The following is a 139,427-nucleotide window of genomic DNA, read 5'->3' as shown; positions in this document are numbered from 1 at the left end:
AACGATCCCTTTCCTAAGCCTTTTCGAAAGGGAACATCGAGAATGAGGAAAACTTATCAAAAACTCCAAACGAATGGTTCGATTCGGTCCCGAAAATCGGCTTCCCCCGTTAATGAAGGAAACGCAGACATCGGCAGGCGCAAAACAAACGGTAATGAAATCAGCACAAAAAGTAAACGAAAGAGTTTCAAATTGAATGAACAAACTAAACGAAGGATAATAGGAACGTATTGGCCGGTGGGAAACGAATTTATTTAACTTTTTTTTGTTGTCGCTGAAAACCTTTCCGAAGCGAAACCGAAGGACGAAGTAGCAATTGGGTATTTTTTTTTCTTCTTATTATTTGGCCCGTCCTGGTTCGTGGGCTCTGGTGATAGAATAAGATTGTAAAAACTACGCTTCCGACAGTGGCACCGTGGAATGAGAGAAATTAAATGGAAACAGAAAATGTCGCAGAGAATTCGTGTTTCGATTTTGTGCGGATTTTTTGTTGTTGTTGCCCTTCTCTCAGGAGGAAGAAACTCGCCAACCAACCAACTCGCGATGGACACGACGGTTTAACCCCGAAAACTGTAAGTTTGTGCACTCGTCTTCTTTCGGCGGCACCACCCAACAGGTAGGACACGTGGGTGGTACAAGCTTTACACGGGCTGGCAAACAACGCGCGAAAGCTCGAAGGAAACTTTGAGCTGAAAGTTAAACTCCATCGCTTTTCGGTCGACGCAAAGTGGCAGTTTGCGTTGAATAATGAAACAGATTCATACCGCCGAGTTCTGAGGCCAAGGCGGCAAGCCTTCTAAAGCACGACACCTTCACCATCGCGGCATTCGGATGGCTTCTTCCTTGAGCGAAGAAGAGCCTTCTCGTGATGGCGTGCGCTTGGCCTCGGGCTGGCAAGAAACACCTAGCTCTACCGCGACAAAAGACACGCAAATGGGCGCTTGGCGTGGAAAATGGGGCTAGGAAAAATGTGAAATTGTCCCCCCGATGCAACAAAGCCGGCGACGAGCCGAGACGATGCGGCGGATGCGCGAAAACGGAAAAGAAAAGTATTAAAAGTTTAATTAAATGAGGTCACTGCAGGGAGCCTGGCTGGCTGGCAGGACGCGAAACTGGCCGTAGTGGTGAACATCGGGCAAAGATTTGCCGTGCCCGAAAGTAACTCAAACTCACCGTGGTGTGAGCGAGCAAAATCCAGGAATGGACCAGGAACCCGTCCAGAGGGAGACCGGTGCAAGGTCCGGGTGGGTTGTACAGCTTTGTAATGGTGTAATTATGCTGTTGGAAATTGGATTTTAGAGCTCCCGATTCCCACCGGTGCAGTTCATTTTCATAGCCGACTCCTGGAACCGCTCGAAGCTGCTGCTGTCAGTGCTAGGGGTTTTGGTTTGAATTTATATTTTTTGCGCAAGAAAAACGGCTAGTTTCCCGTGAAAAGCGCGCCACACTTCATCGTGACCCATTGCGATTTGTTTTCTGTTTTTTTTTGCTACATGTTAGTTTCAAGTGGCCGTGCGAGAGCAAGTTGGTCTTTCACACAAGTCGGTGTATCGTGCGGTGGGTCGTACGATCGACGATCCTTTGCCGCCGTTCGTTCATAAACCGTTGACAACGTTGCCGCGCTAGAAAAGGGTTTGGCTTCATTGCGAAAAGGAGGTTTTTCTTCGCCTGCGTATCATTTTGTTTCTCTTCGAATCGTAAAACGTGACCGAAACGTTGGTGACGTGAACGTGGACGTGGACGTTTGTGCTTGCCTTTTCTTTTTTTTGGCCGTCTAACCTCAAACTCACCCGGTGCTGGGAGGGTGCAGCAGAAGTTTGAAGCAGCCCATTGAGAGTGTTGAGTGAGAGTGTTTCACATTATGCACTCGGTCGTGATGCACTTTGCGTGTGCTCGAGTTGATAACCTAAACGAATGAGCTCACCGTGTACACTTTTTGTGGAAAAGCGATCCACCTACAAACACTTTAAACTAAGATTGGGGCTGTATTTTCTTCGCGTGTAGTGTAATCATGTTTGTTCCCCATGCTGCACTCACAATGCATGAAAAATTAAAGCCAAATCCTGCAACGATTTAAGTCTCCGGAAGATGAAGCTCCTTCATAACTTTCATTGGCCGGTCGTGCTGAATTGTAAGCATGTAAATGCGTTGACTTCGCCATTACTTCGCCGACCCGTGATTTGATTGTGAATGCTCCCGAATCGCCAACCGGAAACGCAATCCGAACTCAATCACCATTAAGAGCGAACGGAACGGAATTAAGATAACAAATTTCTTCAATAAATATGTTGCCCATCCTTGGGCCTTTCTTCTATCCGCGAGTGCGAACGCAAGCATGAAGGCCTACCCGAATAAAGACGTTCTTTTTTGTCTCTTTCCCACGGAGTAGCAGCTCTACATTAGAAACGAAGTGTAGTCGTGGAAAGGAAGAACCCGTGAATAAAAAACTGTTACAAGGGTATAAAACTGTCTGGTTCGTTTGCGGAAAGCAAACATATTCATCTTGCTCGAGTTCCGTGCGGTTCCGAGTCCACTCACGCCGCACCAGGACAGGGTGGATTCATCCCTCCATCACGCGGAACTATCCCTAGTGGAAAACGGAACGCTTCGGGAGCGATTCCGATTTTGCAACGGACGATTTCTCGAATCGCGAAGCTGACGGATAAAAATGCAAACGATCGCAGTAGGCCAGTAGGGTACTTTTGCGGATCTTCTCGGAGAGGGTAAAGATATGACCGCCTGGGAAAGAACCAACGCTCTGCAAAAGGAATAAATTTTCACCACCCCATCGTCGACGGTGAATTGCATGAAACTGCTATACGCTTATTTTTAGCATATTTTCTTCCCGATAAAGCCATCGTACTCCCGTTTTGGCAATCGACAATCAAGGGATGGTCTTGTAAGAAAAGAAGGAGCAGAGTGGTGCGTGAATTTTCCCACCGAGCAGGTGGTTCAAGTGCTGCAGGTGTTTGAAGAAGATGACGACGTTTTGTCGACTCCACCAAGCGTGCCCAAGGAGCGAATCTGCAGGGTTGATGAAAGCATATCACGCTTACGGGCAGATGAGCAATGAGCAACCATTGGCGTCGGGATTCCGACGGATTGTGCCGAGATAAGGAGTCGTTTTTTTTTCGCGCCACGATAACGCGATCTCCCTTCGTATGCCGAATAAACCCACCTCATCGGTCCGTTACAGGATCGAACATCCATCTTTTGTCACCCTTACCCACAACGTCGATGGAAGCGTGCATTTGCCGCAACCAGACACGGTCGCCATCGTCGCCATCCGGCCCGTCGTTTGCCCGTCCGAAATCAGATTAAAACTTTCAATCATCATAAAATTGACACAAATGAAAGAGAAGGAAAGTAATACGAGCAGCACCGGCGAGGCGAGTGGCAAAATGTGCCGAAAAACGCAAGTTTGAAGCGGGAAGCGGAGCGAACACATTCCTGCAACAAATTGAGTTGTTCAGTTGATTGCACAAACGTGTGGCCCTAAGTTAGGGTTCGTGTGTGAATGCGAGGTCCTGGCGGGCGTCGCACCATGCGGGCACGCCCTTTCTCGCATGCTGGCAACGGGTTCCAGAGCTCCGAATCGGATCCGAGCTGCCTTTTCTACATGTGACGTGGCAGGATCGCGTGGGATGGGCAGGAAGCACCCCGGAAGCCGAGTCCGGAATCGCAGACAGCGCCTGCTGCGCATCGCCGGGCGAATGATGTGGAGAAAATGTGTTGTAGATTTATGCAAAACAGCTCCCTCCAAGAAGAGTGCTATCGAGAAATGAGCTGACGGCACAATTTATGCCCTGCTGCCGCGTCCATTGCCACTGACGAGAACGTGCCTCGAGTGGTTGAAATGTGTATTATTTGGCATCATGTGAATGTGTGTCCGTGTCCGTGTGTGTGTGTGTGTGGTGAGGAGAGACGAGGGAGCGCACCGTGAGGGTAGCATGTTGAATGTCTCGGCATGCGGAACTTGCGGTATTCAGATTAGCAGATTACCCGCCTCCACGTTGCACGGTGTCGCTTGTTAGCGCATCAGGTTAGGAACATCGGTTCCTCTTGGGGTTCGCTTTTGCACGCGGTCTCAAGCCACAGTGGATGCGAATCCACACTAATAAGTACAGGAAGGGGGACGATCCTTCAGCGCGCTTTTAACTACACATCCATCGAGCTTCGGATCATATCGACCCATCATACCGGGAAGCAAATGAGCTTTGGTCCATCGCAGCAGGCGAAGGAACTGTCAAACATTTGACAAGTGTCCAGCTTCACTAATCAAACGGAAAGTGGAGCAGAATGGCAGAATGGAAGAAAAAAAAACCATCACAGGACACAAACAAACCTTTCAACCGTCCGCGTCACGCTCAGCTGACGAAGTTCCCGTTTACCGGCATGTCCTGAATCATTACGTGCCTCTTGTGCCGTTTGCCTTTGGCAACCAGGGACTTGGGACAGTTCCCATTGCCGGCTTGTTTTGGTAACCCACTTATCGATGAGGCAAACTTTCCGTCACTGCTGCTGCACTTTGACGAAGTCGTTAAAGACGTTCATTCGAAAAGTTTCCCTCCCTTGGTAGAAGTTTGACCGAGCCAGGAGGGAGGGTCGTCCGAAAAAAGGAAGAAAGAAAAGGCGGCCCACCGTAGGAAGTCGTATCCATAAAACGAAGCTTAACGGGCACTGATTCTCTCGCCGGTCGTGCAGCTTCACATTCAACGGCGCTCCGAGCACAAAGTTATGAAAATTGGTCACAAACTTTGCGTTCCGTTTGATTTCTGTGCAACCGTCGTCCTTCGCTCTGTTTGTTTGCTGCAATTGCACTGGCCTTCGTGCGTTGCCTTCGTGGAACCAGCAGTGCCACCGGTCCAACACCGGCATAATCGTCATAATCAAATAAATCATCATGCAGCTCACCCTCGGCAGGTCGAACGATCGCGGCATCGCACGATTTGATTTGATTGGCTTGCAGTGCCGCTCCGAAAGGGAAATCATTACACACTGTCGTCCTGGCGGATCGATTGTGCGTCCGTGCCATCGCACCGGGTGGCTTCGTCCTGTCCGGAGCTATGGGCGTGAATAGTTCGGCGGCAACCGTGCAACAGTGAAGCAGGACGAGACGACGGCACATTTATTATGCGAACTATTATGAGGTGCGTTTGAGCTGTCCGTCATGTGGAGGAAGATTTATGATGTTCTTTTGTCAGCGCATTATCTCCTTTCCAGTGCACTTGAATTGTTGATCTCTCTTCCGACGGTAAGCTCAATCTGCTTCATCATCATCCGCATCACCATCATCATCATCATCATCATCATCATCATCGTCGTCATCGGCAGTGGCGGCGGCTGGATGATGTCGGAACGCTGACGGAAGCGGACACGCGCGAGTGGGCAGGTAGAACGTGCCTAAGGCTGCGGATTTTCGAGTTCGACACTTGATTCGATGGATTAAATGTAAATGAGAATTTCCCAATCGAAATTTCCTACGGAGGTTGTCTATTGAAGTGCTGCCGCTCGAGAGCTGTGCATGTGCTTCCTGCCAATCTCTTGAGCGCTTGTTCCACGTTGACAACAGATGGTTGTGGCTCGAGCTACTATGCATGCGCTCATGCAGAAACGTTTCCGCCGCATACATCGTGCGCTTACAACGCTTGGTAATGTTTGTGGAGACTCGCTTCCATCGAAAGCCGGGCCTGGCTGGTTTATCCTTGAGTGAGCACATTTTTTGACGGAGAGGTAAGCTTTTATACTCGAAACGGGTCATTCAAGTGCATGCAGTCTTACGCTGTGTAAGCCTTCTGGTCCTGGCATCATCCTATCGTCTGAAGTTCTTTGAAGATTTTCACCCATGCTTTCGACGTTATTGACGCGTATTGATCCCGACAATCGATGAACTGGTGCAGAAGTTAAAACGTCTCCTATTTTGGCCAACCACCCCGCCATTGGCGGTTGACGTGCTTAATTTCCCTTTTAGTCTATCGAAAGTTTTCGACAACATCCAGTAAGTAATAGAATTTGCTCCGAGCCAGCCGATAGACAAGGAACCTCATCAAAGACTTCCAGGCGCGGTGGTGTCGCAAAAGAAGGCGAAGAATTTAATGGTGGCTTTGCTGATGGGAACCTAAATTGCAAACAGTGGAGAACAAATTATCGCCTAATTGAGTTATGCGCGACATTTTGCGTGTACTTTTGATCTCGGGCCAGGCGTGCTCCGTCGCCGACGGTCGAGTAGATTGCGGCAATGGAACGGACGTGCAGACGTTAATGTTGCGCAACAGCTGCGCGTCGAACGGGAAAAATAGCGTCCGGGAATGGGGTTTCCACGAAACGTCATTAGTTGTTCCGAGAGCTTTTAGAAGCAGCTAAGGCAGTAACTTCATTAGGCATTCCGCTACAAAACCCTCCGCTCGGTTTCGAGCCCCAGGAAGAGGATCGATTATTGCTGTAGTGTTTTTGCCCTCCACTCAACCCAATCCATTTTCATCCGAACATCTGTCGCATCCAAAACCGGGACGGTGCATGTTCCTTTCGTGATATTCGCTTTACTTCGGGTTGAGTGAGTTGAAGTCGACTGGCTGTAACAATTTGCAAAATTAGTCGCTTCCTGCTCCCTGGGGACCTACAGTGCCGGCAGTCGGAGCAGTTATCTGACTGAAAGTTGACATCCGAGTGCTTTAATCTCCAATTATACCGCTCGCGCTCTTGCTGCAGGCTCTGGAATGAATGTACGCAGCAGAAAGCATAATCTCAGAAGCTGCAACTGTGATTAAGCGTAAACTTTGACGATCAAACCTCTGGCAAGCGCGCGAAGCGTGACATGATTGAACTTCTGTTCGGGCGTATGGTTCTTCTGACTCTTCTAATGGGAATGTGAATTCCCATTGACGATTGCAGAGAGTCCTTGAAGCCACATTACAGCTCAAGCATCACAGGTGACAGTCGTGGAGCTGCATCGAGACACTGCTCACCCGGAAGAAGTCAACAACATCTCGATGAATCCGCCACTAGACCTACGGCAAGCTGGCGATGACAGTTTGCCTGCTGTCAGCGCTTACGGATGACGTACGATACTTTCGAACTTTCCCAACTATCGTAGTTGGCGTGGTTTCGTTAAAGCGATCATTTGCCCAATTTAAACTTTTCTCCCATCTCCCACGCGCTCTTTCACCATCTAGCGCTCCCGCCACGATGTCAGCTGTGAAGATTCAGGTGCCAGGGTTAGACGGTAAAACGATGTCATCGTCGCGGCAACAGCACCAGATGTCAGCAGGTCGGAAACGGAGGTCAAAACGTCAAGCCCATTGGGCGAGCGCTAGTTCGCTGCCGCGCAATGACAGCGTACGCTCCAGTGTCCTGCTGGTTGCATACCACACGGCGCATACGGAAAAACCGTCCGCTGGAAAACCAACCCCATGCCGAGCCCCGCGAGAAGGTAAACTTTTAATCAGCTTTATGCGCCAGGCTCGCGACCTGTACCGACAAATGGCGAGGCGTGAAGACGACACAAAGTCAGCGAACACGCTGCCGTGTGCCGTGTCCAGCGTACAGCTCCGAACCCGCTGCAGAGCGACATGCAACTCAAACACGACTTCTTTTGTTATGTATATGAGTGGTTTAAAATTATAATAAACACCTAAGCCGCAGTCCCGGTGCCGGCAGTGGCGGTGATGGCGACGACAGGACTGGTGCTTGTGGCCACAAGGGTTCGAGGCTCCGTCTGTTCAGCCAGGATCGGTGTCGCGTGCAGGACGAGTAACAGGACGTTCGACAGCTTGGCGCGGGTGAAATTCAAACAAGCTTGCAAAACCGCGACACCGCAGCGGCAACGGTAACTAGAGGGGCCGGATGCACGAAACAGCTCTAATTTGACACAGAGAATTGTTGTTAGTTCGCGTTTTCTTGTTGCGAATTTCGCGAAGCCGCGGTTGCGCTGATTTTCTTGCTCCAGAGCCGCGCTTGATCGACGATGACGACGATGCTGTCGACGGTCGTGGTTCGCTTTCATCAGCCTTTGCTTATGCAAATTAGTCGTACATTAGCCACACTTCGCTGGCACACACCAGTCGGAAATTTTGGGAAGTTTCCTGCGTCGTGGCACACCCGCCAGTGAAAGTTACCCGACTGGGGCGGTGATTTGGAGCATTAAACCGAGCCGACAGACCGCGAGTTCCGCTGCAGGAAGTGTGCGTTCGCGAAAAGGTGGGCACCGTTTTTCCGCTTGCACGGTGGGACGGCAAAAAGGCTCTTCTATTTTTCCGTTTCGTCGCGGAGCGGATTTGATGATCAAACAATGTTTCAATACCACCGTGCGGCTCGGGCGTTCGACAACCGAACAGTTTATTTATACCGCACACTGTCGACCGATGGAGACGCCCAGTCCGGCTCACGGAGCTCACGGAAATAACTTACTCCGAGGGCGTAATATTGATTTAAGTCACCGCCATCAACCGAAGCCTCAGGGTCGAATGGATTCGGGCGAGATGACTCCCGCGATTAGATATCGCAGAAGAAAGCATGGGGAGTTTTTGGAAACGCGAGTGCACCACCATACCCTCCCAGTTCTGGGGAAACACCGATGAAGAGCAGCTGAAGGGCGGTGGCAATCGATTTACCATCATTACTCAACTGTACCATCACCGCACGGCTAAGAACGATAGCTCTTCGCTCCATCCCAGGCACTTGAGCCCGTTTCTAAGGCGTTCATTTAGTGCGCCGGGATCTTCTCCTTCGTCGAGCTCGAGAGCTCGCCGATGTCTTTTTTGCTTTGTCTCACATAACAACGGGCAACTTTGGCGTTAGCGTAGCCCAATAGTCCCGCTTTCCACGGCTTTTGTCACCAGCTTATTTTTCAACAGCCAGGAAACACTCCGCGGCTAACGAATTGCTTGTCTAAGCGAATCCACACAGGCGTGCGAGAGTGAGACGGCATGCGATCGAGAAGGTAAACAGAAGCAAGATAAGTCTGTATGGAAATAAGCGTTGGCAGCGTGAATCGTTTCCAGCGGCGAAGGGAAAAAATGGTAATAAATTGTTTTTCGTTCGAATTGATTCGCTGAGAAGGTGGAACCGTTCCACGACCACCATCGTCATCACCACGAATGTTGCCATGGTAACACGAGCGCGAGTCTCGTGTGGTCGGACGGGACCATTGGAAAAACCGCGGGCCCGAAGCTGTTCACAAAAATTGCCAATGTTTCCGAGTATTATCCACGACCTATGGAGATTAATGAAACCGCGGCTCATACAAACGCCTTCCACGGACGCATTGTGTATGTGCGCTCGTGTTGGTGTGAATCGAATGCGAAATATATTGGAAATCGTTTACATAGAACGGCGTACTGAAACGCTTTGCCGGAGATGGTGTCGATTGAAAGAGAATAAATATGTATGCATTACAATTTTCCCATTAACTGGTCCAAAAACGCAAACATGAGAATATATGCACATCCGTTGCAGATCGTTGGGACGAATTTTCCTTTACACAAACATGCATTTCTGAGTGAGTGGCGTCTCGATGCCGTCTAGGAACGAAGCCGCACGGAACGGATACCGAGTTATGCAAATATATTCCACAGCGCCCGGTGACGACGGAGTCCTTTGCTCGCTCTGCAGAATGCTCCAGCTGCAGTCTGGCAGATTCCAGGCGGATACCGGATCTCACCTCAGTGTTGCCCCGAATTCCAAGCGCTCCAACGATTTTCCACAAAATGTTGACCGTTTTTGCCTGCAGTCCATACTTTTTTTTCCTCCTGATGTACCCGTACCGATCATAACCAGCAATCGACCACAGGATTCTCGTATTTTTCGCCGATAGCAAGGTGACGGTGACCGACCGGCGTGGTATGCAAATCGTATGTAAAGGCAGCGTAAAATTAATTACTTTCCGTCCAATGAAGACCCAATGAACACGGTGCCCCGGGACAAGTCGAAGGAAAGGCGAGAAACGACCGACATTTGCTGCAGGCGACGCCCTTCGAACGGTGGAGGTTCTCGAACGAACGAAAGCGATGCTTTAAGGCGACTTCTGATTAAGGGTCGTCGCGGCAGATTACGCTGTTGGCTTTATAAATCACGTCGAAGCGTAATGATGATACATTGCCTTTCACCTGCCAATCTAGCTCCGTTCTCGCCGGTTTGCCTTTGGATTGGGTTGGGTAAGCAGCCAGTAAGTAATACGTCCTGTGCGGTTCGAAATACCTCATCCTTAAGTTCGCGGTAGAGCGCGCTAAAGATTTACCCCTTCAAAAGGTGACGCACACCGCTGAGCTCCATTACGGAAGAATGCTTCGAAGCCTACTCACATTCCGGATGATGAATGCGCTCCGATTCGACGTACGAGCATCGTTTTCCTCGTAGACTCATAACCTTGTTCCTTGAAAGCGACCAGCGTTCTGAGAGAAAATGTTTTCTTTCCATCAACACGACACTGTTGAGCGCGGAAATTTATGTAAAACCGAGCTGAAGAAATATTATAAATAATTGCAACGCCGGCTAGCGGTGGAAAATGGAGGAGAATGGATGAAAAATAAAAGTTCTCGATCGCTCTTTTACATCCTGCGAACGCGACGAAGCACCTAGTAGCACCATATGCAATTTTCATTCTGGGTTTTCCAGCAACTTGGCCAAATTTCTCACCATCAGGCGTTGAGTGAAGCGCAGTTATTCTTGATCCGACCGAAAACGACGAGAAGAAATCCGTTTCCGTCATCTAGCCGTTCTGCCGGTGGTCTCACATACATACATATACGTCCACGGAAGCAGTGGACCAGACCAGCTCGACATCCGTTCTGCATTTCGGTATAAAATGTTAATTTCTTCACCGAGCGGAGCCCGTACCGCGCTGCTTTTCTCGCCCACGCCGTCCGGATCGCTGTTTATCTGTTCGCCTTCTTTACCGATCACCTCGCGCAGACGGTCGGTTTTGTGACGCTTTTTGCGAGAAACACATGTTACGGTTTGGATAGAAAATATTGTTTTATTATAATCAAACCCATTCGCTTCCTTGCCCTCGTTCCTTGGGGCTTTTTTTACTTCTGTTCGTTACCTTTCTTTCCAGGAGTTTTTGCTCCTTTGTGCTGCGCTGGCAGAACCAGGTGTGAGTGAGTGAGGGTTTATATGTCTGGCCGATGTGGTTCCTTCTGGAACTTTTGCTGGGCTCACGGATGTTTGTTGGGTTGGAAACAAAAGAAAAGAGGAGCAAAAAGCGACAACCTCGATACATTGTTTTTAGCTTGCTGGGAGCCGCACTGCTCGCAAACAAATGCCCCAACAAGATGTGTGCATGCATGTTGGCAGGACGAGCGTAAATCCGTGGAGCCTTCGTTCCTAGAAACGAGGTGCTGGTGGTGATGGAACTTTTCGCTGTCTTTATTGAAAAGTAGGTTGAACTTTTATTTCACCCGACCACGTGGAACGGGCACGGGAGTGGCGTTTTGAAGGGAGCGTTTGCACTTTTGCACCATTGGGGTCATATTTACAAGAACATCCTCGATCACACGGATGCAGTGCTCACCGCTCAAACCAGCGCTAATCTTGCACCGAACATGGAAAACTTTCTTCGCAGCGGTGTCGAGTGGAAACGGAACACGTCGTGAAGGTTTCTAACAACCTCCTAGCACCGACAACTAACGTCGTGCCAAAACTGTGGTTTTGTGCCAAGCTCCACCACACTTGTGACGCATATTGATTGAGCAAAACCCGTTCGCGAGGGTTGGGTTTGTCAAACGAGGTTGGGTTTATTAAATGAAATGCGTCACTTTGGAAGGCAAACTCGCTACACCGCAGCATGGAACCAGATTGCACATCTCACAACTGTGCGTGTAACCTCGATTTCCGTGGAAAACGGGATGCATTTCGCAACCAGCGAAACGAGCCGTGGAATGGAACAGTCCTTTTGTTACTACTCCGCGGTGGGCGTCTTTTCTTGGGCATAGATCCATTCAGATGGATGCACGAGAATTGATTAAAAAGTTCATTCGGGCTCGCTGTCGTTGAGAAATTAGCAGCATCATCTATTGTGCTGTGCGTTGTGGGCGCTTTTGTTCCCGTTTTGTTTTTCCACCACCAAACCGGTGCCTACAATACTACAAGGCGAGCCTGGAGCATCCGAGCAGATCCTTGAAGTGTGCACAAGGCACACAATACCACAATACAATATTGATGAATGCGGGGATAGAATAGAAAATCTGCCCTTCGAGAGGACTCTCCATCAATACCCACGAGTCTTGGAACGCACACACACACACCGAAAAACCCACACACAACGCAACCAAGGACACTCGACAACACGCCAAAACGCAATCAGACAATGTGCACTGGCTTCGTGGAAGCTTCAGATACACGCCTTCCTTTCTTTGAGCAAGCTGGTGGCTCGTAATGAAGACTCTCTCTCTTGGCCGCCTCGAGTGCCTCGCGAGCCTTTTTTTAAAGGACACCCGCTACTTCACTACCAGCGGACGATGGCTCGCGAGATGAACATCATTTAGATCGTTGGCTCGACTTTTTCAATACCGCTATGCCACGCCTCGCCGAAAGGACACGGAGCATAATAACCGTAATCAAAAGAAACATAACCGTTTATTTACGACCGTCCGGGAGGATGACGCGTGGCGGAATGGGGATGCCGGTCCTTTTACTAGCTCGACCACTTTAGGCACGCCTGAGTATGAAACTGCCAATCGAGAGCCCTGCGAGAGCCGGTGAGCTTTCGTCGGTGAGTTCTTTTGGCTTCACTTCGCCCCCCGGCTGGACATGGAATTAAACTAAACGGCTGCCCTCCCCCCCCCCCTCTTCCCCCTTTGCTCCTTCCCCCCCCCCCCCCCACACTCGCTGACGTTCGTCCTGACGTCTAATGAACCTTCCGAAATCATCAGATTTATGTACGTTGGCCGCCGGAACCGGCGTCTTTGTCAATCTGCAGCCTGTGCCACCGGCCTGGCTCGTTTTGTTTATTTTGCCAAACGCCCGAACGAAGGCATGCCAAAATGTTCGGACGCGAGCGAAGAAGCGAGCGGTTTCATGACCGTTTCTTCGGCCTGCGTCTTCAAAGGCAGCCGTGCGCCATCTTTATCCGGTTCGTCCCGTCGGCTGGCATGATGTCGGGTAAGAAACAATAGTGGGGTTGCTTTTGATGCGCGTAAATATTCATATCTGCATTGAGGCTTGGCTCCGTTTCGCTAGCGATGGAAAGCAAAACGCAATGACACGGACATTCGCCCGTTCCAGCTAATCATCCATCCATCCGTCCTTCTTTCGCGCATTCTCCACGCACCCGTCGCCGATCGGAGGACTCCCGAAGGGCATTAATTTGCTTTTGTGCCATTTCATGTTATGATTTTTGTGCGATTGTTCGATTGTCGGCCGAAATCACTGTGCAAATGTTGTCCCATCGCAAACAGCCGCCAATCAAGGGATGAGCTACGAGTTTGCCAAGCTTTGCTCTCCTGCAAAAGCTTATCCCCCCCCAGGTCCTAAGGGAGTCCTTATTCGTGCGCTCAAAAATGCGCCACCCCAAGACAAACCACCGACTGGCAGGAGAACAAGCGGCTGACTTTTTGGGGCATCCCTTCCAACGCTACGGACGGTCGGTTCGCGGACGGTAATTAATGATCCTCACCCAACAGATTGGTGGCAGGACGACGCGACGGGAAGAAAAATCACCTCAACCGCTCGCGGCAACGTGTCAAAAGTGTGCCAAATAATGAACAAAGAAATCCTGGCAGCGAACGAGGCGTTCACCTCCTACCTTCGTTTTACTCCGCCTCGTGTAATGCTCTAATTTTTATGAATGATTCATTATCCCGAACGAAATCCAGTATTATTCATGGCAGATTTCATCATCCGCCGACACTGTGCACCGAGCCCTTTTTATGCTCTGGATGCTCGTTGTGTGTGTGTGTGTGTGTGTGTGTGTGTGTGTGTGTGGTTTTTTTCTACCCCTTGGCAACGCCATCCGTCTTTGTAATAATTCTTTTTCCCAACGCCACAGCCACAGGGCCGCCGTCCCGTGATAAACGTCTCCAAAATGTCACCGTTCACCGGCTGCTCGCGTTGCTGGGGTGGCGCGTGTTTTTTTTTCCGGGATCCTTTCGCCGGTTGTTACCGGTTCGGAAACATGACACCTTTCCCTTTCGTGGTGCCAGTTCCCCTCAAACGCCCTCCGTAAAGCCCAGACTGCAATAAATAAAACGATGACAACGACACCGGGCACAATGGAAGGCATCACGAATAGGCATCGAGTAAATTGGGGCGGCATTTCTTCGATTGCGGAATACCACCCCTTTTCGAAAGCCTCCGGAGTGTGAAGCAGCGATGAACGAACAGGTCGAGGACTGAAAGCTTTTGGCAACTCCGATCACTCCGTTCCTGCGGACTGCGGTACTTATCGACGGCTCAAATCCATCCGAAGCGCGTCAAATCCGTCCGTTGCCAGGCGCTCGAGCTTTCCTGTTATCACTTCCACTTATTACTTACATCATAAATGCACGGTTTGTGCCGGTGCGCCCAAGCCTGCTGGAGCTTTATCGACTTTGTCAACGCGTCCTCACACCCACGATGTATCGGATCTCGGATCTTGCGGCTCGCTTCCTCTCCCGAAAAAGGTTCCAAAAATGGGTGCGCGCGAATTTCACCAAAGCATATTATGCTGATTGAATTACGCTACGTATCTGCCTCCTGTATCCTGCATCGAACCCCGCAGTGGGGCTGCGGTGGGTTGTGATACGCAAAACGTACGCAATACGCACAATTTCTCGCCTGGGAAATGGCCGAGAGCTGGCGCCCCTTTCCAAGCATCCACCAGTGTCGAGACACCATAACGATAAAGCAGTTACAAATGCTAACACCCATAAAGCGCACAAAGGAGCACACGAAGGAAGCAATTCCTTGGCTTGTGGCCGTGAGGATATGAAGTATCCTTTTCATGTCGCCCGATCGTCCGAGGTGGGCGGCTTGTGAGGTGCCCTTCGCGCTTCTCATCGGCAACAGAACCCCCCAGGATGGACACGTGGGAGATAAATTTATGAGCGAAATATTAATATTCAATGCGGCGAGGAGATAGATTCGATGGAATCAAAGGCCGAGGTGGATGGCAGGGTGCGCAACATTCGCAACGGTTATATTGGTTCCACACGAGGACCATCGTCTCACGTACGTACGCCACGGTTTCGATCGCAAAGCCTCGAAATCGGGGGCAAATCTTTGGATTTGAATTTGGCCCGCTATGCTTTATTACGAGAAGCGCTTCTCGCGCCAGAAGCGAGTTCAGGTGCCGCGGGTGGCACCGTGTGTGGAGTGGGAGAAAATCGAGCTCCAAATTCGGAGATTGATGCGAAAAATGCGTGAGTGGCCGTTGGCGGAGGTTCGTCGAATCTGTGGAGTTTCTGTGTGTGTGTGTTTTTTTCTTCTTCTGTTCCATTCCATCGCACTTCCAATGCTAAGGGATACAGAATGCCATCCGCGTGGAATGAAAACCTTGAAATACGCATCACGGCGTGCGCTTCAGGATTCGCCTTTTTATATTGCAAAAACCGTCCACCGGAGGAGGTTCAAGTGACGCAGTCGCGAAAGGATGCAATAAGTGAGATATCAAAGGAAGCAGCAACAGCAGCCGGATGCAAACACGCACACAGAGCAGCGAAATAATGATTTACTGTCATCACGACATTTGGCAATTTGAAGGTGGTAAAGATCCGCCGATATCCCGTCCGGTTCTCTTCCGGACGAACGGAACCGACCCGACACAGGGTGAACGGGGAAAAAGGCCAAACCTTCTTACAGTGTTACTAACCAATCCCAGTCCCCCACCTTAAGCAAAGGGTGGCTTGGCACCCTACCGAGTACGGCAACGGCAATAACTCATTCCCGCGGCGAAGATGCCGCGCGACAGTGATTTATCGCCCCGACACGGAGGTAACCGCTAATAAAGTTTCCATCCGCGTGGTTCGGCGGGTGAAATCCAGTTCAATACCGCTTCGGAGGGCTCTACCGGTTGGGTTTTCTCTAGGGAATTCGCGAAGAGGTCGGTCGTCGGATGTCGGTGGCGAAATAAAGGGCGTACGACCGGTTTTCGGGCATCCATTCCAATTATGTGCTCCGAATACGAGCGTTGAGGATGCCGGGGTTCGGGAGATTAGTTAAGAAATCGCGACGGATGTGGATGTAACACTTCCCTCCTGCGTTTCGCTGCCGAGTCTCGGAAATCGTCAATTTTATCCCACACCATCCGCTCGGTGCCAGCGATCCATTGCATCCGTGGCAGGCACGGACGGTGAAGACAGCGATCATGTCAGCGCCGGAAGGCGAGACCGGCCGATTTGCTGGCACCGGCCCTAAATTGCACTGACTTGCAATCAGAACGGAATAAATCAAACAGCAGCTAAATGAAGAAAGCTAACAATCCTAATTAAAATTTCTCCTCGTGCCAAACGCAGCGCCCTAACTGGATTTGAGCCCGCGTGGAAGGGCGCCATTGGATGGGAGGATTTGATGGTGGCTATGGTGAGCTAAAATCCATCTCCGACAAATTCGTTTGCCGTTCTCGGTGGGTTTTTCCTAGCGGTGGGTGCGAGGCAACGGACCATTACACGGTTGGACAGATTTCGTGAAAAAGGTGTTCAATCCGTTCTGGCGTTGGTGCGCTGTAGAAGAGAACGGTTCGTGGGTGCGATGGTGATGAAGTTCTGGTGTAACTTTACTCGAAATCTAATAGATTTTGCCAGGAAAATTCTTTAAAATTCTTCCATTCCTTCTCGCCTACGCGACGTGGAAGTGTACTGAACAGATTTTCATGCCGCTTAAACTTTGGATTGAGTGACTGAAGTTTTATCATTTAAAACCCGCAATATGCCATTACGGCTTGGTTCGTATTGCACAGAGCTAGACGGTTGGATCTCATTTAACTTCGAAAATGCGTATTTGAATCGCTTTTAATTTTTTTACTCGTGTGCTCGTGTAAGCGATGTAATGTAACACTCGTAAAAAACTGATTCCACTAGCACACCCTCAATGGGTAGTTTCATCAAATTTCAACAGTTTTAATGGTAACAACATGCTGCGTCCGTTCGAGGGTAAAATCACGCTTCAAACCAGTACAAACAACGTAAATGGAACGCTATCTCCTTGCCGAAGCTGCACTTCCGAGTGGCCATGGTGAAGCTTTTTTAAACAAACATCGTTTGGCATATGTGCTGACCATTGTAAATAAATCGCCATTATGCATTGCCTGCTCTTGACCGCTGTTTGGAAGCGCTGGTCTGAACTGCCTCATAGCCGCAAGTCCTACCGGATGCCACGAAGCACCATGCGCCTCCATCACCGATAAGCACGAGGTACCATGCGCCTCCATTAGCGACGAGCACGCGGCACCAGGCGCCTCCATCGAGCCACAGCTCGAGGCAAACTTGTTGAAATGTTTTGGTCACCATCGCTGGCGGTTTCGCTGGTGCCCTCGCTGGTGGAGACTAATTTTCCATTTCCGTTTGTGCTTGTGATTTCATCGGCTCACGACAGCGGGGAAATTATTTCATCCAACTTTGCCATCGATAATAGCTTTAGCTATTAATCATTTTAATTCGCGGGTATGCCTCCTTACCGAACCATCCCAAACGCCCATGCCGGTCGAGTGCAAGCTAACTCGAGTTTCAAGCCCTCAGACACGAGAGAAGTCCGAAAAGCACCACGCGGGTGGCCAAATGTGACTAGCCTCATCCGCCACCGCCATTTGCCTGCAAATGGAGGAGAACTCACCACGAAAGCCTCCTTGGGTGGCCCTAAAGCGACGCTTTCGGGAATTTGCACTCACCATCAACGGGTCGTTCAGCGTTGGGGCCGTGAAAAAAAAAGAACTAATTTGAATAGATTTTATCGCCTTCCAATAATAATAATTTATCACCCGTGCATAGAGCGCTGTCGACGGCCGGCACGGGCTTTGGCACGGGCTGCTACGATGCCGTTCGGAGCTAGTTCTTCGATTTCAAGCCGCTTGCCAAGACCGGTAGCTTCAAATCCTTTAATCTACCGTCGATATCTTTTTCCCTTCGTTTCGAGCACAACGTCGGCGTGGCGGATGGAGGGAAATTTATGTTGAAAAATCGATGGCCATTGATCGGGCGGATTATGCCCCCCCTCCCTCCCCCCCCCCCAGGCACTACCAATGGGACGGTATTACTTTTTACTCGACGCGAAAAATTCAATATTGTTTTGTGACGTCGGTTGTGGGGCATGGGAAAATGATTACCACTATATTTTCGATCGGTGAACGCCTTTTTTCTTCCGAGTGTTTTCGGATCTGGGTTTTTACATTCTTTTTTAGGACGATTTTCGTCGGGAGCATTGGATAAAGTGAGTGAAAATCTTCAGACAGAACGAAGCGAAATAAACGATTGTTCACTTTGGTTTGCAAAAATTGGAAACAGCAAAATAAAATTAATTCCTTTATTTTTTACATTGTTTTTAATTCAATCTGTGTTCAATCCAATATCCTATATGTCCAATGCTTAGCTCAATAATGAACAATTTTGCGATCATTTCAACTGCTGGTAAGTTTTCGTTCACTTAAACAACCCAGTCAGACAAACCACGGCTACGAGCTTAGTTTCGATTGTGATGCATGTGAATCACCATGTGAATCACCATTAGAAACAATAAACCCTTTTCGCTATGTTTTCGAGGTGATCAGCGAGCGTTCAAGGTTTATTTTCCGATAGGTTAATCCCAAAATAGTACACTCAAACGTGTCATTACATGCCAGTAACAGGCCGAAGCCTCGTTTCGTTGTTTATCAACGCTGTATATCGTTGGCCGGAAACCGAGAAAAGTTATTTTTTCCGATGAAACACAAGCACAGCTTCCGGCTAGGTAAACATTACTCGGAATAGAACACACACACAAACAGCGGTCGAGTCCGCGATGCAGCGGGGGAAGAACAACATTACGCCCTCAGAAAGCTAGAAAAAAAAATACAAAAATCCGTTGCGCACTTTAACTCTCGACCAAGAAGCCAAACCTACGCCCTCTGGTTCTCATTCGAACGCCCTTCGTGTGAGCAAACCGTGTGTTTGCCTCGAGCCGAGAAGTGTTGCAGTTGGGAAAATGAGGACTATTTCCGTTCCGATTTTTGCCGTGCCTTTTTTTTTTTCAACTTTCCTTATGTATTTGCTCAATCTTTATTTTTGTGCCGTAGTTTAGGTGAACGTGTGCCCCGCACCAGAGCCACGAAAGTTTGCGCGGGTTGTGAGAAAGTGGTATTACGGGGCTTCAGTCTCGCAAGGGCGACGATGGCTGCAAAAAATACCCCTAATGGATATAATGTGAGTGAAATAATAATTTTATTTAGCTCTTCACTTCACCGTCTGCTTCGCGACGTAGAAGTTTGTTTAGGAAGCTTACTCTTGCCGTGTTTGTGTGTGTGTTTTGCTGTTCGAGGATGGAGAGTAATAGGAAATGCAACCGGGAGAAAGTTTCATCCGTCTTTTTGGCTCTCGTCTTTTGGTGCTCTACACACCGAAAGCGGATGAGCCGTATCGGGTGGGGAAAGCATTTGTTTCAAGAAGCCCTGCCTCATCCTGCCTGGCGCGTTCGGTCGGGTGCATTCGAAGGAAATCTAACCTAAACAAATACACCGAAATGATACTAAAACGAAGGGTGAGGCTGCGAGCAAATGGCAACAAATATCGTCCCGATTCAGATCCGGAGTGTGCGAAGGGTCTGCTCTATCTCGTCCTATTTCTTGGGTTAAAAAGACGATAAGAGAAGATGGACGGGACCTTATGTGATTACCCTGGGTCACAACTCAGCGCAACGAGAGCTTTCACGGACGGAAGCCTTAAGGAAAGCGGACGCATTCAAGAAGGCGCTTCACTTTTTCGCCTTCTTGAGCGAGCATCATCGAGAAAACCGAGACGAAAGACGTTGGAAAATATTGGTTGTAACGATAGACCATCATTGAATCCGGCAACGGCCATGTCTATTTCCGCTGTCTTCAGTGCGATGTGTCCGCACATCTGCTCGGAACATCCGCACGGAAGCAGAACAAATTCTGCCCAAGACGATGACGATACATTAGATGGTAATAGAGAATCCGTTCCTGCATGTGCGTGTGCGTCTTCGTGGCCAGCGCGAACCACAAAGGACGAAGTCGATTGAGCAGGGTACCCTGGCAGAGAAGGGTCAACGAAATTGTTAGCCGGATTTTATGAGAGCGATAATCGAATTAAGAGACGATGATCCAACATTCTCCTGAAGGGGATGGTTGCTCTTTTTTATCTTCCTGCAGCTCGATGTTCTTTTTGCTCGTACCATTGCTCTTTTTCTACGGAAGGCACCCGAGGGTGTAGAGCCCCGAAATAAATTATGATCTATAAAGTTACCCTGCGCTGGCGGTTATCACTTTTTCGGTCACTCACACAAAGATCCAGCTCACGAGTAAACGTATGTGTGTATGTGCTCAATAGCCCCTTCGTTTGGGGTCGTCGTGAAATCTAACAAAATTTTCATTCAACCTATTTCGAGCCACACATGGGTGTCATTGGCTCGAGAAAGCCAAGGACGACGATGACCTGTCTTCTTTTAATAGCTCACGATTTGTACGGGTACGGAACGTTTAGTGGTCTGCACAAAAAAAAGAACAAGGCTCTGTGATATCCGTGTTTGGTTCCGTTCCGTCTATTTTCGATCCATGCTCTGGGTCAACAGGGCAGCAGGCTACACCCAGAATGCATCCCGTTTCGAGGAAACTAGTTGGCATGAAGGCGACTTAGTGCAGGAAACCCTTGCGAGGGTTGGACCGGTAAATCCCCGAAGGAAGATCGATCGATGTGGCTCCCGAAACGCGCCGTCGATTGTGGCGATAATCAAAAAGTTGCTGAAAAGAGGATACAACTTTCACCTTTCTACCCCGGGTGTCGGGTGTTTCATTGAGCCACTCTCGGGCCACCCGACGGGCCGACAATGGCGCCGAAGTTTGGTGGAAAATTGTGTGAAAATTACATCTAATCTAACCGATCCACGCTGCAGCAAATCCCGGGTGCCTCTTTCTCGTCGGTGTGGTTGTGCGCCGGCTGGCTAAGCCAATTCCGCATGGCTCCGACGTTGTGCGAAACCAGCGGGAAAACTTCAAAATGCAGTACGTGACCGGAGTGCCGAACGGAAATTCGATCTGTTCCCGAGTCCCGGATCTCGGCTGCGGACTTTACCAACAAACGGCCAGACCTATTTCCATGCCCAGCTTTGTCCGAGGTATAAAGCTTGAGCTGAATGCTCGTTTACCGAAACTTCGCCGGGCAAAAGTTTTGCCAAAGCTCGACTAACTTCGCGCCGCTCAGCATGTCAGAGGGCAGTGATCTTGCTCACTATCTACCGGGAAGTGCTCGCATTCAGGTGCCCAAACCTCTGTCGGATCAGTTTTATATTGCGATAGCTGTATTCGTTGCGCTGAAACCACAGCGAGACCACATTTAAAGAAAATAGTAACAAAGTGCATTGAAGATTAATCACTAAAGTGGAACATATTGATTTTGAAGCAATATTTTCCTATTTACACTGCGTGTAAATAATTACGGCATACGTGGAATGGCATGAATTGATTGAAATATGAATCCGCATACATATTTCTTTTTACACCTGCAACAACATTCTACAACAACTGAAAGACTGGAAAATAACTGCAACCAAACAACGCCAAATGCAAATCATAAAACAGATATGTTGTGTTATCAAACGCCATGCGATTCGTGACAACTAAAATCCATCCAACGGGCGATCAGCTCGTTCAACCGTTTAGCTCTCCATTTACGTCACAAAAGCACACGCGATTCAAAATCTATATTGTAGTTTTGTATCGTCTCTGGAGGCTTCGTTTGAAGTTTGTGTGCATGTACGTGTTGGGTTTGTAGTGTGATACCAACACACAAATAAATCAAAAAAATCAAGCATCTCACAAAAACGCGATGAAAATGTCACTCTGAAAGAGCGATGTAGCTCGTATGTACGCAAATTTAAGCTATAGAATTTTAGAGAACAAAAAAAAACAAAGTCACCAAATCATCTCTTTTGTTCAGTAATTGTGATGGAAGGATCAAACGTGTAATTGTGGTAAAAGCATGGCGATGTTTTTTGTTGACCAGCGAGCTTACCCCTTCGAGCCAGGATATTGGATAGCGCGCGTTTTCGAGTAGGCGTTGGTTCGCGGGAGAAAAAAAGGAAAATGAGACGCAGTTAGATCGAGGTTTGCTGCCTCGAGCCCACTTCGGCCATAAATCGTTTCCAGATTTTAATTAAAAATCGGACCATCACTGTCCCACACTCTCTCACTCTTTCTCTCTCTTTCACACCCATCTACATACATACAAACATATTTCCCAGCCTAGCTTTCATCTTTGTTTTCTCTTTCACCCTTTCGATCTCTCTTTCGGTTGTGCTGTTCGGTGCGACCTGCGTGCTTTTGGTTGCTGCGATTTGAATTCGCGACGCATTTAGGCTCCGTAAAAACTGCACGCAAACCCTTGTGTTCTATTTCCACTTCGCGCAGGATGTTCCGGTGGTAGCTGTTTATTTACTTTTCGAATGACAATTGCACGGTCACCGCCGTGTGGTTCTCGAGGGCGAACGAGAAGAAAAGAATGATATTTTTGGGCCAAAACAAATCGCGGACAGGTTGTGTTTTGCTTAATGCTTGGTCGTTTATCTGTTTTCATTGTGGCCTAACTTTACCCCGGCATGCAATGGCAGAAAATATGCAAAATGCTTTGCCAACAAGAGCAATTTGCATACGTTTTTGGTTCGGAACATGGTACCCAATGGACGCATGGTGTGTCACATTTTCCCCCTCGTAACGCATATCAACACACACACACACACCAAAGGGACACCGTACAAAACAATACCGCCACAAACTTCAAACCCACAATACTCCACCGCAGTAGCGTAAAATGAGAGGATGAAATTAATTAGTTACCACATGCTGAATAATAATGGCATTAACATGGTTCTTAACTGCTTTTTGTGTCCACACGATTGAGCTGTGTTGATGTGGCTCTCAGGCATGTGTTTGTCCAGCGGCGAGCGCAACTGCAATCGCCCTCTTAGTGAGAGATGCCCTTAGCCGCTCGTTGACGTCGTCCGAGTGCTGTCGGTCACCGAAACCGCTCCTTCATGGACGCTTCCGTTCGCCACACCACAGGGACATCACGGCAGGGTGAATATTTTTGGTAAACACAAAAACTCACCCCCTCTCTCGAGTCAGCCTGTGCTCGACGGAGCTGGTGTGAACAAGCTTTTCTTTTGCTGTAACGCAGCGAAAAAAAAAACACCGAAGCCCATGAGTGAATGTTCTCGCAGGCGTGCGCGCGTTCATTCCGGTTCCGGTCTCCAATGAACAGGGCTAGGACATTGGACAATTTTCCTCCACGAGGAAAAGCCAAACGACCGAGTGATGCAGGACATGCAATAAATCATTGGAATGTAACGAAAAATGTGACAACGTGAAAGAATGCCTCGGTCGGTCCGTTTCGGCCTTTCGGTCCTGGTGTCCTTTGGAGGGAAAATCCGTCGCTGATACGCCGGTTTTTCCGACCGAAGCGTGTCGGCACGCGCGATCAAAGGTATCAAGATGTTGGCTCGAGATGTCAACGGCTCCCTTGACGTAATCCAGAGAGTGTCCGTCGCCTTGGAACGGGTGAAATGATCGTGTCAATCAGCTCGTTCACATGCGATATCCTCGCTGGTGTGCAATTATCCTCGCTGGTGCCGTTCGCTTTCCCTTCGCTCTCGAGCAAACTGCCCCCGGGATCAGACGGTGTTTGAATCCCGACGGTCCGACCAATCAGCCCCGTTAATGCGTCCATCGCTCGAGATCGATAACCGCCGGTCACCATTGCAGGGATTTAACGAATCCGTCCTAACACCCGGCTCTCGATTTTGTGCTCCCTCCACACGGGATTGATTTGTTTTAAATTATTCACCCATCGCTCGGTACACGCGGACTTCAATCGAAACGTGCGCACCTTCGGCCCCGTACGCTAATGCTGCTAGTCCCGCGTCCTAATGCACCATCCTGCAGGACGACGAGGACCTCGGCCTCGAGGAGTTCCGGCGGTGCGGCACGTCCGCGTTTGGCAAGATTTCTCCAGAGAGTCATTTATTGCAACTCAGCCCCGGTCCCGGTGGAGTTACGCGCGGAGTCAACAGCGTGACTCCGAGCTCGTGAAACCGGATGCAGCCAGCGATGCTGACGGAGTTCCGGAGTGGCTTTCGTGGGGTTCCCTCGGGCGCTCGGGTGCGCATGCGCCTACAGTAGATGTTCGCTTTCGAGGGGAGTCGTGCCAACCATCGGTGAGTTCACTCGCTACAGACTGCTGGACGCCGAAATTGGAGGGCGCGTTTTTCGAAGGCTGTTCTACGGTCGTCAGTACCAAACGATCGCTGCCCGGTGTCGAACGTCGACCGTGTGTGCGCTCGGATCCGGGAGTGTTGAATAAATCAAGCGAGACAGTTTGACAGTTGACGTTTCGTTGTTGTTAGTTGACTGGGAGCTTTCCCGATCGTCGCCTGCTTTGAATGTTAAGGTGAACGTTTTGTTGAACGTGCTTGAACCCGACTACCACGTGTGTGCCATTTAGGGTGGATTTCAGTGAACAGGGCGAGTGCATTCGAATCGGGTTTGAGGAATCGTCATTCTGATCTCGACCTATTGTAGAAGGAAGATCAGCTGTTGAGGTCCGTTAAATGTGGTACATAAGTTACACTCTGCTCGCATAACGGACGTGAGTTGCCGTGGTTGAGACGTCCAAAGCCCTAGTGCAGAAAAGCCCTCTTCTGTGGAGAATAGAAGTTTGAGTAGTGCCAAAGTTACGCTATCGACTTATCGGTAAGCCACTTCGCAGGCAACCGTGACATGCAACGATACCAGAAAAGCCACTGATGGCTCCAGTTGCATATCGTGTGGATTAAAAAGCGGAACGTTCTCGTTCGTGGAAGGTGCGAGAAAAAGCAGCAAAAGGTACAAAGCGATTCGAGTCGATTGATATCCTTCGCCCATTCGTGGCTCCCAGCGGATATTCACATCGCTATTTCACCGCCGCGATCACTCGAGGGCCGCGAAAATTGGCTCAAGTCGTTAGGGGAAATGAGGTTCACTTTCACTCTCGTCCAATAACCGCACCAAATCGTGGTCTCCGGGCCACGCCACCACAAGATAATCCCTACCCATTCGCCGTTATCGTATTCTTTTCCCAGCCACACCGGTGAGAGGCAAAATGCGAGCCCGCGCCAGAAGTGTATTAAATATGATTATATGCATTATTAACGTTTTTACGATTCCGAAGAGGTAATTTTGCGCAAAGTTTCGTCGCGCACCGGGTTGCTGTGCGTTCTCTTCATCAGCGCTAAGTGTTTTGGTGTCATGTTTTCCACCCCTCTCACCCAGTCCACCCACGATGCGTCTGTTTTCCACCATCGGCTCCGGCAGTTGGTTCACTTTCACGTGGCCCCTAGCTGCAAAGTCAAGCAAATAAATGGTATTCCCCTATCGGGAGTTGCCTTTTTATCGCACGTGTTTAGAAGCGGTTGATATTTCGTTGCCCGCCTGGCCTCTCGGTTAACTCCCTTGTCCCTTCGGAGTTGGAGGGACGAGTTCGCGGGCAGTAATGTTTCGCGCAGACAAAGGAGTGGCTGGTGCGTCGCTGGGAGACCCATCAGAAAATTGCCCGATTGCCTCGTTATCGTGCCGTTACATAAATGGAGCAAATTCCCTCGAGCTCATGCGATTCCGATGGGTGAAATGAGCTTTCCAAGCGTGTACTTCGGTCCCTCACTAGCCCTTGGCAGGCGATCATTGTAGTCGGCTCAAACTTTAAATTGTTTTTCGGTTCAAAACTATTTAGCAAAACTCCCAAAACGCCATTACGGGCAGTGTCTCAAAAATAGCGGTGGTATACGCTTCGTTATTACGATCCCAGAGTGACAAGAGTTGATGAGGCGTGAGCATTCCGGACGGATTCGGTTGCCCTTCGGCGTACCCTACCGACGTCCGTCAAATCAGTTGTCCAGAAATTTTCTCATTAAACTCCGGAAAGATTCCCAGATATGGGGAAATTGACTACTGGCAGCTGTCCGTTACCGCAAATGACGGGTTAGTTTTGTAATTATAAGTTACTCCCGCTGGTCTCGGCTCACATTCACCAGCCGTCTCGTTCCATAGCGTTGTTTGTGGGCCCCCCATGGCTCTCTCTTTCTTTCGCTGGAGGCTAATGAAAGGCAATGGAATTGCGAGATTTCCACGCGTTCGATAGGATCTTTCGCCGGAAGTGAGCCGAACCCGATTCGTGGAATAGGGAAAATTGCCTAAAAACGAACCGAAGCGTTGAGCTTTCCATCCGCACTTTATCCCTAACTCTCTTACGTTGGCCAACGGATTACCCAGCCCACTTCCGGGAGACTCGTCAACCCAACTTGTCTCCAACGTTACATCCCAGCCTGCTAGATGTCACGCGATTGATTGTCATTTAGCTGTAACGATGGCTCGCCTAAGCACAGGCACACACACAACTCGAGGTTCCTCTCCAAATTTACCCTTTTTGAAGAAACAGTGTGAAAGAGACGGAAAAGGGGATAAATTGAAGTAAGCCAAGCGAACGCACCGAGCTGAACGATAATGAAATTCTTTTCCATTCTGACTTTACATTTTTTGTACCCCATCTGAGCGCATCCTGCCCGGCAGGACATCCGGTGGTGCTGTGGAAGAAAACGTAAACTTTCCCAATGGCTTGTCCGCATGGCGTATGATGCGAAACTTTTTTTCTCCATTCTCGATCGGCAATGCTGCAGGGCCTGAGTCTGCTTGTATTGGTCCACTGGCCCAGCGGGCGGTCGGACATTGATTGAAGGCCAGTCGATCCCCGGTGGCCGATGGAAATCGCGCCGCAATTTAATTTAAATCACCACCAAGCGAAACCCATAAAACTTTCCCATCGCGTGCATCTCCTCTTTCTTCGGCGCGTTTTCCTGTTCGTTGATTCCTGTTCTGCCCAACACTTGCCGAAACCGTTGGTGTAAATTGGGCTCGAAAACGAATTGGACGTAAATTGGCGCGTTGTAATGCCGCACTTGCGTAATCGAAACTCTCGCGAATCGACGCTTCCACGAAAGAAAAGCGTCCTTTTGTTGGCCAATTGCGCAAAGCTGCATTTGAAGCGCAAAATAAAAGACGAACGAAATAACTTCTGATTTAGGTTTTCCCCTGATCAAAGCGGCTGCTCTGGCAAAATAGGAAGCGCAAAAAAAAACTATGGAGTAAAACCACCACGTTCGAGCTCATAAAATATGCCCGTGGGGGGATGTAAGAGCAAAAAAGCCCATTTTTCACCGCTGGCGCTCGTTGGCTGGCAACGGTGAATGCAAAATTGAAAGCCAAAATTGTCTTAGATTATTTCTTCTGCCTCCGGGTTCCTGCGACTCTACGGGTGGGCGCGTATTTTCGTTCCAGTGTCCAGCTGGAAGTAGAAATCACCCACCACGGATGGAGAGTTTTTTTTTATTGTTGTTTTGTTGGTCACGTATCCTTGAAACGCTTTTTTTGTCGCTGCGTGAGCACGATTGGAAGAAGAAATAAATGCTCCAAACCATACGGGTGCTCATTTCGGTGTGTTTCTTTTGAATGTTAAAGGTCTGCGTTCATGCGAGAGGCTTCTGCTGTATCGCTTCGTTGCTGCTGCTGCCGCAAGTCATTTGCTGTTAAATAAAACAGCAACGGCAGCAGCTTCCTAAAGGACTCCGGAAGAACTTTCTTCCAGTAAGGCACGTATTCGATACGTGCGCCCAACGAAAGCGACGTGGGCTCTCATTACGAATGTATCTTAGCTTTCCCCGACATTGCTATATGAATTAAATTGCTCTTTCATCTTCATGAGGCGCTTCGTTCATGTCCCCCGTGCCGAATGTAAGATTTACGATCGATCGATTTTTTTACGGAGTGTAAGATGAATAACATCGCACACGGAGACAGCGATTAGCTGATAGAATTAATGTACGTTTCATGTGCGTCGGTATAAAACGGGGTCAAAGCGATGGAAAATGCCCCCTGCCGGAGGGTGTATTTCCAGCCATTTATGCCTTTTGACGGATTCTGAAGTTTCTTTGCCTTGGCGAGGTTAAATTTTAACGACACATCAACCCAACACACCGTCGCATTGACTTTCACGTGGGTCTGAAGGCTCGTTTTGATCTCAGTCTGTGCTAAACATCCTCCCACCAAACTTTTACGATCTTCCAAACATAGACCAGTGCCAAAGATTCCACCGACACGGTCGGGTGTGAAACGTGATGGGTCCGGGGGACATAAATCTTCAACTGTTTGCTAATGGGTGATAAATGTAAGGAAAAGAGTATGAGAAGTGCCAGGCCGTTTGATCTCAAGCAGCCTAAAAAGGGAAGTTACAAACTGTGCTGGTTTTTTTCTTCTACGGGATAATTTCGTAGGTGCGAAACGTGACCCTAAAAGGGCAAACTCTCAAGAGCATTTAAGATCTTGACCATCTTGGTGAACCTGGCATTATCCTGTCTTCTGCTTCTAAGACACTTAAAGCACACAATGGGTATTTTCTTCTCTCAGAGCCTTCTAGGGAGGAATGTAGCTGGAATGTTAATATATCTCGCTACACTGGCCGAGCCGACATGATTAATTTGTTATTGCCTTTCTGCGAAAGCAAGAGCTCTTGATTTGAATTGCACGAAAATTTGCCTTCTAAAATGCTTTCGGGTGTTAAAGCTCAGATTGCGTTTGCACTTGCTATCGAGTTTCTAATCTATCGCGCCATTCGACTGTTGCATGTTTTATTCGCTCCGGCGTTCGCAGTCCGGGCTGCGTTCAGGGCTACGGAAAGGGAAAGTTTTTCAATTTTCCAAATGGACTGCTCGGTGGTTCGATCGACATGAACTCGGCAAGTTAGTCAAGCATATAAACAACTTGCCGCAGCAGAAAAGGTAATACAAATAGAAGGAAATTTTGTGGTTCGTTCGTGTTCTCGCAAAGCTCGACACATTTGAAGGCCATTGTGTGCAATTGGTGGAACGGTAATGTTCGCCACCTATACACTCTCAGCCACTTGAACTCGATTGTCACTATCAAAGTCGGAGGTTAGATAAAAAGGCATCCAGACATTAGAATAAGACCCGAACATTGACACGTACCGTCCGGCCAAACCCACAAACACCCAAACCATCGAGTGTAAACAACTCGAAACCGTTTTCAAGGCGCAAAAGTGCAAGATATCGACGACTACGACTACTACGATCGCGGTTCGTGCCCTGCCAATGTCAAACAAGTGAGCAAAGTGCAAACAGACCCAAAACCCTTTCCCATTCCGCTGAAAGAGCAGATGGATATCATTTTCCAATATCGCATTACGTAACGTAGCATATTTCCGAACGGGACCACCGCTGACGGCAGGGCATAAATAATCTACTTAAATCGATGTAAAACCATCCGCTAAGAGCATCCTTATCTCTCAACCATCTTCCGTTCTTTACTTCCAGCCCGTCGTGAATCCGAGGTTGCTGGAGCCCCTTGGCAACCAGCGTTCGTTTTCCCAAGAAAACCGCACCCACACAGAGCGCCCGTTCCGGAAAGCTCATCGCCTGGCAGCCCCTTACATCCGATAGTGCTACATAACTAACAATTTGTGCCAGCGTGTGAGGTCGTGCCGGGGCCGTAAAAAGTTATCGCAAAGAAAAAGGGTGATTTTATTAGAATACTGACAACATCTGACGGACTGGTGCGTGCGGCCTAAGTAAATAAAACGGCCTATTTACACTTCCCACTTCCTTCGGGGGTGCCGGGAACGAGCCAAGTGTCGGGAAGTCACGCCGAAGGAATGCGAAAGCACTCGGTACGTGCGCCGGAAGCTGGCCGGCGCTGGGATCCCTAATTTTTCGTGCCTGCGTGACGGCGTGTGAAGTGGAGTGCCAAAACCAACGGGCTCGAACGGGCCCGATCGAATCGAGTGTGGTTCAACGGTCGAATGATTATTACGATTATTACCGGCAGCCCTGCCAAGGCTGGCGCCCTCCGGGTGATCGGGGAATGCGCAAACTTGACAACCCGTGTCGCACGTCGCAGGATGTGCGAATATGATGGCCAATAAAGGCGAAGGACACAGCCGCGCTCGCCTCTCGACGCCGGAAGGGTTAACGACGGGACTCGAGTGGTTGTGCGTATCGAATCGCAGATATCGGCCAGATTGAGCCCTCGGGGCCAACCGGCAAACGTCGCCATTCGAAGGAACATTCAAATTGTGAACCGAGCGACCGGAATGACGGTCGTCGACTCGTCATAAAACGATTTCACCCTACGGTCCGTTGTTTCGGGCTGCCAGAAATAAAACTCAGCATCAACAACACAAAAAAAGCCAAAACAAGAGGCGAAATCGAACATATTCCGACTGGGTGGTGGACTTTTTACAAATTTATGAAACGGCCGATTCCAAACGGTATTTGGAAAAGCATTTGCAAATCGTAGACGTTCTCCAGCTGGTTGCATCATATTTTAGTTTCTTTTTATTTGGCGCTTCTTGCGAAAGAAATCGAAGCTTCCGGTGAACCTCGGAGAAAGCATCGTTTGGTTATCGAAGACCGAAGAAGGCGAGACGTTGTCACCGCCGCAACCTCACCATCCTCGCTGTACGTGATCGGTATAAAAGGAGCAGAAATTATGGACGCCGGTCCGAACCGACCGCGTGGAGGACGTGGGCGAGAGACCGCAGCACCCTGCCGCCATCGGAGTGTTCCGGCCGGTGGATTATTGCTGTGGCTGGGACTGCTGACGATGTTTGTCAAGGGTAAGTGCTCGAGCGAGAAAGATAAAAGAACGGGAAGATGGAGCGTGGAGCTCCACAGCAGGTGAAGTGTTTGGTTTCGGAAATGGTCACGTAGCACGTGTTTGCAAATCCGTTGGAATTTCCAACTAGTTTACCGTCGCAGGGCACGGCTAGGATTCGCTGGGCGTTTCGGGTCGATCGGGTGGCTCTTCTTAGAACACCCAAACCTTTGTCCAATCGGAGGTGATGGCACACCGTGCCTGGCTTTAATTTCCTAGGGTGGAAAATGGACAGGAGCAAAAAAGGGAAAAAGTGAAAACGAAGTCCCGAGAAGCGTTATTATTCCACACACTCGTGCTATCTCCGATCGAGCTGATGATCAATCAAGATATTATGAGATTGTGATGACTTTCAACATCTTGCCGGTGGGAAAACTCTCACTAAGGGATTTCCCGGAAGCGAACCTCCTTTAGAGAATCCGGGTGTTCTTTCCCGTTCCGGTTCGAATGAGTTTTGTCGTACGTTATCATTTATATCGTCGGGGCTGGAGCTCAACACACGGTGTATAGGGACCACTCACATTGGCCGGTAAGACGATTAGGTTGCTAATACGTTAAACGCTTTATTGGATCTTATCATAAATTGTGAATGCATCGTGTGGCAGGAAAACGAGCGTTCTCTTTTTATGTGACAGTGCGCCGAAAGTAGTTTTGTAACGCACCAACTGACAGAGTGTTTTTTGCATTTCCACGACCTATCGTTCCAACATCAACTCGACCTTGTTTATGGACGTCCTGCAGCGTTATTGAAAACAGTATCTCTTCTCGAGTGCCGCTTCCCGGGCAAGATTTATTAACCACTAACTATCGCAAGCACCGAAACGGTGGATTTAATGCCATTTTCGTCGGTCGGCTCGGCCGCGGTTTTCGAGCTGTGCGTGTTTTAAACCCGGCTTGGTCCTTTCACTCGACCGATAGATCGATGGCAGGCATTCGCCCGGCAAAAGGATGCTCGGTTTTCAATCGTTTGCGGTCGAGGTCGGCCCTGGGCGGAACGTTCATAATTTACGGTTGACCTCAAGTGTTGATTAAGTACGCTTCCGATAGGTTGATTAATTATTGCCTACCTCGAGATCCAGGGGTCAATCAAGCACCGGGGACACTACGGAACAAAGGGTGAAAGCTGCAAGAGAGAGAGAGAGAGAGAGAGAGAGAAAGAGAGAGAGAGACAACAAGCGGGATTTAATCCTCTTCCACCCATTACGTCACGGGAAGGTCCTCCAGAGGTCCTTCCCAGCCACAGAGATGATGACTTCTATTGGAACCATCAATCATGTGTCGGAATGCGAGGCAACCGTGTCAAACACAATCGCTTAGATGCCGGGGACAGGCGCGGCCAATGTGCTAAAATTGAATGGAATCCACTCTACTCCCTTCGGTGTCCTTTCGCTCTCACCCCGTACGTCCTTCCGAGTGGACTCTCTCGAGCTGCATATGGCGCAGCTTAGTTAGTTTTGGACAGACGGACATTGTTGTTTGAAAATCGGCAGGGCATCGCAGGGAAAACAAAAACGTTGCCTCCCACACGGTCGCATTTTTCTCCGCGAGTAGAGAGAAAAAAGCTTCCACACGCCCACCCACCGAGATCGGAACAATGTGCAAGTGCAATGATAGAAAATGACAATCCATCAATCATGTTTTTTCGGTTCCCAATCATTTTTGTTCGTTTGATTTTTTTTTTCGCGTGTGTGTGTGTGTGTGTGTGTGTGTGTGTTTAAGAGCGCTCCACAGGAACGGCTCCGGGTTTTTTTTTCAACTTTCTTTGACGAGAGGACGAGAAACACGTGGAACCCGCAGCCACACCGGTGTCATGTTGAACGTTTTTTTCGGCGCGCCTTCTCGTTTAGTTCTTTGATTCTGACAGGCAGGCCATTCAAACGCACGAACTCTACATACCGGCGAGACCCTTTTCGTGTTTGTGTGCTTTCTTCGCCTTCGACCCGCGGACCACAAGGGACTGGCTGCGGAGGAATCCTTTTTCTCGGAGATCGAAACGAGCCGGGCACGTTTCCGCAACATGCCGGCTGATGCCGTTTGGTGGAATGCCCAAACACACACACACACACACACACACACACACACACTGAAAAAAGAAAAGCTCACTGGGAAAATCGAGAAAACACGTGACCGTGACCGGGGCGGTTTGAACGGTCCGGCCACAAGCAGATTGAAAAGATGTCCTTCTGGGGGCATCCGAAATCGAAAGAAAACATCCTTTGCCCGGGTGGAGACCAATACTTGGAGGAGCGTGGGAGGAGGGGGGGAGGGGAGGAGAGAGCGGTAACGTTTTGCTTCCCGGCCCTCGATTGGGATCAATAGCCATTCCGAGAGATTTCCGAACAAAAGCCAATAATACTCGGACACAGCCTGGGATGAGGGATGAGGAGCACGGTCAGCCACAGCCACGTGGTGGGATGAGATGGTTGGAAAATCCTCTCCGGGTTCCGCTTCGCACGCAACGCTTTCTCATTCACAGACGCTTTCCCGCTAAAGCTCGACCCCCGGGGCCGATGGTGCAAGGGAAGGCACATAAAAGTGGCCAGCATTTGAAGCTGCGTTCGCTCAACCGAAACCAGCCACCCGAAAACCAATAGAGCAAAACTTTATCGCATCGCTGGTGAGTCCTTTCTTCGCACTCGATGGGGCTCGGGCGGCTCACGGATGTGGAAAGTTTGCCATTTGTTTGTTGGATGGCAATGTGACGTGAATGGTATAGTAGCGTGGTGGAGGTGCATTATTGATACAACCCAATAGGGCTCCATTTTAAAACGACCCGCTCGAAGGTGGACCCAAGCATTAGCTGTTTATCCGTAGCGGTGAGGGCGCATTTTCACGGAGAAGAATCAATTTGAGCCCTGTCCCAGGAATGTGCGAGGAATGAAAGTTTCCCCAAGACAAAAGGAGCGCCTTTGCTGCGTTTCAAGTGGAATAAAACTTCAAATCACATAAGCGATTATGTTGCATAAGTTATCAAAGCGAATCGAGCTCATGCCAGTCAACCGATGGAGGCGCCCAGTACTTCACTCAACTATTGCAGCCCAATAACCATTACGGTCCATTGAGGCCATTCAAGCCACCGCAAAACCGAGCTGGCACCGAGACCGTGAAAGAATGCACTCCACAACAAAGATGGCTGAAGATGGAGCCACTCCACGCCAGGACGAACTGACACGCAAGTTGTCCCGCAAAATCTACCTCGGAACGTTCCGGAGAGCGTTCATTCACTAATGTTTTCTCATTTGCATAAGTGGAGATTGCTTTTAAAAACACACAGCTACCACCAACTGTCACTGACGCTCACTGCAGGAATTAACCCCTTTCCCGAGGCACAACTCGTTCACTCGCTGTCGACGGCAGGCAGGAGTCACTTTAAGTTTCCATTGCCGTTTTTCCCGCCCGTCGGTCGGTCTGGGAGCGAGTAAGTGGATTAGTGGAGCACTTGGGCACGGGATGAGAGATGTTGTTCGCCACTTCAGAGCAGGCTCGTCGACGGGAATGCTCCGTAACGAGCTTCCCAGCAGTAACTGGGGCCGTTTTTCTCCTCCGTCGGCCTGCGACAATTGTGGGCGCTAATTTAGAGGGTGTTTTATTTGAATTATGTTGCAACTTTTACTCGCACCTTTCATCGGGGATCCTTTTTGTTGGCCTCTCTTGGGAGTTGCTTCTTCTGGACTCGAGTGGTGGTTGCCGCATCTGCCCGAGACGGCCCGATGATAATTATGTAAATTCAAATAAAAACTCATTCACGCGTTACTGTCGGCTCGGAGAAAGACGAGCCGTGGAGGCGTGAGCCAGTCTCGTAGGATCTGTTGCGCGTTGTTACGCGTCCACCCTGGAGTTAGAGTGATATTTTTATCGAATCGTACAATCGCTTCAGGTGCGGCGCTTTAACTGTCGACCGCACGATTTCTTCTAATCTGTGCCTCTTAACTTCACCCAAACCATGCTTTGAGCTCGCTCTGGACCGTTTCGGGCAACCAATCGCTGAAAATCCCACCACAAAGTTCATCGGTTTCGATAATTCAATCTATTTGTTGGTGTACCGGAGAGTGATTTTTCGAGCGCCTCGAGCATTCCACGATTCGCAACGAAGATTAATTCAGTCCATTCACTTAAAATCGTTCCGAATGATAGGTTTTTGCTCCCGGTCTCGGGCCATTTCCCCACGGGAGTGGTCCGTGCCGCAACTCGTGGCGCTGTCCTTCGTAATTTTAAAAGCAAAAGTATCTAAAACTCATTAGATCCGCCGATCCCCGGTTGGTATTTCGGACAAAAGTGGAACAATAAATTTCCCACCGATCGAAGCCATCGTAGTCAGTTTTTCTGCGGCCTTGGGTGAAGCGTTTAATGAGCTTGGAGAATTGTGGCCATCCTTCTGAGGCGCTTTTCCATTTCCCTCGTTGCCAGCGTGGCTCGTGTGGCTTATGATGTGCTCGTATTTACTGGATGATGGAAACTGTAAATAAGGAATCGAAGCGAAAAGGGAAGGTACAGAATGAAAAGTGCCGAATCATAAAGGCGTTCACACTTTCGAGCTTTTTTTCGGTTGGTGAATTGGTGAATCAATCTGCTCCTATCTTGTTTTGTTTAGAGTTTCATCGTTGCCAAAGTACCATCGAGAATATACCACACCGAGTCCTCTGGCGTTGGATCGAGTTCAAATGCACAGTTCGTACGCATCAGCAGCATATTCGGTTACAAGCTCAAACCGGGTGCGAATAATGAATGCCCGACCTGCATTTGTGCCGTCGGTAGTGCATCGGCAAACTATCTCCGCAAACTCCGGTAGTGGCCATGTGCACGCTGGAAAGAACTAAGCGCAGTCCGTATGGCGTTTCGTCAAACGGTTCGGTATCGGTGGCCCAGCTTGAGTTTGGTTGAACGCTTCGATTACTTTTCAGCAGCAGCAGTTGCATCGAGACTGTGGCTCTATTGGCCTGCGGGAAAGACTGCGAAATTGAACCGGGTTCTGGGAGCCGGTTCGCTCTCGGTACCCACTCAGGCAGAACGGAAACAAGTATCCGGGCAAGCTCACTGCAACAGGAAGCAACCATGGCTGAGACTGTGGGCAAGCAGCTGGCATCAGTTGTGTGAGTGTGTGTGTGTGTACGGTGGCGAATTATGGCACAACATTTTCACCCCATCCTGAACAGGGAACACAGGGAATGGAAAACGGACAGTTCATTTTCCAACGGGAAGTATAACTTCCAGCCAAACCGGGCCCCGATGTCGGATTTGAGATTTGCAAATCCAATCCAGACTCGCACGCATACACACACGAGGCTTGGCAGGATCATTCGGACCTGAGCTGGTAACGCAACCGTTTCGACACAATTGTTTCTCTGAGGCTTAGCCGCCAGCTGAGCTTCAATCTCGAATCCGTGCGCGTTCGAGTGTGCGTGCCCTGCTTTCGTCCGATTGATATCGGCTTCCATTTCCGCTGCTGGAAACCCAAACGCCGCAGGTTCACGCGCAGAACCTTCGAGCTGTGGCAAGAGCGTTGGTATAAGCCCTACCGACACTCCTTTTCAATCACACTCCTGACGGGTGCACCTACGTCTGTTTACTACACCCTTTTCGAGCGTTCGACGCGTAGAAGCACGCCGGTTCTGGTTCGGTTTTCGAGCTGAAATCGAATTATCGGTCCGGGGCTCATTTGAAACCCGAGCCCCGGAAGGAGTAATGGATTTTTTGTAGCACCGCTCAACGCCCGAACCGAGTCATCAATTCGAAACTGCCAGCTAGCAGCCAGTAAAAGCAAATTTCCGCTCATGTTTCGCCTGCGGTTGCCTATCGTCGTCACCATCGCCATTCTCGGTGGCTTTTTCGAAACACCAACGCCCCCGGAGGCTGCGAGACCGGCACTTGATTGACCGGAAAGCAGAAAAATGAGTTAAAGAAATCCGGGTGCGGTTGGTTGGTTGAGTTTGACCACAGTCCGGACGACGTGCACGTGTGTGTGTGTGTGTGTGTGTGTTTGTGGGAGGGAAAGACCTCCTTCAGGCTCAAAAGGCGGTTTTCCACGAGCCGTAGGTCTGGCTTTTTGATGAAGGCATCAACAATACTCGGCGGAAAAGAGAGGAAATTGGTCATTATTGAATGGATCGGTTAATGGAAGGCCATCTCTTCCTGTCAGCGGCAAATTTGGGCGAACAACCCGACCGGCCCCGGAACCCGGACACCCCGAAGGCATCCGAAATGGGATTAGAGTGTAAATCGTTGATTGAAAAATACCATCCTGCCCGGGGATCGATTGCTGTGTATGGGCCTGTCTCCCGACGACAGCGACGAAGCGTGTGTTTATCCTTGTTCCGGGGCCACTCGGGCACTTGGGGTGGAAGAAAAACCAATAAATTTCCCACCCCAACCCAGCCCGCAGTCGAGCACTGATTTATCTGCCGACGCGCGTCCACGTGCTCGCCCGGCTGCGGGTGCTGAGTCGGCGATTTTCGCGCGAGTTTTCCCCGGATGGGGCAAATTTGTGTCTCAAGGCGCTGTGAGACTGGGCGCTTCATTTTCGTCTGCTGCCACGGCCAATCGATCGTTATTAGACTGATGGAGGGCAATTTACGCGATGCAATGGGATTTGGTGGCTTACAATTTATGGCACCAGCTCAGCTGTTTTCCCGCCAGCAGTAGCTCTGATCGGGTGAGCTAGTTTTCGCAGAAGTTTTTCCGCTGTTTTGTGCCTCACGCGCGTTCGCGTTCGAGTTATTATGCTTGATTCGAAGCAATATTCATCAGTGCGAGTGTGGCGCGTGTTCTTTTTGGCGTCTCTGGACGAGCGCTTCCGGTGGCGATAAGCGTTAATGTCTGATTTATTGCCGGAATCGATCGGTGCCGGATTGAAATTTAAGCTTGATTAATGTCCCGAGCGTCCAAGCTTGCTTAATCTCGTGTATTAAGCCCCCGAGTTACCGACGCTAGTTCGAAAAAATCCCCCAACGAGTGAAAAAAATTTGCAAACCCCTTCATGGAACAAGAGCTGTCGGATTCTTTTTTTTTTGATCGTGCAGACCCGCAATCGCTTTTCCACCTGAAGCTAGTCGCAAGAAACTAAAAAGTGCAATGCCACCGAGAAGTTCTCGATTTCCGCTCACGTTGCCATAGCGGGGTAATAATCATCGGCAAACGACGAATCGATTAGCAATTCCGGCACATAGCTCTTGTTTCCACACCTCCTCAAAAAAGTAGTATTCCAACCAGAATCCTGTATGCGCCCCGGTCAGAATCGGACTCGTGTTTGTTCAACCTTTCCCCACCATTCGCTCACCTCTTTGCCTTTACCGTTCTGTGCCGCCTCGCGTAATGAATCACGATCAAACATTTAGCAGATCGATTAACGGAAGCTAATAACAATGGACCAGCCCGGGTGTGTGAGCTGGGGAGGTTGAGAAGGGTAAAAAAATGGAATCCCATCTGAATGTACCAAAGTGCAATAATTTGTAATTTACGACCCCCTTATCAGGTAACAGTATGAATGTGAGTTTGTGTGTGGGAAAGCTAGAAAGAGGAAAGTTCGAGATCGAGAGAAAAGCCCGATTTTTACGGGAAATTCCTTCCTGTACCGCACATGATTCATCGGGGATTCAATTGAAATTCTACACGAGCAGGAAAGTGGGGAGGAAGAGAGGGAAGAGGAGGTGGTAAATGATGCTGCACCCCCAGCTGCAGGTGCATTCAACAATGCACCGGCTACACTCCTGGGGTGCGATTTTCAATTTATCCTGCACCGGAAGAAAAGCATCTCACACTTACCTTTAGTTAAGTGTCTCCCCTTGGCGTGGTTTGGTGGAAGTCGCGGAACTGGAGTAGAAAGGGGAATTGATTTTTCGTTTCTCATTTCCGAACCCCCTCCAACTCGCTCCTTCCCCGATGGGGTCGGAGAACGTGCAAACAATGGCAATTTACGTGATACTCAGGAATTTATTGCCTACACATATAAATATTCGATATTCGATTTCGTGCGATGATTTATTCTCCGAACATTATTCGAAGGCAAATTTCTGGCTCCCTCTTTTGCTCGATGCCGGCCCCTCGTATGGTAATTGCTGAATATTGTGCCGCTCATTGCACCGGGCCCGATTCACAACGGCACAGGGCAAGGGCAATCGATGGTGGAAATTTCGCACAACAATCAACAATCCAATCAGCTGCACATAAACGCGCCCGGCAAACAAGAACGTCCCCACGTGGCGTTAATTTCGGCGCGACAAATTTGCGAAATGATACGCGGGCGAAAATAAAATCGCTCCCATTTCGATTCGGTCCGGAATTAAAGGTGAAAAGCCTTTGAGAGCCTTCGAAAAGCTGCTGGCACCTGATACAGCCGCTGTTTCGCACCTTTTTAGCAGCTTTTTTTTACAGCCCACTCACGCGACCCGTTCATTGGGCTGTGAGAATTAACAGCCGAAAAATAAAACCCTTCCATTAAAGGTTGAAAATCGTTGCGAAGCGGCATCCGAGTGGGACGAAATTTTGAAGCGAATTTCCCGGCCCTAGTGGTGAGCGATTTGACGCGAATGGGAAAGCGAAGGCGAAGGCCGTTAGGCTGCATCCGTTTTGGACCTTCCCGGAAAAGAGCAGCCCAACAAGGACGACAGGGTGGAAAAGCGAAAGAGAAAGGCTCCCACACACACATCAACGAGCTCATCCTCGTCTCTTTTGAAACAAAAACCGGACCGGACCTGGTGCGCGCCCGTGGCACACAAAACCAGACCCGTTACAAACCGAACAGCACCGGCAACGGCGCGAACACGAGCCAGCTGCTGCCCTTGCTGTCGGGTACATATACAACAATTAAACTGTAATTTTCCGCCATTTGCATTTTGCGACCCGGTTTCCGGAGTTGGTACGAGCCCCGAGTGTGTTTATCCGTGCGAGTGCCTCGCGTGGCCACGCGTCGATCCCGTGGACTCGCGAACCTGTAGGTCGTAGGGAATGTACCTAGAATGGTGGGAAAAAAGGAACCCTTAACCTCCCATTCGGTGGGTCGGCGACTCGTGCGGGTACTATCCGAAAAATCAACACCCTAGCGTGGGACGCGAAAAAACGCACGCACACAACGCTCCGATCCCTGGTCACCGGCTACCGGCACTCCATCACTGCGAGCCCTTTTTCCATTTTCCAGCGAAGTGGAGCCACCCAAACTTGGACCTGTTCGCGAAACAATCGACCCCAACGGTTGGCTTTGTAAACTGTCACCAACAACCGATGAGAATTTTGTCGGCACCCTTACTTTTACCGTGGGGTGAGGGAGCTTTTTATTTTCCTTCTCCCATGCTCATTCAGCATTCCCAGCATTCCCTTCATCCCTAGCTCAACCGCATGGGCGAGCCTGAGATTGACTGAGCTATTGGTTGGACCCGAATCGTGCCCGGATGGTGCTTGTTTTTTTCTGGTTTTGTGCACGGCCCTAGCTTTCGCCTCGGTTTACAAACTTACCAATCTGCTATCGCGAATGTTTTCCAACCGTGAAAGGGCTCATCGGACCACCATGTTCCATGCACCGGACGTTCGATGGTTTTGAAACACGAAAACTAAAAATCGCTCAAATTGAAATGTAAAATTCCAATCACATTCTCACGGGCCGGTGAGTGAACACGTGCAACTATCGTTCGGAGCCACGCTGGTGCCCTTTGCCTTTTGCTGGTTCGGTTTTGAAAAATTAGACGGTGCAAAACTTCCCGTTGAGCCAAAAAAAAAGTTGGAAAGTTTTTGCAGGAAGCGAATGCGCCCCAGGGGCATAGTTTTTGATTGTTCGAATTTTTAACGAATTCCAAAAGCAACGGCCGTGAGATGAAAGCAGCCATTTGTTGTTTTCGGTACGGGACAGTGATGGGAAAAAACTGCTCACGCTCATTAGCTCTATTTCTCGGTATTTCTCGGAGTTTTTCATTGGCACTTTTTTCGTCCACAGGGAGTCCCGAAACTCGTGGTAACGAGCAGGAACTGAAGCCGAGCTTCGCCAGCCCCATCGAGAACGTGACAGTTCCTATAGGTAGAGAGGCGACGCTCAGTTGCATTGTACAAAATTTAGGTGCCTACAAGGTGAGTAATCCACGAGACTGTCCTAGGTGGTTCGAGCTTTAATGTACTATCGCTTTTTCACACGCCGAGCAGGTTGGCTGGATGAGAGCCTCCGATCAAACAGTCCTGGCACTCCAGGGACGGGTTGTGACGCACAATTCGCGATACAGCGTAACGCAGGAAGAACGCGATGTCTGGCGGCTCAAGATTCGAAACGTCCGCGAATCCGACCGCGGCTGCTACATGTGTCAAATAAACGTCACACCGCTGCAGAAACAAGTAGGCTGTGTCGACGTGCAGCGTAAGTAGTTTTTAAAGCTCTTTTGTGGGCCTATTTTGCATCTCACTCTTTCCTTCGCAGTGCCGCCCGACATCTCGGACGAGCAATCGTCTTCAGATCTGACGGTTCGCGAAGGTGGAAATGCAACGTTCTACTGCCGTGCCACTGGGCATCCGGCACCGAAGGTCACCTGGCGCCGCAACGATGGCTATCCGCTCTATCTTCTGCGCAACAACAGCGACGTCCGCAAGGGTAAGCTAGTCGACAGGAACCGGAAACGCATTCCGGTGTGTTCCCGCGGTGATCCGTTTCCGATCCCTGTAAACACCTCAGTCTTAGACAATCGGTCTCCGTACTAACCATAGGAACCATGTAGTTCATGGGAAATTTGCTTAGAATCGGAAAACTTCACCACGCTTTGTCATCAGTACACTTTTCCAACTCGTTATCGGGACGGCGAGTTTGGTGGACCATATTAAGCAGGAGTTCGGGAAATGCTTTCCACATGAATTTTACGATCCATCAAAGCATGCGTGAGGCGACACTAGGCTTTTGCTGACAAGAAACGGGGTCCGTTCTGATTTATGACCATCCCCACAGAGATACGTACAGCTCTAACCCCAAATTGAGGCCAATAATATTTTCCATAAATTTTCACCGGCCTCCTATCGGGAGCCATTGCAACTGGCGCCTCAGCCTCAGCCGCTTCGTGCCTGTTTTATCAGCTATCTTTATCGTTTATTTTTATTATTTATTCGGTCTCCTCTTCCTGCTCCTGCGAAGAGCAATCAAGCTGTAACTGAAATTTGTTTTCGTCCCATATAAAACGAATCGGACCCTTTTATGGCCACGCCACGCGCAACCTACGGCAACAAGTTGATTTGGGTTGTACGAGAAATTTATTTATTACCAAAGCCGCCTCTACTTTCTTCGCCATCGTTTTGAACCAATAAATTGACGCCGTATCTATTGCGTTTTCGGCATTTTCTTCCCCGGCGGACGAGCAGTCGATCAACATGTTGGCATCTTCCTGAACCTGACCCACGTCAGCCGAAAGCAGATGGGCGCGTACTTATGCATCGCTTCCAATGAAGTCCCTCCAGCCGTCAGCAAACGCGTCTATCTCAGCGTACACTGTGAGTGCTTTCTTTGTTTTTCCACGCGAGCTTTCGAGACCACCACCATTACCATCATCTCTCTCTCCCATTCATGTCTTCGTCACTGGAAAGTTCCACCAAATGTGACGACGGCCAAAACGTTGCTCGGAGCCTACGAGGAGTCCGACGTGGAGTTGGAGTGTGATGTGGAGTCGTTTCCGCGCTCCGTCAACTACTGGACGAAGGTCGCCAAGGGAGGTCGCTCAGGAGGAGCCTTCTCGAGTGGTGAAAGTTCTGGCCACCATCACCACCAGGAGGTGATGTTGAACGGTGAACGATACGAGATCCGCGAGCAGCACTTCGGAAGTCTCTACTCCGCCAAGATGACGCTTCGAATCCGCAGCTTCACTGAGGCTGATGCCGGCAGCTACATGTGCATATCATCGAACGCCTTCGGAAAGGCCAACCGGACGATCCGGCTGTACGGTAAGTGTCCTTCGGCCCCAGGATGTGCGGGCGCCGTGGATTGTGTGATCGATTGCTCTCCTTCATCTTCTGGTGCTGTAATTTGCAGAGATTAAAAGACCCACCACGACCACCACCACTACGACGACGACGACAACCACGACAACGACGACGACCACCACCACAACCACTCCAGCGCCACCACCTCCGACGGCACCACGTCGAAGGACGACACTGATGGGCCCCAGTAAGTACGCCATGTGTCCTTACGATTTTTTGTTGTTCTCTTCGAGCTTTTAACGTGAAACCGGTGAGCCTTTTCGCCAACGGCTCGGGAAAGGTTTGTGCCCTCCGAAAGTCCCCTAATTGGCGTCCGGGAACGACCGATCGATACGTTGCAGCTCGCACGAAATGACACAAACACCTTCGCCGTGTAATGATGCCATTTTTTCTCATCACACCCACGACGCCATTTCGCAGGGACACCGTACGACTCGACGCCCTATCCCCCGACAGGATTCATCATCGAGTACTTCACCTACTCGCCGGCCTTCGTCGAGTACGGCGCGAACGGTGAGAGCCACATCAACTATCCGCAGCTGACGGCCTACTCCAAATCGTCCTCGTCGTCGTCATCCTCGTCCTCGTCCTCATCAGCGAACTCACACGGATCCTCGGCGTCCTCGTCGGCATCTCCACCGTCCACGGTCGCGCTACTCGGAGGTCGATGGACCGCCGGGACACTCGGTGGATCGCTCAGCCCGCTCTCCGGCCTGGAGGATAGATTTATGAGCATTTTGATCGTGACAGCCCTGTCCTGTGTGTCCTTTTTTCGCTACTTCCAAATCTATCTGCCGTGGATTACACTTTTTCTGCTGCTCGTACTGATCGGTCGCAAGCCGAAGGAGAAAATCTCGACCGAGCTCGTCTTTCACCACGCACCGTGCGCCCTGTGAGGGCTTGGGCCACCCACCAGGACCGCTGCCATCTGTCACCGGTGGGACGGCTGGGACAAACGGGACGAACGGGACGAATGGGACGACCAGGACATCACTAGAGCACAACCCAGCACCGACGGACGGACGGTCGTTGCGAAAGAGGTAACGAAGGTAATGTTGTTTTCTAATTTGCTAGGATTAATCAGGAAACAACGACCCGTTCCGTCGGGCGATGGGACCGGTTTCGGTTCTACGCCGTGAAGCATAGATCAAATGGCACCCGTGTGAAGGGTGCGTGTAGCGAAGCAAACACACACAAAAAAGGAAACAAATACACAAAATTAGCGAGGCAGGCAGCCAGCCCAGGGGTGAACGAAGGCCGGCCGTGTTACGATGTACATATTAAGCAAATACTTCCAGTAATAAATCGCAATACCCCAACAAGAACAGCATCACCCTAGTCGACAGATGTCAAGTCGGGCGAGCGTCACGGATTTAGGAGCAGATACATACACCCACATTGACACAGACAGAGAAAGGCAGACACAGAAAGGCAGATAGACGCCGCTCGCTCAAGCGCATCAGAGTACTAATCAATAAAAAAAGGAAAAACTGGAAAATGAAACTGAACATGGCGTAAACGGGCTGTTGTTGATGTGTTCTACATGTCAAGGTGGAAAGAAATCAGGTGATCGAGATCGAGTGCACTTTCGCTGCCACTGCTCGGGGTTGAAACACATCCGAACAAGTTTCCTGCCTCACGTGGAGTTGCTCGCTGCAGGATAGCGGCCATATTTCTTGCACTGATGAACGACAAACTTGTGAGCGATAAATTAATCCTTGGCTGGCCGATGCAGCTGGCTCGTGGCGGTGGTCTGTGTGAAAGTTTTGCACCACCGAGTCGAGTGAGTTGCAACTAAATCAACAGAAATCGATACAAATGGGTGAGAGGCAAAGGCGTGTGAAAACTTTCCTACCACCAGCTGCCCTCCAGGACTGGGCCCAGTCAAAGATAACGGCGGGATCGCGGGGAAATCTACACCGAAAGTTTTTTAATTTCAAAAGTATTAGAGCGAGATAAATGCTGCTGTTTTGCAGCTGTTTGCGGGCGAATCGAGCAAACATTCATCTGTATCAATTGCGGCACCCATCGACTGCCGGTGCATATGCACTCGATCGTACAGCAACCTGCTCGACTCCTGGTATGGGAGTTGCGTTTGCGAACGAGTAACTTTTCGTACCATTTCTCACGGATGCTGCTAATGGCGAACGGTTCGATGGGTTCGAGTTAAGTGGCCTAAGAGCTCTTGCTCGTCGCTGGAAGAAAAGTTCTGTTCAGGTGGGTCCAAGCTTTCACCGGGGTCAGTGCGATTCATTTTCCCACCTGGTGCATCTGGTGGAACTGCATCATAATGATCGGACATTCTGCCGCTTGTTGCGAAATTCTGCTAATTAAAACCACATCCTGCCGCAATCGGAAAACGGACGAGTGACCCACAAACACCAGAACAAGCTGGTCGTCCTGACCACACGAACTCCACACGAACAGGTCGTCGTGTTTTCCCAGCGACAGCAACAGCAGCCGAATCCGCGTCACGGCGGAATGTCATCATCCAATTAAATATTCACTATCTGCTGATCAAATTTAGCATATTGAATGCGTTCGACCGGCCGAACGTGGTATTGCATTAAGACATAACCCCGCTGGGCTCACTAGGCTTCCAGGGATGTGGTGCGAGGATTACTCATCCCTAGCCGTCGTCCGGAAGTCGGCCTAAGTCTTATTAATTCATTCTCTCGCCTTCGACAAATCGATCAGATTCGCTCGATCGCACCCGCTGGCCTTCGCTGTTCCACCGTTGAGGCCGTTGGGATTAACAATTGCGATGCTCATTCCGGCCGGTTGATTGATTACCCAATCAATGATTGTCACCATCGGGTCGGCATGCTCGGCTCTGACCAGAGGTGGGTGAAGTTTTCTTTCCCACCGATAAGCTCCGTCAACCGATAGGCCGTTCCGCTGTGCCACTCCTGCACGGCGATTAATCAATCAGCACCGTGCCTAAGCCCAAACAAGGACGAAGCTTTGCTCCACGTTCCGATTCGCTTCCATTGATGGGCTGCTTTGACCGTCCTTTCTATGGGCCGGGTGAGTTCAGAACGCCCGCTAAATCATCCCATTTACTAGTTCGATATTGTTCCTTTCCTGCCCAGCTTCTTTGTGGATAGCTTCGGCATTTCCAAAGTCAACCAACACACACACACATACACACACGTGGGCTAGCTAGTTCGCTAGATGGCGGAAGTAATCCGTCGACCAATACACACGTTCGATACGCTGGACGTGGGTAGAAGCTGACGCGATGCATAAAGGAAAAACCCACTCAACCGAAGGATGCTTTTTCGTTCGTCCTTCCGAAAGGTGTAGTATGCTGGGACGTGTTTTTTTTTGCTCCATCGCTTGCTGCTGCTGCTTCTCCGGATCTTTCAGCGCGAAAGTTTCGATCGCTTTTATTTCCTCGCCCGCGTCACACGAACGCGACCGTCACGGCTAATAGCATGCAAATTGAGAGCGCTTCTCGCTAATGAATATCAAGAGTCGTCGAATCATAGTTACCGACCGAGCCAGGATCGTAGTCGTCGGGGCGTCGTTGTCGCCATGACGACCATCTTCTTCTACTATTGCTTCTGCTGCTGGTAGTGGTGGTGGTCCCGTTTGAGCGCGATGAGACGTTTGACACGAAATTATGCCATAAACATACACTTTTTCCTCGTGCCGCTCGTTTGCCGTTAAGGGATTGGGTGTTGAAACATCTTTTCATGAATAAATTGCTCAGCATTACTGAATTAGTTTGTCTAACGGTTACGGGTCCTTCGAAGGGCTTTTTTTTCTTCCCCACCCTTCGCTATCGGTGCTGCCCTGGGCGCCATCAAGAATGTTGCCATAAAATCGCCGTCGTTTCGTTTTATTTCCCGCCTTTCGGTGGTGCTGACGGCGATGCTGGACGCTGGCCGCTCTACCTAAGTACTTCCGGTGGATGTACTGCCGCCCTAGACCGACGCCACCGAAAGGAATGGAGCCCTAGCGGCGGGCTAGGACGAAAGGACGAGTTAGTCGTTATTTATAAGCTATGCATTTTTGCTTCGCTTGACATTTACATTTATGCGATGGAGTGGCGGGGCCGGGTTGAGTGCCTTTCTGCGACCTCAGGCTACTAGGACGAGTGACAGATGGAGGAAATTCCGAGTTGCGGCAAAACCGTCGGCCATCGATGGTGCTGGAATGCAAAACCCTCATCGAAGAAAGTGTCTCTCGCGTCACTGCGTCCGTTCGCTTTATGGATGGTGGCGCTTAATCCGGCCTTTCCGGTCATCCCACCATACCAAGGACGAACCCACTCCCCGTGGGCCGTGGGAATGAAGTGTAAATTAAGTGCGGAAATTCCTAAGACGTGGTCGGGTCTTAGCATCCCGAACCGAGCCTCGACGAGGAATGTAATTAATGCTTATCGAACGAGTCCCCGCTGGCAAAGCTACTGCACGAGGCGCTCGCAGGCACGAAAGCAGCACGTGCTCGCGAAGTAGTTTGTTTTTCACCGTGCAATACGTCAACGAAGCCCGTTCCTGGTGTCCTTTGAAGTTGCCGTGAACCCGTGCATCAAATTGCAATTTGCCTTGCAGCCCGAGTGTTACATCTTGTAATTTGTATGCTAAACAGTGAACATGCGCGGCTCAAGGACTTCGATCTCATTAGCGAAAAGGAGCAACGATGCCAAGGAGCACCTTCTGGTAACACTAAATGAGACTCCTGGAAGGTGTATTTACCAATCTAATAAACCATAAAGTAATGATCTTCAAACACTCCCACTCACTAATTCGTTAGATTTAGCTCCGTTCACCACATTTGACGATATATTAGAAAGGCACGTGATTGCCACCAGTTACGGAATGCAAATCGCATAAGCTCCATCTGTAGCATACATCTAGACCTTCGAAGGCTAGTGGGTCTCAAACAGGTGGTGCAGTTTCAAAAACCACGAGCCCTTTTCGCACGTAAGTGCTCCTCGAATACCCTTACGTGATGCGGTCTGTATCTAAAATAGATCAGAGCACAATTCCAGCCCATTTATACGAAGAAATCTCAACCGAGAACTAAAATAAAATCTGCAGTTCTCGTGTGTTCGAGAAACTTCTCGCAGGTTCTTCGGATATAATCCGTTTTCCGGTCTAAACTAATTATTCCCGTCCGAACGAAGAAATGCTTTAACCCACTAACATCCCACATCCGGCGTAAAAGTAATCTATTTCGACGAATGTATCCTTCGCCCCTACACCGATCCGATCCTTCCCCTTTATCTCCCCTAAAACCACATCCTGCCCCTATTGCGGAAGTCCGTTCCATCAGCCTCGGTTGGGTTTGTCTATCGCAAGATCCGACAAACCCGCAACCTTGAGCAACCGTTGTTGCACAGGAGCTCCCATGAATGCGTTCTTTTTTGTTTGCTGGTTTCTAGGACTAGCTTCACCGCAGGCTCGGTTTCTGGGTGGCACCGTCAACGCCGGGGTCAATCTCGTCCCGGAAGTTCCACGCAAAACTTGCCACAGCACCGGACGAACCCGAACGACGGATGTCGACATCCTTTGAGCGATCGAACCCACTTCAGCCGCACCTTCCGGTGGGTTCTACCTTCCAAGGGTAGGGCAAGTTCTCGCCTGTCAGATGGGTAGAGAATAAATTCTCATTATATATTATCGCATTAGATACGTGTCGAGCCGTACCGCAGCTTGCAGCAGTGTCGTCCCCTGCCGGTTCCGAAGCGACCAAAGCGAACGCCACTGGACGTGCCAGTAATAAGGCCACCGCGCGTGGTAGAGGTGGCCCTATGTTACGACACGTTCCACGACTACCCGGTTGTGAAGGAGTAGGCCCTAAAAACCCTCCCCCAAAACCAGGCGTGTGTCACTCGCAGACGAGTGTGACCTCGCCGGAGGCATTCGTTGCCAAAAATCCTGTGAATGGCGAAAGGGAAAACCGAACCCCAAACTAACTGACATTCAAATTGCTCCGTCGGTTTTCCCCGCGGCACAAAATGGATGGACACCCTCACCAAACGAGTGTGCGCGCGTTTGTGTGGGTGTGTGTGTGTATTGGGGGTGGAGGAATTACACGCGGGAACATCGGTTCTCGCACACACCAACGGTGTACGGCGATCCGACGCGAAAGGACGACGTAGGCCCGGTGGTCGACCGAAAAAGGGCAAATGGTTGGCGTAATGGTCGCGTTACCGAGGACAGGATGCCTGCGATCTGCGAGGCCGGTCGGGAAAGCGATTCGAGGTGGAGTTTGCCGCGGACGCGGTCGTAAATGGAAAATAATTAAGTAAGAGGGCGCCCGACCGCTCGCTTTAGCACCCACGGCGTAAAAACCCCACGATGCAATTAGTTGCAAATAATTACTTTATCTTATTTACCCGAGTGTTTATTTGTCCGGCCCTTTTTTTCCCCGGCCCGGAGCCGTATCTTTTTCCCCGGATCCTTCCCGGCAACATATTGGTGGGCAAGCTTGTGTTACGGTGAAAAAATAAGCCCCGAGTCTGGTCGCCAGAAGCCCCAGCGAAGTCTCCCCAAACAAAACATCCCACCATATATTGGCCGGATTCCGTCGTAAAAAAACGCCATCCAGTGTAGGGCGAGTGTTTTTTTTTGTTCCAGCGAAACCGACCCCTCCACAGCCGGTGCTGCTTGGCAACGGTTTTCCGCGAAAAAGCAACGCCTACTACGGCGAACGGGGGCTCGCACGGCCCAAAATTAGTTCCATTAAGCCCTGCTGCGGCCGCCCAACACCGGCTGGCGCTTCTTGTGCGAAGATAATGTTCACTCTCTCGGGAAGTTTCTCAAAAACCTTTGGCTCCCCTTGCTTGGGGCCACAAAATATGAGCTGCCCGTGAAGGAACCGTGGTAGCATGGGGGTCGCAATCTTCTGCGGTCTGTGGTGATGTGATTTAAAGACCCATTTCGATGGCAAAATGGTTATGTTCTTATCGCGCTCTCCATCCCGGCGTTCACGCCGTTGTCCGCGTGGTTTTTCGTGATAATTCTCCCAATACATCCTCCTGCCTTAAAGACGCTGACGATCATAATCGGTAGCGAGGTTGCGCGGGCTACGACACAAACTCGAAACAACAATTCCCTCGAAGCTCAAAGCCCTACGGCGTCTAGCCGGCGTTCCGTTCCACTAACGAGCGTCAGTGCTCCGAAATATGTGCAACAACCCACGCCCATTACAGCGCGTCGCTTCGGGGCGAATCTCGTGCTACGTAAATCTAAAGAAACAGCGCTCTCAGGGCTACTTATTGTGCCGTGTCGCCATGCATTCGAGTGATCTACAAACTCACCCAATTGCACCGATTGCAGCACTACCCGAGGTGTTATCGTCCGGGTCCTCGCAGGGTGGCGAATTGTAATCTCATAAATTGTTAATAAATTGCGAAACGGCGCACGGAGCGGCGTGGGCCAGAAAAGAAAACTCTCACCCCACATGGCGACTGGACCCTGGGGGAAGAGGGCTATTTTACAATTCGAGTCGACGAAACAATAGAGCACGAAGCTGAAGCACACCGTTCGAGCTCTTGGCATACCGGCGACATATTCCGTGCTGTCTCCAGAAGCGAAAGGGCCGCACTTGATTGTCGCTCAAGCTGCAACAACCAGTCCTGGGTGGCCCTGGGTGGCCCTGGGTGGATGGTTTCATTCCGTTTGTTCTTCGGCGCCGGTTCATTGTGCACCATGCCGGTCCCGGAGCGAGTTCAGTCCAGTGGCCTCCCGAGAACACATAAATAAGCACAATCAACAGTGCACTCGTTCCTTTCTCGCTCGCCTTCAGTCGAGCTGGCAGGGATTAATAATTCAACGAGACTTTACACCTTTTGCTGGCCGTTGGGCGGACGCTCGGTGCTTTTATCTTCCCGTGTCCAGAATGTCCTGCTCGCTCCACAAAATAAGCTCCCGGTGTGATCATGCGATTGGACAGTTTCTTTTCCCGATACCCCGAAAAATAACGTACGTTCCGGAAAATGTGTGTCCACGGCGTCTAGGGGCACTTCGAGCCACCCGATTTATGAAGTGTCGTCGGGATGGAAACCGGAAGCGTCGAAACTGGGAAAGAGAGCCATTTTTGCTCCTTTTTTCCTAACTGCCATGTGCTACGGCATTCTCGCACAGGCAGGTACGCCCGTTATCCTGGACGTTTGAAGCGACGAATATTTCATTAAACGATAACAATCACTCTCGGCGACGCGGCCATTGTTTGCCCGAAGGCCGACACCTTGTTGATGCATGCCCGAGTGTCCTGGAGGGGTATGCAACTGGATGGCATTCTAGTAAATTGGAAAAGCTTTCCCTGTTTCTCGCGTGTGGTGGTTGCCACGGAAATTCACTCCCACACGTGCATTCCCACGAATGGGACGACAAACGGTACTTTCACCAGAATCGCAACCACCACCAGGATCCCGGGCTAAGTCCTCGGCGTAATTTATTGGCCAACGTTGCAACCCTTCGGGCTTGGAGCTGCATGCGAGCCCACCAACCCAAACGAGTGTAATTGTTTCCGAACAAGGAAAATATTTTCCCAGCACTCGAAAAACGGAATCGTAAGCATCATTGTCGGGATGCAGAAGCGCAAAACTAATCCCTTTTGACGCCCCATCATCGACGCACCAGCAGGTCGGCTTCCGGTAGATGGGCAGAGAGAGAGAGAGAGAGAGAGAGACGCCTTCGAACCGGATGTCTTTTTTATCCGCCCGTCTTTGGCCACGTTACGCCCCCTAGCCTTCGTGTTTGCCTGATGGGATTTTACACCTTCACTTCCGGTGGCGTTCGTCCTGCGGGACCGCTTCCTGCTTTCGTTCGGTGGGTAGCGAACTTTGCATCGCTTCGGAAAGAATAATTTAACTTTGTCGAAGGGGTTTTTTTCCTCTCTCTTTTGCTTCTTCCAAGCAACCTCCTCCAGGGAGTTTTAAATGCGCACGTGTTCGCCATCGTTACGATATTGCAGGCCGCTTCCTCGACGATTCGCGTGAGTTTAAGAAACAAGGTCGCTCGATTTAACTGCTCGCCACGCCACGCAGGAGTAGGAGCCAACAATTGTGAAGGAACCAAGCGCTCAAGGCACATCGTCGTCCGGATGTGGTTTTGGTGCGCGCCTAAACCGCGTGGTGCGTTAAGTTTGCTGTTTACACATCGCAGTTCTTCACCGATAAGTTGGATGAAAAGTTCCTGGAACGCTGTGAAGCGCATTCCGGAATCAATCTCGTTAATTGAGTTTAGCGCGCTAGTAACTCGAGTTCCGGAACAGTACGCATGGTACGTATGGAGCGTTTTCTGAGTTTTACTGCAGCACTTTTCTGTCAACATCCGTACCGTAATTTTAAACGAGCTAAACTTGCAATCACCTTAGTGACGAGTACACTACTGACGTGGGACAAACAGCACAGTAGGCGGCGATGCGGAAATATGTAAAAATTGCCATTACTTTGCCTCGTCAGTGAAACGAAACACGTCATCGCGGTTCCACTGGATGAAATGAAACGAAGCGGATGAAAATTGCACCAATAACAGGGCGGATTGCAATGAAACTAACGCACGTCCTTCGCACGATGATGTGAGCTCCTTCGAGTCACTTGCTTTCGACAAATTTCCTAAGCCACTCCAATCGTGATCTCGCCATTGGAGCGCGTCGCCTGATGTTGCGATATACCCCAGAACACGTTACACGTTGGTCCCTTGAACTCGCGGAAAATCTTGTAAGAAAAACAAGCTGCACGAAGTGTAGCGGAACGGTGTCTCTCTGCTGTGTTGTGTCAACACTTTTCGTCAAGAAGAACCAACGCGATTGAGTCCCGCAAACGATACAATTTCAGATGTGCCTTTTTTCGTTCGCAAATTCACAAAGTGAATTGGACCAGATTTAACCGAATGTACTTAAATATACTTTATTTCTCTTCAAACTCGCTACTTCACGACGCTGCCAAACGGCTCTTTATCACACACACCCACAAACTCTCATCCGGAGTACGTCTGCACGAGTTTGTTCCATTCCGAGGGGAAATTTCGCTGCAGATGGGCCAGCGTCTTCTTGATCTGGTTCATCTCCACTGGCGTGCACTGAGGACAAGCTCCTCGAAGGACGAATGGTGCCAGGCCTGGAAGGGAACAGAAAACAGCAACATATATATGAGCAGTTAATGACCGTGGGGAAGCTACTGGCTGCTAAGCAGCATTGCGAAGAAAATCAGAACACCCATTAGCTTTTGAAAAACAATCCTCCAAATCCCACCCACACAGCCCCCGGGCTCGTTTTAGCACATTAGGGTGGGAGGAGAGGAAGAGGCTCTCCCACGCCACTGTCGGTTGCAGGCAGATTTCGTAACACTTTCCGAGTGACGTCAGGACCTCCCGCGGGTTCCAAATGAGCGAGCTCAGAGAAAACAAGCTGTGGAATCAATTAGGGGTTTAATTGAAGATTTAATTACACATTAATAGCTAACTGTTCGGTTTGGGGGAAAAATCATTTGCCGCTTCGTCCGAAACCAAGCCAAAAAATCGGCCCAACAATATTCCATCGAACGAATCATCGGTAGCTGTAAATAGCCCACGATCTACCCACTGGCCATTTAGGGAAACATCTGACGCCCTGTTGCGAATCATCATCGCGCGCTTCTCAGATTTCGAACTCCCTTCTCAGTATGGTACATTTTCGCAGTTCCGCTCAACTAGCCGACTCCTTTCCACGAACGATCGGTGGAAAATGCGTGAAAGCCCTCGAATTCGCTCACCCCACGCTCGGCCTATCCAACCATAAATTATGGTTTGTGAGGTCCTAATGCGAACAATTTAATTAACAGCAGCATTGAACGGGGCAGACTCGACGGCCTGACCAACTGCAACAAATTGCTACGGGAGCCATATTGGTGCGAAACGCTTGACCACGTGCCCAAGAATTGGACAACTTTGGCCGCCCTTGGTGGCAGGCAAAACCAACGCAAAACGCGAAATGCGATGAATTATGTATGACCGCTGCCATCGTCACCGGTTGCAACACGGGCCTAATTGTGCATTGGTTCCAAATATTTATTCCACACGCGCGTCCACCAATAGACCTGTGGCCCTGCACGCACGCACGCACGCACGTACGAACCCGCGGCCCTGGCTCTAGTGGACGTGAATGAGTCGCGCTAGACCACGTGCCAAACCACGCTGCACGGTCATACGCAAACCGTGGCCCGTTGCCTTTCGAGCTGCATCCCAAGGGAGCGATGGGTTGAAAAAAAATATCAACCCTTCACGAACGATGGACGGTGTCATTGGCCAGCTTGAGGGCAATAATGGCGCCACGAACCAAGGGTTAGCACCCAACACGACCTGTCCCCATTCCACGTTCCTTCGAGGTGTCAAACGTGCACACACCCCATTTCAGTGTTATCAGTGGCGATTTAATTAAGTGTTAAAAGAGCGTGCCGGGGGAAGCATGATGGCATGATGGCAAAAATTCCATAAATGTGACATAAAATATGCGCCACAGGGACGTGTTTGGAGCGTTCGCTGGAACAATGCAGCATGAATACGGGTCGGTTCGCTTTGGCACCATAAATCATTGACTTTGGAATAGAATTAATGCGTTTTTGCATCTCATTATCGACGTACACTCCCTGGTGATGGAGTGGGATGGGGGAGGCTAGCGTTAAAGCGAGCCTTTTAAATTAAATATTGCCATAACGCGCACGCCATTGTAGATTGGATCATTTATCGCAGCGGGCGAAATGTTGTGTTACATTATCTGATGATTGATAATCCATCCGGCATGCGGAGGAAAACAAACGTGGCTGAGTGAGTAACGAACGAAAAAAAAAAGCCACGTGGCACTCTCCCGTCGGGCTTTTGGGATCATTTTGCGAAAGCTGTTTACATTCAATTTACTTGAATTGAAGTTGCATGTTTGATGCGCGAGACAACCAGTACCGAAACCAGGCGCGAAAACGCATTAAAAGCCACCCCAACGCCTCCCTCAAAGCACCCAAGAGGGGAGGAATGTGACCCTCCCAGTCGACCTTCTCCCACTCCACACTCCCCGGTGATATAAATCGCATTTTATTAACGCACATTGCATCGGTCGTATCGTTTGGCGTTAAATGGTTTGACTGCCGGGGCGATTTACGAGCCATAAAAATGAGCCCCTCGGTGACGGAAGTTTTGTGCCGTCTCGAATCAACCACGGCACGAGAACACAACATCACTGCTCTCACTCTTTCCTTTTGAAAACCGACCTTCGGGGATGGAGACGAATAATTAAGTTAAAAATTGACTGATATCGAGCCGGAAAACGAGCCTCCAGCGATCGGTGGCGACAAAAAAATATACATCTATGTATGTGGCGTCAATGTTGTGGCCGCCACAATTCCAACAGATATTTGGCCAAGAAAGTTTTTCCCCTCGAGTGTGTGGGAGAAAAATCAATCCCAGCACCTCGGTCAATCTACTGGAGGAGGAGGATTTTGAGGCAGCAATAAAGTCATTAGAAGAAACCAACCCTAGAAACTGGCCCTTTGGAGCTGTCGACAACCACCAAACCAACCACTGAGTAGACCACGTACAAAAACGTGCAATTAGTGTTGCTATAAGTCGTTCGGAACGTGTTTGGCTTTTTAGTTGAAATCCCCTGTTTTTCACTTTCGGCCTGCTGCAACTAAGTCCGGGCTGCTGACTCCCGACTTCGGTTGTTCTCGCCCCGAAACAACACTCCAAGGAACCACACGGAAGTTGGCAAAGACAAATATATATTTTATAGTGCGGAGAATGATCATTTGAAACCACCATAAATCGGCCGGAAGCGAGCACGACTAGAAGTCTTTTCGAGCGAGGGAACTCGTCTTCGCACGCAAGACAATTGCCCCCCAAAAAAAAACCACAAAACCACAAACCACATCGAGGCGCCCGTTCGCTTCCTCTGTCGATAGTGCATTAGTTGCTCTCGGTTGCTCCTGTAGCTGCATGTTTTCGCCTTTTTCCACCCACTCAAGCACACACATACTTTGGGCCACTTTATCCGAGGGCACAAGAAGAAGGGCTTCTAGCCGTCCTTCCAAGTCGACGGGGGACGGGGCGTAATTATCATTTTAATTTGAATTAAGATCGCTTTTGTTTTGTGTGTTTTGTTGGCCTCGGTCGAAAACAAACAAAGCACCTCCTCGAAGAAGCAATCGTTTGCAAGAACGCGACGCAGCATAATGGCCGAAGAATCGGTCCGAAACTTTCCGTTCGTCCGTTCGTCCATTCGTCCGTTCATCCGTATGTCCTTTCGTCCTGGTTCGAATGCAACACCATCACCACCGACTCGGAGATACATTTTCCGTTGCCCGGGCAACGGATTACTGGGCTGCCCAGTCGAAAGTGGCTGGCTTCTTCTACAATCGCCATTTTGTTTTTTTTTGTGTTTCCTTTTACGCCCTCGAAAGCGTTGTTTAATTAACGAACAAACCGAGTGCTTGAGATGGGCGATTTCGAGCGGCGCCGAATTCAAATGGCTTCGCATTATTCACTCGCCCAGTTTCGATCCGGAAATGGAATCCCGCGGGCACTAAACTTTAAACTCGACCTGAAATAGTTCCACTCGCCCTTCGAAAGGGCCGCTTTAAAAGTTTTCGCTCCCAGTTGCGTCCATGTCCGTGTCCGAGTCCGTTTTTTGCGCTGTCTGCGGTCTACCGCACTTGGCCGTACTTACTCTTGAGGCGTTTTCCCACCGGATCGCAGGCCACCTCTCCGAGGGCACACTTGAGCTGGCGCATCAGGTACCGCTTGTCGCTGAGGGCCTTCTCGAGCGCTTCGTCCGAGACCTGCGTCCGAGCGGTAGTCGACTCGGCCTGACCGGGGCTAGTCAGCTGGACCAGTGCCATGACCACGACCACGCAAACGCTAAGTCCAACGAGCCGGCATATGCTGCTGCTGCTGCTGCTGCTACGGCTGTGGCGACTGCTGACCTGGTTTTTGCGAACCGGACAAGTGCGACCGCGAGTGAGAGAAAGAGAAAACAAAGGCAAACATAAATAATCGACCGACAGCGAAAGAGGTTATGCAGCATAATGGCGGACGAAAGGCTGGAAAGTAAAAGGTAATAATAAAAACACTCCCCTGCTCGTCGCGGGAAAGGGAAAGCGCGCGATCGAGCAACCGGGTAATGGCGGTAATGATGGATAAGTGAGCGATAATCACAAACACACACACACATAAACATTGGTGGGCCCGGTCTGGCCACCTTCCAATGGGTTCCATAAAACAAAAAAATCAAATCCATGCCGTTCATCCCCTCGCAGGAGCCATGGCGCGTTTGTTTTCTCGCTTCTTATGTCTTTATCATTTCGCGCAATCGCCGCGACGCCGGCGAGTGTGCCTTTTCGATTATGTAACGGATATTGCTCACCTTGCTGGGCATCTTGTATGGAGACGTTGCGAAAGAGGGCACGGAATCTGTCCGCCCAATCCGGCCGTTGTCAAGTTTGCCGCTGCTGCTGCTGCTGCGTTGTCGTTTCCCAGACGACCGAGGCCTACTGGGATGTGGTCGGTGTACGGTGGTAGCAGAAGTTGGGCTTCCTTCGCGATGAGGTCGACGAGGCCTGCTGAGCAGGGTAGTGTAATCCACCGGTGAGCTTCGCGGTCGCTATGGAGACGACGATGCGGTTGCTATTGTGTAACTGTCAATGTCGGCTAGACTTTCTCCTTTGATGGACACTTTTCGAATTCTGCCAACTCTTCGTAGGCCCAGCTCGCCCAGGAGATAATCAGGTGGCCTATCTCGCACCGCGACGTGGGTCGTGTGGGCTGTCAGCTTTAGCAAACCCTTCCGCAGTGGTAGTCACAGCACGCGAACAGCTCCAGAACGTTCACCGGTTTGACTTTTGACCAAGGAGCTTTGCGGATGCGAATGCGGTCCAAGGAGACGCTGTGACCCACGCGAATGACGTGATGGATATTAATGAAGCCCGGGAGCACGGTTGCTTGGGATCTCAGGAAACCTGCCAGCGATTACGAGACCGCAACACTCTCCAGCAATTAAGAGCCACGCGGTAGAGATACGCGATTAAAATTTCAATCCACCCGTTCCACCTAGAAGCGGTATGCAAACACCCCCTAACACCGGCACGCTGTAATTGGAATCGTTCGAGTACACCGTCCGTTCGCAAAAGCACGTCAACTGCCACAACCGCACGACCGTAACGACGTCGACCGATCTAAAACTTCAAATGACGACGTGCTGCCCGTCGAAGTCCGTCGAAACCGCCCGGTCCTGGGTTGTGCGTGTAAACCCACGCTCTAAAGAAGGGGTGGGAGACACCGACCACCCGGTACCCGCGAGAAATGCCTGCTACCCTGCTGCTGCTCTCTGCTTCTCTTTGGCGTCTTGATACCCAAAAGCGGCTGGTTAGGCTCGATTGGTCGAAGGGCGCCACAGCCGCGCGAACGAGGAAAGGGTAATGATTTTCTCACTTTTGCTTTCCGCCCAGACCGAGAAGGTGCCGAGAGGTGCCAAGAGGTGGCGAGACGATTGACGGTGTGCCAGGGGCAAGTTTATGACAAGCAGCAGCATCGATGCAGCAGCATTTCAGAGGGTTGCAACACGCCCGGCGCTCGAGGGCTTTTTTCTCGCTCACAAATCGCAATTGCCCACGCCAAAGCTCTGGGCGTAAGTGAACCATAGTATGTTGCGACTTGTGGGTAATTCCCAGCTGAAATTGGGACACGAATGTTTGAGATGTCGTACGGAACGATTTCATCAACCACCACACGCTGCACTGGGCGTTATTCAACCGGTTTCTGGAACTTCGGCTTAGCGATCGCGTCACTCGCAGCAACACCGAGACGCCCGAGGTGTGTTTAAGTCACTCGCGATAACGTCGATATCATCGCCTAATTTCTCTCGAATTACACATAATCCACAAATTAGGCCCACATCCACTGGACGCCGTGGAAGTTATTCTAACTTTTTTATACGCATCCGAAATAACTTTCGCCACCAAACCCCCGGGATAAGGACCTCCGGGAAAGAGGTGACGGTGGCGTGTTGGACGCGAACACCAACCCGGTGGCGGTGGCGTCTCGAGGGCAAACAAACAACACATAAGAAACCGTTTAAGAGGATTAACCGAAAAGAAATCCCCCCGAGACCACTTAATAGGGGATTACAACAGACTGGCACCCGAGAAATTATGGCTACCTTCAGGACCTGCACGGGGACCGCTACACCATCAGGTGCGAGTGAGAAAGCAAATCCATCGGCAGCGAGTTTCGGTGGGAGTTAGAACAGACACGTAAAAGAACCTTCCATCCCACCCTTGCGTGCGAGGTAGCGAAAAACCAACGGGTGGCTCAGACCGGTAGGGTCGCTTCGCAAGGATAAACAAAATTATGGCGCCAAAAGTGAACAATCCAGCAGGACAACAGCCGACCCAGACACCACCCGTCAGGACGAAACTGACCCGGGTTGGAACGGGCCGGCGTCGACAGGAGGCAGCTAATGGGATTTTTATAACATAATTTATTTTACCATCCGATGCATACCTTCTCCGGCCAACCTCGGGGGAGCGATGGGCGATGGCCGGTGGGTGAGTAGGGAAAAGATGGCCCCCGGCGTCGGCAGCGAACCCTGCATGTGCCATCCCAGGATCAGCTTTTAGCAGGCAAGGCAAATTTAATTGTCATGTTTATGAAAACCTACCCCCATGTTGGCTCGCGAACGAAGCATGAAGAATGAGATTCCGGTTGTTTTTCACACCTCCCAGTGGGGTGTGGGTGGTGGGCGCATTCCATCGCATCCAATGAATTGGATTTGATAGCCGCACTCCAGATCCGTGCCAGATCAGACGGTGCGTTACACAACAACTCCAGTAGCAAAAAGCTGCTGTGGTAGGAAAAATCACACACGCTTCCCTAATCCACAGACACGAACGCAAAGGTTGCCATCCCGTTTGACGCAAAACATCGATTAAAAATGGTGAACACAAACCGGCAACTGTGGCCAAAGTTTATGCCACAGTACCAACTGTCACAAGGATGCCATAATTTATTAGCAGAAAAGCGTACACATTGCGAGCGCAAATGCAGCACACTCTCGCCAAATCCGCGCAATTCGTTTACAAGCCCATTAATGGCCGTATACATGGCCGGGGGATTTCCGAGAGATTCGATATCCCGTCCGCCCAGTTAATCATAGGGTTTTTCCAGCGAACGCAATCGCGCAGCATGCAAGCTTCAAAGCCGATTGTTAAATTGCTCGAATACAGGTTTTTTTACGGCTGCTACGGGTTTTGTTTCCACGTTTGCGCGTGTCCTTTCCCATAATATGTGATTGGTGAGGATGAAATTTTAATCAGTGCTCAGTGAATCAGCCCCCCCACACACACACACACACGCCACTGGAGGGCAGAAAGGGCGCGCCCGTGCATTAACGAGAGATAAATGTACATTTTTACCCCGCGCTTTTGTGGGTATGAATTTTAATAAATATTAAACGTATCTTAATCGCGGATTAATCGACTGTGAGCCCACCCTTCGCGGTGGTTCCGTACTCGACCTACCACCATATTTATGACCGACCGGCTGGCTGGCTTGCCGAATCTCCGTGGGAACTGCTGCACTTGCTGTCCCACACAGGGCCACAGGTCGAGCGCCCAGATGTGGGCCTCGGGTTTTGGCTGCACTTTTGTGACTCCCCGGGCTCGTGGAAATACACGACGAAAATATCCCCAAACTCCCAACCAACGGCCAGTGCCGGCAGATGGCGTACGGTCGAATGAATCTCTTTCATCCTGCACGAGCTGGCTCGTTGGACTGGAGGATGATTATGCAATCGCAATGGCGCCTCGATTGGGACGCCCGAAAACTTTAAGATAACGTGCACGAGCGCGCGAACCAACGTTTGTGATAATAAATGTCCCCCATTCATAAACCCGTCAACCCGTGGTGGATCGTTTTTATGGCGCCCGCTCATCCCACCCACTCACTGCAGCTGCAATTCACCCCCCCCCCCCCTCGCCAGCCCCACGCTACAGACACATCCCGGAATTCTAAATCCATAAATTAATTTCTCAATGGCCCATTAGGTTTCAATTTGGCGGATTTATGCATCCATATTTAATTACGTGTTAGTATAATTGAGCAGAACCTTTTAACACAATCGAACGCCATCCTCCCCCTCTTCTAAACGGTTCTGCACCCATTTCCCCCCCCCCCCCCTGATACACTCTTTCTCTCGCTCTTTCAAACGATTTCATTGCCCGTTGAGTGGTCGAAGCGTTCCGTTTCTTTCCGAGCGACGGATTACCACGGCGCAATCTAGCGCCCTTTCCCTTCGAGTGCCGGGTGCACTACGGACGATTAACTGTCACCGGGTGTGGGTGGCAAGAGGGGGCCACCCTAACGCCCACGACAGCTCAACAGTTTGTTCGAAACCCGATCGAGCCCAGAAGCCTTGCGGGACCGGCGCCGCAAAATTTTTTTCTACAAATTGAATATTTCACTGCGAGCTGAAAACGGGATGCGAAAGTAGAAACAAAACGCCGTTAACGTGCACCTGAAGCTGACGTCATTTGGCGGCTGGTGGTGGGCTAAACGAGCATATTAATTACCCAATTCCAGGCGGCGCCCCGACCTCGGGGAGTGCGGTCGTTTCTCCCGGTGGGAGTATGTGTTTTGCCTTCTGCCAAGGTTTCTGAGTATATCGTTTCGGTTTAATGCGATTACGAGCGAGAGAGGGTTTAAAAATTTAAACCACCTGCAGGTGTCCGCTGGTGAAGGACGTTCAAGCACACGTGCTGATTAGCTGTCGCAGGCTACTGCGATTAAACGAAGAGCCTGTTTAAGTTGGGAGTGTCCTTCGTTCTCGCCAGGTAGCGACAGTTGTTCGTTGCTTTATGCGAAAACGAGTACTCGATGTTTTTCAAATTGACACTACGGGGTCAGTTTGTGTGCTTTCATGAAAGAATTGTGCAAACTCCCTAACAACATCAGCCGAAATGAGCTATAAAAGTGCTGTAATTTAACGTTCCACCACTGTTTGACTGGTTGAGAGAGGTTTTCGGTATGGATTGACCTCATCGACCCCGGTGCTTGCCGTTCGCTCATTTGGCGACCATTTTATATATGCGCTCGCCATTACGAGCCTCCACCGTCGTTCGGTTCTGCGGAATAATGCGCATCACCAGCGTCATCGCCTGCAACCACACTAGACCGACGGCCCAGTGGCTCCATGACACGGTTCCACCGGCAGCCAGCCATGACTGCATGTTAATCACATCCACACGGCACCGGCCAAATACGCGGCTAGAAAGAGTTGTGCCACGTGTGCGATAAACAATACGCACGTTACAAATAAATGAGCGCCACGTCGACAGCGGTTTCCGCGACATCGACGTCCTCGCGGCGTTCGGTGGTCATTAATTTCACATGAGACCCGCTGGCGTTGGTCCCCCAAAGTCCCGGTTCCGTTTCGCATTTCGGTGACAATGTTGCACATTACTGCGATTGCCTCGCCAGCACCGAAATAGACATGCGTTCAGCTGGCAACCAGCGCAGTAGTTCCCGCTCAATGACCTACACCGTGAGCCCCATTTTCGGTGCTATCTTTCCGACGAGAATGCCATTGGTTGGATGGTACTACTGGCTCATCCTGTTTGCCACGGGCTTGGGTCATGGGTGTAGTAATGAGTACGGAGGCGACTGAATAAATGAAATTTTCCACCCCATTATCAAAATGCACCCGTTCTGCCGTCGTGAGTCGACAGACAGGCTTGTCGTTCGATCGTCACTCGACCCGACGCATGCAGAACCAAAAATTTTGATCATTCACCACAGCAGTTCCCCGAGGTGGGAGTGGAATTTTGTAATCAAAGTAAAGGCTTCTTTTAATTACACACCGCACTGCACATTCGCGTGTGTTCGTGTTCGTGTCGAAAAGCTCATCGTCCTGTTTGGGAGTTTTATTTTCCGAACAATTTCCGAACCAAATTTTCCATGCCACCATGCACGAGGAGTGAGGAAAAAACAGAACCACACGACACCAACGTAGATTAATACATTATTGTGCGTTTGACGGCGGTTTATTGATTCGGAATGTGCGAGCCAAACAAATGTTCTCATTTCCAATACAACATTCCAGACACCTTCACGCGTTCTATTAGCAGCCAGTTTTGTACTGAGCTCGAGCCGTGAGTTTTGTGCGGTAAAATTTTCACCCGACCGCGCTTGATTGATAATGGCGCGCCAAGAGCTCTGCCGGATCCTTGCCAGCATTTGAATAATGTTACGAGCACGAAGCGGCCTCGCACGACTCAAACGCATTATTCACTTTCTATCTTTCCATCCAGCAGAGCCTTATCAGGCATGTTAAAAACCCACACCCACCAATGCCGGTTTTCCACCTATGCAAGGATCTCACGAGCGGACGAGTCTGCTTAGCCGGGTCACAGTTTGCTCCAGCATCATCAGCAGCATCATTGGGCGCAAGGACGAAGGACCAAAAGGGCGAGAAGCACAGCTGAAAGTAAAACAGTGCAACGGTGACGTACTAATGATGGTTGTGTTGTTTTTTGATGTGACTAATGGCGTTACTTGAGCAGCGCGCCATTCGGTGGCTCGTTCGTATGGCAGCTCCAGCGTAACGTGGCCCAGTCAGTGCCTTGCCAGCGGGCTCACTATTAATGATATTGCTCGAGCAACAAATGTTCTGTTGTTCCTTCCGGCAGGCGATTGCCTTTGTTCTTGGTGCAGGTACGTGTGCGCGCGCGCCCTCCGGCCTTTCGTACCGTGCATACATTTTTCGGTGGATTTAATTGAAATTGCAGCATCTAGGGGAAATTGATGAACATCGGGAAGCTTGGCTATTTTTTATTTTAATGCAAAGATTGCAGAACACGCCTCAGGCTGATACAAGGTATTACATCACTGGAACTCATCACTCATTTTCACGACGAGACGTGGACAACAAACGTGTGCAAAACGCTACAGACAATGTTTGTGATTCGAGAAAAAAAATCATTCTTAGAAAGCTTGAAGCTGATTTGCCGCTTTCCTGAAAGTCCCAAAGATCCGGAATCAATTAAAGTTACCGGAACCCACAAAGACCAGACACCGATTTTCCGAGACACGGCTTACCTGGCCCATCGACACGAAATCAGCCAACTGGAATGGAAAGCGTCGCTTAATTGCATTCAGCTTTCCACTTTGGTCACAACCATCGTCAGCAGTGACCGTTCGAAGAACAACCGAAATGCCACCCGTCCGGTGATTCCAATCCGCGGCAATCAAATTGAAGTGTATTTACCTAGAAAACGGTTAGCTCGCCAGCGTTTGAGCGCCACTTGAGCCGGAAACCGAATCTGGAAAGTAGGTAAATCGCCCTACTCCGTCGAATTTCACGACTCTCGCTAGAGCGCGTGTGCTCAAATGCGGTTCGATGATTTAAGTCAACCATCCGCACTCTCGTTTCGAGCTGTAAATTAATTTCTTACATTCAAGCCAACTCTAACAAGAAAGAGCGAAAATGGCACACTGTAGAAAGAGAGAAAGTGCGCACATCCAGCACAATTGCATTACGGTTGGTGATCATGCGAATCGGTGAACAAGCGAAATTTATCTCGTCTAGACACTGGGGTAACGGCCACAATTTGATGTCCCATTTTCCGGCGCATTTTCCGTATGGGGTGGATTGACATCGACGTCAGCGAATGACAAAGTACACCGCGAGCAGTTAGTCATCTAGATAGCCAGTTTCCATCAGCAAGCAAGCAGCGTTGTGGGTAACTTTTCGGCAAACCTCCCAAGGGTGTTCCTCTTTGGTTTCCATGGCAATGGTAATTCATTCTGACAGCCGGATGCTGCTGCAGCCGTACGTATCTCGTCGCTGGGAAGCCTTGAAGTTAATTTTATTGATCAATTAATTACTCACTGCCAGTCGTCTTCCATCGAATGCTCATTACACTCTCCATGCATCATGCTCACGCTCATCGTGCCCTCGTGCATATTATTCCTTCGGATTTACTTTTCCAACCACTACCTCCCTTGAGGCAGTGAGGACAGGTCCGGCCCGGGACTGGTCCATTTCCCTCGATTAATTCCCACCTCAAAGCGGCCCAGCAGGAAGATTGACGTTTTGTAATCGAAAATTAATTTTACATAATCACACCATTAATGACTGTCACGTAGTGGTGCGTCGGTTCGTCTCGGCTGGGTGCAACCAGTCGGCTGACCCGGAAGTGTTCCGGTTTCGAGATGATCCAGTTGTCCACCCGACCGACCCGTCCTTCGACCGTTTCCTTCCGGCTCTGGGCGTGCTCATGTTTACGGGACGATGATCGCCTCGTGAAAGTGGACATGTAATTGTTTCTGTTAACAATCGAATCAACGGTAGCAAACAACCGTACGCCGGTTCTTCGGACGGTTCAAGGCACGTTTCAGCTGACACACACACACCAACCTCGGGTCGAAGAATCGAGTTTTCCCAGCGCTTCTCTCGAGCTGGCCGGGCATCCATTTCGATAAGACGTATGATCGTGTTTACCGAGGAGTTAATCTCAGTACCTCGGTGTCGTTGTCTCGTTGCTCAATAAAACTCGCATTTCGGCGAGTGGGTGAAGGGATGAACCGGACGCTTTCCACCCTCTCCCCCCTGTTCCCTCTTTCACCCTTCCTCACGCACATTCTTCTTAGGCTGGAATAACACACGAGCAAATGTTGACTTATGCTAAAATCCAGCGCTTTCCGGTATAGGAAATAATATGTGCCACACACTTCATCACCCTCACACGTGGCCTTTCCTGCTTCCTTCTCCGTTCTCTTCCACCCCCCCCCCCTCTCGGCTGTGGTTTTACCCACCCTCCTGCGGATTCATAATGCAGCAAACGAACGAACCGAACTCCTTAGAGTGGGGAAAGAACCCCGAGAAAGCATCTTCGATCTGCGTTCACGAGTTTGCTAACACGTGCGTGCTTGTTCGAGCTGTGGCTGGACTCCCTCTCGGTTCCTCGGTTCCTCGGTTTCTTCACTCTGCGTCCTAGAACTGCTGTTTACGGAGAACTTTCCGATCCACTCACGCCCGAACGCCTTGTGCCGTCGTGCCGGAATCGCATTTTCCATGAACGATAAATCTCATTTCCCCGACTAATCCCACCCGGTGGTGCTTTTGTTTGGCTATCGAAAAATATGAGCAATCATAATGCTGTCCTGATTGGGAACGGGTGATTACCATTTCCACAGCTTACGCAGCCGACGACAGTGATTAAGATGCTTTGGGATCTACGTAAAATGTGAGATTGTAAAAGTGGACCTACTCGAGCTCGAAGAAAATTTATTCTTTTTTGAACGTGCAACTTTGCAAGCTGTGCGCGTGAAATTATTTTTGTCGAATGCACCGGCGTAAGACTGTCAGGGAAACGGAAATGCTAATACACTTCAACCATTGGACGTCTTGTCGGAGTGTCTTACCAACAAACAGGGCACTGGCTACGAACCGGAACAAAATGCTTGCACCATCCTTGGAAGGAAGTGTCAAATTTTTCCACAAAACACAACCCACAAGCATCCCACTGCAAACGCCCTCGGAGGATTCCAACACCCACCCTCCCCCTCCCCCGTACTCCTTCCTCTTGCCATCACCCTGACGAAGCGCCCAACAAGAAGTGTGAAACTTTGTCAAAGTGAGTGTAATAGAATTTCGAGCTGCTTCTAGCTGGTGCACGGCATCCGGCCGCACTCGCAGTAAACAAGGAGCCACTTGCCGTCGGCCGGCGATGTGGACTGCAAGGATGCAGGATTTATTTTCTCCCGAGCTTCCAGCTCCAGCTCCAGCTCCATGTCTCCAGGACCCGGACCCGGACCGTGGAGTTAATAAGATTTTATGAAAGTTTGCGCCTCACCGGGTGGGTGGGAAAACTAAACGCACGAACCGTACGACGGAACGAACCGTTTAAGCGCGCTGTCGCCTGGAGGAGGACTTCTTAAACTTCCCAAGGGGAGAAGCAACAGTGCAAGCAATGAACACAAGAGTAAAAAAATAATCACAAGACACACACCGGCCTGGTGAATAATAGACAACTTTTGAGGCGATTAGTAAACGCTTCCCTCGAGGGAGGTCCTTTCAACGAGTGGCGACAAACTGTTGTTACCTCATTGGGTGCCTTTCGTTTGGTGAAAGTGTGCTAACGAATTTTATGGAAAGCAGTTGAAAGCCATTTAACTTCGTTATCACCTCTCGGTGAGGTGTAGGAGATTCTTTTTCTTTCGTGTCCACTTCCGGGGCGACTAATTTCCCATTCAACTCAATTTACCGCCAAATTGAAGGGCTCCCACACGTGAAGCACGCGTGTACAGAGTGTACATTCATTCTCCGCAATTATTCTTTGCCTCGGTGCCGTAAGGGGCGTAAAAAAACCGGGTTGTTGATAACGAAATGGGAGTTCATCCCTTCCAGAGGGAGCACAAAAAAAGAAAAGAAGCAGAACATGAAATGATACCCTCGCGACGAGCTAGATACCACACAATACAACCCACCGTAATTAATAGCACATTTTCATTTACATTTTCTAGCTCTCGACCGGCACCACACCGTAGTCGTCATTCCAGGCTCAAACCGGGCCTGGTACGTGAATTACAGTTCGCATCCTCGCGCTCGTCTAGCCAGCGAAGCGGAGTTAGAATGGAAATCTTTTCCGTCGTAAAATTTCTAATACACTTCACGGTTTGCCGGCTCGACCCTCTGCCAGGCTTGCGTGTGGATTAGCCGGAAAGGGACGTGGTCAAGGTCGGACGGGAGAGCGGAAATCCTTCATCCCACCATGACACCATGCGAATGTGTAATGAAAAGTCATATATACTGTGTGCTTTTTGCCCTTCTTCGTTCCGCACGAGCGAAAGTCTTGTATCGCCGTATACGCCGACCGTACGCAAGGACGCGCGCAAGGACGACAGTGCATGCATGCCATTTTGCCGCCTTCTGTGATGAATACTCCCACAAGACATGACGCCACCGAAACAGTCGTGTTTATGGCTCACCCCCGGTCGTCCTTGGTTCTCCTCTGCGTCCCGGGAGGGGTCCTTCGGTCGACCCTCCGGTCGGTTTAAACCGCCCCGTGGCAGCCACCGTGACCAGGCCGATATCCTCGACTGGAGCGCAAAAGCAAAGAACAAGCCATATGCGACACAGCCGAAAAAGGATTCCACACTGCCGGCATATAAACAGAGACAGAGATAGAGAGAGAGAGCGAAAACGGCTCGTGCTCTCCCTCACTCGCACCAGAAATGGGCCCTCGGTGAAGTGCATATTTGGATTTATCTGCCCATTTATGAGCTGGCGGCACATGAAAGTTTCATCTTTTCATTTCCAACCCGACGCCATCTTTACGGTTCCATTTTACGAATCGCACGGACGAACTCGCACACGGTTCCAAAGATGTGGTTTTTCGGAACCATCGCTCAAAAAGAAATCTAAATAAACTGACCCGCCCCTTGCTTGGACCATCGGACACGCGGTTATAAACCGCCCGCCGGGATCTCACCGCGAGCTTTACGCCTCAGACGCAGCAGCCTGGTTTCTAGAACTCTAGCACGACAATGGTTGCTTCGATGGTCCGCAAGCGGATGGTGCGTGACGAGTGTGATTGTCAGCGAATCGTCATAAATGACGCATGTTACTAGTTTGCCCTGCGTTTATGGACTTCTTATGGATAAAATGACCAGATAAGCGTACGCACGTAAAGCGCCGGCTCGTCTGGGACGGGCCGGAATAAAACGCGGGAAGGAAGAAATTCATTAACGCTCGTTAAACCGCTACAACCGTCTGTCTTTGTTCAAATGCTTCCTTCAACCGTTCGCTACCACGAAATCGTCAACGTCGGGCGAGTCGGAAAAATTCTCTCCTCACCATGTGTGACAGTGTGCAGCGGAAATTTTCCCTCTAGCAAAAACTGACGAAAAAAGAGGATAATTTGCTTCATGTAAATTCACTTGGGCGTCACCTGGGCGTCCCATTCCCCAGCTTCAGCTGCACAACAGGAACTGCGCGGTCCGGGAGCCGCTTGTCTCAACGAGACGGGTTGTCCTACATATCTGCGACCCGTCCCCTGCGGCTGCAGGGAAAACTTTCATCCATCGTGTGCCGGGGTTAGAAAGGGGGAGAAAAAAGGACGCGAAGGAAAAGTCCTCCCCTCCCGGTTGGGCTCCCCGACAATTTCCCGCTAATGCGGTCTCCGGAGACGGGCAAACAGTCGCGACACGCGTACGAGGAAGGAAGGAAATGAACAAAGATGTCAACAAAGTGATTGTGCTTTTCCTGGCATTTCATCTCTCAGCATCCGCTTCCGGCTGCGGGCGGTTCTATCTAATCGCATCGTTCCGTCGGTGTGCGTGCGTGTGTGTGTGTGTGTGGCCGGAACATGTCCGGAAGATGGTTCAGCCCCTTCGGGAGCGTGGAGAAGTTGCCTAATTTCCGTCGCTAAATGTTTTTGTGCCACTGCCCGATTTCCGACGCCCGTCGCATATGTCGCTAGCGCAAGCGAACGCCACGATGATCTCGTTTCCGCTGCAGACAGATTCCGCGCTTAAGGAAGTCTCGCAGACAAGCACGTGCAAATTATTCCACCCCATTTCGCGCGCTGCCAAACTGCCCCATAGAAAACTGCATGATAGTGGAAAAGCGCAATAACTTTACGTTGGCTTGATCTTTGACGCGGTTGCCGAAGGCTGCTCGCGTCCATCAAACCCATCGAAACGGCGCCATTTTGTACGTCTTCAGCAGACTGGAAAACCGGAATTGGAAGCGCCATTAAAAATGCAATCGACAGAATCATCCATCGATGGGCTCCCCTGCGATATTCCAGCAACCCGTCTGCAACTGATGAGTGTTTGCACATTGTATCATCTTCAATATTTTGACAATAATGCTCCAGCCGCTTGTTTGATGTAGAACGTGCCACTCGATGCCTTTCACCATTACGAAGCCCCTACGCGGTTCCCTTTCTTGTCTCGCTTCTTTCACTTTGCGCCCAGAACAGGATTCACTCGCAAGACAGAAACTCCGCTTTTTGCTCCACCCACCGGTTTTGGGCGCTCTTTCGCCACCCCATTTGGATTACTTCCCTCTTTCGCTGCAATGATGGCACTCGAAACGGAAGCCATCGAACACGGCCGGCATGAAAATGCATGTAAATTGACTAGCCGAGCCCGGGCCCGGGGAGCATGTGTCGACGATTGCGAAAACCGAATTCCGAATCCCGCTTACGATAGTCGAAAATCGGAAAAGCGGCGCATCAGCTTTAAGCCCTTCTCCTGGTGCCCTCGCCTTGACAGCAGGGAGGAAAAAAAAGGAGCAGCAGCAAGATAAGAGACCAATAATCGAATCCCAAGCGCACACGAGGGGAGAAGCATCGAGCCAAATGGACGTCGATGGTTAAGTACGAAATGGAAGCGACAAAAAAAACAAGCACACGGAGGATTTTTAAAGTAAGCCAAGCTCGCACACTCACCGAAGGTTGGCCTTCGCAAGGGGTTGAAGACCACGGGGCGCACGGGGACTCAACTCTCGAGCATAAAGTGACAAGCGAATGTGCTGCCTGGTTCCTCTTTTTGCACGTCCCCACGGGACTACGCTGCCAGGCCGCTGTGAGTGCTCGCAATCGGTGCGAGATCATAAGATTCCGATGAATATAAATGTGTATCGGTGGTGGCCCCGGGTGCGAGTGTCTGCGTCCGCTTTTCCGACCCACCCACCCGAGGAGGTACGATAACGAGCGAACTTTGCCGTTTTGTGGATTACCGAAACCCCATGTCCTCTTCGGCCCGTATCTCGAGGGTGCTTCTCCACGTGCTGGATTTTAGCATTGAATATGTATTATCATCCTTATTCCTGTTTATTCGGTCCAATTACTGTGACAATTGCTCGGGATTTGCTCCCCAAACAGATCCCTCGACCCAAAGCCGAAACCATGCAAATTCGTCTGGCGATGATTGTCTTATGAAATTGAAAGGGCGCAGTACCACGGGGAACACGAGCTATGGAACCCGTGGAAGCTCGCCATTTTTCACCCACTCGTGATCCAATTGATCGGTTGCAACATTATGCAAGAGGATCATGCCTGCATGCAGCCTGCAGTTCGTAGGAGAATTATTATGCGTTTTATGGGATCCTGGATCCTGGACATCATTCGTACGGTGTGAGAAGTTTTCTCTGTAAACAGCCACATGTTATGCTCGAGAAAAAAAAACACACACACCAACACTCGCTTACAGATGTCCCTAAATTCCAGTCCTCTCCCTACGAACTTTGCATTTCAATCAATTTTTATCATTGATCACTGAGAGCCCTGTTTCGAAGCCCGAATGTGACCCGAAAGCGACCACCAGGATGCAGAAATAACATTTGACCCGTTCCGGAAAACCTCAAAAGCAATTCTCAGGGACCGTGTCCGGGAAACAACAAGGATACCGGAGTCCGAGATGGCGTTGTTTTTCCCGACCAACGTAGTTTATTTATTCTTGGCATTCAAAACGGGGCCCGCAAAGGGACACCCGGTCCGGAACACTCTCTCCGCCAATCCGGAAACAGGTGATGAGCATTGGCAGTCCCTTCGACGAGGGACAAACACACACACACACACACCACAAAATGCCGGCGTGTCGAAGAAACCGGAGCTCCGGAAAAACATCTAGGAATTCGACGATGAAACGAGAGTCGCCCGTTTTGCCGGTGGCCAGTACCTTTGCGCTTTCACTCCACAACCGGTCTAATCAAGGGCTATCAAACGCCGGAAACTGACCCGATCTAGCCTTCGCCATGTCGTCCTTGTGAGCGAGAAGGCAAAAATAGGCCACGCACACACACACACACGCACGGTAGGGCGATGTTCTGGCAAAAACATTGACGACGGAAAAGGCGGCGAGATTCCGAGAGCCGGCATCAAGTGGATCGCCGTTTGCCGTTGCTTTCTTGCGTCCACTCGACTGTTCAGAGAGTGACGATTTGAACCGGGGTTTTTGGAAAATACACAGACCACACGTGGGATAAGCCCTTTTTTGCGGCCCCACCAATACACGGTACACATTTTCGGGACACATTTATCAACACTTCCGTCTGTTTGCCCGCCGGAACCGTGATGCACCGAGACCGGATGCGTGAGTGCAGATGTAGTGTTGTTTGAACTTGGGCAGGCTTTCCGGTATCGATCACTTTTTAAATCAATATTAGTTTTAAGCGCGCAAGCTCTACCACGCTTTCGCAAGGACCAAAAAGCTCTTCTCGCTCGAGGCTAACGCTGTGATTGACAGCACTTCCGAAAGGAGTAGCGCACACAAACAAGCCGGCTTTGCTTTATTGTGAGGAGCGTATCGTGTAGAACGGCCAAGATCAAACACCGGCCTGTTTTCCCTTTTAATTCCGAAGAAGTCTCCATTCGCCCGTGTGTGTGTGTGTGCGTTATTCTTACGCACGATCCAATGCAATTAGTTTGAATAGGCAAACATAAACAACCGGTCCTGCAAAGTCACGGATTGGAAAAAGGATTTTGTTCTACTGCTTCTTACGCCCCCAGCGCTTCTACGGATGCAAGATCGAGTAATTTATCTCAGTTTTCAGAACACTTCTGCTGCAAATTAAGCTCCCGATGCCGGTGCGAACAAACGCATGCAGCGAAATCTGCTCCAATAGAAATCAATTGCTGTCGGCAATATGAAGAAAGAAACACCAGCTCTTCTGAGCTCTGCCCATCTTGGGTCGGTTTCTTTGCAACATTACAGACGCTTGCTTTACGTTCGAGAATGCCCCAAAGGATATTCGCCTTTCCCGCATTGGCGTGCTATTCGGTAAGGATTTAGTTGTGCAGTTGAAGCGTCTATTCAGGACGTTCGTTCTATTGCATCCATTATTGATGGCAGCCAGCTGGGTTTCTTGGGCGCAACATTCCTTCCCATCACAATGGGTTCGAAAGCTCGTAAGCAAGCCATCGCATCGATCACTCTGCATGGCATGCGTGGGGAAAAAGTCCGATTTAAAGGGAAATTAAAGGAAGAAATTTACATTCCACACAGCACTCGCTCCATTTGGCAGCGATCATCGATGCGAGGCAAACACGCAGGAAATCCCACACGATTTATGAGCTGACCAGTACCGTGTAGCGTCGGAAGTGAGTAAATCAACGCACCACTCCAAGTACGTTGTAAATATGAGGCCCATTTTGCATGTGCATCAAACCGTCAAACAAACACCACATCCACACAATTAGCAAGTCGAGTTTGAATACTTTTTCCCGAATTCGCGTCGTTGCCCACAAACCAACCAGCAAACATGGTGGTGCAAACATTTTGTATCGATAATTACTGACACCACCGGGGGGCATAAATTCACGAGAATCCACGAGGATGCATCCACTTCGCTGGATCCTTTGACACATCAAACACATAATTACGCGCATAAATGGATGTGACCTCCTCTCCCCGCTTCCAGGCAACATATTTATTAGAATCACCCTGTGAGCGAAAACACACAAATAATGGCCCTCGGCAAGGTGGCTCGTGGCCGTGTGGTACGAAAGCTCGCAAAGCAAATACACCATCGTATGGTGTTTCCGTTTTTGTTTTCTTCCTTCTACTGCCATGCTCGTACGCACGCATAAGTTTCTCTTTCGCCAGGCCAGGCATAAAAACCTCAAAACATACAACCATAAAACAGCGAGGCGTTCGCGAGGCCGCTTCCGGATTAACGATTCGATTTCATTACGGCACTCAGCCCGGCCCAACCGGATGTCCAGCACGCGGCCAGCGCGCCCGATGATTAAATCGCGAAACGGATCGGATGGAATAAATCACCGCACCCGCGTGGCCACACGGTGGAACAACATAATAGAGAGCGAGGCCCACCGGAGCTCAACGGCGAACGGCAATGGCAATTACGTGGCTGCAGCAACCGACGCTCCGTTCACTGGCGCACCCGGATGTCCTGGCGTCCTGGCGAAAGGATACGGGAACGGGCCGCACAACAAAAAGCCCACGATTCCGACACTCGACAGGACACTCGGTACGGACACGTGCAGTGTAGAAGTTTCTCGCTCGAGAAGCTGAAAAATAGCATCAGCAATATAAAAGTTATTAGCGTTATTAAATTTTACGATTCAAACGTCTGTTGCGTTCTATTTTATTCCACCACCATTCCCGGGCGGCTTCCGTTTGTCTGTTCCGTGGGCCGGGATGCGCACGTTTTCCCGGCCAACGGTAGAGTGTATTCGATGCGAGAATTAGTCCCGACCGGCTGTGGATTGTTTTCATTGGCACAAGCACATCTAATGATGATGACTATTCGATTTGTTTCGTTCGGAAAACTCCTGCACGCAAAAAAAAAGCAAGCATGAAACACACAACAGGAGTCACTAACGGTGCGCTCCCGAGTGGAGGAAATGGGTTTTCCTCTCGAAGCTCCTCTTCACCGGTGTGAAACGAGGGCACCCAACAATGCACAACCTGGTTCCTAAGGAATCGGCCAACCGGAATCGGAAGCGAACAAAACGTACGAAAAAAAAGAAAACAATAAAGAATCTTTGGGTGAACATTTCCGCGCACGAATTCGACACTTCCGTGACATTTAGAAGCGCGCGCTGGTGGTTCGCTTTTATCGCTCACACGCCACCACCGGCACGTGGGCGTGAATTCCGACGCGTTTGTTTTAATGGTGTTTGTTTTGTTGGCGGGAGCAGCAGCAGCAGCAGCAGCAGCAGCAGCAGCAGCAGCAAAACAAAAAAGGATTCACCAGAATTGCACGGAGCATCCGGGCGTGCCATGCCCGTTGCCAGGGGTGATAATCATCTTAACGGCGCTTTTCCGCTCGTTTGAACGCGGAAGCGATTCGACGACGACGACGACATACGCGTGAGGGTTGAAACTCCGGGGGAAACGCGTGTGGGCCAGATTATCGAGACCATTTGATGATTCGACGATGATTCGGCTGTGGATTTGGATTATTATCGCGGGCGCTCGAATGCACCTGTTCCGTTAACCGTTCGCGAACGTACCGCAATCGTGTCGAGTGTTTTGGGGCGAATTTGATCGGATTTTATCATTCAAATCGTGCTGTTTCCGGTGCCTCTGGGAAATGCTGCATTTAAAGCTCGCGTTCAATTAGCACAGCGTTACCGTTCGGACAGTTACAGCTTATCATCATCGACGGCGTACTCGCGTTTATTATCAGTGTGTGAGAGAAAAAGAAACACACGCAGCTCATGCAATCCTCCAGCTAATTCACCTCAATCGACAGCATAGTAGGCGGGAGTTTTGTTTTTCTTTTTTCTCCACCAGTCAGCCAGCGAACTAAAAAAGCCCGCTCAACTGCGCTGTGTAAAGCTGAACTGTGGCAGTTTGGCTCACCTCGGAGGGTCAGCATATTTTCAGCGGTAAAAATAATGAATGCAGGTTTGGAGCGAAAACAAACTAGAGATGCATAAAACAAACAACTTTATGAAAACCCCGCTGTCTCTCGCGCACCGGAGCGAAGTATAAATATTTGAAATTATTAACAAAAACGGAAACGGGCGCACGCAGCAAAAGAGCATAAATCCATCCGACGGCAAATATGCAATATGCTGCTGGTGTGGCCTCTTCGGTCGTTCCACTTCCGGAAGTGGCGCGTTCAGGCCCGGCTGCTCGACGAGGTGGATGGGAACGGGGGTCTCTGTCTCTACCCGAAAATAAAAATTGCATCCCATCCATAATTCTCCCCGATATATAACCTTTTGAACGACCCGTTCAAGCCGGTGGGGACGCACGCGAGGACGCTTTCCCTTTGATTTACGTGTCCGCGAATGTGCCTCGCTTCACGGCCCTCCATCTGCGCGACCCTTTCCCCGGTCCCAGGCTGGTTCTTCCGGTTCGGTTAAATATAATTCAATTATTTCATTGCTGAACTTCACCTCGTCCGGCATAAAAATCCACTCCCGTCCGCGACCCGAGGCGAAATGCGAATCGCGCGCGCGCTCGAGAGAGAGAGAAAGAGAGAAAGAGACGAAAAAAAAAAATTGCTCAACAGAAGCGAGCGATTGTGTATTTGTGTATTTGATCGTGTGCCGGCATCCGGAAGGTTGATTCGATGAGATGAAACAAAACGAAAGGAACCGCACCGCTGGTTGGCAGTCTCGCCAATATATGCGAATTTTTATCTTCCACCCATTGCGCTTTGATGCCCGTGTTCGGTGGTCACGTCCGGTGGTGAAAGGAACATGGTGAACGGTGGATTATTGGCCCGGCGAAATGTTCCACAGAAGAAGGACCGCTCGATTATGATTCGCGCAACATGACGATAATGACGATGCGATGATCACTCGGTGGTGACGATGATGGCTCGTCCTTGCTACTGGCGACGTAGGGACGTAAATTCGGCTCGGTCGGAAATGAAAAAGGGATGCGAGCAGCAACAACAAAACAAAAAAAAAACAAAATACACACCACCCAACTGGGCCACCCTTCACGGTAACGGATGAAAGTGGACTCTGCAGCCCCGTAGATTGCACATTTTGCCGGACCAGCCAAACAAACGCCAACGACGATGGCGTCACCGAATTACGGTTCGACTTTTGTGTTGACACTGATTGAGGGAACCACCCTGTGTGGAGGGCCACCTCAGGGAGAGGCACACACAAAAAATGGTGGCGAGTGTAAAATTAATCGAACGAAAACACGACGCGATTCGGAAGCGCAGTATGGGTAGCACACGAAACACGAGGAAAATAGCCTGGAAAAAGCACCGTGACTCGCTGGGAACAAGCGCTCCCAAAACCGCAATGAAAAGCAACAGCACAAACAGCGCCACTAACAACGGCACCGTATTTAACACACGAACATTATGGGCCCACGGTGCAACGAGTCGCTGTTTTTACAGCTGCAACTATCGCAATTGATTTATTGTCCATTCCTGCTACCTTCGCTTCAACGCGAAAATGTGTGTGTGTTTAAAAAATGCATAACTTCAGCTCCAACGGAACCATTTTTTTCTGCTGGAACTACTGCCCAATTGAAGCGAGTGCGATTTAAGAGCTACTGAACGCAGCCAGCAGCAGCGTGAAGAAACCAATTCGCGCGTGTAAACGACAGGTAATGCAGGGTAGCTGCATTGATTGATTCGATGTCGGTGTCGGTGTCGGTGGCAACAGTTGGTCAGGAAGGATGCGAAGCGTGTCTGAAGGATCGCTTCCACCTGCTGGTCCTGGTATCTCACGTGTTCTTTCTGGCATTTCGAACAGCCGGCGAGGTGAAAGTGCAATTTTATGCACCCTGCAAGTGTTGCATAATAATTCACCAACCGATGGCATTTCCGCGAAGAACGGAAGCAAACAAGAAACCTTCCCGATGGCTCCCAGGATGGTGGAACGGCGCGAAAGATGAAGGATAATTTTTAAAACCCATCAAAACTTTCATAACCCATTCAGGCACTCTTTTTGGTTCGTTTATGCGCACCTTTCTCGTGCCAGCTTGCGTCCAGATTGGCTGGATCTGATTTGCGTTCCGCTAACAGGCGCTCCTTGAAAACTTTCTTAAAGTTCGTGAACCGGGCGAGAAGGTGAAAGAATGCGCTGGCTCGGATTTCCAGCCATTCGGGCGCGGCCTTCGGAAATAATGATGCCAAACACGAGCGGTGGAGGGGTTGAAAGGTAGTGGTGCGAATTATCCTTTCAAAACACGCCCGTCCATCCATTTTTTATGCACACGCTAGTGCAGTCCACATCGTCAGATCTAACAGGATTAATTACTTGTTTTGTTTGGGTCGATGGGGCACTCGCCAGAATAAACAAGCTACCTCTCCAACAAGCACAAAAGCTAATCCTTTCAACCAACACGAACACGTGCACGAGTTAAGAAAATGTTTTCCCGGCGACAGGCATCGCCTTGCACAACATCACATCCTTGATGCGGATCCTTGCGCGTGTGTCACGTGATGCCACGAGAAAAATGGAACGCAAATTTTCCCTTAACAAATTATTCCTCTAATGTATTGTGAAAAGTCAATCCTTGTCCATCCGTCCCCTGCTGGGATGGGTTCGGTATCGCTTGGGATCGCTATTTGCCGTGAAATGTTGAGAATTATCCTTTTTGGCTGCCGTGAAATTGGGGGTGGATCAAACGGACATGGCTGGGCCCAAGAACCGATGATTTTATGGCGCTCGTTACCGTTCTTTGCGTACGTTTTTTTTTCTATTTGTCCTCGAGAAGGTTGACATGAAAGGCGGAATTTTCTCCACCCCCATTACGCTTTCTCCTTCCACCTGAAAGCCGACGGGAATCAACGATGTAAAGGTTCCGCTCACCTTGTAGTGCTGGGAATATGATTAAAACCTAACTGTGTTGGGTGGTCGCTTTGCCGCAGTATTTTACTGCCGGATGCGTAGAACGTAATGCAACAAAAAAAAGCGAAAAAGGAAAATGGCTTTCACTCACTTTCTCGCAGGATGGCGAAGGAAAAATCCGCCTGATTAATAACACGATACCGAACGGGCTGTGGGAGCCAGTGGAAGGAAAAGGAGAACCACCATTGGGACATAACCGGATTCGGATGGGTATTGGCGCCAAGTTGAATTTAGCAGCCACCTTCCACTCCACCTTCTGTGTCCTACTTTCCTTCCCATCCTTCCCAGAACGCCGAGGGCCGAGGGCAATAAAAAAAGATTTTCCTCCATCGTTTCCGCTTCAGCTTAACGTTCGAGGTTCGGGGTGCTTCTTCGAGCTGCGAGATTTTGTCTCCTTTTATCCACAAATCTCAGCACGACGGTGGACTCAATCAGGGACGGACGGGAGTAGACAGAAACCCGAGCGAGGAAAATCTCATGCCTGAAATTTCGTGATTGAGACGGAGGATTTTCACACAAGCGAAAAAAATTCGGACGGCGACCGGAAAATAGCAACACAGCAGCATCAAAGGCCACTGAAAAGCCCGAATTCCCGCTGCTTCCCTAGTCGAGCCGAGAAAAGTCCGTTTTTCTCATGCCTGCCGGAGCGATAAGAAATCAGCAAATCGGTTTTCGGTTGAATCTCACCCTCGAAAGAACGCGTACGCGCGGGTGAAGAAGAAAAGCCCACATACCACCATATACACACACACACACATTTGCCACACCGAACTGAGGGACCTAAAATGCAAAGCACTCTAGTGGGAGCCTCTCGAAAGCCATTGAACGGGATCGAGCACGGGATCGGGAACGGGCAAAGGGCAACTGGCGTGGCGCTCGGTTGAAGATGGATATGTTTATTTTCGTTTAATGTTCACCAAATCTCCGGAACGCTTTGGTGGGAAAACCCCCTGGAAGGTGGAAGCCACTGGAAAAAGGGCAGAAGATTCTTCGCTTTACGACCCCCGAGCTCCTGCCGCGTTCTCGTGGGGCAACCCTTTGGCACGGTTCCCTGGCGCGGACTATTGCGGGAAGAAAAAGGGATGAAAAAGGAATTTGGAAGACGATCAAACGGAATTGCCCGTACCCCACACGAAGCCAATCGCCGACAGCTGAGGCACAATATTTATTTTAACGAAATTTATTTTCCAATCATGCTTCATCATTTGCGTCCGCCGCTGTGAGCAAAAGAGCAGCAAATGCCAAAGATAAACATGTGCTTCCTCAGTAGCTAATGTGTCTCTTAGCGCACCGGTTGCCGTCAATACGGCAACAACCCTCGGCACAACCACCGATTTATCGAGCCGTTAAGCGCACGAAATTGCGCATCAAATTATGCTCTACACCGCGGAAAACATGCGGCGTGCTTCGCGTCCTGGCTGAAATGGAATGATCAGGTAACGTTCATTTTAAAAAGTCACAGCAACCCACGAAGATAAACTCCACCGACGAATCGACTCATCTAGCAAGCAACGCCAACGCTACGACCGGTGGATCTAGTAGGCGGATAAAGTGCAGATTAACTCAAACTCCGGGAAAAATAATTACATCCACCGGGCGTTGGGTTTCCCGCAACGCGAGGCAACGAAAAAAAAATGCCCCGTGGTTGCCGGAATCGCTTCAAAAACGCGTAATCCTGGGTATCACGGTTGCTCACAATCAAATCAAGTCCTTTTTTCGAGCGCCCTTCCGAGCGGTGTAAAGACAGGCCAAACCGCAAACAGCTTTCTCCGACAGGCGATTATGGTTGACTTTCGGTAATTAAATGGGATTTTTTCCCATCTCCGGGCCGTCCTTCAGCGGCACCAACGCGGAAAAAGAGCCGAACCACCAGCCTGTCCTTAATTACTTTCTATTTGATTAATTTTGAACGCCCTGCCTGAACACTTTCGATGGAAATTGGATGGCCAGGTGAGCCATCGCAGGCTCCCGGCAGCTCGTTCCGGGCGATCAAAATTGAAAGCTGTCCGTTGTTCGAACCGAACGGGCAGGCTTAGAATATTATTGACCGCCCGGTAGGGTCTCATCGACGACGATAACTCATCGTCACCGTCGAAGCTGATTGCTCCCCGAGTCTCTGCTCCAATCACATTTTCTCGCTGAGAGTAGGAAAGAACTCACCCGCTCGAGCCGACCCGATCCTTTCGGCAAACAGGGAATCTTAAGTATTATTATGCAAATGGGCGAGCTGTCGTTTGGCATTAGTGGGGAAAATTTCCCGCCACCAGATCGGACCGTAAACTTGCGGCCGAGTGGCAGGAGGGTGGCGAGCTAAATTGAAAACATCATCAACTCCGCATGCTGAAGACGCACGGTTCTGCTTCCGTTCCGAGCCGGTACGTAAGCCGACGATAATGGAGTGCCAACGGGATGATAATTGCTGCCAATTAATGGAGGTCTTCCGATGGCGCCCTCGAGATGGCCTGCGACCCTCGGGATGCGAGCCGGTTGCGTGACTTAAGCCACCGCAAAAGCGTGTGGAAAATCCCCTCTTGGAAAATCTTGGGAGCGCTCTTTTGGCTGTGGCCCATTTCGTTGAAGAAGAGATTATTTCACACCCAGCTGCAGCACGATAAGGATTTTGCTCCTCAAAAAGGCTCAATGCGTGCAGTCGATTATCCCAAGTAACACGGTGCTTAAACACCTCACTTCACATTTCGAGAACGGAGGTCCTCGCGAATGCTTCATACACCATGCGTTAAACAATGCCAGTGCAAGAGAGAAGCAAAAAAGTAAACACAAAAACCGCCTAATAAACGAAGCCAGTTCCTTGCACCAGCGTGACATGCAACACTCGCCGCAGACACTCGCAACCGGAAGCCGACTCCGGGCGGAAGAAAACAAATATGCACAGCGCAACTGTGAGGCTGGCAAAAAGCGCAATATTTAAATATGTGACTAGTAAAATAAGCAAAACCACTCCGGGGCCCGGCGCCACGTCCTTCATTTGGCCGGAATCAGGGAAAGCATTATAACCGAACGAGGGAAAATCTCTCTCGGCACGAAAACCAAAAACTCAAATAGCTGAATATTTCACACACAAAACAACACATTTCTTGCCGCTTCGCTATCTCGGTGCAAGTGCCCTGCTTGGCGGCTGCATTCATGCATGTATGCATAACAAAGCAACCGTTGCTTTCGCCGTCTCGCTGTCTCGCTCCTGTTCCATGTGCTCTCTCTCTCTCTCTCACACACGCCTAGGCTGTTGGGCAACTTTTGGGCTGTGCTTTTTCGGTACAACGCTTTTTACGCATTCGTCCCAACGCGATGCAATTGTTGATTGATGCTGGCAAAAGCTAAAAGTTGTTTAAATATTTTTCAGTCTGCTCGCTCCCATGGTCAAACATTTGTACGCTTGGGACAGCGCGCAAACAAGGGGTGGCCTCGCTCCACGGAGAGAACAAAAAAAAGGAAACTAAACTCCTCGTCCTGTGCAGCGGAATGCAACAACAGGCTAAGCCGAGGACGACACGAACTGAAGCCGGTAAAAACGACGAGACGGTACAAGCGCTGCTAAATTGCAGGGCTAACCGATTCGTGGAGCCGATTCCATAGCAGCGGCATGTTGGAAACTCTCATTTGAAAAACACTCATACGGAACGGATGAAAGGATTTTGGGCACATTTTGCCTGGCGGTGAGCAAAAAATGGCAATCCTTCGCACCTAATTTCCTCTGCAAATATCACTTGGTTGCGACGCGCATTTCGAGAACTAATCGCAAAACTGATGAGTGGGTTGCTTCCGGGTGTTATCGAGAAAAAAAAGATGCAAACACATTCATTTAGCCTCTCAGTTCCTCTGTTCGGCCTTTTCCCCACAGACATGGGCACGAAGTCGCCTAAATTGGAAAGTGAAACTTTGCAGCTTGTCACAACGCGGCAATAATTTGCAAAATGAAATTCACCCCACCATAACCGTACTGCTGCGTGGTGACTCAAATAAACACCGTAAAATCGTCCCCCAAATCGCATGCACATGCAACCCGACCTGAAGTTCAATGCTGATTACATTTAAAGTTCGTCTCGCTTTGCATAATGCCATGTCGGAAAATTTGCACCAACCTCAGCCCCGGGGACGGGTACCCTAAAAGCCCCTAAGCGTGCACTAAGCACGAATTGGCTTCGTTAGCAAGTGGTAGGGTTTCATCCGCTGCTCGCTGCACTCGAGCGGTCATTGCACAATCGCTGAAAGCCGGTAACGAAGAACGAGCGCCGTAGCTTTAATGTGCCACCGAACACCGGGCGCCGTGTCAGTAATAATACGAGTCCGTATCCGGAAGTTCCGGCTGCTATTAAAATCGAATATGGACTAAGTTTTCATGGCTCCAGTGTGCATCGGTCGAAGCCTGGGGCGCTTTCATTCGCTCGAGCCCCACAGGACGAATTCCAGGTAAAGTCATCCCTTCAAATGGCCCTGCGAGTACCGGGCGTTCCGTTAGCTGCTACGTGCAAACTGACCAAGTCAAAGTAAAGGTATCGCCGGGTGCTTTATCCATCCGCAACATCCTTCTGTCTTACAATGCCCTGGACGGGAAAATGGGACACCCTTTCACCGATGGCGAGACAGCGTGAGCGAGAGAAGGTGCAAAAAGCTAAATATATATGTATGTATGAACATGCTTCTCCCGCAGGGGAACTTTTGCTCGACGAGAATCGTGCTAGCTTCATTACGCCGCCTCGGGACCCAGACGGCACGGTTTCCCGGGACTATCTGTTTCTCACGCCACCCGGTGGACTTCGTTCATTTTAATAGGAATAAATTCATGGCTATAATAACTTCTGTCCAGTGTGTAGTGTATGTTGGTCGGTCGGTTGGTCGGTTGGCTGCTTACTGATTCGCTCACACATACTCCGATCACGGCCACGGGGAGAACATTCGTTCTAATACGCCACCGTTCCAGCTTCTTCCCACTCTGATGGGTCCCAGGAACACAAACGAAACGCCCATTAGGGAGAAAGAAAACTTAATTAAAACAATTATCGCCCCCGACGCGCTTCTCAACGACCCCATCCACCCACCCTTTCGTCCTCGGAAGACTTGGCGTAGCGAGATTTTCTAACGATCTACCATAGTTCATAATCAAATTTTCGGACCGCATGTTCCATGCCATGGCGCACAGTTGTTCTTTTGCGCTTAAAATCACGTCTTCATGATCATCTACCACCGGGAGGCGTTACTCAATTCTCAGCAGCATCCCTGAGCGTGCCTCCATTGCTCGTTCGGCAATGTAACGATCGGTTTAGAAGTGGAAAAGCCCAACCGTTTGGGACAAACAAACCGAAAACGAGAGTGCTCCTCAACTCGCTTAATGACTGTGCCACGAGCCACCAGGCGCTCCCATCGTCTCTTAGAACTACCAGGCGCCTCCATCGTCTCTTCAAACCACCAGGCGCCTCCATCAGCGCTTTGAGCCACCAGGCGCCTCCATCGTCTCTTCGAACTGCTGGAGAGGACACGCCGGTCCATTTGTAAATATCCTTCCATCTGCGAAATTGATTTTGATGAATAAATTAACGTTATAAAAGCTCTAATTCCCAGCTGGAGACCGCATTAGTACCAGGTAGAAATTAATCATGATAATGCAGCGTGGTAAATGGCCATCCTCAAAACCCTACCTCGAACTGGCGAACTATTCTCACTCCTCTCAATGCAACATCAATTTTGAGCCTCCCATCGGTACCGTTGTACCTTCCCGGGAAAGCATTTTTTTTTTGTTCGTCCCCTTCGGCACGACATTCCATCACAAAACACCGCAAAATAAACGCCAGAAGGCAAACAAAGCCCGAGCAGACGAAAGAAAAAGGAATGCCCCGCTCCGTTCCGGAAAAAGATGTGCCGGCACATAATCACTTGTTAACAGAGAAATTAATCTTCATTCATTTTCCTGACAGAATTAGGATAATTAAAACCGTAATTAAAACATTCCTGGGCCCAGGGCTTCGTTATGCTCGGTTCGCCATGCCGGTACTGAAGCAAGCTGGAGGAAACTGCATAACATGCTTTGGAGAGGAAAAAAAACGGGTGAACCTCAACGGCTGTTGAGGTGGTGTGTAACGGGGAAAAACCACGTGAAAGAATCACGCAAAACGTCGTTCAAAAGTTAATCCTGATTTCGCCTGAACGAAACCAATGTTCGCAGTAAAACGAACGACATTTCGACGACATTTTTGCCGTCAGAACGATAAAAACGTACAAACGCACTAAACGGACGGTTTCGATTTACGAAACAAAGCGTGAACGGTAGCGCACGTGGAAAGGCAAGAGAAAAATATCTCCAAACTTCTGGCAGTACGTAATCCTTCAAATAAATTACAACTCAATGCAACCTGCCTCATGCATCTCGCTTGCTTCCCGGCAGCAGCAACCGAGCGAGAGATTTCCACCCGACTCAGGGAAAATCACATTTCCTTCGTCGTTGCAGCTGCAACAGTCATCGACGGAAAGAGAGAAAGATCTCCGCAGTAGCAATGCCGCCTTCTCGTCGTTCCGGTTGAAATTGAAAGAAAACTTCACCAACTCCACGCTCTCCAGCGGCGTTTGGGTCTTATTCAATATTTATTTTTTGCTGAACGAATCATTCCACCGCAGCTACATTCCACCCACAGCCGCTTGTACGAATGCGAGACAGAATTTGCGACTTTAGGCATCGTGGCCCCATCCGGCTGCACGATTGCGTCCACTTTGGTGCAGCAGCAGCAGCAGCAGTACCGCTCAAGGGTACCACGGATTGCCAATGCAATCCCTGAGCTACCGGTAGCAGGACGAACGAACGAACGCCAGCTGTATTCCGGTGTACAATTTCCTTGCCTGCTCTCGTGCCGTGGCAACGATCTGTGATGATGTGCATCTTCTACTTCATCTTGAAACGGCTCAATTTCCATCTTCATCACTCGCTCGCCTTCTCGCCCGAGTCCTTTATCTTCCAAATCTCTCAACAAAGCCCTTTCACTGTCGTTTCGCAAAGCCAGCCGCTGCTACGGTCACTGCTCCGTTCGCTGGCAGGATCAGGACAGGCCAGTGGAGAAGAAATAGATCCCGGGCTCATCGGCAGCGGGCACCGTTTTCGCCCTCCTGCTGTTCTCAAGCGACGGCCGGAGCATTCCACAGCTATTTTTAGTGTATTTTTTTTTGCCACCCCATTTCCCGGAGGCAACGGTTAGCTGCTTCTCGTTCGCCTTTCTCACCGTCGGCCAAACGTTATTGTCCATTTTATGCTTTCCTTTATTTTTTTTTCCGCCACTCATCCTCAACTCCACCCAGTTCCTTGTCCTTGGGAGGTCGTCTTCGGTTTCGTGCGATTTAAAAGCGGAACAGCTTCGTCGATTCCGCTTGCCACACGGATCCTGCGAACGTGTCTGCGTACGTGTCCTTCCGTTACCACGCCGGGACGACTGTTGCACCGGCCCTGATGCACCGACACTGGACGTGTTCTGTTCTGATCTTCGGCCCCAAAATTCAAAGCACCACCAGCCCCCACCAAGATGACAATTTTTCACCCCGTCCCCACCGGTGACGGCAGGAATCCCTTTTCGAGGCACGTGATGAATCCCTCGGTGACGTCAAGATGTTTAATCGAGAATCTGTCCACCCGAAGGCACTATCCGCTCGACGTTTGAGTGATGGGAATAGTCCTTGCGCCATTTTTCATCCCCTGCAGGGCTCAACCATTCTTTTTCTCTTCCTTCTTGCCGAACCGCTATCCTCTCGACTTGCCGGCTGCGAGATCTAAATGATTCGCACACAGCTGCATTGCTGCAAGCGTATCTAGCCAGCTCAAACGAATTGCGGACAAACGTATACTATTAATTGCATTTTCTGCCACCGGTTCCCGTGTGTTGACCACACGCCCGACACGCCTCTAGGGGGATGCATACGGGACGGCTTTCAACATGACGTTCGATTGAGATCCTGTTCCTGAAAAACGGACCCCGAACTCGCTTTGGCGGAAGCGTTCGATGGCCAATTATCACCACCCAGCTTACCACGCAGGTTTGGTTGAGCGAGGGCGGGAGAAAATGTGGATGGAATGCTTTTCTGACCAAAGACACAACATGCAAACAGCGAAAACCGTTTTTCACCGGTGGCGGCTCGTCCCGGTGGATTTATCCTCCCCGTTTACCGAGCGCAGCACATGGGGTGTCCTTGTTATTCGCTTTCGTTCCCACCCGACCCGGGCGTACTGGCCGAGGAGCGCTTAATAAATTGTAAAAATAAATTGAAAAACTTCTCCCATAATCTCCAGGTGCTCCTGGAGCGCGCGATTGTGCGAGAGTACGCGGAACCGCGGTGTAAAAGTTGGCTCCCGCGGGAACCGGTGGGCGAACAAATAAATAATCACCCACGGAGAGCTGGTGCAGCAAACCGTACGCGTTGTTTATGGTGCGGAATGGTGAAACACCTCCTCGAACAGCTGCACGACTGGCGCGCCCGATGATGGACTGCGTCGAAGAATTTCTACCGCTCGATCTGGGGCTCGCTTCTTGAGTTTATGAGTTTTGGCCGCGAGCTGTAAAACCCTCCCCTTGGGCCCTTGCGGGCTTGGTAAACGAGCCCACAGGGACGGGTTTTCTACGGAACGACCGGTTGCGCTTTCCACGACGTTGCTGATCCTTCCCATCGACGCGACACGATGCATCTAGAATCGTTCGAACTCGCGTGGATCGACAAGAGTGCTAATGCACCACATCATTAGAACATGGCGCTGGAAGTAGAAATATAATTTTCGGCCATCCCCAAGGCTCCCACGCAATCCGATATCCGGTTCAAGGGTTTCTTTCCACACCGTCAACCAACCCGAATGCAAATGCATCACCCCCAAAACGACGACGACGACGATGACGATGAGGACTTCGTCCTTCCCGGTATTGCAACGGCCACACCCGAACCGCGGGAGTGAGTGATTTTCACATTTCCAAATGCGCGTGCAATTCCCGCGAATGTTGACACATTCCAGATTGGAACGGAACCATTCTTCTGTGCGCGCGACGACGATGGCGATGGGATTTCAAAAGGACCGTGTCCTTGCGGTAACACTGAAGGGCTCTCTCGCATTCCACATTCCTGAGTGTGTTACCGCGCCCTGAAACGAGCTGATGTGATTATTGGAAAATGGTCGCCAGCTGTGGTGCGATAACCGTGGATCGAGCGTAAGTTAGGTGCAACCACATATTGGCACACGTTGCATTCGAATGTGCCTGCTTCGACCAGCCAATTTCAAATCGATTCCACATCGCGCCAAGGCACGCTCCGATTGCCATTCAAAATTGCCCTCGGCAACCGTTGGCTGCAGCGTGGATGGTTGTGTTCGAAGCCTGCGCGAGTAATGCATCGGGTGTTATTTCGAGCAGTAAAAATACCCGAAAATTAAACGACAGATCTGGATAAAAACGGACCGCCATGATGGTGGCAGCATAAGCCGCACAAATATGCAACGCCACGGCTCAGGGCCCACAGTCAATGGAGCGGCGTGTTCAATGCACGTGATGGCCGCATTCAATCCACTAAAGTCGACTCGAATCGCCACCGAACGCTTCATCGAGCATTAATTCGATGCGAAATCCAAAGGATCGGTCAACCGAAAGCCTCCACATTCACTGGCCGCTCCGCCAATTGGGCCGTCCCAAAACCAAATCCTCGAATTAGCACCGGAAAGTCATCCACCCTCATCCACGGGCAAGGCCAGTTCCTGTTTGCAGCGAGCAGGACGCTCTTGATCGTCCATCATTCGTCATGATTTTCGCGTAAGCTCCACTGAATGCAACCAAACGCTGGTGGTGGAAAATAAACCAACCAGCCTGGGTGTTGGGTGTCGGCGTAGGAAAAGTAATGTATTATAAGGAAAAGATTTCGATCGAACTGACAGCACCGCCTACTAGAACGGCGATTTTGAATTACGGCGCCATTGCCGAAGGAGCAAAGGTTTCCCGGAAAACATGCAAACCATTTAATTAATATTACCCCACGGCCTTGGGGGCTTCATCGCAATCGGGGCAAATTAAATTCGCTTCATTCGATCGATCCGGCCCAGTGCAGCTCGTCCAACTTTTAGCACTTTCCGCGTAATTCAATGATGATGGCAAACAAACAATCGCACAGGACTCGTCGCAATCCCGGACGCACCGTGCGCGATATGCAGATTGATTTGAGCGTTTCGAAGGGCCGAAACGGCAAAAATATGAATTCCACTGGGTCCCGGGAATTCGCTGCTCCGGAGCCGAATGTCATGGGGCAAACGATCCGGAACTAGTCGGGGCTAATTAATATTCATGCGACCCAACTTGTCCAGCTTACGAGGTGACATTACGCCCGCCAGAAGGCCGGCCGGCTTCAGGGCCTATTGTTTGCACACGCTGCGAGCGGCGAACTGCAGCCGGAAATGAGTTTTCGGTGGTGGTTTCGATTGCACAGCCAATAAAGGATAAAGCGAAAGCCGGATTCGGTTGGCCCAGCGGGGCTACCAGCAAATGCCAGAACAATGTGCGACTAACGCCGGCTGGGCTAGCTTTTCGCCACTTGATTGATACAATGTTTCCATCGGAAATGGGCCCGATGGAATGGATCGTCCCGTTTTTGCCCCACACTCGACGCGCACATTCCGATTACATTCATTGCAGGTCACTCGCATAACGCGCATGCTTTCGAACGATCCCACGTCCTGGGATACTCCTTTTTTGGCCAAACTAACGCTCCCGAGGGTCCCGGTGGTCGTCCCACTTTCCATCGATCCTCGCGGTTATCTGGGGCTATTGTTTTCTAATAAATTTATGCATCCCTGGTGCGTGCTCGTTCGCGACGCTAATATAGGACCTACGATTTGGCTCTTCTCCGGCCTTCTGAGGCCTACTCAGGTGGCCAAAGTTATGATGGTCACTTTGATGCGGCCCTGAACGAGCGCCAACGGTCGGCGATAAGTTGGAACAATGGGACGGGAATCATGCCCATCTGACCAGGCTTCGTCCATTGTGCACCATTGTGGCCACGCGTCTTGGGAGCTTTGGAGTTACGCGCACGGGAGATTTGCGTCCCCCGTAATTCCGTAAGGAGCTTGGCGATCTTGACGACTCGTCAACCTTCTAACATCTCCCAATCAATTTTCTCCCATCTGGTCGGTCGTTCTTCGAGTGGATCGTTGCGAAAGCGACTGTTCTGTTGAAGATCACAGCACGTCACCACATAATGGCAGCATGTTGGATGTGCCGTACCGGTAAGGTGCACTGTTATCGCAGATTAACCAGTCCATCGAAGAGCTGCATCCGATTCCCGAACGAGCTGGCGGGAGTACTGGTTCAATATCCATTGTTTATGCTTCACCGAAGGACTCCTTACGGGGAAAATACGTGACAAGGACCCCAAGGAATCTCCTCTAGCCTGTGCGGTGCGGAAAACGCGACGATAATAACATGCCCGTACGTACGGTTTCGAGCCCGCGATAAACCACTATCGCTCGAGGAGGAATTCGTATTCAATCCATGACCCAATAAACAACTCTCAGCCAACAGCCAACCGACGCGGGCAGACGCCCGAAGCCGGAACGTTATTAGTTTTCCCTTTTTCTAGCTCATCACTTTTTTCATTTTATTATTTTTTTCCGGCCTTCATTTCGCCCCCAAAACCCGGGGTGGTTATTTCGAACGAAATTTATGAAAGCCGTACCGCATATTTCATTTCCAACAGAATACGACCCTTCCTCGGGCGGGTGCTGGCCCACGCCGGAGCGAACTTAGCGATCATCGTGGCTCCCACAGCCCCGATATCCTGTTGACGTTTTCAACCTCATCAGCATCGCAATCATCATCATCATCATCGTCGTCGTCGTTGACGGCGTAGTCGTGCTCGGCATCGTCAGCGTCCCAATAGACACTGGGTCTCTCCGTCGTCAGCTGGTGTCTTATTATTTTTTGCGTTTCCTCATCTTGCCGTTTTATACGAGCCACCCGAAATGCTATGCAAATGGATTCCTTAACTTAATAAGAATCCTTTTTCCTTCGCTTAATGCCACACCTCGGGGTATGGCCTCGCAGGGCCGCGAGAGAGTCATCCGCGTACAGCCGGAGTGTAGTTTAATGCGTGACAAATTCGGTTTAGTGTGCAAATTAGGTCGGTCGGGAGGATTCAGCTGCTCAATTAAAATGAGCATTCATCCGGCTAGAGCCGTTCCAGCGTACGGTGATTTCCGGTGAATCGAATCACTCCCGATCCGGTTCCGCTTCGCCGGTGCCAGTACCGTAAATCAGTACCGGTGGCGGAAAAGCGCAGACGGAAAAACCCAATGCCATTAATTGCCATCAAAATTCCAATCGCAATCGCACGTGAAATCTCGCAATGAATTCATTCTTCAGTCAACAAAATTCAGTACCCTATATTTGTTTACCGAGCGACAAGGACTTGATTTCACCCAGGTGCCTACGCTACCAGCAAGTAAACCACGCCCGTGCGTAAATACTCGCGTTCCGGCCACGAAACGAACTGCGTGGTGGCCACCGAAAATTGAATTTCCAACGTGCAAAAGGCTACCACCTGCGCGGTGGAAGCGCGAGAAGAAGAGCCGGAAAAATGTTTGGCTGCGGCAATCGACGAAAAACGCCACAGTTTACGCACATATTTCGAATGTATAATTTGAATTTCTCTTTTAACGTGACTCCCCGGGCCTTCGGGGGGGGGGGGGGGGGGGCGCGTTCCACCTGTGGTGTAAGTGTGTTTGCCTACCTTTTAGGGCAGGTTGAACCGGCGCAGAGGCTGATGAGAGCTTCCAGCAAAGCGAGTACGTGCGCTGGGAGCGCTCGAAAAACGAGTCCGGAATCGGAAATCGAGCGGAAGCTCGCCATTTTTCTTTCTCTCCACCAGGATGTGGAGAAGGAGGGGGGGGGGGGAGGCGGAGTGGATTGGAATGGAAGGGCACCACTCCCAGGACGCGGGCCAAACTGCTGGTAACAAATCGAACCGATGCAGGGCGCGTCAACTGTGGCCGCAGGCTTTGCATTAGAACCGTACGGAATCATTCATTATCTGTCACGTAGCGTACCAGCCGGGTTGCGTGCGTGCGTGTGTTTGTGTTGCTTGTGCGTGTGGTTTTGATGGAAACCGTGATACTAAATTAACGTTCGAGTGGTTGCGCCACGCACACGCAACATGGAATGCTGGGCCATTTTGGGGACCCCGGTCCGGGTGGGGTGCTTACATGAAAGTGCAATAACAGCATTACAATCAAGCGGGCCACTTCTCGGGATGGAAAATGCGAATTATCGAGAGTGTGTTTCAAACGGGCCTGCTTACGCACGATGGCAAAAAGCACCGCACGGGAAAGCGTATTCCATTTCATTATTGGCATTGTGGGTCTCCCTGCCGGTGGTTGCGAACGTGATTTAAGTGAATTCTAGCTTACGGGGGGGCGGTCGTTTCGACAACGCGAGAAATGACAGTTATCAGAGGCGTCGGCATAGCGGCACTCTCTGCACATCTCTGATCAAAGTAACTTCAGCGAATGGCAGCAGAATGGTTGGTGGTCGTACTTCATCGAAGCTGCAAAGCACTGAACACGTGCCTCCTTGGACCAGCTCGTCGCCAGGGTGAAACAGAACCGAAATACGCACAAACGGTGAGCAATTTTACGGCTCATCAATTCAATGATAAATGTCGATCAAATCGCTTCACTTCCGACACCAAACGAGCTGGCCCACATACGTGCACGGTACGACCCCGCTGTCAAGCCATCTGTCCGCTGGTTTACAACTATTCAAGCCCAACTCCGTAGTGAAGCTGTTGCTACTGCCAACTCCAACGGACGTGTGCGCACGCTGCACGCTGGGGCGCTTGATGAAGGTACAGAAGCGGCCCCATCAAGAATGCCGCCATTATTTATGTGATATCAACAACATCAAGTATCATTCCCGCAGCCGTTACATTGTCCGGAGCGAAGCCTCCCGTGTTCCGCTCGTGACCACCGGGCATCATCACCATGGCGTCGTCCTCGTCAGCCTCGAAGGGACTTCCTTCAAAGCGGCTTCTTTAATGTCTCCACCGGCAACGTGTCTCCCGGGGCACTGGCGCAAGCTAGACCTTCCCAACACCGTCTCCGAGCAGGGCTCCGATGCTTTGTGCTTTGTTTGGACAAACCCTGCTTACACACAAATCATCGCCAGCCTTTTGTAGCGGTCCCCTGTTTGCTCACTGCTTTCTTTCGCATCCGGGAGCTTCTGGCGAGGGCTCGACCATAAACCAGGGTATAAATTATGGCCGCGTTTGATAGCACCAGATCGGGCCATCGGGGATGGATATTGCGTACCGGGCCCGTATGTGACGAAACAACGGTCAACGCGTCCCGGCAAGCCAATCGGGTGGGCTCGCAACTTTGCCGGTACGGAATTGCGACGCCATGATAAATAGAGCCACGGCATACTGAATTAAGATCGTTAATCGTTGCGTAAATGGTTTGCCATTGTTACCGATGCGTGCCTACAATGCGTCACGCGAACCGTACCGAGAGAGCAATTGTCCCTCGAGATACGGCAACGGCTTGTCCGATGGTTTGCTTTGCTTGGCTCGCATGGCCTTCTTTTCGGTGTATTGTTTTTAATCGGCTGTACAACGCACATCGATGTGTCATTTTGAAATGACGGTTATGATGAAAGCCTCCATCCTTGTGCTTTGCTACATACATTTGACACCGCGAAAAGTCACCGCATAGCAGCATGACTAATAGCTTTCCCATCGCTGGTGGCTTGAAAAATTGTCGACTAACTCAAACCCAAACCTACCTAGTCTACCGTCAGCAAACACTTGTGTCATTTTGTCACACCACGATTGGCAGTCACCACGTGGCACGGAAACTCTTCCTGACCTTGGATCCTGACGTCGAGTGTTGATTACACACCCGTTTTTGGGTGGCTGATGGATGAACCACCATCCATTTGACATCACCAATACCGGGGACTATTATCACAAGGAATCTCGCCTCTCGGTGGTGCTCCAGCGACCGAACCTTCCCCAACGGTTCCCTAATAGTCGAAGGATTTCGGTGACACACGACACTCGACCCGGAGCCTGTCCCACCTGCCACCGTTCCGAGGCCGCTCTAATTCGATATTAATGTGTCATTCCGGAGGCCGCGCGTGATAAACGACGAGCAGGAGTAATGTTATCCATGGTATCGTTCGCTATCGTTTCGCCACTTTCCTCGCCCAGTGAGCCCAGTGAGCCCAGTGATCAGTTAGTGTGTCAGTTTTGCCTAATGTCATCCTGTCTGCTTCTGTCAGCGCCTGTGCGTGGCGTGGGTGGCCAACTTTTGGGATTTCCCAAAATTGCGGCCGGGGATGAAATCAAAAACCGCTTTCCTGCTTATCGCCGCGTCCACCGAGTCGGCCGAGAGCCGTGTAATGGATTTTAATGTGACCAGCGTGAGGGTTTTATCACTCCTCGGCAGCAGGCTCGAGCACCCATCGTAGCGGTTCTTAATAATTTACCCTAACGGTCATATCAATCACGGAGCTCGAACCGCACCGAACGATAGATTGTGTCACAGCCAGAACATGTCAGCAGCCGTGATCACCAGCCCAGTGTGTGTGTGGAACGAAAAACAGCACTAATGCACTAATCCTGGCGAATTGCTGCGATGAAATCTTTTAGGCCGGAGCTGGGCAACAGCTAGAACAACAGGAAAAAAAACCTACACCACTTCTCCTCCAGCAAAACAACAGCATCTCTCGTTGCGTAGCTTCGTTCCATCCATTAACTTTTCCGCTGGCGAATGTTGGCAACAAAAAGTGCGGCTCGGATTCCCTCTTGAGCCGGGCTCACGGGCTCGACCAAGCAGCACGAAAAGTAGAAATCCGGAAATCCTTCCACTGAATCAATTCCGGACCAAGGTTGGGAAAAACACGGAAAGGAAACAACAAAAAAAAACCCAGCGCACAACGCTCAGTCGCACACACAACAACGAGCATCCATCGTTTGGGAGAAAATCGGAGAGCGAAAATAAAAACCCTGGTCCCGGTAGCGCTAGAACTAGAACTTTCTCCACCCGATGGGCGGTGTGGTGGCAGCAATTTTCTAGCGATTTTTATGATTCCCTCCTGCGGCCCTACACTATGCTCCCTATGCTGGCTTCCGCGGACAGTCCGTGGCGTCGTGTTCCATGTTTTGAAATCAGCGTTTTGCGGGCGAGTGAAAAATGCACCGCGGACTGTCGTACGAGGCCGCCCTCGTGGGTCGCACTCTCGAGAATACAATTGAAATGAAAATTATTGCAAAACTTTCCACCGCCTTTGCCTAGGCTAGGGCATGCATAAACGAATTTTTAGTTACTAGCACGTCCCGGGACACGCGTCACCATTTGTCCTCGCCCGGAGGTGCACATTTTTAAAACGGATACATCACGGATGCCGACCTAGTGTAACTTTTCCTCTCCATTCTTTGGCGCTGGAGCGTCGGATTTTCGCACGGTTCATAAACTCGGCCCTGGCAGCGTGTCTGGAGCGCTAAGGAACTAGCGCACCGACGCACCGAAGAATGTGGCGCGCCTGCGACCTTCGCAATTTTTCTGAGAGGGCCGGAAAAATGATGAAAACTTTCCCGCATTTGCCACATCATCGGCCCCCTCTCTCGGCCAGCAGATATCAATGCTGGCAAAGAATTTTAATCAAATTTTGATTTGTTCCGCAGCTTTTGTGACGTGCTTGTGACATTCCACCGGTGCCGGTGCCGGTGCCTTGAGACGTCCGTCTGATGAGGAAAAGCACATTCCGCTCTCGTTGTGTTCGATTTCTTTCCTTACTGCAGGCGTGGACCCCGGAGACGAGGGACATTCGCTCGGCGAAAGCATTCCTGTTTGATTCGATTCCCCGAGTCCTCGGATCCTGGAATGGGTTCCTGCTTCGCCTGGGAAAGGGGTTTCCAAATACTTTCATTTACTTTCTGCTTCCCTCCGGCAAGGGCCACGAAATGAGCTGGCGTCAAACGAAATGCTTCCCCGTTGGCTGCTAACTATCGACGTCGGGTCGAACTATGTTCGTTTTTTTCTCCTTCTTCAGTAGCCCCTCTTCTATTTACGTTGAACAACCACTCACACCAGCCACTCACAGGCGAAATCCTTCTCAAAGGCATTCCTCGGTGCTGGACGCATCGACGAGGAACGGAAACATTTTCCACTCGAGCGCCCGGACACGGGCCACTTGCGTTGGGCAATGCATCCAGCCAACAAGTTGGGTGGCCACGTTGTGTCCGGGCAATCGAAGGGGCAACACCCATTCTCGCGTTGCCAACTGCAAACTGTTGCCAAAGCGCGGAATTCACCATCGCACGCATGGAAGAATTTCAATAATTCATTATTCATTCCCTGCTGCTGCAGGGCTAGTCATTTCGGCATCGATCAGCGGCTCGATCGACGGTTCGCGCGTGATCTTAACAAGCCAGGACCCATCGGGTTGCGCATGTTGTGTCCGACAACAAGCGGCATCCCGTGTTTGGGTTGAGCCGGGCTTGAGCTGTCAGAAGAAAAGAGGATACCAGCAGTACACACATTTGCATACATCTGCATACGACGCGCGAGCCGGATGCGGAAGATCACGACACGGTCCCGTCGGTGTAGTTTAAAACAAATGCTTAAAACTAAAAAAGCGCCCCAACACCCCACAATATACAAGCATTCCGACGTGCCCCAAACATGACAAGCGCCGCTGTCACCGACAGATGGCGCTGTACGATGGTGCATCATCCCCAGCAGATCCTTGTGACGGGGTTTGCTTCTCCAGGGACACGAGTGCACGCAGGACGCAGGAGCATGTTCGAGTGACCCCGACGAGTTTCAGCTCTTACATCGAACCGGTCCGCTGGTCGAGAACTCGGGACCAATTTCACCCAAGAAATAGTATGCAAATGTTTGGCAACTTTCGGCACCTTCCTCACAGGCTACACGCGACGACACCGACTGTTAACTTCACGGTCTCGGTAGTTTATGGAAAGAGGCTGTGGGTGTTTTTTTTTCACCCTCTCCTCTTCTTCCTCCCACACCCATGTAAACACGGCTCGAGTAACTATTTCCAGTGGCCAGTTGTCTAACGAATTATAGGGCCACAAAAAAAACCGGGAGAAAAAGCAAAAAAAGAGCACGCCGACGCTTCCGGGCGGAAACGTACTCGTGCCGACTTATTGCTTTCGAGACATGCTTTTGTTTTCTTGCGAACCGTCAGTGCGGCCACCAGTCAGTCAGTCCCCAGGTTCGGCCGGTGCGGCTAAAGAGGCGGAAAAACAACGCCAAAGCTTCTGTGGATGTTGACACCTCTTCGGAAGGATCATGGCACGCGGAGGAAAAACAAAGAATCGGCTCCAACGCCGATTGGTCTGGGTCGGGAGAATGTTTGTCCTCGTCATTCCGGACCCGTTCCGCCTCACGTTCGCCTGTCGTTTATTTACTTTCCCAAATCCCCTTCGGTTGCTGTGTATCGTCCGGCAGCGAAATTTCGCTTCCAGAAGCACTGCCCAAACTCGGCACCGGTTTCGAACGCCATTTATTTTGTTTTCGCGCTCAAATTAACATTATAATGAGTTTGCTCAGCGCCCTTTTCGGTGGCGAGAGTGTGGCAGAAAAATCTCACTCTGCGTCGTTTCCAGCGGCGAGTCATCTCGGGTCCTTGGCAAAGCAAGTGCAATGGATAGAACGAATCGCTGGCTCCCTACGATCCCTGCGGAATCCATTCACTGAGGATGGAGGGTTGCATGATGGAAATTCTATAAATTCCCATTATCATCTTTGACAGGGATCACGAGGCAGCCATTCTTTTCCGCAGAGCGATGCGTTCAGTTTTTCCCCTTTTCCGACCTTTTAACAGCGCTATTCCGAGTCACGATAAGCACACGTGCTGCGGGCATTATCCGTCGGTAATCTGCTAGTTGTGGGTGTATGAACTTGCTCCCTCTCCACTGTGCTGAGCTTTCGGTCGCTTCTCAGAACGGAACGACAATAGAGCACTGCAGAAGAGCAACAACAACAGTATGGAAAGTTGGGGTGGAAACGAAAATAAAAAAAAAACACACACACACACACACAGCTCATTGCGACTGTCAGGAAAACTCACAAAATTTTATGCTGATAACATCTGCCCCCAAGTTTGCATTTCATTTTCCGAACCGTTCCCGGTCGAGCTTTCTGAGCTTCCCCCGGCCATGGAAGGCATCCCTATCGACACTGCGGTTGTCTTGTCACCGCGTCTGTCACCACCAGCGGTATTTTGCATTCCCCAGCAAACCCTTTGAACCCTCACTGTTCAACCTTGCCACCGGATCGATGTTCCGCGCGGTGCGTTTCGCCTCGAGATGAGAGAGAGCTTACAATGCGCTTCGGAAGTCACACTCATTTTCTTCGCCGGGTATGACGCAGGACACGCTGGGGACGTTCTCAAACAAGCGCTGCATCCCGTGAGCCAAGACTTTCGTTGACGTTAACACAAAACTAAGCTGCAGCACTCATATGGCGGTGACTGCACAATGCAGCCTGATTTCTCCCTCGCGGTGGTAGTAGATGTTGTTTTATTGGGCACAAAACAAGTTTATGCTTTTATTTCAGTTTTGTTTTTGTACAGTTTTTTATGCGGTTAGGGTGGATGAATGAGTTAGAAAAGTGAATCGGCAATTTGGCAGAATTTCTGGTAGCAAGGTACATGGTCTTCCGTTGGTTATGGTGCGGTGGCAACGCTCCACATGATATGAGCTCATGGTTATCACAGTCAATAGTTCGTACTTATTTATGCTGTCATACCTCTGTAGATTGTAACAACGAAGCGCTCCGTACAGCGTATATTCCAACGGCTCTCTAATAAGTTGCAAACAACAGATTTTCATTATTTACCCACAACTCATTTGTCCGGCAGGGTAACTTTTGCATGTCAATTGACTATGGGCTGATTGTAAGCGACGTGTCGTACAATAAACAGCAACTATTTCAATGCCTTTGGGCTTGCTCCGAGACAAATGCTTTCATTATCGTAACTGGCACATGTAATAAGCCTTTTCATCACATCCAAGTGTTCGTGAAATAACAACGCTCCTGTTTTCCCGACCCCGGGTGCATTTCTTCCCGCATCTGCCATTCCTGATTTACACAATAAAAATGAGAACAAAATGGCAACAAACGGTACAACTGGGCAGAACCAGACACTAGACAGAAAGATACTCGGAAAGAGAACATATTTGAGAGAGAGAGAGAGAGAGAGAGAGAGAGAGAGAAACAAAGTGCAGTTCGAACGAAACCGCAAACCTTTGCTCGCAACAATGCCTCGAGTGCAATGTTGTTAAATTAATTGTAAGAGCCTTTATTTTGAGCCACACTCGAACACGTGCGAACACACGCACGCACGCACGTTCCCGCAACACTCTTCTGACACTGCGCCATGGCAACCGTCGGGACATGCAGACCGGCCTACTGGTGGAGAGGCTCGTTGGCACAACCATACAATATTATGTTTTAACCTAATCACCCAGACCGCATTATTTTATCCGAAATGCCGCCGGCCATCCTCTGACCGGGATTGTTTATGGTGGTGGTAGTGGGTGGGGGGTGGGGGAGGAAAGTGGTGTACTAGGTGCGGGAAGGTGCGGCTGAACGCGATTCGGAACACCATTCGTTCGCATTTTTGCTGATTAGCAATAGCCGGGAAACGGTTAAATGGGCCGTACTCAATTTGGCTCAAATTCGATCGGGATCCTCAGACTCTGGTGGGTTGCAGGACGAACCATTCCAGTGGGAGTGTCGACGGGAGCACGAGTCGGAACAGCGATTGTGTGAATGCTCTTCGTTTGATCATTGACCTGCTTGCCCCAGCCCGACCCTCAACAGAGCAAATTGCACAAGCCGCCGAATTGAAACCGGACGTAATTTAATAATAAAATTTCCATGTTTATGATACATTCAGAACGAACCCCTTTAGCTGGCTGCCATAACGGGTACGGTGGGTTCGAATTTTGGGCCCGCGGGAAACTCTGGTGCCGACACCCCTCGCAGGCTAGCAGCCACGCGATCGTGCACGGAAGCCACACAAAGCCCACGGTAGGCTCATATTGCCCAAAATCAATTACATCGATCAATAAAAACACGTACACAGTCCCTGGCACCCGTCGATGGCCACTAATCCAGGCCCGGTCAACGGAACACCAGCATGCTTGCTTTGCGCTCTCTGCAGACGGTCCATTACGGTGGTGAATAATTGGACAATCATTGTTCCACGCTCCGGATGGACGCACCCAGCGGGGTGCACATTGGAAAATGTGCAAGAAAATTGATGCGGCCTCTTTTTGACTCCGTGGCGACCGAGTTGAGCTTTTCCAGCAGCCTGTACCGCTGTTTTCTGCCATATGCACGGGCGATATGGCTGATGGCACCACACTGGAGCTCACACAGATCAAGTACCGTGTTATTTATCGTAAATTCCAAATCAATGCCGAAACCGTTTTTTTAAAATACTAATCATTTCCCTCCCGGGCGTGCTTTTGGGTGCAAAAATGTCTTATAATTCTATAACAGAATTACAAAACATTACGCACCAAATGTCCATTGGAGCACTTCATTGTCCATTGGAGCAGCTGAGGTGCACACGTGAAAAAGGCATACGGTGTTGCGCCTACAGGGCCATCGTGGAAATGAGCTGGAAGAATGACTCGCTGGTTCTTGCTGGAGTTGGCAAGCAACAACAGTAAACGAAACTAGCGGATGTTCTCCAACGCATATCCATCGTTTGCCATCGTGTGGATATGACAACACCAGAGTTTTGAAGCCAGAGTCAATTAAAGTGCCGCCACAAGCACTTTACAAACTTCGGAAGCGTGTGCTTTATTAAATTTTTCCGCTAGGCGTGTTTTTTTGTTATTCTGCTCTCTTAAAATCGTTTTCCTGTTGAGCCGAGGCTTGCAGCTATATTCTTTTCATCCTCTAAAGCCAATCTTGGCGTATGCAAACAAACGAAGCAATTTTCATAGGATCCGAGGTGGATCCGTAAAGAAGAAAAATCCACTCAAATGAAAGAAAGACAAAAAAATCACCACAACAGGCATTCTGGGTGCTTTAAAGGCGTCCAGCTGAATGCGGATTTCCTTGTCCTATAAAACACTGCACTGACATTCGCACAATCGTGACTTGGGGCTTGGTACTTGGTGCTCCAAAACCGAACACAAAAAGAAGGGCTCACGTAGGAAGGCATCCTCCGCTTAACTCCTTCGCCACGCTTGCTGTAGCAGATTCTTCGGGACGAGGATAAGATTGCGCAAAAAAATATGAACGGTGGAAAACCTTGCCTTTGTTCACACCCCGAAAGGACATAATTAAACACGATTAAATTCACACCTCGAAATGTGTTTTAACGCGTTTTTTCTTTTGCTCCCCTTTTTTTTGCCCTCTAAACGCTTTTACAATGTTCAAGCGTTTCGCCCGCCTTTCCCGTCACAAGGAAAACTTTCCCTTCATCAAAGCGGAAATAAAAGAAAATTAGGTGCACGCAAAGACAGAGCAGATCCCCGACGGCCATCTTCCCCGACCTTGGGTGATGTTGTTAAGGTCGGTGTTGTTGTTATCCACGGGTGTTTCCATTGTTTTGGGGGTAAAATTTACCGCCGTTGACATTTTCATTCGACGAAAATTATCCCAACTCCAACGTGAACAACAAGCTAAAAGAGTTTACCACGACTGGAACTTCATACAATACAGATTGTTTCAATACACGGGGAATACACTATTTCGATTCTACCTATTGATATATTAGAAAATAGTTGATTGGGGGATGAAATCATTCGAACGCATTGTTGATGCATCCATGCAGATATACTATAGCCTTTGAACCAGCGCATAACGAGTGCCATGGGTGCAGCTTTAACCTTGTTATTTAACCGACGAAAGCATAACCGAAAGAAGCATAATGGGAGAGATGCTCTTATATTAATCCCAGGGCTAATGGTGCTGCTGTAGCACAAACCGGTGACGCTTTCTGAAGCAATGGGACAAAAGTTTATGTTGTTTTCGATTGTTTCCGGTCTCATGCGCCTAAGCTGGTTGCGTGGAAATGAGATGAATGAGAAGAAACATCTACCCAAGGAACCCAAGACGATTGATACACGTATCCTTGCACATTTCCGTTCACTGCGGATGACACACCGACCGGGTAGCGTCTAAGAATCTGAAACTTTCAAAAGTGATACGTAGTCGTCCTCCGCCTGTGGAACTCTTTAGGATGTAGTACCATCTGACGGCGTTAGCTGCGCCTCGCGCATGGAAAAACTTTTGCCTTGGGAAACTTTGTACATGTTCTCACCACGACATTCGGGTACCGTGGTCTCATGGTCGTTGTCTGGCGCGAGCTGCAGCTCCTTGCAAGGTTTTCGTGCGACGGAACACGCAGTATATATGAGCAATAAACGTCAGCAAGAGCGTTTTCTCTGGGGTTTCTTCAGAACACCGATTTACAAGCAACTTCCCGCGACGAGGGAGTACGTGGCGGTTTCTTCAATTTACAAATTGAAACACTTCCTCTCCCAAACGGCAACAACTTGAACGGAAGCTGCGCACGTGAAGGCACACCGGCTGGCGAATTAAACCATGGTGTGCGTAAAGATGTGGAGGAAAGGCACATGAAGGAGGAGTTAGATACAATTTGCTTAGTAAATTATAACTTTACTCTAAGTTTCATCTCCTGAATAGGATTACATTAAAATCAAAAGCCATAGAAAGCCCTTCGATAGTTAAACACGTTTGTTGAAAATTCTGAGCTATGTTCTTCTGCAATTTATTTCATAATACATCTTTTGGGCTAATAAGTATTACGTCGATTGTAACATAAAACGAAAATTAATGAACAACAAAACTAAATACAACATTCCCATTCAACACATGAAACTCATTTATACTTGTCTAACATTGGTGGATGTTGGCAACCAATTTTTTTTTTAAGAACTTAAAATATGTTGTGTTTATTCCACTTAAAATGCTAATATACATATTGTCATCTTAGTTGATAACTTAACTAGGTTCCCTGCTCCTTGGAGTGTCTACGCTAGAGAGTGGCTCTGAGCCGTTCCAACCAACGTTGGCAACCAATAAATCGTGATAAACTTTTACTTCTTATTATGAACGTTATAAATTGCTAATAATCAACATATAGGATCAAGCTGGACATGTTGCAAACGAAACATTGTATGCTTATTCAGATAGTGATAATATAATATGATAATTTTTTGAAATTTTTACATTATGGTAAATAGTTGTAAGTTTTATAGCAACACTCTGTGACCTTTTTTGACATTCAGAACGTCAAATGTCAAATTAGCTTTCGTGTGCGAGTGTTTAGTTGGGGTGAAATTATCGAGCAGCTGCGGACGCGGTAAAAATATTATTTTACCTTTCCTGCATTAAAAGTAAATTGCGCTGTTTTTCCGCTTATAGATCATAAGTATATACCAATATTGTGTAGATTACTATTATGTTGATTGTGAATGTGATATCTGTCCGGCTTGATGAGTCACGAACTCCATTCTTACATTTGTTTGGATACGATTGCTTCACGTCTTATATTTTCCTTTGCTTAAAAACAGCAGTTATATCTAAAGCGATATATTAGCGTTTGTGATTGTAATCTGAAGCTGTAATGTCGCATTTCTTAAAATTCTAGTCTAGTCGATGTTGTAACTTTTGGTTTTTTGCCATTTTTCATGTGTTGTTTATAGTTTATTTCTAGGTTATGTTACATCAACATGGACTAAACGACCACAGAGGATTTCATTAATCAAAACAATTAGAGGAATTAATAAGACACAATAATAGCGTCGGGAAAACTACGATGGCTCCAACGGTGCAAAACGGAGCAAACGGGGTCGATAAAAGGCCCGTTCGACAACAAGAACGCAGGTATGTTAGGAGTTTTAGCTCAACTCACCACACAGCAGGGAGTCCACTTATTGTATAATGGCTTGCATTTGGGTGATTTTCCATGTAGGTCAGAGCTGATATCTCGTGTGAAGTATTGCAACACACTCCCAGATATTCCTTTCGATTTGAAGTTCATCACTTACCCGTTCGAAAATGACCGGTTCATCCAATACAATCCAACCTCGTTGGAGCGTAACTATCGCTACGAGGTGCTTACCGAGCATGATCTGGGCGTCACGATCGATTTGATCAATCGTGATCTGTATCAAATTGATCATACTGCCCAGCTGGACCCAGCAGACGAAAAGTTGCTCGAGGAAGACATTCATACTCCGCAAGATTCGATGCGAAGCAGCCGACATGCAAAGAGCGTGTCTTGGTTGCGCAAGTCGGAATATATTTCCACCGAACAAACGCGCTTCAATCCACAAACGATGGAAAAAGTTGAGGCAAAAGTTGGTTTCAATGTCAAGAAAAGTTTGCGTGAAGAAACACTCTACATGGATCGTGAGGCGCAAATTAAAGCGATCGAGAAAACATTCGAAGACAACACGAAAACGATCACTACGCACTACAGCAAGCCAGGAGTTACGCCGGTGGAAGTCATGCCAGTCTTTCCGGACTTTGCAAACTGGAAGTATCCGTGCGCTCAGGTCATTTTCGATTCTGATCCGGCTCCAAGTGGCAAAAATATACCGGCCCAAATCGAGGAAATGTCTCAGGCCATGATCCGAGGTGTGATGGATGAGAGTGGTGAGCAGTTTGTGGCCTACTTCTTGCCAACCGAGGACACCCTCGAGAAGCGTCGACGCGATTTGGTCAATGAGACGTTGTACGAGGACGACGAAGAGTACGAGTACAAGATGGCACGCGAGTACAACTGGAACGTCAAGAGCAAGGCCTCCAAGGGTTACGAAGAAAATTATTATCTCGTGCTGCGCCAGGACGGAATTTATTACAACGAATTGGAGACTAGAGTACGATTGAGTAAGCGACGTCAGAAAAACGCTCAGCAGCAAAGTAACACGAAGTTGGTGGTAAAGCACCGGCCTCTGAATGCATCCGAACACCGCATGCAACGCTATCGCGAGCGACAGCTCGAACCTCCGGGTGAAGAGGATGAAGAAGATATTGAAGAGGAGGAGGAAGAGGAAGAAGATGAAGAAGACATGCAAGGAAGCCAGACACAGACAGGTGACGGTAAAGAAAATGACGAAGAAAAGGCAAATCGTGAGGATCGGAGAAGTCGTTCTCGATCCAGATCCCAGGTATCGAAACGGTCGGGCTCGTCTCAGTCTAGATCGAGGTCTAGGTAAACGATTTTCATTTACATTTTCTTAACACCTGCATGTTTTTTTCACATGGTATACTAAACATTCTGTTTATTACTATTTCTCAGATCGGGCACAAGATCACAGTCGAGATCGGTGTCCAGAAGCCGTAGTCGTTCGAAATCAGACAGCCGCAGTCGAAGCGGATCTGGAAGCCGTAGTCGCAGTGGATCCAGAAGTCGTTCGCCCACGCGCAGTCGAAGCCGCAGTGGATCTCGGTCCCGTTCGCGATCCCGCTCGGGCTCCGGCCGGGGATCTGCATCACGCTCTCGATCTCGTTCCGTATCGCGTTCCCGTTCACGATCCCGGTCGGGATCTGGTTCTCGTTCGGGGTCCGGTTCTCGCAGCCGTTCTGGTACACCCAACAACAGAGGTTCTCGAAGTGGATCCGCCAGCCATTCTGGTAGTGATTCCGACTAAATTTCTACCATCAACGTTTCTATACTCGATGAATAAACGAGCATTTTGTTTCTATGACCCAGAAAACGAAGCCTTTGACATTGACGTTGTGTAGCCTGTTGCCCTAGTAACGGCATCAAATCATAACAAAATAGAGGTTGCATTTAGAAGTTCGTTTTCTTCTCATAAGACTTGATTAATTGTACATTATACGGTGATCGCAATGAATCAAAAACCAATTTGGGAAGATAGAGAAGTTAAATTCGACATATCCTCTATGTAAGTAGGCTTGAAGGTTGATTGATGCTAAACCAAACTAATACTACGACGGGGCTTAGTTATAAAACAATCCGCAGTGGCGAGGTCATTCTCGATGTGTTGGATTCCGTTGAAGATACCAAAGGAAACAGAGGTGATTGTGGGCGAATTCTGGCTACCAATTTGCGCGTCATATGGTACTCGGTGACTTCCCATCGATTTAGCTTGTCCATCGGATACTCCTGTATACTGACAATGAACACCAAAACGGTCGTATCGAAGCTCCGAGGTACCACTCAAGCTTTGTACATACTCTGTGTGGGATCAAATTCGCGTTTTGAGTTTATCTTTACGAATCTAATGGCAATGAATTCGAAGCACTTTGCCTCTATTTTCGACATATATCGTCTCTACCAGGGTTCGACCATATATCGAGAACTGAAGCTGCGCTCCTCAATAGTGATGTCAGGTCAGCTGCAGGTTCAACCACAAGAACAGATCTTCAACACCATCAACGGCGTCTGGAACCTTTCGAGTGACCAAGGGAATCTCGGTATACTGATCATCAGTAATGTTCGAATAGTGTGGTACGCCGAAATGAATAATAGCTTCAACATATCCCTGCCGTACATGCAGATAGGAAGTTTGCGCATCCGTGAATCAAAATACGGACAAGCCCTAGTGATCCAGACCCTCGAAACGGGCGGTTCGTATGTCCTGGGCTTTCGTATAGATCCCCCAGAACGTTTGCGAGACGTATACAAAGAGTTGCTTTCATTGCACAGTGTATACACCGAGACCCCTGTGTTCGGAGTGTTTTATAAAGCTCCGGCCGATGTAGCTCGTCCAGCGACAGAATTGAACGATGATATCGAGGAACTTGATTCTACTGTTGGAAGCGAGATCAATTCCAAGTTTACTGCCTACCTGGCCGATACGAACGCATGTGACGCACCGGGGACTAAACGAAAACCTTTCTATTGCAAAGAACTTGGTTTTGCGATGGAGTCTCTTAAGGATGGCTACACTATTAAAGATTTGTGGGATGTACTGCCTTCCCAGTAGAAAACGTAATTTGCATTCTGCAGTCTTGCAACTCGCACCAGCCTGAAAACCAGTGCTGAAATTAACGAGCACGATTTCGCTACAATGAAATTCAAATAAAAATGCTCATGTCAAAGTTGACATTTGATGAACAGAAGTGCACGCTGTGAGCGGTGGTTCAGCCGGTTTACTTCCTAGCGGAGAGTTTTACAAAATTCCGTACGTCTTAAATGATTCGTATTCTTAACCAACAAAGAAGAAAACAACACTTGTTCTGTAAGCATTGAATCTACGTAGGTCGCGAGGTGAAAGTTGACTATCAAACCTTTGACAACTTTTAAGGACATCCTGCTTCGGCAAATATTAAAAACCTTCAACGCTTGTTCTACGAACGAAACAAAACTGTGTTGCGATGGGCTTAAACGACGCTGTTAATTACGTTCTCTTCAACAACCCTGTATCGAACAGTATGTGGTCAATGGCTTCACATGGAGCGAGGATCGTGGTATGTATTGCATGTTTCACTATGTCCTGTAAATATTCTGTTCGGTTATGGTGTTCCGCACGAAACGGAAATAAAATATCCACTTGTTCTCCAATCTAGGGACTCAAGCCAAAGGCCATTGCGCAAACTGCGGTAACCCATTCCTCCAGCGCGGTCCAGCAAGTTTTGCCTCCATTGTGGAAAATTTTGGGCCATAACCGATACGTGCTGAAACTGGCCGGTTTCAGTGGAGCTATGGCTGTAATATTGGGCGCGTACGGTGCCCACTATCATTTCATTCCCAACGATGACGTTAAGGAACGTGATCCGAAGCAAATTTTCGAAATGACCAACCGCTACCACTTCATCCATTCCTTGGCGTTGCTGGCGGCCCCTCTTGCCAGACGTCCGGTATTGGTAAGAAGCAGTATGGCGCATCTAGCGGAAAAAGAAAGGAAAATAATTTTTCTACATGCTCTATTCCTCAGACGGCGACACTAATGGGACTCGGAATGACGTTATTCTGCGGCTCTTGCTACTATGTCGCGTTCAGTAACGATCGTCGCGTTGTGAAACTAACGCCGATGGGTGGTTTTTTGCTCATCTTCGGATGGCTTTCGTTTGTTTTGTAAGAACTTCCCAGCTCATAAGAATAACACAAAATTAGTAATAAAACTTTGGGTTATAATTTACTTATTTCATGTTGACTGTAAAATTTTGTTTGGTACACAATAAATCTATTGCAAGTTCGTTCTTTTTAAAGCGTTATTACTCTTGGGTTCAATCGACACCGATCAATAACGTACTGCGGCATGCAGAATGTGGGATTAACCGGCTTCAATCGTTTATCACCGAGCAATGAGAGCGCGCCCAACCCAAAGAGCGTGTGGAAAATATCTGGTAGATTTCCGGTTCGATCGGCAAACCCACCAGTTTCGGCGTCCTGGCAGGAGAGAATGAAATTTTCCAACTTTTCCGCACTGATCCAATGCAACCGTCCGATGATCGTCAAGGAAGCCAACACCCACCAGGAATAGCACACGTCTGGTAGTTTCTCGGGTCGCCCGTTTAGACCGCCACTAGGAAGCTGTCGTTCGCATAACCACCATGCCAGGCGTTCGCAATCCAGTCGGTGCAGCTGATCCGTTATCGATAGGAACCCGACACAGCAATAAATAAGCCCGGCGTGACTTTCGGCATTGGGTTTCGAACCAAAGCCTCCGTCTGAATTGCAGCATGACATTACAAAGTTGACGGCTTTATCCACATCCATTACGTCCATTCGGCCCTGGAATGTAATTGGTAATAATTTAGATACAGGAAAAATGTATTAGCGAGCCCAAAGCACTTACGATCAAGCTCAAAATAGCAACTGCGCAAAATGAGAACCGTGTGTCCACTTCTCCCCACTTATCTCCAAAGAAGCTTCCATCTAATTGTTGCAGTGAGGCCACATATTTTGCCACCATATCCACATCGATGGCATCCAGGCAATCATAAATGATCAGAATTTGAACGGCACTGAGCGTGTACAGCATGTGTGGATCGTGACCTTCACATGCGGATATACCACCCGTTACCGGACATTGACATTTTTTCACGAAATCTATGATTAGCTGCTTATCCAGTCGATCCAGTTCGTTCATAAGATCTAAACCCGTCACACCCCAGTAGATGCCGGACATTCGAAGGAATTCGGTCATGCAATACTCCTACATCGAGTAGAAAACGGAATATCAGCGATGGATAATGATAGGAACAAAGGGATACTCACATAATCGTTCTTGTCGTTGCCATGATTTGCTATGTAATCGATGTGCTTATTAAAGTACAATTCCCTTGAATCATCGGCTATCCTCACATCATTCGAAACGAAGGCCTGTAAATAAAGGGCATAGTAATGGAGGAAAGTTGGAAAAGAAAATATTTTCCCCTTGGTTGTAGCGTACCATTTTGTGAGAAAAATTGCTTTCAGGTGTGTTGCCTAGAAAACCAGTGACGAGCTCAATCTGGTGTGAGATTCTCTGCACGATACAATAGATGGCGAATGACCTTAGAATAACAAATAAATGTCAAATTCATAAGCACTCGATTTACGTCGCTTTTAACTGATTCCCTTTCTCTTTGCAGACTCAAAGTACTGAGATGGCGGTCTATGTTAAAAAATAGGCTAACATTTGGGTGAGAATATTAGAAAATAATATTCAGTATAAATATTCAAAAACAAAAGTAAGGTTAGTGTAGAACCTAGATTAAACATAAATAACCTTAATGGATAGTATGTGCATTGAAGAACAGAACTGCACAGATGTTGAAAACCCCTGCTAGCACCCGTGCACAGTCAGCTAGCCTGTGTCGTGGGTCACAAATGACAGCAAAGTGAAACGATGTTCCAATGAACGTCAAGCTAACCAACACTGAATTTGATTACAAATTTCTTACACTGACAAAAAACAAAGTAAACATCTGATCAAATGATTCACTACGTGCAACGTACGTTTTTCCGCTGAGTCGCTGAAACTTGCACAACAAAGATAACCCATCGTTGCTAAGTAGTGTAGTTCAGTTTTCTGAAAGACTGTTGCAATTTTCGGAAACCTTCACGTGTAAAGTGCTCTAAGAAGTAGCAGTTATTGGGATCTGCGGTTATCACTCTGAAAGAGTACGTAGCGAAGAAAAATCTACTTACGTTAGAAAAACATACACGCCAACATAACACGTTCAACAACGTGACTCGATCTACTGAGAGCATAATATCGGGAGTATAACAGTTATTGGGGAAAGGAATTCAAATCATCAAAATGGGCGTTGCTGGCAAGGGAAATGGAATGCGAGCGTTAATTCTTGTCGGAGGGTACGGCACTCGCCTTCGGCCGCTAACATTGAGCACTCCAAAACCACTGGTTGAATTCGCCAACAAGCCGATCTTACTGCATCAGATTGAGGCCCTCGTTGAAGCAGGAGTGACGCAGGTCATTCTAGCCGTTTCGTACCGCGCCGAGCAGATGGAAGCGGAATTGTCCGCCCAGGTGGAGCGCCTTGGTGTGAAGCTAATCTTCTCTCATGAAACAGAACCACTCGGCACGGCTGGACCATTAGCATTGGCTAAATCCATCCTGTCTGAAAGCACAGAACCGTTCTTCGTGCTGAACTCGGATATCATTTGCGATTTTCCTTTCAAAGATTTGGAACAGTTTCACCGACGGCATGGGCGCGAGGGCACGATTGTCGTGACACGTGTCGAGGAGCCATCGAAGTATGGCGTGGTGCTCTATGCTGACGATGGCTGCATCAAGAGCTTCATCGAAAAGCCTCAGGAGTTCGTGAGCAACAAAATCAACGCTGGCATGTACGTGCTCAATCCGTCAGTCCTGTCGCGCATCGAACTAAAACCGACATCGATTGAGAAGGAAATCTTTCCCGTGATGTCCCATCAGAAGGAACTGTACGCCTTCGAGCTGAATGGCTTCTGGATGGACATCGGACAGCCGCGAGATTTCCTGACTGGAATGTGCTTATATTTGACATCGCTTCGACAGCGGCAACCAGAGCTGCTGTACAACGGGCCTGCTGGTTTCGTGGGAAATGTGCTAGTAGATCCCACGGCCAAGATCGGCGCTGGGTGTCGCATCGGGCCGAATGTTACGATCGGTCCAAACGTTGTTATCGAGGATGGTGTTTGTATAAAGCGTTGTACCATACTTAAGGACGCCGTTATTAAATCACATTCGTGGCTAGACAGTTGCATTATCGGATGGCGATGTGTCGTCGGAAGGTGGGTTCGGCTCGAAGGGACGACCGTGCTCGGAGAAGATGTGATCGTTCAGGACGAGATCTATATCAACGGAGGTCAGGTGCTGCCACACAAAAGCATAGCATTAAGCGTTCCTGAGCCGCAGATCATCATGTAGAGTGGGGTCATCATCATTCGGTATTTCACTTCCAAACCTCGTCATTGTGCTGCCATAGAATCGATGGGAGCAAACCGGTTTTAGTGCTCAGATAAGCTACGATATATGGTAACGTAAAACATGCGACGTATCTCCTTGTGTAGTTTTATTTGATTGTTTTATCAATTGGATAGCTCATTTCAAATGCATTAGATATGTGAACCAAAACGCGTATCGGTTGATCGACATTTTTGTGGAGGGATGCAATTCGGGGTTTTCCAGCTATATTTGAGCTATTTTAATCAAGAAAGTATGACGCTGGCATTCTTCTCTACCAGGAAACTCAAATTCCCGTGTTATTTTACTTGTATGTACTTGTAATATGCATTCCACATTAATAAAACGTACGATTGTTAAAACAATTTTTAACTGATAGGGTTTTTTTATTATTATCAACCTTAGCTTATGAATGTTGATTTAAGCTAAACAATATGTTACGATACTCTGCATTTGAATCATTCGTGGTTTAATATAAATCGTTTGTTCCTACAATCCCGCTATGATCGTCAATTCAAAAGCTAAAACAAATGTTAAGAGTTAGGAACCAATATACCTTCAATACATTGATAGTGATAGTCTGCATGAGCAAGGCAACACAATAATGGTTCCCTTGACAACAGTTTTTCATCACCTTTCGATTCAAAATCCATCATTATATACGAATTAATTTCGTTAACATTTTTAGAATTTAAACCGTGAGAAGATTGATCTCTATACGTTTCAGCACACCCGACGACAAATGCCAGCATGCCGGTTGATTCAAACAGTTGCCAACAATTTACAAAGTTACTGCGAATTGTTCAAACATTAAATGTAGCAAATAAAAGACATAAAGCAAAGGAGAGTAAAAACTGATCGAGGTTTTCTCGGGTAAGACAGCAATTTTTTTTACAAAAGATCATGCTGCAAGATTAACAGGTTGATTGTACTAGAATTGAAGCAAATGGAACTGAGATTGAATACGTGTTATAATCAATCTATTTCATAATATAAAAATTTACATTTAGGATACCGTGTATACACATGCACTCAATCTTTAAAACTAACATTCGTATCATACGAAGCACTGTTGATAACTAAAAAGGAAGTGATTAAATTATGGATCGAGCTCGAACCCGAAATCTACGTAAGAGCTCCTTCTATTTCGAAAGGAGACACAAACCTTAATCAATCCATTTCCTGCCAACGGAAAACAGGTAAGAGTTGTTCCAATATGTTATAGTAACAATCCTCAAGATTTAGTATCGCCCATTATCAAACCGATTAGACATCGATTGACTGTAGCGATCTTGAGGTCTACCCCCACCATTTCCGCCCATGAATTGATTCGTGCGAGGTTGATCCATGAACCCTCCGCCGGCCCCCGAGGACATCTGCATCGGTTTGCGCTCGTTGTACGTCCGATCGTACCGGTCCTGCCCGTTGTCCATGTTTCTCCAACCTCCCCCGCCGCTGGCACTATCGTTTGATTTGTCACCCCAGTTGCCGAGCGATGACATGCCGCCCAATTGTGGCATTCCGGAATTATTATGCCAATTGCCACCGGAAGTTAAACCGCCACCACCGCTCGCCCGGTCGTTGCCATACCGGTTACCGGAGGAATTGTTACGATCGCGATCGTCTGCTCCTCCACGGCTACCCCCTCCGCTACTTCCGTTTAACCCAGCTCCGCTGCCACCGCCGGCTCCTCCACGATAGTCGTTCGAACGATCATTGTAGCGATTATCCTTGCTCATCGATTGCGAAAGCAATCCGCTACCTCCGCTACCGCCGGCTCCTCGACTATCGTAAGAACTGGACATAGGACGATCGATGTCCCGTTTGCTATACCCACTATCCCGTTTGCCATAGTCGTCGCCCGAACGGCCGCTGGATTTGTAATCGTCGCGGGAATCTCGTTTGTAATCATCCCCGCCGCGCTTGTAATCATCGCCACCACGTCTGTAATCGTCACTTCCCCGCTTAAAGCTGTCTCTTCGGAAATCATCGCGCTTGGATGTCGATGAATAGTCATCTAAGCGACTTTTCTTTTCCGATGATGAAATCCGGTCATAGTTAGAACGCCTATGAAACGAAGAGAGCAAATAATATAACCGATGACAGTTAGCTTAATATTTTACACTGTGTTTCTCGTAAGAATTGAAGCAATTCATTTCTCAAAAGTTCTCATGACAAGAATACGATCGGGTCTAGCATACGCACCCTGTACTAGAAGAGATTGACGAATCGAATCTCGGCGGTGGTGGAGCCTCGACACGACGATCTGGTGCCGATCGTTTGCGATCATCTTCATACCGATCAGACGAAGGACGCTTCAACGACCTCTTAGCTTCCTCAATTCTGGAAAAGGGTTGTTGCGAAAAATATAACGTTAAATAGGTTTGTTTTGATTCGCCATCGATTAGTCAGACTTCCGGACAAATAAAAGGCAGTTGATCGAGGAAAAGGATTTGCTTGGGAGGAATTGAATCATCTAGCGACACATTCTGAATGTTTTTGTCCATTCAGCTTGGATAGTACGGTATTCACTTTTACTGAAATATTCTCGACACCAAGGTGACAAAATAGCATATTATCTACACATAAGCACTTCATGTAGTTCGTTGTTTCACGATTTTTTTTTTCTAAAATGGGTACCACTAAACACACATTGTAGATCGACGGATGCTATATACTATTCTGCAACGTTGTTATGTCGGATGACTGACGATTGTTTTGAACAGGATGCCGGGTGAAAGACAGGAAACAGACTGGAAATACTCAGCATACAGCTACTGAAGTGATGGACTTGGGCACTGACATCTTGCGTTCAGATGATTTCTCTGCCCGTTGTGTTTTGCAGGAAAAACCTCGCTCCAGCAAGTGCTGCGGATCACTTCCAACATTACAACACAAACGTTGTACTTGAGACTTGCGTGACGGAATATATTATCAAAGAGTTTATGATGCCACTGAAAAGATTGTCTACCCCATTGCGTAAATGTTTGTTCCTCTTCTTCAGAACTACCGCGTTCTGAACACATTCGTTAAGAACAACACTTTGAGATGCGTTTGTTTCACCAGCATGTATAGTCTATCTCTCCGTTACGCAGAACAGGCTACTCTCCGTAGACAATCGTACATCCTTTTTCTAATGAGACGGATTTTGAAGCACTTATTAATGTATATTCCTCGTTCACACCAATTATGTACCGGAATAGTTAATGACGAATATCGTTGACGATAAAAAGTACCGATAAGCTTGTAATAAATATCTCAGAATATGGCTGTTTAAGCCACACACAAAACAAAAATGCAACAAAAATCTAGAATGAGAGGTAAATGTGTTTTTGGTGAAAAATGAATGAATTTGCAACCGTACTTCCTTTGCTGTTGTTTCAGCTCCAGATGTTCGAGTTCGATCTTCTCTCGCTCAAGCTTCTGACGCTCGCGCACGATCCGTAGCAGTTCCGCTTTCTCCTTTTCAATGCGTTCGCGTTCTGCGGCCAGCTTTTCTCGCTCCCGCTGTAGTCGTTCTTCTTCTTCGCGTTGGCGAGCTCGGACCTCCCGTCGACGACGTTCTTCTTCGCGCAGCTGACGTTCACGTTCGCGCACTCTGTGTCGCTCTCGTTCCTCGCGAATCTTCTGCAACGACAGTACCTCCTTTGAATCCCTGGAATAATCCGATGTCCCTCCACGACCGCTATCGCGACTACGCTGACGAGTCCGATCACGTTCACGGTGTTGCGTAGAGGATCCCTGCGTTGTCGAACGACGTTCACGAGACGATCGGCTACGACCCCGACTGCGACGGTATCCTCCTACCGCTTCGGTGCTCTTCCGGATGTTGCTGACTCGCGGCTGATGATAGGGTTTTTCCCCCTCTGTTCCTGGTCGTGGTCTACTGTCTGTTGAAGGCGGCTGTTGTCGTTTCCCTTCCATTATTGGACGATTGGGTCGAGGCTTTCTATCCTTCTGCGATGCACTCCGCTCCTTATCCACGGTTGCCACTGCGAACGCTGAAACATCACCGTTCTTTTTTTTGTCCTCCGAGGATAGAGCTTTCGATTTCAGGTCACCTTTGATACCGGCCGCACCTTTATTATTGGAGATCGGGGTTTTTGGGGTCGAAGAATCGGTTCCCACTGTCGATTGTCGTGCTGGTCCTAGCTCTGATTTGGCACGCTCTACCGAAATCAAGCGCCCATGCAGTTCAGTGCGGTGTAAATGGCTTATGCATTCTGTTGCATCCTTCGTCGAAGCCATCGTGACGTATCCGTAGCACCGCGTTCCTGGAGTACGGGAGTTTGTGACCACCTTTGCGCCAATTACTTTACCATACTTTGAAAAGATCTGCTTCAGATCGGTGGCTCGGGTTAAGGAGGACAACCTTGATACCCACAAATTCCGTCCTACATTCGCAGCGGTACTATTTCCACTATCAACACCTTCTTTCGTTTTTTCATCACTGTCGACAGCAACAGCTGCTGTGACCGTGGCGGTGCTGGTTGGCGAAACTGATGTTCCTTTCTCGCCTCCAGCTCTCGTTGACATCACCGAAGACGCTGTTGTTCTTGCTGCTGCGGCGTCTGTAATATATTTCGCATATCCGAGCAAAAATATAGAACAACAACATATAGAACGATTATTCAACAATTACACCCAATCATCTCTCCTCCTCGGTGCGACTGAATGGATGACCTTCGTTTCATCTCTCTTTCTCTCTTTCTCTATCGCTCTCGCTAGGCTATAGCCTAGGACAGGAACTTCATCTCCAGTACTGCCAGCACTTCATACATTTGCAAAAACGTTGCTACATCTCATTCGGCCAGGTTTCCTATAGTAGACGTATCGATGTAATATACACCATGTGCATAAGAAGAGGTTAAAACCTCTTTCCCCCCTACTCCCACATCCTCATTCCGCAGTTCGTTTTGGCATCAGTTCGAATTCTGTTCCCCGATAACTGGATTATACACAATAACAACTTATCAACCGGATCAATGAAACAAAACATGAAAATATATGAAAACGCGTAACCATACAGTTGTATGATGTAGACCAATGACTAATTTCACTCGTGACACAAGTTCTTCTGATCAAAGAATCTCTTAAAATCATATCCACTATTTTCACTTGAAAAAAAAACGGTTTAACGAAATTACTTCAGCTTTAACTAATAGGTATACAAAATGAAATCGCGAAAACGTTATCTCTTAACCAAATAATGTTTAACATTACCTTTCTCAGAAGACGATGGAATGATGTTTTTTTCTCTAAAAAAAGTCACACTCATTAATAAATTATATCACTTATCGTCATCGTTCACAACTTACAGCTTTCCCTCTCGTTTGTCATCATTTTTCTTGGTTTCTTCCGAGGGATTTTCTTTTGAATTATCGACAGGTTGTTCTTTTGGTTTTCTTGAAGCTATGCAGAATTTAAAAAAAAAAACAATGTTAATTAATAACGAGCTAGACTTTAAATGGAGTGATAACGGAAGAAAACGCTTTACCCTGCTCCTTCTGCTCTACATCCATGTTGCTATCGTGGAGTAATTTTTCATCCTCTTCTCCGATAGTGAGATTCAGCGAATCCTCGTTGTCTGCTTCTTTTGATTCCTCTTTTATGTCCACGGGTTTATTCGAGTTTCCGTCTGCGATGAGTTTCGGTGTATTAATAGTTTCCGAAGTCTGAAAATACAACAGCTGTTATTTCAAATATATACAATCTCTTATTGCACTATCAGAATATATTTTAGTACAGTTGAGACGTTCACGTTGCACACATTTTATTTGAATTTTTCCAAACTTACTTGCTGCTTGTTGGGTTGCTTATCGACAACCGTTTCTTTGTCATTTTCTTCAGCCAGAGCAGGGCATGGTTGAACGGTGTCAGTGTCCTGTTCATTTTGTATATCCTTCTCCAAATCCTTGTTAGTTTCAGCTGTAACCTCCCCGTCTAAGGAATCTACCGTTTCTTCGAGCTTGATTGCAACATCCGTAGCATCGGTATTCCGATCTACGGTAGCATCTACAACGTTAGTTTCTTCATCCGGTTTACCGCCAGAATTTGCTTTACCCTTTTTTAATGAAGTTTTACCGACCAATATTTCAAACTCCATCACTTCTGGATCTTCGCCTGCATCGCGGAGAGTCTTTGGGCAGAAATTACGATATCATTGATAAATAATAGAGAATGAATAATATCATTAACGATTCGTAAAAGGAGATAACGAAAAGCTATATCAGCAGTATCCAATATGGCGTCCGGCGCGACCTACCTGAGTGAGTCTTTCCAGCAACACGTTTTTCACACCATTTCCATCTTTTCCGCGCTTTTCTAGTTCAACTTTTAGGTCGACCACACGTAGTTCACCTAATTTTCGCTTTTCGGGCGTGTCCGTCATCTCGTAACGAGGTTTATAAACGAATTTTTCACAAAACTATTACCACCAAGCCTTTGCCTTTTCTATTTCTCGTCAAATGCAATTCGATGCTTACAAAGAAAGGTGAGCTCATATGTTCCCTTTTGACATAAGCAGAAGTAACATATGGATTATATATTTGCTAAATCTTAATTTTCTCTAGGAAGATTTTTTAATACTATATTAGCAAGTTGAAAATCGTATTTTGGTTTCTGCTTCAAGTATACAACATAATAATCATCTCAATTATATTGTTAATGTTGTTTGTCTTTCATCAATTTGATCGATTTGTTTATATCCTGGTTAGATCGATCAGAGATTTCATCGATTGTTGTCATATATAAGGATTTTATCAAGGTACGGTTGTCACTACGTAGAAGAAGCACACATTTTTTAGGCTGTATCTTCTTTCAGTGAAACACTGCGGAATGGGTTTAGTCCCGTACTGAGAGACGTGATATTCTGGTATTATTACTCTTCGGTTAAGACAACTGAACGAGCTATACTATGGCGTGCAGTGCAGGAAGCAGCGCAACGCTTGCGCCAGGCGACGATATGGACGACAGCAGGTTTCGTATTCGACCGTATCAGCAAATACTATCATCATGCAGCGGGGCTTTGGTAACGTCGCTTTTCAGTAAGTTCACCGGCTCTAAGTATATGATGCAACACGTGCCACATTGATTTCTGCAACTCATCAATTCGTTGTACATTTCTCGCTTTTTAGTGACTCCTTTGGATGTAGTGAAAACACGCTTGCAGGCACAACAAAAAGTACTAATATCCAACAAATGTTACCTTTACTGCAATGGTTTGATGGATCACATCTGTCCATGTGGACCGAACGGCCCTATAGGTCCATCATCCGTGAAACCTCCGTTACATTTTTCAGGCACCATTGTAAGTGCCAATGTTGAGTTCACACCACGCAGAGATTGAATGTCAAATCAACTTTCCTTTGTTAATTTCAGGATGCTTTTTCCAAAATCAGTCGCTTTGAAGGTGTTGGCTCACTGTGGTCGGGATTGGGACCGACACTGGTGCTTGCTTTACCAACAACAATAATATACTTTGTAGCGTACGAGCAGTTTCGCATACGATTAAAAGAACTGTATCAGAAAAGAAAAGGTCTGAACGCGGAACTTCCAATATGGTGCCCTCTTCTAGCCGGTAGTTCGGCTCGTGTCCTTGCTGTAACCATCGTAAACCCGCTAGAGCTGATCCGCACTAAGATGCAATCGGAAAAGCTCAGCTATCGTGAAGTTGGCCATGCCTTTCGCAGTATGCTTCGAGTACAAGGAATCTTTGGATTATGGAAGGGCTTTTTTCCGACGATCCTACGTGATGTCCCTTTCAGTGGTATTTACTGGACGACCTACGAATCAATCAAAAAACACTTCAACGTCAGTCAACCATCATTTGCGTTCAGCTTCGCCGGCGGAGCTGTGTCTGGTGGGGTGGCCGCGTTCTTTACAGTGCCGTTTGATGTCGTCAAAACGCACCAACAAATTGCGTTCGGCGAGCAGTTCCTGTACGCACAGAATGGGGAAAAGGCAAACAAGAAACCTTTTAAAGCCGTTGGTACATTCGAAACCATGGCAAGAATATTCCAAATGAACGGCATCCGTGGCCTGTTTGCGGGCCTTACGCCGCGGTTGGTCAAAGTGGCACCAGCTTGTGCTATTATGATCGCTTCGTTTGAGTACGGGAAAAATTTCTTTTACAAATATAATGTTCAACGGTATCATGAGAAGAAGGATAAACCACCATCCATCGGTACAGGAAGCGGCCCTGTGGTTAGTAGTCCTTCTGCTACCCTTGTAGGCTCCACGAAAAAGCACGGCCATCAGATTAACAAGTACTAAAAGATGTTCTTTTTCTCCAGTGACCTTCGACCGTCAGCTTACCCTTTGCTTCCCGTTAACTGATTGCTTAATCAGGAAAGGTCACAGCAACAAAATATAAAAATAAAACTGTGTAAAATAAATTGTTAGTCAGCTGTTGGAAATGGTTATTGTGTAACGTGTTTATTTTTCTTGTTTAATCTTTACTGAAGGATGCAACTCTCAATGGCTACATTTATGCAATATACAAAATGAAGTAAATTATACACCGCACATATATCCGTAGCATTAAATTCTTTCAATCTTAATGAAATCAAACCAAACTGCAATGCGTTGATTGACCATATGACCTTTGAATTTTATTATTTTTATGTATATGCTTATACTTCTCACACTGTAGCGAATATACTTAAACACTACCAACGATATTAGGTATCGATTATGATCACTGATTCTGGGTAGAATTTGTGTCTGCACCGGGATGCTTATTTAAGATGTAGAATTTATTTCCTTCTATCTTTTTTTGCTACGAATCGTGTCTTGTACCATCGATTCTGGTTAATAGCTGATTAACTTTTGAGACGCTACTGTTACAGCTCAAACCTTATCTTAAAATTACTTTCCCCTATAATGTTTCCTTATCGAAACAAGTTAGTTATCCAACGCAAACAAACAATATCGAAATGAAGCCTAACAAATGTATTTGCATTAAAAAATTAAATGTTCTATTCTGGCTTACCGCGAAATATAAGTTGTTGATTAGGAAAACCCCAACACGTTTTTGATCGTTTGGATCTTCATAATATGCACCCCCTTGTTAGAAATGTTGTTATGAACATAAGAAAACTCTACACTTAAGAGTAATATTAAAACAACTACTTCGTTCAATGCATTTCCCACTCTCGTCATTGCTAACTTTAACTCTAGCGATTGTTTTTTGCCTTTCACTATGTTCCGTGATTCGATTCCATTTATTGTAACTATGACTCCAGCGCTTCGCCGTATCTCTGTGAACGTTTTTCATTTATCGAGTGTTTGATTTTTCTCGAAGATTCATCAAACACTACATAGGAGCATTCGAACTTTGTTTAAAATATACACACGGTAGTAGACTGGTTTTCTTTTCAACTACCGATAATATTGAATTCATCCGGTGGGATTGTATAAACATGTGTCCCACCCAAATGTGGCAATTGAAATTACTTGAACTAAAGCTTTTACTCAACCAGAATCAATCTGCGAAGCCCTTAAAAGGATTTCAAAACCAGCTCATAATAGCATTTCCGTGCATGTGTGGTTCATCCCTTATCTTATCTCTACAGTTGCTTGCAACGCTTTGAACGTCAGTTGCACACGTGAATATCTCGCTGCAACAAGAAATCTCAATGAGTTCCTACTTGGGCCAATAACGATCTTCGATTAGCTCAATTCGCACATTGCTGGATCTTCCTTCTGTGTGATTGATAACAAAACCCACTGAAGAATCGTTGGCCTTTCACCATTGGTCTGATTCTCGAGGAATGACGATGACGGGACCTTTCAATGCGAACACGGCGGTGATAATGCCGATAGTATAAACTTTCATTCAATTATATTCCGCAAAAAACCGTCATGCGACTCATGGCTTGTTTTGTTTCTTTTCTGCTTTTTATTAATCTTAAGTTATTCCCATAATGATAGTTTCATAATCCATTATGATTTATGAGCTGTATAGCAGGACACTAAAGAAAAAGATTATTTACATCGTTCGCGCTCACCGCTCCGCCCTCTGTGGCACAAGCACACCTGTACGGGAATATCGGGCGAGAATTCGTACAACAATGTATTTTTGCTACTACACAAAGGAATAGAGTTTTAGACATTGTTTACATGGCCACCCATTGCTTGCTCTGAATTGTTTGATTATTATGCACAAAGAAGTAAGCATGCTCGAAGTACGACACACCGGGCAGAAAATATTGCTACTGCAAATCACCGGTAAGGGCTCCTCGCAGGCGCTCGAACACAAGTAACGTGAACACGCACACACAAACTCATTCCCTTTTCGCCTTTTGCAAAGGAGCGATAAGAAGAGACGACTACTGTTTACGAGAGATGGAAACTCATGCTTCCTTCACTGGCCGCAATCTTCAGCTTTTGACGCATCACCTCGCGATTCGAATAATCCGGTAATTTCAGGTAGTTTACGCAAGTCATTACCGAAGGCAGATATTCGTCTGGGTTCTGATTGCCATCCATCTTTTTACGCACAATCGTCAGCGGTGGCGTAAGAGCTTTGAATCCTCCTGTCGGCAACCGCGGACTACCGGTGACGAATTGTAGAAATAGACGTTGCTCTTCTCGATTATATGTTGCAAGAATGTCGTAGAAAAATTGAATCGCCGGAGAATCCTGGCTGAAGCCGTGATCTGTTCGGCAGCTTTCGGCAAGCATTCGGGAATCCCAACGCTGTTGCTGTGATCCACCGATACCAGAACCGCAGAAAACGTTCTCCAACTCCTCGGGATAGAACATCTGCAAACGATTCATAGGGAACACCGTATCGAATCCTGTTCGCAAAACGAGAAAGAAAAATGTAATCCAATGGAAGAATAAAGCTTTCCACTTCATAGTAAACCCATTGAATCAATCATTACCTTCACGTAGTGCCTCAAATTGGCGTGATACTCCTTCGGCTAAGAACCAATGTGTCACGAGAGAAATGTACTGATGCAAGTTGTTGATCGTAACCGCCATATCTCGCCCACCACGCCGCAGCTCGACGTTCGGGTGACCAGGGAGAACAAAATCAAGACCCAAATCGGATATTGGACACCCATCCAAATCTAGCATTTCGATCTGCAAATAAATTATATTATTATTTATCATCCGGGTTTATTATAGCCAATCGAATCCATTCTGCAAATTTAGTTTTACGTACCTTTTCAGTCTTTTCCATGGCATTGAGAGCCGGATCTGCCTGAATTTGGTCCCGTTGCTTCACGATTTCATTCAAACGGAGCAATGTGCTCTGTACTTCTGGCGCTACCTGACCCAGATCGGCTAAGCCGATCGAGCCTTCCTCACTCAGCATCCAACGATAAAACGGTATGGAAAAGGGTAAATCGAGCTACAAAACGAGATAAAAGTCAGTTAACAACGATTCCAATTTGCGCGACGTTATTTCACTTGCAGTGAAAGTCGTTGACTCTTACCATGCGACTATCCATAACAGCTTTGGCCATAAATTTTCCCAAGAACTTGAATTTATGTTTCAGACGAGAGATTTGTGATGTCTTTGCCGTCTTGCTGAGCGGAATCGGAAATAGTCCTCGAGGGGCATTCACGTACGAAACGATGCCCGTTCCCACAGCAACTGAACTGTCCGCAGTACTTCCTCTACCACCGTTGCTTGAGAGTGGTGTTATCATCAGTCCTTCCACGTCGACTAAAGATGACGGGGGCAGAGCTGGTGGAGGCGTTGAATTGTTTTCCAATTCTGCCTGTTGGGGATTCAGCTGGAGCAATTGATCCGATTGCTCAATTAACATATTCAGGGAATTATCATTGCTGATCATGAAACTGCTGTTGTCGTCGCTAATTCCACTGACGCTATTGTTGGCTGTCTCATCACTGCCGCGATTTGATCCAATCGATGAACGGGTCATCGTCATATTAACCAAAGCAATCGTCGTAGCGGTTGTCGTCATCGTGGTTGTATCTAAGCTTCCATCATCTAGGACACCCCCACTCATTGACGATTTAACGATGTTATCCGCGATCGTAGTCGATTGTTGATTATTGTTTTTATAGCTATCACTATCATTCCATAAGCCTAAATCACAGCGTTGCAGTTCCGTCGAGACCAGCGCGTAGAACTCGAGCGTTGGCCCCAGACCCGTGCCGACCTCGTTTTCGTACTGAATTTCCAGCAGTGCCTTCGAGTGTCCAAAGTCCTACAGAGGATGACAAAAAAAAATATCACCATCCATGCTCTGCTCACCTTCCTCATGTCTCCTCGCACTTACTTGAATGATCGATTCTGCCTGCTTCAAAATGTCTTCTCGCGAAATGGCTCGTTTTCGACGATCGAGACGCGGTGTCACACGTTCGCTCGTGTCAGCCGAATTGAGATCAGGTGTAGTATCGAGCAGCCGCTGTAGTGCTCTGTCTCGATCGAACGAGACTGCGTAAAATAACAAATGACGTGTTTCAAAAGGAAAAAGGAACGGACATGCAACCGCAATCTGCTGAAGCCATTGTGGTAAATTTCCTGTCATAATCACTAGTGGATCCTGTAGCTGACGACTAGCCTTGGCTGCAATCTGTAAATAAAATTATGACTTATAATTACAGAAATTCGCCCGGTTGGGTTTGCAAGAGTGATCGTTTTACCTTTGAATGGATAAACTCAATTTGTGGAACGATGGGAACCTGTGGCACCGAGAAGTATAATGTGGCCCAGTGTCGATTGAGCGCGTTTATGATACGCAGCATACACAGGGCGTCTAGAGACGCATCTTGTACCGTAACAACATCCGGTAGCTTGGATGTGAGGAATGGACCAAGTGGAGATACAATCGCCGGAACTTGACCGTCAATCCAGAACTCAGGTTTACGACGAATGATCTTCGATTGCGATGAGTTTTTACTATTTTTTCGAGATGAGCCCGAGGGACCCTTATTCGAACTTCCCGATTCGTCTGTCACCGGACGGTAATAGATCGTATGTTGCTGTACCCATATACTAGCACTTCCTACAATTGAAAATTATGCATGGCATAAACATTAGTATGATGCTATTTCTAGAGAAAATAAAAACAAAAAATGCACACCTATTGGCGTTTCGGTATCGGTATCTGTCTCGGACTGATCGTTGACCAGCGGCGAGTACTGTCGGATAGCTTGGTATACAGTCATGTTGTACGGTAGAATGTGTTCGCCAATCAAAAATTGTAGTTTGTGCTTCAGTCCACCCATTGAAATCATGGCTGCTGCATCGATGTTGTCAATGTCTTCTTCAGAATCCTCTTCACTATCTACGCGTATACCACCGTACCCACGGACGACCAAATATCGTTCAATGGCCTGCACTAATGCAAGGGGATCAATTTTCACGGTACCACCCTTCCACTGGCGCAAATTTGTACATTCTGGATGGCGTTGAAGATTACACTAGAAAGAAAAAAAAACGTATTATTAGGCTTCCTATTCTTACTGCCATTTCGTATTACTCTTTATTCTTACCTTCAGTTGATGTGTGTTGAAGAATTTAAGAGCACTTGTATTGGATCGTCCACCGACGCCTGCGGGAAAATCGTGCACCTTTACGGGAAACTGCTCTAGCTGAGTTACGCATCCATTTAATTTGGCCACAAATGCACTAAAGGCTACCCCAGTTATGCAAGTCGATCCATCCGATCCCGTTTGCGAGTAGCTGGCATCCAGTGGCAGCCCAGCAAACACATGCAAGAACATTCTCAAACGCGTTGCTCTTTCAACCAATGGATTCTCGTCATTGGCCATGTAGTTCAGCATCGCGCGAATTAGACCCGAATGATTCACTTCGAACGGAGATATATCACTTTCCATCAGAATGTTCCGTAGTTCCTTCAGTGCTCCAAGGCATTCGTCCTTATGGCCGTCCAACTTTCGTATGGCTTCAGTGAGCCGAATTAAGATTGTACACGCCGGGTGCTGCTGCAAAACTCCACCACTAGCGCCACCTGCGCCACCAATTGTAACGTTTGCCGTATCTGCTGAATAACGATTGACAAAGACTACTGCTTGATCACGAATCCATTGGCGAGCCTTCTCGCGATTGCCTGCAGCAATGAGGTTCGAATTCGAATGGCTCTTATTTAGTGAACTGCTACCGCTTCCATCTTTGCTATATCCGGAACCAGACGACGAAGCGTGGTGGGATGTAGATGCTGCTGAGGATGAAGACGACTGTCGCCCCCAGCGTGCAGGATTAAGTGATGCCAAGAAGGAAGTTGTTTTCGACGAAGCACCTGTAAATCTCGATCGGGACGAACCTGATCCGGACGCCGGGGTATGTCTTCCGGAAGAAGATGATCCAGCCCCCATCGTCGTAGCCTTGTTAATGAATTCTTGCATGACCGAAGACACTCCTCCAGAACCACTGTTTCCACTGGTAGATGCCGCTGTGGCTCCGTTTCCAGATGAGGAAGATCCTGCACCACTGCCACCATGACTCTCTTCATGACGAGATTTAGATTTGGAGCTTCCCTGAGACTTTCGTTTCGGTGGTACCTTGCGCTTCAAAATGTCGGACATCTTCAACTGCCCCGAATTGCTCGCACTGCTGCTATTGTCGTGAGAATGATGCCCTCCAACGGCCAGGGATGCCGAGGAATTACTGCTCGACGGAACGCCAATACCTTGCGTGGAACTACCAGCAAGCGTTCCAGCAGTGCTATTGTTAACCATCACAGGTGTTGCTCCACTGGGAGCTCCAACAACGGTAGTGCCTGCCAATAGTGCAACGTTCGTTTGATCTGTAACAGCTACGTTATAACCACTGAAAGCATCCGAAAAGTGATGCGGTGGCTGGTAGATATGTGTCACCGTAGCCCCAGTCGGTTGTTGCGCATGATGGCCATGATGATGAGGCAGAGAATGCGGATGAGCGTGTGGTTGTGGATAAGCCTGATGTTGATTTATCGGGTTCATCGCTGCGGCTGCTGCCGAGTTATAAATGGCGTTTAGCAAAATATTTCCATTGCTCGTAGTTGTTACCGTTGCCGTCACAATTGAGGTGCCAGGAGTGGGCTGTACGATCGGCTGGACAATAGCCCCAGTGGTGCTTGGGTCCAAGTGGTGTAAACTTGCCACAGGCAAATGCTGACCGGCGCTTGCGACTTGCCCGCTTCCCGGCGCAACGGTGTGTGGCATCAAATTCAACAGATGATGATGATGATGATGATGTACTGCCTGCTGTCGCAGCGAGGAAGTTTTGTTAAGGGTCATCGCGTTTGCACTTGCGGTTGTCGATGTGTAACTGCCGCTACCACTACCACTGGCTACAGCCAGCGTCGATGCCGATGACGATGGCTGCTGCTGATGTAGATGGTGCGAGAGATGCTGATGATGATGATGAGAACTCATCTTGCTGCTAGCCATCATCATCGCCGAGGAAAGATTTTTCACGTGCGACCCTCCCGCATTGCCTCCAATGGCTATCGCAACATGGCCAGCTGCTGCTTTCGAGCTTGATGCGATGGCGCTGCTATCAAAATCAAATGTCTGGCTGCTTCCGCCGCTCGGAAGGATTGTGGCAGATGCCGGTGCACTTTGTGTACCGCCTGTCGATTTCGGGGATGGTGCTGCACAAATCGGAATCGAAGGGTCGGTCAGCTGCTTGAACTGATGCATCACTCCTTCCCGGCGGAAATGCATGCCAAAGACTTCGGGTAACTTGTGCATCAAAATGTCTGCCATCTGCATCGCACCAACCACTATACGCATGTCGTTCGAGGCCATCATACCTGCTATGTGCGATGAGACAAGCTGGTTTTTAAGGACATCTCGCAGCAAATCACCGTTAGCGAAATAAACCATCCTAAGCAGCGCTCGTAGACATTTGTACCGCACCGAAGGCCCTGCTGATGAACTGTACACCTCATATAGCACCGAAAACAGATTACGAATAAACTCCGCCGCAAGGCCGCGTTCCTCTTTCAAGCACGCGATTCGCGCGTCGCGTTGGGCATTTGGTGGTCTCGTGGCTAAATTCAGGGATCCAGTGCCCACACCCACAGCAGCGCAGGATGTAGCTACTCCATCCGAGCATCCTGTAGCGATCCCACTAACCTCAGCTGGCGTGGCAGACGTTGAACTACCACCCATGCTTGGGGGACTCACGATTACAACTGCGGCTGCCGCTGCTGCAGCTTCTGCTGCGGCTGCTGCCGCAGCTCCTTGTTGGGCAAGCATTTGGTGGTTAATTTTTCTTTGCACTGACCGCGTCGTACCGGTATCCTCGTTTATCTGCTGCATAGAGTGGAAATCAATCGTATAGGTACGACCAAGCGTGCTGAGACTTATCTCATCATCTGAATTTAAATGTGCGGCTTCAATCATTCTCGAATCAATGGAAGAATATGGTCGCCAGACGCCCCGATCGTCGCGCCACTGCCATTGAACAGCATCCTGCACCGTGGGTTGTGGTCGCTCTAGCAATGCGTCAACCGCGAAAATTCCATCCGTAGGCAGGCGGGGCATTAGCTCTCCGATCAAGCAAGTTATTTCGTACAGCTCCGAGGGACTGCGGGGAACCAGCTCGACATCTGTAGTCACCGCATCCGCCGACCCTGTCAGCAGGTATAGCAATGTTGAAGCAATATCATTCTTCAGAAGAGTTATTGCTAGATCCGGACAGTTTGCGCACATCACGCTCAGCATGCGCACAACATTCGTAAAGGTCCCACTGTTCAGTACAGACGGTGTTACTACCAGTAACTGTTGACAATTTTTCAACAGCTCCATGCTCGCGATCTCCTGCAGGACCGTTTGATCATGTTGGAAACTATCGACCAGGCGATAGAAAGCCGTACAGATACTCTCGACGCTTTTTTTATCGTGCTGTGCCAGCAATCGTGCCAGAAGCGCTAACGAATCTTTCACAAAGTGAAATTCCTCAGCATGTAGATTCAAACAACAGTTCGCAGTGATAGCCAAGGCTGCACGCTGTGCGTTGATCGAGAAAAAATCGAGAAACGTCAGACAGGAAGCGACGCCATTTGCCTGTAGGATGCTCTTGTTGTGCCGTCGGGATAAAATCTCAAGAGCCGTTAGGCTTTGTTCTGCCACATCCATGCACTGAATTACTTGAAGTTTTTCAAGAAATGCTGGTATTGCATCGACCACAGTTCCGGATGAGCGGGGCAGAGCTTCCAACATGTAAGCCAACGCACGACACGCGTTGTTCATAATGTCGAAGTTGTGTTCCATACGTAACAGTGTTATTAGTGCCGGCACTACTTGCTTGATCGGGAATCCGGCCAGAGTGTCCTCATTGCCCATTACCAACATTTGGCACATTTCGATGGCAGCCTGCAACTGCTGGCTTTCGTCTGGGCACTGTAAACCCTGGAGCAGCTGTTGGGCCTTCGACGAACTGCTGTTAGTTCCCATCGTACGATGCAGCAGATGGTGCATCCGTGGCCCAAGCGCTCCAAAGAGATGTGGAGGAAGACCACGTGCTTCCAAAAGCGCTTGCAAGCGGCCTACCTCGCTATCGTCACTTTCTGAGTCAGGATGGGGTGGTACTGCTGAACCGCTCACCGCTGCCGAACTGGACGATGATGAAGCGGCAGCTCCTCCTCCTGTTGAACCAGTCGCATGCAGCATATTCACATCCACCATCGCAGAAGATGACGAGGAGGGTTGATGCGGTGGCATTCCCGACGCGGAAGCCGATGATGACCCTGAACCACCCAGTGTTGCTTTCGTCAGTTTTATGAACGGATGAGATTGGGAGTGCTGCTGTTGATGCGACGAGTTCGTTACATCGTTGACTCCACTGTTGTTATTGTTGTTATTGTTATTACGAGAACCATCGTTGGCCATCGCATTCGAGGTAGAGGGACCACCGCCACCCCCACCAATAGCGCCTCCGTCGAAACTCGTTGCCAAAAGGATCGTCCCCTTTGATGGACCTCCTTTCGAGGTGGAAGTGCCAGCGATAACCGCGGCCGCGTTGCTCAAATGCACGGCACCGCTTGGTACTCCGCCACCACCACCACCTCGGTGATGATGATGATGATGGCTACCGGACCGCGATGATGACGCTGATTGCGATTGCGGCTGGTGGTAGGGATTGTTGGTTGGATTTGAACTAACGCAAGACCCCGTGGTTGCGGATGAATGGGAACTCTTGCCCCGAGAACTGCGTCTTAGTAAACCTCCACTACTGCGACCTGGCTGCGCTATTTCGTACTGCTGCGTGTGATGAAGTCCGCTCGCTTCTGGCACAGCAACAACTTGCTGCTGATGAAGTATTTGCTGCGGATGCGATGGTAAGTGTTGCTGTTGGTAATGGTGAAAGTGTTGCTGATGCTGCTGTTGTTGCTGTTGGGTGGCAAAGTGAGGAAGCTGCTGGGAATGTAGAGCGTAGTGTTGCGACAACTGCTGTTGCCCCTGGTGATGGACAACCAAATGCGGCGGCTGATGCGGTTGTGGTAGTGGTTGCGATTGCTGATGCTGCTGGTAATGCTGCAGACCAACAGGGCTTGGTAAGTGGTGATTGTTATGTTGCTCCCTACCACCACTACTACGCGATGCTAGTCTTGCCCCCAGGTTCGGGTGCTGTTGCTGATGTTGTTGGTGCGGGTGGTGGTTATGGTGATTATTGTGATCCCCCCCCACTTTCTGGCGCTTTTTGGGCACTTGCGCACCACCGGACGTAGAAGGAGAAGCAGAATAACAGGGAACTGATGCAGACGAAACTGCGTTCGAGGATACCTGCGCACCGGTCACGATTCCAAGTTCGTTAACGGTTGCAGTTAAAGTTAGATGTTGCTGCTGTTGTTGCAGATGTTGATGTGACCGCAAGTTGCGAATTGTGATTACTTCCACAGCCGACTCCGCCGCTGCCTCCGACGTAGGGATTTCTGATGATGAGGGGCGCGAAGCTGCTGATGTAGATTCTTGCTGCAACTTGCGATCGCTTTTCGTACGCTTTTGACCTAGTTTGATAGTTGCCTTTGACGCTACTTTGGTCTCTTCCGTCAACAAATACCTTTGGTCGGTAATTTTTTTCAAAAGCTTCGACGATGATGAGCTGTTTGTGGATTTACGATGCTTATTTTTGCTAATTCCACGTGACGAAGATGCGATCGATGAGGCAGGACAGGTATTGTCTCCACTACCTCGATTTGTGTAAGAAGATGATCCTCGTTTTGCCTTTGGCTGCTGCACTTCAACAGTAGAACCAGATTCAGATGATGCAGTTCTATCAGTTAATTGAACAACTGTTGGCAGGGAAGAAGAAACGAATGTCGGTGGATTGATACTATCGGATGTCGAACAGTGCTCAACGAATATTGTACTACTGCTCGCGGGTTTTGTACTTTCATAAGAACCAGGCTCGGCGTCTAATCCCGAAACCCTAGGTTCTGAGTGAGATGTTTTTGTGGATGATTTGGTACGACTATTGCGTAAGTCTGCAGGTTTTGGAGGCGAAGCAAATGTTTGCTGTAGCTCTTGCACCTCTTGTTGCAGCTGCTGCTGCTGCTGTTGGTGTTTGAGATCGAAACCGTACGCGCCCGTACTACTTGGACTAACCGCGGTGCTGCTACAGGTTCCGGTAAACACAAGCTCTTTGGAAGTTGTACGAGATCTGGTACGATAAGCTACCGGAACAGCAGCAACCAATGGCTGCGTGTCGGGTGCTGCTTTAGAATTCAAGGATTGCCGTTTCGCAACTGGATGATCCACCGATAGGGTGCTTGTGCTAGCACTATGTAGTGCTTCTGTTGCGCCAATCTGCGGTAAACTGTGCTTACGTTTAACGCTACGATGTGATGTTGCTTTCTCGATCGTATCTGAATGTACCAGCAGTTTGGCAGACTGTTGTAAAGCGGCGCAATCGGGCTGTTCCTGGGCAGAGGGCAAGCTGATTTTGGTCGAGCTTACTTTTGAAGACTTTGCTGCTCGAGAACGGCGATTTTCGCTATGGTGACTATGGCTACCGCTACCTACGGTAGCGTTTTTCTGTTGATGTTGATGATCCTTGTGCTTGGCCTGTTGCAGCTGAAGATGATGATGCCCCTCCGTCACTGCAGAGAGCACTTGCTTACCAACGGATTCGGCCATAGACGACGCTTACAAGTCTCTCTGTGTCCATGAAACATACCCGACGGCTTGGTGTGTTTTGTAGGTGCGCTCACTGCGGGGCAAACTAGCAATGTTAATTCTCTGACCGGAGAAATTTTCCGCAAACAATAATTTGAACGCGAAAATAACGGTAGACGAGCGGCCTTCGTTCTGTCAATTTCAGTCCATCTTAATTTTTTAGTGATTCTTCGCACCCGATAAAACGTTCAATACACAACCGAATTCTTTTTTCCCTTTCCTGAGTTCTTTCAACTGCGCACTTAACCAGTTAGTTCACTACTTTTCCGATATGATCTATATCTGCCAGCCACAAGAAAATCAGGAGAGATTAAATCTGAAATTGAAGTAATAAAACGAAACGTGAAGTTCAACACGAGAGTTGCACATATTATATGAAAACGTTATTTTTTCTTGTAATGCATTCCTAACACAGCCTACTCAAAAAATTTTAGTCTTTACTTCAATATATTTTCAATCTTCATTTTTTAACTAGAATTCGAAAAAAAATCATTAATCAGCACAAAAACAAATAACAAAAAACGATTTTATCCAAATCTTGCATACAAATTTCATAAGTACTCTTTTCCTAGTCTAGGTCTTTACAATAATAGCTGCTATGCTTGAGAATCATATGAAAGTCAATTCGATAAACATTTGCTAGTTTGATTACTCTTCTGCAGTGTACTTTATAATGTCCCTGCCGTTGATGTTACCAATGCTCTCTACTGCCTTTCATGACCACAGCCATGCAAAATGAAGAAAAACAAAAGTAAGAGGAAACATTGCAATAAACAGCATATTCTCTCGTCAGGCATGTCAAACTACTGAGACGGACCATCGTCTACTTTTTTCGTGAAATTTACGCAAACGATCTTTTGAACGCTCCCTTTAAGTCGCGATTACCAACCACATTTCACAGATAGACCACTATTCTAGTAATAGAATATCTATATTTGATGTTTATTTAACGTGAGCGGAAAGCCACACACGTGTTGGCTGGCATATGGTTTAGTTGCCTTTTCTTCTTTTGCTATATGCCTATTTCCCTGCTATGAACATTATATTATAATAAAGAGAAATTTTCGAAGAACAATTAAGGAATAATGATAAAAAATCAAAAACAAATGTCACAAATAGAAGACATTTGATAAACCCGTAAAAATAACATCATTAGAATTAAAGCATTAACACACACAACTAGCAAAAAATTGTTGTTGCGATCATCTTCTGCAGTCGCAGCATAAATTTGCTCGAAATCGAACCTCTTCACGACACACAATCCAAGCACAATCATGACAAATACACAAACCATGTGTTGGAGAGAGAAACCATGCAAGCTGAGGAGGCAAACAGCAACGGAGAAAAAGGCACAATACAAGGCAACATAAAACATACGTCTTCACTAAGAGACTGAACTGGTACAAGGTAATCGTACGAATATCGGTGGGTGGACCGAGAAAAGCAAGAAGGAAGAACACATAAACTCATTGGTCGAGAGTTCAGTCAAGTTCGACCGTCTCGGGTGTTGTTTGCTCCACTATCTGGCCTCGCTCCGCTCTCGAGACAGCGAGTTCGAAACGGCCAGGACGAATGGACGAAGCCAAACGACGCATGAGGTAAAGCCGAGTCGAGCAGACAAACTGAACTGAAGAAATCACAAAAAAAAACGAAACCATAATCATCATCTCTTAGTCGCACCCGACTAACACGCAGTGTGGAAAACCGGAATCCCCTGCCTATCTCGGTTAACAGGAGAAAGAAAAGGAATCGTATTTATGTTTGTTGACCCATGGTAGAGCCAACTTGCTCTCCCAGCGAACGATCCGTGGGGTAAATGACGCACAGGAAAGAAGGCTATTCGATAGTGTGCTTGTTAGCATCGCTTCGATATGAATTTGGTAATGCTAGGCATACCTTGAAAGAGATATTTTGAACCGTCGTAACGCGGTCACAAAATCACGCAGTAATCGCATATTATTACTATGCAATGAAAATCACTTCACCATGAATTTTTGCCAACTTTTGTCAACCAGCAACAGCACACTACATTTTCTCACTCGATAACATGAAACCCTTCGTATACTTACGCCACCAGATGTCGATGACAACTGATGGTGCCCATATCTAAACTAATTGACCCGTCTACAATAATTCTCGCTGCTTCCTTCTCTTTACCAATATGTACGTATGCCGTGTACAGCAAACAACCACGTTCTATTGATTGAAAATTAATGTTCCCTTCTAATACACAGTTTCTCTCTACTTCTCTCTCTCTCTCTCTCTTTCTTGCGTTATGTGCATCCTAAATATCATCAACCAGTGTTCTGCGACAGACATTAGTGTTTGAATCGTTTGTCGAGTGTCTGCGTCTGCAAAACCGATTTAAAAATGTCCATTATGACCCGCCACCGTAGCACCTGAGAACGATAGCAAGCACTGCACAGACTTGCTGTACCATGTAGAATCAGGCAGGAAACTACGGTCTGCCCCGACAATCTCGCAAGGTGCCTACCCACGACGATTCATCTTCCCTCTCAACCAACCGACACAGAAGAACCTCGCACGGATGTTCCTCCAAGCACAACGTGTGCTCCGTTGAGTTTCGTTTTCCTTGTTTACTTTTTCACGTTTAGCCTTTTTTCTCGCACTCTTCACACCGCCATTCGTAATACCTTGCACAGGGATGTGCTTTTTCATCCACTTATCTTTCGTTCAGGCATGTACGTTGAGATCCGAGCTTTCCCAACTACATTGGCTCTGTGGCCCAACAGCAGCAGTTGTACAAAAAAGGCTATGAAGAGCAAATCACGAAGCATTTATGACGAGTAAATTCTAAAAGAGTCTCGTCTCTGCACGAATAATTTCGGTCCTCAGAATTACAAGGAATTTAAATGGTGGGTCGATTGGATTTCATCAGCACGCCTTTATGCAACAGATTATAATTCCACTTCGACAGTCATCAAAAAAGTAATCTCACATATCAACTAATGACGATTAGATTAGAAAATGCTTCACAGTTGCGCTTGGTACAAGTCAATCAAAAGTGCCACGGTACCTACTTCTTCAAAAATCCATTCTTGACGACAACACAACGTATAGAAATGGGTTTAAGCCTAACTTACACCAAACATATGACATCCCAATCGTCCTAAAAAGGTTACTGACCTTTTCATGTCTGTTTCACGGCGTAATACACCATCAAGAGCCAGCATATTCATAATAAGGGCCATCAGCGAGCACTGCGTTCGTCGTCACTGCGTGTTTGTCCCCCGTGCATTTATGTTCTGCAACGAACCGACGAAGGGTTGCGCACTGCCCTATCGTTCAATGTAATACGCCGCGGTTCACATCTACGAGTACGAAATGTAGCTCGTATGCGCATTTTGACCAGCAACTACGCTCGGCAGTAGCAATACGGATCTTAAACCAGAATCCAGAAGCGAAACTCTTTTCCAACACGTTAAATAAAAACCCCCGTCTGTGAAATGACGATTTTCAATTAATTATTTTTTCAAGCTCTGGACTCAGGACTAGGGACCGACAAGTGCCGTTAGGCATTGCAAATTTCCCACCCCCAGACCTTGTGCACCGGAAGCAAAGATGATTTTCATATTAGAAAAATCAATAAGATAAAAGCAATAGCACATTCATCGTAATCACTCATCAAAACAGAATTTGTTGTATTTCACTAACATACGACACAGGCTAAGATAACATGAATCACTGGTGTAAATATTCACTGGGAAAGACCAAAAAAACTTTACAACGAATTTTATAATTTACATTTTGGTGGCTCTTGTAAAAATCAATTATATCGACGGTGTGTGGGGTGAATCGGAACCTCGAGACGTAGATTTTACATATTCATATAAATAGGACGGGAAACACGGTCCAGAACAATTAATAGGTACAATACGTGTGTTAATATCAACCACAAACATAGACTAGCAAAAGCACTAGCTAGCACGCAACTGAAATTAATTCTTATATTTTTACAGTAACGCAAAACTAGAGCCACATCACACATCGGTGAAACGACGAAGGTATCACACGGAAGGATTTTGTTGCGGATTAGTGTAATTTCTTCAATTTCGTTTCATTTTCACAGTGGTATGGATGTGTCGAAGAAAAATGCTAGCGCAAGTGTTTGCAGCAGCTTTCCGGATTGGCTGACAGAAGGAACACTGGCGCTGCTGACAGGGCTGATATAGAAATTTTCAACAAAATGGCCTAGCCATCTTTGCATTCGAAAAGGAATGATGTTTTTTATACTAAAGCCTCGTATTTAACGAAGGGTGGGAATATTTTCAGTTTTTGCATTCAAGTATGCTGCTTAAACATAAACCCGATCGAACACGTCCAACACACGGCACATACGCACTAGAGAATTTCTTTAATTCGTTCTGAACCATGCAACCTAGACTGTGTGCCAGCCATCTTTAGTGAGGAACATTTGGTATGATCCCAAAGTTTATTATGTAATTGTTGCCATCCCCAGAGACGGTATCGCCCAGAATACAGCATCAGTGTACTTACCATCGCTTAGTCCTTGCTTTCAACCACAATTTCACCGAAAAACTACTATTTTCTGGTGAATTTTCAGTAGAAGTTGAACAAAGGAAATGTCGCAACGATTCGACTTCTCTTCTCTTTTCTTTTTCGTTTTAGATACTGACAGTATATCGTCGTTTCATAAACAAGGTTGATTCATGGTCACTTTGCAGGCCACCATGTTGGATTTCACTGACAGTTGGCTACGACCTTTTGAAATATGTTTTATTTTGGATAATTGAAGCAGCATTAATTTTACGGCATCAGATTTAATACGTATGTTTTACTGTAGTTTATTTTTGCTTCAATATGTTCATTGTTATTGAATTAGTCGAGGCAAAACTCATTACAATTTGAATTTTTCAACGATGTTTGGCGTGTTTATACACGAGGTCGAATATCTGAATTGTCACAGCAATAGCTAAATGTTTTGTGCATGTACCATTTACAGCCAAATACATTCTTTTTAGGAAATCTTATATTTTTTCAGTATTTAATTCAGTTAAGTTCTGTTAACCTAATAACATTCATTATAGTCATCGTAATGATTACAACTCATTTATTACAACCAGTCATAGAATTCTAGATCTATCTTTGTTTGAAAGATCAACGATTGTAGATCTGAAGAATTCCTTTAGTTATCGATTCCTTTTGTTATCGCAGAAACGCTGTGGATTCATGCCATGTAGGCAATATTTTACTTAAAACTTTTTATATTTATTTTTATCATTGATTTTGTTTTTATCTGTAACATTCACAATCTGCAGAACATTTTTCATTACATAAATAACCCAAAAGGGATTTGGTAAATTTGTTAAATTCAAAAGCATACCATTGGTCATATGGCCATTAGTTGCCGGTCCTAGTTACTACTAAGGTTGAGTGGAGTCAGAACACGGATTAATACAGGAGGGTCCAGGTAGCTGGATTTCTGCATCGTACCGTGTTAAAACCTTAGTAAAGAAGAAGAAGATGAAGAAAAGCATTCCATGCAGCAAGTTAGAGGATTGCATGGAATAAAAGTAATGAGTACAAACAGGCATGTTCTTCAAGGCATTTAGCTTCATTTTGAATAACTTAAAATTACCTTCGAAGGGAGATAAATTACTGTATCGATAATACATCATATAAATTGTCATGAGCGATAGGCACCTATCAGTTGGTTGGCCGCATTTACCATTCGTTATCTAATTTTAGGCCTGTGAGTTCCTCTAACTGACCGTTATCGAAAGCACTGGGTGATAATAGACACAAACTTTCTATTCGAGGAAAACTTGGCGAAACCGAGGATGTATGCGGTTGTGGTTGTTGTAGCATCTCCGCATCATTGTAGAGTTGCTGGGTCTGCGGTTGTAGATCATACAGTAAGGACGACGACGAACTGTTTCCGATGTCGAGCTTGTCGTATGTCCCCTTGACCAGTTCGTCTAGAGTACGATTAACGTAATCAGCCGTTTGTTTGTCGACAGTCGACTCCGCGACATTTTGACTAAGAGCATTATCGAGATACAGTGACTCCTGCTGTGGTTGCGTTGATAAAGAGCCTTCCTCGAGAATGGAAGAAGATTGCAATAATTTTTGTAGCAAGTCACCCGTTTTGCGCACGACCGTTCCTGGTGGACTTGCTGGACACTTATGTGTCCGCTGGGAAACCTTATAGCGAAAGCTTTTATCGCATCCAGAACACCTGTACGGCATCAGACCAGTGTGTATTCTACGATGGACTAAATAAGAAACACGCTGTCGAAAACACTTTCCTGCAAAGAAAAGATCATGATGATGTCTATGAAGAAGTTCGTCTTTTTTTCCGTCCTTTTCAAAAAGGTACTAACCACATGTTTCGCAGGCAAACGGCTTTTCACCGGAATGTATCCGTTGATGATTGTGCAGCGTTGATAGTTCTTTGAACGCACGGCTACACACAGAACACACGTGTGGTTTTTCGTCACTGTGATAAAGAAGGTGTTTGTGGTAGGACTGTTGAAATGTAAATGATTTGTTACAGATTCCGCACGTGTAAGGCATTTCACCTACAATAAGAAATATACATTACACTAGTCTATTGGAGCACCTAGGATTTCAATTTTTATAAGAAATACTAACCTGTATGAAGGCGGTTGTGTTTTTTGAGAAAATATTTCGTCGTGAAAGATTTTCGGCACACGTCACACTCCCATTGTTTTATATTGTCGTGGACCTGCTGGGGTTGTGGAGGCGAAGAAGGAAGCAAAAAGGTTTCCTTAGTTTGCTGTTCTCCGGGCTTATTGGCGCTACCTTGGATGGCAGCTGTAGGCTGTGATCCAATATTTGGCGGGAGATAAACCACTTGTGCCAGCTGTCTAGGATCGATTATTTGAATGATGTGTGCTTCCGTAGGAAGTTGAGTAGACTCCACATTACTAGACGGGGGCAATTCTGGTCGAAACACGGCAATGCTTTGCTGCTGGCCAATCGTTTGCAAAGAAACTAACGGAGAAAGGTTTTCTACATCATTTGTACGGTTGTCTGGCGCTATCTCGTCAGTTGCCACAGAGGCAATTGCAGTTGCATCAGCTTCAACGGCATGAGGGCTTACGTTCTCTAAGCAAATTTTTTTGGGACCACCTTCGTGCACGACCCGCATGTGAATCTTCAGTGATCCTTTCATTTTGAATTCCTTTGGACAAATGTGACAGTGAAATGGTTTATCGGAGGCGTTAACCCTTGATGGTGATACTCTTGTATGAGTACTGTTACTAGCATCGTGGAACACCTCCCGGTGCATCTTGAGCAATGCAGAGTTACGAAATGTGACGTTACATTCGAAACAGTGATTTGCGTTGGAGCAACACTGACTATTTCCAATTGTTGGAGACGTTTTGCCAGAGTGTGAGACACTACCATTTTGATGTTTCATATCCGTTTCGATTGAAGATTTTTTCCTAGCTTTACGCAAACTTTTGAAAGAATTTACATCCAAGCTGGTATCTGAAAGGAGTTCGCTCATCGACGTCTGAGTCGATGCTAAAAATTCACTTTGTTGGTCTTCGAGCAATGAATGCCCAAACAGGTGGATTGTGAGCTTGTCTAAACCAAGCAGCTCGTCACCACATATCGGACACTTTAAGGGTCGTGCCGTCACTTTTAGCAGACTAACACGAAGCGCATCGATGCTAGGAAAATTTGGCTGACCGCACAGAATACATGATAAGCTTTTGGTGCACATTGATATGTATTTGCTTGGCAGACTTTATGAGCTAGGTTGTGCTGTTTGGAAGCTGGAATAAATCGTAGATTTATGTCGACTACTGCGTAGGATAGAATTTGCTGGCACAACACTTCACTAGGAAAATCAGTTCTGCGCCATACACAGGATATTGCGAGTGAGTGTACATTTCAAGGGAAATTCAATCATCTGCGCAGGCGTGACTGTATTAAAAAAGCAAGAGAACAGAGAGATGAACATTCGGGTGTTAAATGTAAGCAAGAGTAAAACGTCCGAAAATAGCAAGAGATTGTAAATACCCCGCATGCGTGCTCATTTCCAATTTAATCCAGCTCATCCGTACAATTCTTCGAGTTCTGGTGAAGAATTTCATAAATTTACGATACATGCAATTGATGCCAATGTGTGTTATTCAATCAGTTTATGCAACTAGGCATCATTTGCATTACATATTTGCCGTAAGGAAATGAAGTTAAAGGCTTTAAAACTGATCAATGAGATTCTATTTTTCCAATACTTTTAATTTGCACTGGAAAGCTGTGCAACCACTCGGAACCACTTTTAGTTTCCATGTGGATGAGCAGTACGTGGAAATGATGCATCGAATGCAACAGTTGTCCTCGCCGCATGCGCATACTTGATGGCATCATTGTTCGCATGTGCTTGGACGCGTACATAATCAAAGCACGCGCGATCGCTATTTGCCTACGATGCGTCCATGGTAACCGGCGTCACTGCATTTGTAGGTTGTTGTCACCCGAAAAACAGTGTCATAGAAATACGACCGAGGATAACCAAAATTATCATAGTTCAATTGCTACTTAGTGTTCGACCGTGGCAAGAGTTTAATTTGCTATAGTTCAGGAAGCTTTTAAATCACTCAAAAATGGCACAGCCTTACATTATTCGTGTAATGGAAGAGATGGGACTCGGCGATGGTGGATTCATTCCGATTGCCAGTGAGGAAAATAAAAACATACTTGAATTCATCAATGGATTGACGGGGAGCAAGACGGACTTGACGTCCCAAATGCAGATTAGCGACCAGCGATTGGGCAATTTGAAAGTTCATCTCAAAAATGCACAGCTCGAGTTCGAAC

At 48.4% G+C, this 139,427-nt stretch overlaps 12 protein-coding genes across 13 annotated transcripts in view; 7 read left to right on the top strand and 5 right to left on the bottom strand.

Annotated features, from left to right (window-relative positions):
* The first annotated feature begins 30,697 nt into the window (after positions 1 to 30,697).
* Positions 30,698 to 44,085, top strand: LOC128721292 (opioid-binding protein/cell adhesion molecule homolog). The gene is made up of 8 exons (XM_053815030.1): positions 30,698 to 30,828; positions 40,786 to 40,912; positions 40,985 to 41,192; positions 41,253 to 41,423; positions 42,179 to 42,307; positions 42,401 to 42,754; positions 42,843 to 42,980; positions 43,214 to 44,085. The coding sequence occupies exons 1-8, from the start codon at positions 30,698 to 30,700 to the stop codon at positions 43,687 to 43,689; spliced, it is 1,734 nt and encodes a 577-aa protein (XP_053671005.1). The 3' UTR covers positions 43,690 to 44,085.
* An 8,646-nt stretch (positions 44,086 to 52,731) lies between these two features.
* LOC128731998 (putative odorant-binding protein A10) lies at positions 52,732 to 57,456 on the bottom strand. Its single transcript, XM_053825157.1, has 3 exons — positions 57,143 to 57,456; positions 56,447 to 56,702; positions 52,732 to 52,871 (listed from the first exon to the last, which is right to left on the bottom strand). The coding sequence occupies exons 1-3, from the start codon at positions 57,152 to 57,154 to the stop codon at positions 52,732 to 52,734; spliced, it is 408 nt and encodes a 135-aa protein (XP_053681132.1). The 5' UTR covers positions 57,155 to 57,456.
* Positions 57,457 to 102,858: 45,402 nt separating this feature from the next.
* On the top strand, positions 102,859 to 104,825 carry LOC128730477 (RNA polymerase II-associated factor 1 homolog). The gene is made up of 3 exons (XM_053823525.1): positions 102,859 to 102,993; positions 103,082 to 104,326; positions 104,414 to 104,825. Exons 1-3 carry the CDS (start codon positions 102,926 to 102,928, stop codon positions 104,763 to 104,765), a joined length of 1,665 nt encoding a protein of 554 aa, XP_053679500.1. The 5' UTR covers positions 102,859 to 102,925; the 3' UTR covers positions 104,766 to 104,825.
* Positions 104,826 to 104,967: 142 nt separating this feature from the next.
* On the top strand, positions 104,968 to 106,076 carry LOC128730478 (Bardet-Biedl syndrome 5 protein homolog). Its single transcript, XM_053823526.1, is given in 2 exon segments — positions 104,968 to 105,023; positions 105,083 to 106,076. Coding segments are annotated over 2 exon segments (1,050 nt in total).
* A 152-nt stretch (positions 106,077 to 106,228) lies between these two features.
* On the top strand, positions 106,229 to 107,226 carry LOC128721080 (transmembrane protein 256 homolog). Its single transcript, XM_053814833.1, has 4 exons — positions 106,229 to 106,322; positions 106,389 to 106,551; positions 106,651 to 106,947; positions 107,019 to 107,226. Exons 2-4 carry the CDS (start codon positions 106,459 to 106,461, stop codon positions 107,160 to 107,162), a joined length of 534 nt encoding a protein of 177 aa, XP_053670808.1. The 5' UTR covers positions 106,229 to 106,322; positions 106,389 to 106,458; the 3' UTR covers positions 107,163 to 107,226.
* On the bottom strand, positions 107,212 to 108,548 carry LOC128720982 (geranylgeranyl transferase type-2 subunit beta). Its single transcript, XM_053814720.1, has 4 exons — positions 108,480 to 108,548; positions 108,305 to 108,409; positions 107,883 to 108,242; positions 107,212 to 107,818 (listed from the first exon to the last, which is right to left on the bottom strand). Exons 1-4 carry the CDS (start codon positions 108,480 to 108,482, stop codon positions 107,288 to 107,290), a joined length of 999 nt encoding a protein of 332 aa, XP_053670695.1. The 5' UTR covers positions 108,483 to 108,548; the 3' UTR covers positions 107,212 to 107,287.
* A 774-nt stretch (positions 108,549 to 109,322) lies between these two features.
* Positions 109,323 to 110,819, top strand: LOC128732118 (mannose-1-phosphate guanyltransferase beta). Its single transcript, XM_053825284.1, has one exon. It carries the CDS (start codon positions 109,332 to 109,334, stop codon positions 110,439 to 110,441), a length of 1,110 nt encoding a protein of 369 aa, XP_053681259.1. The 5' UTR covers positions 109,323 to 109,331; the 3' UTR covers positions 110,442 to 110,819.
* Positions 110,820 to 110,829: 10 nt separating this feature from the next.
* LOC128732115 (scaffold attachment factor B1) lies at positions 110,830 to 116,868 on the bottom strand. The gene is given in 8 exon segments (XM_053825281.1): positions 110,830 to 112,544; positions 112,683 to 112,820; positions 113,842 to 115,048; positions 115,701 to 115,735; positions 115,796 to 115,889; positions 115,975 to 116,152; positions 116,239 to 116,616; positions 116,743 to 116,868. Coding segments are annotated over 8 exon segments (2,982 nt in total). The 3' UTR covers positions 110,830 to 111,718.
* A 456-nt stretch (positions 116,869 to 117,324) lies between these two features.
* On the top strand, positions 117,325 to 118,877 carry LOC128732116 (probable mitochondrial glutathione transporter SLC25A40). Of its 2 annotated transcripts, XM_053825283.1 has the most exons (4): positions 117,325 to 117,523; positions 117,614 to 117,786; positions 117,858 to 118,682; positions 118,772 to 118,818. In XM_053825283.1, the coding sequence occupies exons 1-4, from the start codon at positions 117,394 to 117,396 to the stop codon at positions 118,772 to 118,774; spliced, it is 1,131 nt and encodes a 376-aa protein (XP_053681258.1). In that variant the 5' UTR covers positions 117,325 to 117,393; the 3' UTR covers positions 118,775 to 118,818. The 2 variants fall into 2 exon arrangements, with proteins under 2 accessions (XP_053681258.1, XP_053681257.1); XM_053825282.1 differs by having other exon boundaries at positions 117,858 to 118,877.
* Positions 118,878 to 119,075: 198 nt separating this feature from the next.
* LOC128732114 (E3 ubiquitin-protein ligase TRIP12) lies at positions 119,076 to 130,580 on the bottom strand. The gene is made up of 8 exons (XM_053825280.1): positions 123,957 to 130,580; positions 123,545 to 123,884; positions 123,105 to 123,466; positions 122,738 to 123,034; positions 121,925 to 122,665; positions 121,651 to 121,839; positions 121,367 to 121,568; positions 119,076 to 121,279 (listed from the first exon to the last, which is right to left on the bottom strand). Exons 1-8 carry the CDS (start codon positions 130,548 to 130,550, stop codon positions 120,816 to 120,818), a joined length of 9,189 nt encoding a protein of 3,062 aa, XP_053681255.1. The 5' UTR covers positions 130,551 to 130,580; the 3' UTR covers positions 119,076 to 120,815.
* Positions 130,581 to 136,204: 5,624 nt separating this feature from the next.
* On the bottom strand, positions 136,205 to 138,327 carry LOC128720876 (zinc finger protein 250). The gene is made up of 3 exons (XM_053814575.1): positions 137,226 to 138,327; positions 136,955 to 137,152; positions 136,205 to 136,879 (listed from the first exon to the last, which is right to left on the bottom strand). Exons 1-3 carry the CDS (start codon positions 138,325 to 138,327, stop codon positions 136,296 to 136,298), a joined length of 1,884 nt encoding a protein of 627 aa, XP_053670550.1. The 3' UTR covers positions 136,205 to 136,295.
* Positions 138,328 to 139,213: 886 nt separating this feature from the next.
* Positions 139,214 to 139,427, top strand: part of LOC128720831 (coiled-coil domain-containing protein 39) — a 3,024-nt gene continuing 2,810 nt past the window's right edge. The window contains exon 1 of the mRNA XM_053814528.1: positions 139,214 to 139,427. This exon is cut by the window's right edge and continues 156 nt beyond it. Coding sequence (XP_053670503.1) covers positions 139,214 to 139,427 — 214 coding nt within the window.

Source organism: Anopheles nili, chromosome 2 (genome assembly GCF_943737925.1).
Source record: "Anopheles nili chromosome 2, idAnoNiliSN_F5_01, whole genome shotgun sequence".
Classification (NCBI taxonomy): domain Eukaryota; kingdom Metazoa; phylum Arthropoda; class Insecta; order Diptera; family Culicidae; genus Anopheles; species Anopheles nili.
Note: the sequence above shows the minus strand (reverse complement) of the source record. Positions and strands in the feature narration are given on the sequence as shown.

Bases quoted from the DNA above. Each gene is read 5' to 3' on its own strand.
- LOC128721292 (XM_053815030.1), top strand. From the start codon at position 30,698: ATGGACGCCGGTCCGAACCGACCGCGTGGAGGACGTGGGCGAGAGACC. The intron at 42,308-42,400 runs GTGAGTGCTTTC...GTCACTGGAAAG, and splicing joins CGTCTATCTCAGCGTACACT to TTCCACCAAATGTGACGACG. The intron at 42,755-42,842 runs GTAAGTGTCCTT...TGTAATTTGCAG, and splicing joins CCGGACGATCCGGCTGTACG to AGATTAAAAGACCCACCACG.
- LOC128731998 (XM_053825157.1), bottom strand. The intron at 52,872-56,446 runs GTAAGTACGGCC...GTTCCCTTCCAG, and splicing joins GGTGGGAAAACGCCTCAAGA to GCCTGGCACCATTCGTCCTT.
- LOC128730477 (XM_053823525.1), top strand. From the start codon at position 102,926: ATGGCTCCAACGGTGCAAAACGGAGCAAACGGGGTCGATAAAAGGCCC. The intron at 102,994-103,081 runs GTATGTTAGGAG...TTTTCCATGTAG, and splicing joins GTTCGACAACAAGAACGCAG to GTCAGAGCTGATATCTCGTG. The intron at 104,327-104,413 runs GTAAACGATTTT...ACTATTTCTCAG, and splicing joins CAGTCTAGATCGAGGTCTAG to ATCGGGCACAAGATCACAGT.
- LOC128721080 (XM_053814833.1), top strand. From the start codon at position 106,459: ATGGGCTTAAACGACGCTGTTAATTACGTTCTCTTCAACAACCCTGTA. The intron at 106,552-106,650 runs GTATGTATTGCA...TCTCCAATCTAG, and splicing joins CACATGGAGCGAGGATCGTG to GGACTCAAGCCAAAGGCCAT. The intron at 106,948-107,018 runs GTAAGAAGCAGT...TCTATTCCTCAG, and splicing joins TTGCCAGACGTCCGGTATTG to ACGGCGACACTAATGGGACT.
- LOC128720982 (XM_053814720.1), bottom strand. The intron at 108,243-108,304 runs GTGAGTATCCCT...TACTCGATGTAG, and splicing joins GCAACGACAAGAACGATTAT to GAGTATTGCATGACCGAATT. The intron at 107,819-107,882 runs GTAAGTGCTTTG...ATTACATTCCAG, and splicing joins TTGCTATTTTGAGCTTGATC to GGCCGAATGGACGTAATGGA.
- LOC128732118 (XM_053825284.1), top strand. From the start codon at position 109,332: ATGGGCGTTGCTGGCAAGGGAAATGGAATGCGAGCGTTAATTCTTGTC.
- LOC128732116 (XM_053825282.1), top strand. From the start codon at position 117,394: ATGGCGTGCAGTGCAGGAAGCAGCGCAACGCTTGCGCCAGGCGACGAT. The intron at 117,524-117,613 runs GTAAGTTCACCG...CTCGCTTTTTAG, and splicing joins TTTGGTAACGTCGCTTTTCA to TGACTCCTTTGGATGTAGTG. The intron at 117,787-117,857 runs GTAAGTGCCAAT...TGTTAATTTCAG, and splicing joins TACATTTTTCAGGCACCATT to GATGCTTTTTCCAAAATCAG.
- LOC128732114 (XM_053825280.1), bottom strand. From the start codon at position 130,550: ATGGCCGAATCCGTTGGTAAGCAAGTGCTCTCTGCAGTGACGGAGGGG. The intron at 123,035-123,104 runs GTAAAACGATCA...TTTTATTTACAG, and splicing joins TTGAGTTTATCCATTCAAAG to ATTGCAGCCAAGGCTAGTCG. The intron at 121,569-121,650 runs GTACGTAAAACT...ATTTATTTGCAG, and splicing joins CCATGGAAAAGACTGAAAAG to ATCGAAATGCTAGATTTGGA.
- LOC128720876 (XM_053814575.1), bottom strand. From the start codon at position 138,327: ATGTGCACCAAAAGCTTATCATGTATTCTGTGCGGTCAGCCAAATTTT. The intron at 137,153-137,225 runs GTTAGTATTTCT...TTCTTATTGTAG, and splicing joins ACACAACCGCCTTCATACAG to GTGAAATGCCTTACACGTGC. The intron at 136,880-136,954 runs GTTAGTACCTTT...TTTTCTTTGCAG, and splicing joins GTTTGCCTGCGAAACATGTG to GAAAGTGTTTTCGACAGCGT.